Consider the following 144,179-nt stretch of genomic DNA (forward strand, 5'->3'; position numbering starts at 1 on the left):
TGGACTCCAACAAAATCAGCTACATCTCCAAAAGGGAAAAGAAATTGAATAGTGTTAAAAAACTTTATAATTAGAGAAAAACAACAGAGGATTATTGACATAGTTTTTAGCTTTTACTTCTGTCAACTGGTTCAAATATAATTGAAAGTCCTGTGTGTCTGCTTTAAAGTAATGACGATGGATATGGACACAATGCGCAAAACTTTCCATAATTAAGCACCAATTAGCTGTCTGGACAAAGAAGGCATAACAAGGGCTCAGAAATGAAAATGAAATCACCCTGAAGCACTCAGTCTTAATTTAGTTTCAATTATCAAAAGTCGTTCAATTTAACATTTGATTCTGATTAGAGGGTTTGGATCATGAGGAGAGCCTGGATAGGTCGGCAGCTTATTTTTCTACTGGAGTGTAGGAGGTTCAGGAGTGAGCTTATAGAGGTTTATGAAATCATGAGGGGGGGTAGGTAAGGTGATTAGCTAAGGTCTTTTCCATAGGGTAGGGGAATTCAAAACCAGAGAGCATATTTTTAAGGTGAGAGGAGAAAGATTTAAAAGGGACCTGAGGGGCAACTTTTTCCACAGACAGATGTTCGTATGTGGAATGAACTGCCTGAGGAAATGGTCGATGTAGGTGCAGTTACAACATTTAAAAGACATTAGAACAGGTAACACAAAAAGAAAAGGTTTAGAGGGATATTGGACAAACGCAGGCAAATAGGACTAGTTTAGTTTGGGAAATTTGGTCAGCATGGACAAGTTAGACAAAAGATTCTGTTTCTGTGCTGTATAACTTTTGACTTTACATATCTGTGTATTCCCTTATACTGTGGCAGAGTTGGTCCAAGGTTGAATAATCAACATAATTATTGGTATTTACATCAACATACTTGGGTTGGGGAATTGAGGGCAATTCAGAGATGCACGTTTTTAATTTCTTGAAAGCAAAATACCAGCCTTTAAGTCTTTCCAGAATCTTAAACAGCCAATAAAACTGATCCCTCTTATCATCAATAAGTTGCTAAAAACATTTGAGACAAATGTGGAAGATGCAGCTACTTCAAAATATAAGCACCACAACCCTCATCCTGTTGCCATGGTATGCTGACTGCAAGGATTTGGGAAATTGCTCAACACATCATTTAAATGTGACAGTAGAAAAGTAAACAGAAATGAACGTCACTGCAAACACAGCAGAAAAGCATACATTTTAAAATAAAGTTTGCCTTCAAGATCATACACGAATTCAAACCCTTTTCACTAACTCTACTTTTGAAGACCCGCTGCAAGAATTTTTCAGTTCAAGTGATTTGGGACTGTCAGATCTGTGTCTGATGAAACAACTCAATTTTCATGGATATCACAATAAACATTATAGTTTGCAGCACACTTGTTTAGGGAGCAGCTTTAGATTGCAATACTAGGAAGCAATTGATTATGATGATAAATCAGTATTTATTTATATTGATATGATTAACATGACTTATCTTTGAGAACCAATGAAGGAAGTGACTTAACACATTTCGGTGAAAACTCAAAACATTTAAGATTACTTAGGTGGCAAATGATATCCATACACTATTCAGAGATACAGTGCGGCAGAGTACATATTTGAGAATATTCTTGAAATGACTAAATATTTACAAAAGACCAAATGCAAGAACAAGTTATTTGTTTTGCAAACATGCAAATGAGTTGCAAACATACCCATTTTACAAACAGGACCAAGATCTGATGAGAGAAAATCATTTTAAAAATTAAACAAAACTTAAATTATACTGACAGCAAATAATACAGGTCCAGCTGGATGTTAAAAGCATAATATCCAGTGCCTGTTTATGTTTTATTCATTCATTTTAAAGTATAAAAATAAGGGCAGCTATTTTTCTCTGACAATGTATGGAACAATAAACAGCACTAATTTATTGTCAGGTTTTAAATAGAGACCTGTGACTCAGCTGACAATGTAAGACCATTAATTCCATTAAAGTTTGATGAAAGACAAAAAAAAAAGACTTCAGGAATAATACCCCAATTCCAATTTTTATCTGAGATCAATTTTATCAAATGTAGAACAATATCACAGCAAACCTCCTGTACCCAATAGTGTGATATATTATTCATTCGTTTGCATTATATAATGTAAATAAGCAAAGATGTACATTTTATCCTGCCTAGGTACAACTGGAAGCAGCATTTACCACTAAACACTCATTCCAAATCAATCTCCTTTACCCCTTTGGTAGTCTGGAGAACGGACCTCTACATTGCAAAGACCAAATGCCAACTCTCTGACACTATATACCACCTCCCCCTTGCCCATGACCCGTGCCAAGATCACTCCGACTCTCCATGCCCTCATTGCCTCCGGTGATCTACCCTCCACTGCCCAGTTCTACCTGCTCCCCAAGATCCACAAGTCCAACTACCCAGGCCAACATGTTGTCTCAGCATGCTTCTGCCCCAGCGAACTCATCTCTTCCTACCTCGACTCCATTCTCTGCCCCTTTGTTCTGGCACTTCCCACCTACATCCGCGACACCAATCACCCCCTCCACCTCTTCAGTAACCAGTTCCTTGCCTCCCAGCGCTTTACCTTAACCATGGATGTGCAGTACTTCTACACATCCATGCCTTGCAAGAATGACCTCCAGGCCCTCCCCTTCTTCTTCTCCAACAGACCCATCCAGTCCCCCTCCACCAAGGAGAACTGGACCTCAGTCTTTATAACTTTCCCTTTAACTCCTCCCATTTCTTCTAAACCAAGGTGGTGACCACCGGCATCTAGATGGGCCCCAGCGATGGCTGCCCTTGTCGGTTATGTTGAACAGTCTCTCTTCAGTACCTACACAGGCACTGTGCCCCAACTTGCCCATTTAATCGATGACTACATCTGTGCGGTGTCATGGACTTCACCCACAACTTCTACTCCACCCTCAAATTCACTTGGTCAATCTTGGACACCTCCCTCCCCTTTCTTGACCTCTCCATTTCCATCTCTGGTAACAATCTCCAGACGGACATTTAACACAAACCTACAGACTCCTACAACTACCGGCACTACATCTCCCCCCACCCAGTATCCTGCAAGAACTCCATTCCAATCTCTCAATACCCCCAGCTCCGCTGCATCTGCTTGGATGAGGGGGCATTTCACTTCCAAGCATCCCAGATGCCCACCTATTTTATACAATGTGCTTTTCCTCTCTCTGTCATCCAGACAGCCCACCACTGCACCACCTCCATTCCCCGTCCCACTGCTCCAAACCCCCCACAAATGACAGAGTCCCCTTGTTCTAACCTACCACCCAACCAGTTTCCGCATCCAATGGATCATCCTTAAAACATGTCTGCCAACTCCAACTAGACCCTACTCCTCTCTGCCTCCCACAAAGACTGTTCCCTTCGACAACCTTAGTTTGAGCTACTATTCACACCAACCACCCACCTTTCCCGAACCCCTAGGTACCTTTCCCTGCAACTGGAAAAGATGGCAAACCTGCTGGTACACCACCCCATCACCTCGATCCAAGGCCCCAAACAGTCCTTCCAGGTGTGAGAGGTTCACCTGCCTCTCTTCCAACCTAGTTTACTGCATCCAGTACTTCTGATGTGGTCTTCTCTACATCAGAGAGACCAATCGTAAACTTAGGGAATGGTGCACCGAGCATCTCAGCTGGGCCCGCAGGGGCTGACCGGACCTCCTGTTTTAATTCCCCTTCCCACTCCTTTTCCGACATGACCATCTTTGGCTTCCTCCACTGCCACAACCAAACCGCAAATTGGAGGAACAACATCTCATCTTCCTGCTGGGCAGCCTACAGCCCGGAGGACTTAACACTGAGTTCCTCAATTTCAAATAACCTCCCCTCCCATTCCCTGACTCCCTTCCACCTCTCCCAGCCATCAACCGGATTCATTCCTCCCATTGACCAACCCAGGTTGTACCCTCTGCCTGTCTACACCTGTTCCCACTTCACCACTCTGCCCCCATCACCCCCTTTATCTGCAGCTCCCCCTACACCCACTCCCAGTCCCGAAGGGTAACACCTGAAACGTTGACTTCTCCGCCTCCTGATGCTGCCTGCTGTGTTCTTCCAGTCTCCTGCTTGTCTACTTACCCCTTTGTTAGCACCATCACAATTGTTATTTATTACAGACAAAGACATTCAAAAACAATTTACATCAGTTTGATTAACTGTACACAAGTTAACGCAAGAGTTTAACACAAAACTATTCAGTGTGATACAGTGTGCCAGAACTTCAATGGTCTGCTCCACATAGTGGACAAGGTCAAAGTTTACAACCTGATTCTCACATGACAAGTATCTGCTATCAGCAATGCAAACATGAGGAGGTAGCTAGGTCCATTGTGGGAAAGCTAACCATCAACCCTTCTGAGTGAGTCTCTTGTTCATCCATGCAACAGTTCTCAAGCTACAGTGTAAGGTATTTGAGAGCCGGTTGGCTCTGCTGTGCACAGTACAAGGCACAAAGTCTAATAGAATGGAACTGAAGCAGGATAAAAACAAACAAGAAGCCAAATTATTACCTACAGCTAACTGAAGTCTACTCATGAAACCAAAGCTGTATATGTAGAATTTTATACATTGTATTGTAGCTCACAGAACCACTACAGCAACTTCTTTGGCCCATGTGTTACCTTTATTCAGGCAGAGTCTCCAGAATACAAGACTGTGTCAAAACACATCTCATAAGTTATGCCTGTCCAGATACTCAAATCTGTATTAAAAGTGCACTTTGTAATCAACATTCTCTCGAAGGATTCTGATGTTTCGCATACAGCAAATTGACGTGCTGCACGGATCACAGCATTGACTTCAGTTCTGGAAGTCAGTGCAGCACACTGACTTCAGGAGGTCCACACAAAAGAGAAAAAAAAGAGAATGCTATTTGTAATAGATTTCCGATCAATAGCAAATGTCGTGGAACACAGTATATCTTGTAAGTTTTCAAATCTCTCACTTTTTGTTCATAAAAATGTTGAACCCAATATACAAAATATGTATCTCTAATGACCGGAATAATTTTCTGTGGCAGAAGTTTGAGCTCATGGTGCTATTACTAACACTGTGTTTGGCCCACTGATCACCAATAGAATGTTCATATATCAGCGTGCAGGAAGGAGGGTTGGGTGACAGGTGAGGATCTAACCTAGTTGGAGTCGAGGTGGAGTAAAATAAAAATTGAATTAATGAACACAAAATCTTAAAGTTCCTTCTAACTTTAACAGATTTTAAAACTTCATCTAACTTCTATATAAGTATGCATAATGTATGTAGTTTGTGCAACAAAAAAGATTCAACAGCACCTGTTGTCAAGTCTAGCCCTGATCATGAGTTCTACTGCAAGCTACTTGCTGTGCTTAGCAAACATAAGAATTTAACAGTAATCATAACTTAATTCAACCCCCACTTTGTCTGGGGAAAAATAATACAATGCCTTCTTTAAAAATAAAATTATATCCTTAAAAAGCTGCCAGAATTAGAGCTTATTTTTTTTTTAAAAAATCAATGTTTTGCCATATCAGAATGTTTTTAAACATTAAATCAATCATAAATAGTCAACTAAATTTACAGTAGTGTAAAATACAATAAAAATTTTACAAATCATATGATAGCACTGAAAATTACAAAAAAGCATTTGGACCAATTTTGTCATTTTCTTTCTTCCCACAATAGAGTACAATGATTTTGGAAGATAGTACATGGTAACAGGAAGAATGTTGTAAGGAACACCAATATCTTGCGGCCTCATGCTGTCAGCATACATTCACGTAACCAACTTGCATACCAAAAAAAACTTGCAGTATATCGGCTCTTCAGTTAAATCCTGTCCCACTGCCTCTGTGGGAAATGCCGCTGAGCACCAGCTTCCTTTAAGATGATAAGTAATTCCTACTTCAAATTTCTTAGTCCCTTGATTGGTAGAAAAGAATATAACCTGATTCAGAGTTTTTGGAGATGTCTGATGTTAACCCATAGAATTCTTCAATAGCCTGGGCATCTATTTTCTGAAATTGGAAAGGAACATTTAAGCTTAAAATTGAAATGTTTAGCATTAAGCCATGATCAAATTTATGTTCCAGTGTTACAAAAATGCAAAAAACAAATCAAAAATATTTCAGGAAGGAGCTGGGAATGGAAATGCAGAAACAATATACAATCATAACCATTCCAATTCAAAAAGATAGATGATATGTCAACTCAACATAAAGCACATCCTAGTCTTCACTGAAACAAAGTAGATATCAAAAGGTACACAAAAAAAAGAAATTTATTAATGCCTTTTTGATGGAAAATACACAGCATTTTAAGCAGGCTTAGGAGGAGCTACAAGTTCAGCATTACGACTACACTGCATTTTAAAAAAATAGTTTGAAATTACTAATTGTAAGATTTCTAACTTCATATATTGGAAGATGAAAATAAAAATGCTTGAAATACATGGTAACTATCAATGTCTGGCCATCTGGGAAAATTAACAGTGAAATTCACAACTAATCTTGGAACCGGTTTGGGCGAAGTTCCCAACACAGAATCAGATAAGTTAATTGTTGTTTTAAGTCTGTCCAAGAGAAGGGCTGTATTAGCGAGTATAGTGAGTTCTTTCTTGATTATATGTTTTTGGAGATAAGTCTCTTGATTAAACTTAAAATATAAGCCATAGCTATTAATTTAACTGGTGCAGTGTTTTGTAGAGGAATAAGACAGTGTAATTTTCTGGGTCTGTAGATTGTGAAGGAGCAAAAATGGCCTTTGCAGTGATATGTACATCTTGTCAGATGTGGGAGTTTAAAGAGAGTTTAAGGGTTACTGTGGATTATATCTGCCATAAATGCTGTTGGATCGAGTGGATCAGTTGGAGAGACAGATAGAAGTGATGAGGAATTTGCAACAGCAACAGTATGTGATGGATGGCAGTTATAGGAAGGGGGGAAAGTCTCAGATACAGTCATATAGATGGGTTAACTCCAGGAAGAGTAAGAGAGGTCGGCAGGAGTCTTTCGTGGATATATCTATTTCAAACAGGTATGCTGTTTTGGAAAATGTAGGGGGTGATGGATTCGCAGGGGAACACAGCACGAACAGCCAAGTTTCTGATATTGAGACTTGCTCAAATGCAACGAGGGGTACGTCGGTTTCCAAAGAGATCAATTGTGTTAGGGGATTCTGTAGTCCGAGGTACAGACAGACGTTTCTGTGGCCAGCAGAGAAAAAGCAGAATGGTGCATTGTCTCCCTGGTGCCAGGATCAAGGATGTCACAGAGAGGGTGCAGAATGTTCTCACGGGGGAGAGGGGCCAGCAAGAGGTCAGTGTCCACATTGGTACCAATGACATAGGAAGGGAAAAGGTTGAGATTCTGAAGGGAGATTACAGAGAGTTAGGCAGAAATTTAAAAGGAGGTCCTCAAGGGTAGTAATATCTGGATTACTCCCAGAGCTATGAGCTAGTGAGGACAGAGCAGATGAATGCATGGCTGAGGAGCTGGTGTATGGGAGAAGGATTCACAAGTGACCTGTACAAGGAGGACGGATTCACCTAAATTAGAAGGGGACTAATATACTGGCAGGGAAATTTGCTAGAACTGCTTGGGAGGATTTAAACTATTAAGGTGGGGGGGGGACCCAGGGAGATAGTGAGGAAAGAGATCAATCTGAGACTGGTACAGTTGAGAACAGAAGACAATCAAACAGTCAGGGCAGGCAGGGACAAGGTAGGACTAATAAATTAAACTGCATTTATTTCAATGCAAGGGGCCTAACAGGGAAGATGATGGAAATGTGTTGCTGGAGAAGCGCAGCGGGTCAGGCAGCATCTAGGGAACAGGAGAATCGACGTTTCGGGCATTAGCCCTTCTTCAGGAAAGGCAGATGAACTCAGGGCATGGTCAGGAACATGGGACTGGGATATCATAGCAATTACAGAAACATGGCTCAGGGATGGGCAAGACTGGCAGCTTAATGTTCCAGGATACAAATGCTACAGGAAGGAGAGAAAGGGAGGCAAGAGAGGAGGGAGAATGGCATTTTTGATAAGGGATAGCATTACAGCTGTGCTGAGGGAGGATATTCCTGGAAATACATCCGGAGAAGTTATTTGGGTGGAACTGAGAAATAAGATAGGGATGATCACCTTATTGGGATTGTATTATAGACCCCCCTAATAGTCAGAGGGGAATTGAGAAACAAACTTGTAAAGAGATCTCAGCTATCTGTAAGAATAATAGGGTAGTTACGGCAGGGGATTTTAGCTTTCCAAACTTCGACTGGGACTGCCATAGTGTTAAAGGTTTAGGTGGAGAGGAATTTCTTAAGTGCGTACAAGACAGTTTTCTGATTCAGTATGTGGATGTACCTAATAGAGAAGGTGCAAAACTTGACCTACTCTTGGGAAATAGGGCAGGGCAGGTGACTGAGGTGTCAATGGGAGAGCACTTTGGGGTCAGCGACCATAATTCTATTCGTTTTAAAATAGTGATGGAAAAGGATAGACCAGATCTAAAAGTTGAAGTTCTATATTGGAGAAAGGCCAATTTTGACGGTATTAGGCAGGTAGAGGGACGGCTGGAAAATGGGAAGCTTTCAGAAATGAGATAACAAGAATCCAGAGAAAGTATCATCCTGTTGGGGTGAAAGGGAAGGCTGGTAGGTATAGGGAATGCTGGATGACTAAAGAAATTGAGGGTTTGGTTAAGAAAAAGAAGGAAGCATATGTCAGGTATAGACAGGATAGATTGAGAGAATCCTTAGAAGAATATAAAGGAAGTAGGAGTGTACTTAAGGAGGAAATCAGGAGGGCAAAAAGGGGACATGAGATAGCTTTGGCAAATAGAATTAAGGAGAATCCAAAGGGTTTTTACAAATACATTAAGGACAAAAGGGTAACTAGGGAGAGAATAGGGCCTCTCAAAGATCAGCATGATGGCCTTAATGTGGAGCCACAGAAAATGGGGGTGATACTAAATTAATATTTTGTATCAGTATTTACTGTGGAAAAGGATATGGAAGATATAGACTGTAGGGAAATAGATGGTGACATCTTGCAAAATGTCCAGATTACAGAGAAGGAAGTGCTGGATGTCTTCAAATGGTTAAAGGTGGATAAAATCCCCACGACCTGATCAGGTGCACCTGAGGACTCTGTGGGAAGCTAGATAAGTGATTGCTGGGCCTCTTGCTGAGATATTTGTATCATCGATAGTCACAGGCGAGGTGCCGAAGACTGGAGGTTGGCAAATGTGGTGCCACTGTTTATGAAGGGCAGTAAATACAAGCCAGGGAACTATAGACCGGTGATCCTGACCTTAGCAGTGGGCAAGTTGTTGGAGGGAATCCTGAGGGACAGGATGTACATGTATTTGGAAAGGCAAGGACTGATTAGGGATAGTCAACATGCGTTTGTGCATGGGAAATCATGTCTCACGAACTTGATTGAGTTTTCTGAAGAAGTAACAAAGAAGATTGATGACAGCAGAGCAGTAAATGTGATCTATATGGACTTCAGTAAGGCGTTCGAACAGGATCCCCATGGGAGACTGATTAGCAAGGTTAGATCTCATGGAATACAGGGAGAACTAGCCATTTGGATACAGAACTGGCTCAAAGGTAGAAGACAGAGGGTGGTGGTGGAGGGTTGTTTTTCAGACTGGAGGCCTGTGACCAGTGGAGTGCCACAAGGATCGGTGCTGGGTCCTCTACTTTTTGTCATTTACATAAATGATTTGGATGTGAGCATAAGAGGTACAGTTTGTAAGTTTGCAGATTACACCAAAATTGGAGGTGTAGTGGACAGCAAAGAGGGTTACCTCAGATTACAACAGGATCTGGACCAGATAAGCCAATGGGCTGAGAAGGGGCAGATGGAGTTTAATTCAGATAAATGTAGGGTGGTGCATTTTGGGAAAGCAAATCTTAGCAGGACTTATACACTAAATGGAAAGGTCCTAGGGAGTTTTGCTAAACAAAGAGACCTTGGAGTGCAGGTTCATAGCTCCTTGAAAGTGGAGTCGCAGGTAGATAGGATAGTGAAGAAGGCAGTTGGTATGCTTTCCTTTCTTGGTCAGAGTATTGAGTACAGGAGTTGGGAGGTCATGTTGTAGCTGTACAGGACATTGGTTGGGCCACTGTTGGAATACTGCGTGCAATTCTGGTCTCCTTCCTATTGGAAAGATGTTGTGAAACTTGAAAGGGTTCAAAAAAGATTTACAAGGATGTTGCCAGGGTTGGAGGATTTGAGCTATAGGGAGTGGCTGAACAAGCTGGGGCTGTTTTCCCTGGAGCGTCGGAGGTTGAGGGGTGACCTTATAGAGGTTTTCAAAATGATGAGGGGCATGGATAGGATAAATAGTCAAAGTCTTTTCCCTGGGGTCAGGGAGTCCAGAATTAGAGGGCACAGGTTTAGGGTGAGAGGGGAAAGATATAAAAGAGACCTAAGGGGCAACGTTTTCACGCAGAGGGTAGTACGTGTATGGAATGAGCTGCCAGAGGATGTGGTGGAGGCTGGTACAATTGCAACATTTAAGAGGCATTTGGATGGGTACATGAACAGGAAAGGTTTGGATGGATATGGGCTGGGTGCTGGCAGGTGGGACTAGATTGGGTTGGGATATCTGGTTGGCATGGACAGGTTGGACCGAAGGGTCTGTTTCCATGCTGTACATCTCTATGACTCTATGTCTGATATTTCAAATGAAGTTACATAGGATTACATTTGATATTACATATGGAGACTGCTACTTGGCAAATCTTTCTGCTAGCCTTCCAGAAGTAGCCTTAAACTCTATAGGAGAAACATTGATAAATGAAATTTTGTTTCATAAAATAATTATTACTCAATGTTAACCTGACATTCACCAGGCACAGTGAATTTCTTAACTAGCTCCACTCTTAAATTTCCTGAAGCTTGAGCATGGACTAAGACGTTAAATATAATCTGACTTACCTAAACATGGATGAACATCCAACTAGAGATACCCAATAGGAAGATAATTATTTGATTCACAGAATCAGAAACATTCAGCATAATAGGAGACCATCAGTCCATTGAGCCTGTGCTGACTTCTTGAAAAATCAGTTCTGCTTAATCACACATCTCTGCTTTTTATCAAATACCTCGTATATTTATCATCCTCAAACCTCTGCCCAAATCCCTTCCAAAAATATTTATGAAATACACGACCTTTGCAGAGAGAACTTTCCAGTTCTTAACAGCTCATTTTTGGTGAGATAATCTGCCAATGATTTTGAATCGAAGACTTTTGAATATTAACCATGGTGGATGTTATTAAATATTTTAGCTTGAAAATCTCAATTAGATCTCCTCTTACCCTTATATTCTGCAAGAAATACCGTAACTTAGCTAACTTTCTCCTCGTAACTGAAGTTCCATAACCCCTATATCTACAAAACTGGCTTTTAAAAAATACTCACGAAGCTTTTAAGGGCGGCATGGTGGCTCAGTGGTTAGCACAGCTGCCTCACAGCACCAGGGACCCAGGTTCGAATCCAACTTCAGACGATATGTAAGTTAGGTGCATTAGTCAGGGGTAAATATAGGATAATAGGCTAGGGGAATGGGTCTTGGCGGGTTACTCTTCGGAGGGTCAGTGTGGACGTGTTGGGCTGAAGGACCTGTTTTCACACTGTAGGGATTCCATGATTCTTTTCTATGATTTTAATTGACAAGTGCCCGGGATGGCATGGTGGCTCAGTGGTTAGTACTGCTGCCTCACAGCAAAAAGGTCCCAAGTTCGATTCCAGCCTCTGGTGACTGTCTATGTGGAGTTTGCACATTCGCCCCGTGTTCATGTGGCTTCCTCCAGGTGCTCTGACTTCCTCTCAGTCCAAAGATGTGCAGGTCAGGTGAATTGGCCATGCTAAATTGTCCATAGTGTTAGGTGCATTAGTCAGAGGAAATGGTCTGGGTGGGTACTCTTCGGAGGGTCGGTGTGGACTTGATGGGCTGAAGGGCCTGTTTCCACACTGTAGGGAATCTAATCTAAGTTCAGCACAGGTTCTGCTGCACAAACAATGTTGATTTTTATCCTCCAGGTAGACCATCAAGTATTTGTTATTTATTTTTTAATGGAGCAGAAACTATACAACAGTTGCAAAATGACTTTTGAAGGTGGAAATTAATTGCTCCATTTTTGGATTTGCTTTGTGCAAGATTGTGATGGCAAAGAAAAATAAAAAAAAGACTAAAAATTGTAAGCAGAGAATTACCTCCACAATATCGTCATCAAAGAGCAACCAGAAACCATGGCTCTTTACAATGGTGATATAATGTCCACGATTGGGACCACTAGAAGGAAAAGCATTATGTATTATTATTGGTGAACCTAGTTGCACTAAATCAGATTACAAGTGGTGTAATGTTAGAAATGTATAACATGTCAAAGTGATGAATAAAGTTATTGTGAATTCATAAAAATGACTAAATGCAAAGCTTCAAAGTGCTGGTGATAACTACAGAATAGCTACAGACAGAAAGAAGACTTTTGGCTAATGAAGAGTCATCTGACTCAAAACATACCTCTGCTTTCTCTCCACAGATGCTGCCTGACTTGTTGAGTTTCACCAGCAATGTGTGTTTGGGTTTCAGATCTATAGCAGTTGCAGTTTTATTTTTGTGAGCATCTTGGCTCTTTGCAAGAGAAATTCAGCTCGTCCCACTCTCCAGTCCCTTCTGCAAACTTTTTCTCTAGGTGCTTTTCAAATTCCATTTTAAAAGCTATGATTGAATCTGTCTCCACCACACACTTGGGTCCATGATTCCAAACCTAACCACTCGCTGTCAAAAAAATTTTTTCCTCAAGTCACCATCTTCTTTTTTTGTCACTTTTTGTCACATCTGTGGCCTCTGGTTCTTGACCCTTCTATCAATGGAGTAGTAGTTCTTCATTTGTCCTCCTCATATTTCTGAATTTTTCCATCAATTTCTTCTGCTTTAAGAAGATCGATGCTGGCTTCTCTAGTCTATCCAAGAAATGGAATCCTTCATCTCTAGAACCATACTATCAAATGTTTTTAGCTGTCTTTCTAAAGTTTTCACATTCTTCCTAAAGTGTTCTTATCAGAATTAGTGACAACATTTCAGTTGAGGCCAAACCTGAGTTTTATTCAGGTTCATCACAACTTGCTTGGTCTTGCATGCCATTCTTCTACATGGATAGCTTAGGAACCCATCAGCCTTTCTTAACCTGTCTGTCACCTTCAATGATTTGCACACATGCCCCTACCCACAACCCCTACCCTGCACCCCCTTTGGAATTGTAGTATTTATTTATATTTTGATAGCAAGAACAAAGAGAGGCATATCACTTCACTCTTCTCTGCATTGAATTTCATCTTCCAGGTTTTAAGGATGGAAGATGAATGGATGCAGAATATGAAAGGAGGTATACTTAGGTGTGATTGTGATTTGAGTGTTTGAAAAAAAAACACACTACTGAAGAAACCTTTTCAGGAAATCTTATCCGTTACTTGCTGCTAATGTCCACTCCCATCCTAACCTGTGATCCACACATGCAGTGTCCTGTAGTAGAACCGGATGTGATCAGAAAAACAAAGTCTGGCTGATTGTTTTTTCACCTTGCTGGCCAATTATGCTCAAAGGTGGAAATTTGTAGCAAAATCAATGAGCTACTTTCTTGTAAGGAATCAACTCACTGCCTCAAATTCTTTAATTCACATTCAATCTTGAAGCATGTTCTCAACTAATCACAACATTCAATTTTTAATGATTATTTGTTGAAGATCCTGCAGTGGAACGTGTACCATAAAATGGATTTTGGTCAGTTTCAAATGGGCATAGGCTCAAAACACAAATTTCCTCAAATGTAATATATTTGTACAGCAAGGTTAAGGGGTAAAGGTCAGGAGATTCAGAAGGAATGGGGAAAAAAAAAACTTTTCCACTCAGCAGGTGGAAAAAATCTGGAATGAACTGTGCGGAAAGGTAGTGAAGGCTGGAAAATTTATAACCTTTAAAAATTATTTGGATGAGCACTTGAAATAGAACATTCAAGAATATGGGACGATTGCAGGAAATTGGGATTAGCGTGCCTTTAGCGGTAGTAATTGTTGGTGCAGACTTGATGGCTGTGCGGTATGACTATGACATACAATGGAAGTCACTGATGAAGTAGCTAGAGATGGATCAGCTTAAGACACTATATTGAGGAAGTCTGCAGCAATGACGAGACAATTGGGCTCCAACAACCACCATTACAACTTTTTTAAAAAAATAAAATTATGGTAGATGCTGGAAATTTGAACTAAAACAGAAAATGCTGCAGAAACTCAGCTGACCTGGCATCCACTGTGGAAGATAAAGAGTTAACATTTTGAGTTTGATATGATTCTTCTTCAGGAATGTGGTTCTGAAGAATTCCCAAATAGATTTGAAACATGAACTCTCTTTCTCTCTCCACAGATGCTGCCAGACTTGTTGGGTTTCTCCAGCACGTTGTGTTTTTATTACAGGCATGCTCCTTTTTGGCGAGTTATGATTCCAACCATTGTAGGGCTCCCTCCTGATTTATACTGACGTCAACTATACCAAGGTTCCCTAACACCACACATAGCCAAAAGCTGACTTGATATTAACAGCACGTGACAATGCTGCTGCTTTAACAAGCTTACATTGTCCTTTGTTATTTTTTTCAAGAGGAGTCATAAAGCAGAGGTTATGATACGTCTGGAAATATATCTACTTGTAAACGCTTTAAAGTTTTTTTTTGAAACACTTGTACAATGAAAGGGGTGTGGCCAGTTCTAATTCAGGGTTTTGTTCTGGTTCAGTCTTAGTAAGCAGTCTGTTTGAAACTGCTGATCAAGTTTTAGCTAGGGACTCAAAGCCCCATACTGATCCTCTCTCTTCCACAATTTCTCTCCTGTAAGAACCTGTTTGATTTTATCTTTTATTGCCAAGGGAGTGTTATGGGATGTTGCAGGAAATCAGAACAGGTCTTTGTTAAGTTGCGTTTTCATGTCAGTTGGGCTTTCAAATAGTTATGTTATTCTAAATTTGGTTTTCTTTTGTTCGTGTTTTGTTTAAAACTGAGTGATTTGACCAGCGACGCTGCTCATAAGGTGAATTTTCATCTCACACTTGCTTAAAATAACAAGAAATGTTAGGTTCTGGGCTACCTTGAGGGGGTCTGGCCTGGTCCATAACAAGCAGTCACAAGTCAACTTTGTCCACAGGCTGTAATGAGGTCAGGAGACGAATATTATTGGCAGAATCTAAACTGACCAGAATCTAAACTGGAAATGCCACGAGATAGGATTGTCAATGACACCCTTCATCACTCTTCTGGTGACCAAGAGAAGACCGATGGGATTGTAATTGCCCAGATGAATTTGTCTGGCTTTTTGTGGACAGGACATAATTGTGATATTTTCTACATTGTCAGATAGATACTAGAACAGCTTTATTTGTGATGCAGCTAGTTTTGGAGAACAGGCTTTCAAGTACTACAGGTTGTTATCAGCACCCACAGCCTTTGTTGCATCCAGTGCCTTTAACTGTTTCTTGATTTCATGTGGAGTGGATTGAATTGACTCAAGGTTAGCATCTTCGATGTTGGAAACCTCAGGAAAAAGCCTAAATGGATCCAAATAATTCAGGCTGGTCTCTTGCTCTGATGTACTGGGCTCTCCTATCAGTGAGGATAAGAATATTTCTGCAGTCTTCTCCAGTTAGTTACATAATTGTTAAGCCCCACTTATGAATGTATGCGCCAGGTATGCAGAGATTTAAGCTGATCTGTTGACAGTGGGATTTTATAGCTCTGCCTATTGAATGCTGCTGCAGTTAGTTTGCATGCCAATTTTCTGGTGTTGTAGCTTCATGAGGTTGATACTTTTTTTTTAAGGTACCCCTGGTGATGCTTCTGACACTTTCCCCATTCAAAGCAGAAATAGATGAAAATATTTATGCAGGAATAACAATGTTGAACTCCTGAATACTTCACCAGTATTACAATGCTTATTTACCATATACTAATCAAGGCTACTGCTTATCATCTTTAATAATGATCTTGTGTAGACAACTTAGCAACTTCTCACTAATAACTTGGTAATTGGATTCTAACAATTGTGCAAGTCCTGTGCCCCCCTTTGTCTTGTCACTTCATTAAGCTGACAACCAAGAGATGAATCTCTCTGCTTTGTGTCTGGCTATCTGGAAATGCACTAACTTTCCTTAAATGGGAAATATGGGATATCAACCCAGGTGCTTGTTTGCATCCAATGATTCATGCATGACTTCTCATTGCCTTCCTTTCTGCCATCAGCCAACTGAAGAGATGACTATGAGAAAGCTGTACTAATTTGGGAATATATGCTGCTTTAATCATCTCACTGTAGTCTACATACTTGGAATTTTGTTGCAAGAATTCAACTCTAACAATGCAAGATTGGATCACAAAATAATCTAGCAAATATCTACACTGATTAAATAATGTAAATGTAAATGATTAGAATTCACCCAGTACATTACTTCCATTTACATGCTCATGTACTTGCTTGACAATGCAGGTTAAGTATGACCCAAAAAACAGAAATTGCTGGAAAACCTCAGCAGGTCTGGCAGCATCCATGGAGAGAAATCAGAATTAATGTTTGGGGTCCGGTGACCCTTGCTCAGAACAATTGGAGAGAGGAGCAGAACTTCTTCAAGGTGGGCATGCCTAGAAGAGATGTAGCAGTGAGTTCAATACGAAATAAAAACCGGAAAAACTGCAGATGCTGTAATCCAAATTGATTTACAGCATCCACATTTATTTTGGTTTTTATTCAGATTAAAGTAGGAAATGTTTTACTACAACAAAAAGAATATTCAATGTCAAAATGGAATGTGAATAAAACCATATCAGATCATTGCAACAGGTTTTACAAGAGAGATAGTGGGACAGAACCAAGCAGTTAATTACCTGCCACAGTGAACAACCACAGCTACAAGATCATACATTCGGTCTGGATTAGTGGCATCCCCTGATGTGTTAAAGAGTCTCAACTCCAGGGGAAAAACCACCCTGTAAGAGAGTTTAGTGTATCTATGGAGCTGATCCATGTACTTGAATCTTTTCAAATGCAAAGCAAGAATCATTGGAAGTTTCTTCACCCTCATTCTGCAAAGAATGGAAAAAATAAGATCATGTTGTCATTTCGCACATTTTAATTTGCAACATAAGTGAATTTAAAAGTTCCAAATTTGCTTTGCTAGTAATTATATTTTAACAAAAATCATAACTTTGACTGTGCCAATCTAGTCCCAAAGCTTTCATAATCAGGTTGAAATAATTTCAGGTATCATGGACATGACACAGTAAACAGATGTATAAACTTTAAAGGAAGAAAGTAAGGCACAGTTAGGATTTATCTACAGTATGTTCAGAAAATTCATTTAGCACTTTTCTTCAAGTAGCTTTATCATTAGTAAGCCAACCATTTACTTTATTGTTTAGAAAATTAAAGTGTTCACCTCTTTTGTGCTTCCTGCTTACTGCGACACTGCTCACAGTAGTATTTATATTCACTGCAGAGCGTCTCAGTGTTACTGAATCCTCTGTAGAATAAACAAAATTACTTATTAACAGAGGCACACTTTGGATACATCAAAAAAGTTCTGAAAATTATGAAACACTCTTAATGAAATTAATAAGAAATACTGTTACTACTTGAAACAAAGAGCCTGACTGTATGATTGGCTGCTGTCATTGTTTTACAAGTACCCCATTTTGTTATATCTTTCCCCCAGAAATCTAGATGAATTACAAATCTTGAATAATATGCCAGGTAGTGAGTGCTGGCAAATTATTTGAATTCAAGAGGTATCATAGCCGAGCTCAATCCTCACCTAGACTGTCATTAACATTCATGTGCACTTCTAACCTAAATAACTTTTAAGATAAACTTCACTTTTTCATATCTCCAATCTGTTTCGCTGAAGATTCATTTTTGTTTTTGAAAAAGAAATATCCAAGGTCCTTACTATGAATCACATTCAGTTTGAATATAATTGCAAAGGTATTTCAGCAAATCAGGTTGTAGAGTCTTGGTGATATCAAGCTTAAGATTTGAAAGCCCACATAATGTTGGAGATGGAAAGAGTGAAGGAAATAACAAGTTCCACAGTTCTCAACTACTAAAAAGAGAAGTAATTTGAATGAATACAATGATACAAGTCTTGGTGTCAACACAATATGGGGTGCAAGGTGTAGGTTTGCATTCTTAAAGTGCAAAAGACTAAAAAAACAAAACTCAATGTAGCAATGATGTTATGAAATTGAAGGCATGTAGTGTACCTTTAAGAGAGAGTGAATGCTGTTCTGAACTAAAAGCTTACAAGCGCCTATTTATTTGACTAGATGGAAGTCCCAGAGTGTACTGGAAAAGTGAAGATATGTAACATTTGGCTGTGAAATTGATACCCGAGTTGGTTGCTGTTTTGACAACAATTTGAATTTAACCAGTTTAAATTATGCCCCAGGATACTAAAACCCAATCGGATTTGAATTTATTGTTTTGCCATCATCAGCCCAATGAGGAGATCCAATGTTGGGAGTATAAAAATGTGGGCATTTTGAAAATTGGAGAGAGCGCAACTGCTATCAGGACAGATCCAAGAAATTAATAACACTCGCTATTAGAAAGTACCGTTTCATATGAAACATACCCACAGTAAAAAGAAAGGTGACCTAGAGAATTCAGCAACCAGAAGAGCAAAGTCACAGAAGATTACAACAGCTGTTTGGTTTTGAAATTAACTTGATGTAATTTTAATAAGTGTCCTATTGGAACACCATATTGTTATAGAGTTGGAGGCAGGTGATAAACAGTTAAGAAAAAGGGGCTTAGTGTTGTGAATAGTTGTTTAATGTTCACTTTTTGAGTTTAAAAAAATAAATTGATATTCTTCTCTTTAAGTAGTGGAATTTGGAAGTTCTCAGGTTACGGGGCGAGGTGAGCTTTTCTGGGTGTTTGGTTTATTTAACAGAGGGGTTCACTGCCGTGTTGTAACAGTTTGGGGACTCAGTTCTGAGATTTGGATAGATTTGGACAGGTTTAGACAGATCCAGTCTGAGATTTAGACAGATTTGGGGTACAAAAAGTCCCAGTAGGTTTAAACATCCTAGATCTTTAAATAAAACTTCCCAAATTTGCCAAGAAAGTTTAGAAAGACAGAGGAAGGACATACTTTTAGAATGAGCAAATAGGTTACAATTGGATTTAACCAGGGACAAAAGGAAAGCTGAAATTGTAATGAAATTGGTCAAGCACTTGGGTATATCAGAGAAACAGACAAGTGCGGTAGAGTTAGAAAAATTGACATTGTAATTGAGGCAAATGGAGTTAGAAGATAAAGGGAAAGAAGAGTCAAGTGAGGAGAGAAAAAAAAGAAAGCAAGAGAAGGTTTTTAGCTGAGCAAACAGAGAGAAAAAAAGAGAAAGGGAGAGAAAATTTGAACCTCAGAAGTTGGAAATTTGTCAGGAAAGTCAAGTTAACAGGATGGAGATGAAGCGAGAAGATAATGATATATATAAATATATTAAAACGTTGCCACATTTTGATGAGAAAGATGTCAAAGCTTTATTTCATTTGAAAAATTGGCTAAGCAGATGCAGTGGCCAGAGAACTTGTGGGTAATGCTAGTTCAGACTAAGCTGGTGGGCAGAGCTAGTGAGGTACTTGCAGCACTGTTAGATGAGGGGTCAAGAGATTATGCAAATGTCAAACTACTTTGACATGCTTATGCATTAAGTGCATAGACAGCGGTTCAGAAACAAAGGAGGAACCAGATCAAATTTATGTAGAGTGCAAAAGAATTAAACATTGCAATTTTGATAGTTGGATGCAGGCCTGAAAAATAGATAAGAGCTATGAGGCTCTAAGACAGATTATTCTGCTGGAGTTTAAAAACTCACTTCCAGAGATGATAAGAATACAGAAAGTTCATGAAATGAGAAGACTGGCAGAGATGACAGATGAATGTGCGTTATTGTACAAGGTGAAATTTAGCTTCTGACTGGAATTTCATCCTGTGAGGAATAGAAATTGAGAGAAGGGGAGATTCTTCACAACAAAGAGTAGAGTACACTGGTAATGGTTTCCCCACATGTGAAAAAGGAAACTGAAGAGGTTGGAAAGGTGAAAGGCCTCAGGTGTTTTCACCGTAATAGAGTGGGACACATAGAATTACAGTGCCGGTGGTTTAAGGAGGGCCCTGGGAAAATATGTTTTCACTGCCATAAGGTGGAACATGCAAGATCTCAGCGCTGGTCATTGAAGAAAGGTACTGTGGGAAAAGATGTGGTGAAGAGGCTAAGCCAGTGGGATTAATGAAAGCAGTAAAGGAAACTCCAAGAAAACTCGAGGAACTGCAGGACAGTGCACAGCCTAGGCAGAGGTTGGATATTGAGTTAGTGCCTGATCTCTATAAAGACTTCACCTCTGAAGTATAGGGGGAAAGGGAAAGAAGTTACAATTTTGAGAGATACGGGAGCTAATCAGTCTCTAATAGTAAGAGATGAATGTGTTTGCACTCTTTCTTACATGTTACCCGAGAGAGTGGTTATTTGTGGAATAGATGAACAGAAATTTAACATTCCCCTGTGTAAGGTCAGGTTGGATAGCCAAATGAAGACTGAGGAAATAACAGTGGGAGTGATTGACAGAGTGTCAGTTCCAGGAATGCACTTTGTTCCTGGGAACAATTTAGCAGGATTGAAGGTGGGAATGACACCCCCTATTGTGGAGAAGCCAAAGGACCAGGGAACTGAGGAAATAAAAGAAAAATATTCTGAATTTTTTCCAGACTGTATAGTAACAAGATCCCACTATCATAAGTCACAGCAAGAAGCAAAAACTAAAGAGATAGATGAAGGATGTGAGGTTCAGTTAGGTGACACCCCGTTTGATGTAATGCTGCAGGAAAAACCTCAAAAGGTAGAAGGTCAGGCAGAAGTGTTTAGTCAGAGATGTACAGCACAGAAACAGACCCTTTGGTCCAACTTGTCCATGTCGAACAAATATCCTAGCCTAAACTAGTCCCGATTGCCAGCACTTGGCCCATATTCCCTCTTAAACCCTTCCTACTCACATACCCATCCAGGTGCTTTTTAAATACTGCAATTGTACCACTACTTCCTCTGGCAGCTTACTCCATACACGCACCACCCTCCGCATGAAAATGTTGCTCCTTAGGTATCTTTTATACCTTTCCCCTCTCACCCTAAACTTATGCCCTCTAGTTCTGGACTCCTCCACCTCAAAGACTTTCATGCATGTTATGATTTATTGCATATGTCCCCTCCCTAAAACTGAAAGTGGGAACCAATACTTGCTAACCATAATGGATGCATCTACCAGATTTCCAGAGGCAATTCCATTATGGAGTATTAAGGTAAAAAGGGTAGAGGAGTAGTCAGTAGCTTTCTTTACTCGGTAAGGGGTATCCAGAGAGTTTCAATCAGACCAAGGATCTAATTCTACTGCTAGGCTATTTAAGGAAGTCATGGATAGCTTTGGGCATACTGTACTTTAAATCAAGTGCATACTATCCTCGATCCCAGGGAGCTTTGGAAAGATAGCATCAGACCTGGAGACCATGTTAAGAGTGTATTTGTTAGGATTACCCAAATGATTGGGATGAAGGTATCCCATTCATTTTGTTTGCCATTAGGGATATCCCAAACGAATCGAGTAAGGTTGAGTTAACATTCGGACATGAAGTGAGAAGCCCTTTGAAATTAATTAAAGGGCAACTGATAGGACCGAAGTCGGAGATCTCACACATGGATGATGTATCTAAAGTGAGGGACAGATTAAATCAGGTAGGTCAATTAGCTAAATAGCACCTGAAGAGGACACAGCCAAGAATGAAGCAGGTGGCAGATAAAAACTCTAAAATTTGGACGTCTTCCCGTGAGGATGATGTATTAGCATTGTTAACAGTAGTAGGAGATCCCTTTAAAGCCAGGTTTAATGGTCCCTATCATATTGAGAAAAAGTTAAGTCAGGTAAACTATCTGGTAAAAGAATGCCAAATGGAAAAAAGCTTTATCGGGTATATCATGTGAATATATTGAAACCTTACCCATAATAGAGGCAGGGATCTGGAGAAACAGGTGTTACTTACTGCCCCGCAGATTGAGGAATCCAATCCAGATGTCATGGAGTTTGATCTGCCTCAAAATGCATTAAGTAATGAGGAAATCCTTGAGGAGTGGGATAAGTTAATGAACACTGTCTCAGAAGCAAAGGACCCAGTTGAAAGGTTTGTTGCAGCAATATGAGGACATATATAGAAATAAGATGGGGAGGACTAATGCTATTTTGCATGAGGTAGAAGTAGGGAAAGCTGTTCTGATAAAACAACACCCCTACAGGCCTCTCTAAAAACCTAAAGAAGGAAGTGGTTATGATGCTCAGTGAAGATACGGAGTCAGAGTTGAGTGGAGTTCATCCATGATGTTGGTTCCCAAATTTGACAGAACTCAATGATTTTGAGTGCACTATTGGAAGGATAATGCCATAACAAAATTGGACTCTTTTCCAATACCAAGATTGGAGGACTATACAGAGAAAGTAGGTCAAGCCACTTACATCACAAAGTTGGTTATTGGCAGGTACCTTTATCAGAGAAAGCAAAAGACATTTCTGCATTTGTAACCCCAAATGGGCTATATCAATTCAAGTTGATGCCCTTTGGAATGAAGAATGCACAAGTCACATTCCAAAGACTCAAGAAAGGAGTTGTGGCCAGATTAACAAATTGTGCGGTTTATCTAGATAATGTAGTGATCTTTTGCAAGTCATGGAAAGATCACATGGTATAGTTGGTAGAGATCTTTGAACGATTAAAAGAAGCAAAACTGATAAGCTTAAACAAAACAGAATTCGCGAAGGCAGAGGTAACGTTCTTGGGACATAACATCGATCATGGAAAGTTGACACCAAGGAACATGAAGACGAAGGTCATAAGAGACATTTCCACCACCATCCTCAAAGAAAGAGGTGCTTCGATTTTTGGCACTAAGTGGATTCTACCAGAAGTTGATTCCAAACTTCAGAAGCATGGTGGCACCACTAATAGATTTACTAAAGAAGAACACAAAATTTCAGTGGACAGAACAAGAGGCATCCAAGAATTTAAAAGCAATATTAACCAGTGCACCAGTTTTAGCTAGATCAAATGTTTTGAAATCCTTCAAAGATGCAATCAATGCTAGCGATATAGGCTGGAGCTGTACTGCTACAGGAAGCTCATGATGGAATTGAATGGCCATTTGGCTATTTTGCAAAGGAACTCAACAACCCACAACAGAGAAAATACTCTACCATCGAAAAAGAATTATTGAGTTTGATACTGCCTGACAACAGTTTAATGTTTATGTGACGAACAATGTGTCGAAGACAGTTGTGTACACGGACCACAATCCTCTTACATTCTTGGAAAGATTTAAAGACAAAAATATGAGACTATTTTGTTGGAACCTCATGTTACAGACTTGTAATTTACAAATTGTACATGTTGTGGGTCATAACAATCTGATAGCAAGTGCATTATTGCAGATTTAAAGAAGGTGTAGATAAGATTAAGACAGCTTCTAAAATTATATATACATGCGTAGAAACTAATATGAAAAGTATAACTTAGATTAATGACCTCTGTTTTTTCATTATAAAGGGATTAATAATTGGAAAAAAAAGCCATCTCTCCATTATGATGGATTATTTTTTTCTTAAGGGGGGGAGGTGTTATGAAGTTGAAGGTGTGTACTGTACCTTCGAGAGACAGTGAATGCTGTTCTGAACTGAGAGCTTACAAGCACCTGTGTATATGACGAGATGGCAGACCCAGTGTGTAGTGAAAATTGAAAATATGTAACATTTGGATATGAAATGGATACCAGAGTTGGTTGCTGTTTTGACAATTTGAATTTAACCAATTTAAATTATGCCCCAGGATATTAAAACCCAACCGAGATTGGATTTATTGTTTTGCCAACATCCAACCAATGAGACGATCCCATGTTGAGTGTATAAAAATGCGGGCATTTTGAAAACTGGAGAGAGGGTAACTGCCATCAGGACAGATTCAAGAAATTAGGAAACACTCGCTATTAGAAAGAACCTTTTCACATGAAACATACTCAGAGTTAAAAGAAAGAAGGTGACCCAGAGAACTCAGCAGCCCGAAGAGTGAAATCATAGAAGATGACAGTGGCTATGTGGTTTTGAAATTAAGTTGATGTAATTTTAATAAGTGTCTTATTGGAACAGCATATTGTTATAGAGTTGGAGGCAAGTAATAAGCAGCTAAGAGAAAGAGGGGCTTAGAGTTGTGAATAGTTGTTGTTTAATGTTCATCTTTAGAGTTAAAAAATATAAACTGATGTTATTTTCCTTAAATAGTGGAATTTAGGAGTTCTGTTACTCACATTTTAACAGATTATGAAGTGAGGTGAGCTTCTCTGGGTGTTTGGTTTAATTAAAAGAGGGGTTCACTGCCGTGTCATAACAATGACCATGTACATAAAAAGCTAAAACAGCAAGAGTTCTTGAAGTGAGAAAAACTGCCTGTTTGAATTCACAGGAAATGCCTAAAGAGCCTTCCTAAATATTGCAACAGCATTTCAAATCTTGGACAGACCTGTTCTCTCCAGAGAATTGGGGTCTTGAAGAAAAAAGGAAGATCTCGTATAAAAATTTAAAATGAAAGTTTGGCAAATCCAGAGTGAACAAAAGAAGAATATGGGGTAGAGCCCAAAACAGTGATCTTAAGTTATACTGTGACCTTGAACTGAACTAATTTAAGGAAGAGAGATACTGCAACAGTTCAGCATTCAGGAAGGATGAGACTAATCGAGTTAAGGACTGTTTTCAGCCAAACCTATCTTGTAAGTTGCTAATTGCAACTGTACGATACATATAGTCTCAAAAGGGTTGAATAAAGCAGTATTTTCAATGCCCCTTCAAAAGGGCATGGAGAATTTTACAACTGAACAGCAAAAAGAATAATAGGTATGTACAATCCGAGACCTGTTGTGAAGTCATTAGTAAAAACGATTCATAGAATGGGACAATAGGTGGAGATGGTATGATGGAAGAACAATAACACTTCTGACTGTTCCTGCAACGTAGGAAAAACCTAACTGCGGGCTTTATAACACTGGTACAAGAATTATGATTCAAAAGAAAGATGCAAACTTTACTCCACCCTTAAGTGCAACACCTGAATCAGATGCGTGTGACACAGACAGTGAATGCAATAAGTGGTAAAGCAATTCATTACCGAGCAGTGACAGTGCTCACCTCAAATACAAAGTTCAAGTCTGCTACTCCCTGCCCCCCAAAAACTTCTGCAATTTTCATTCCCAGTTTTCTGCAGGCAACAGGAATGGCAAAGAATGAAAATATAGAAATAATTTTGAGGGCAAACTGATTTACAACAGGTAACAAATATTTTTAGGCAGTTTAGAATTTCGATGAATCACACAAAGATTACTGAAGGGATGGAAAGGCACTAGGGAACTTCAGTTTAATTGAAACTGAATTGCCATCACGTCAGTAAGAAAAAGCTTACCTGATGTTGCTATCACAGGTATGCACCCAGCAGTGGAAAAACACTGAAAATGTCCTGTTCCCTAAAGTAAAATTAGATAAAGTAGCATTTACTTTGAAAAATTAAAACTCTGGAAATACTTTTGACACAATTACCTTTCCTTACAAAGAAACAAAGGTGAAATATTATGACCACATCTTCAGTAGGGTTTATTTTTCCACAGATGAGCACATACCATAAATGCCTTCATAGGTAAGCTTCCCATGACAATCATGGCAATGTTTCAGTTTTAGCTGAGACTTTCCCATAGGCTCAGTAAAGGTTAGCACACATTGCGCAAGTTAGAGAGATAGGGTCAATTGTACACTCTGTGGAAGACGTGGGTGGACCACAAGATCACTCTCCTTCAATACTTTCATGTTCACTTTCCAGTGCCTAATAAATGTGTACTTTAAAATTTTATATTTAGAGTACTCATCTAACAGGTTACTTAACGATATTTTCTGAAATGTTTAGCCATTCCTCAAAGGAGCTTTGAAAATGAAAAATTTAAATTATCTTCCCTTGCCCAAAACATGTTTGTTTAGAACCAGCTAAATATCTTGTACCCTGCAAACTCATGAGTTAAAAAACACCTTTCTAAAATATAAGTAGCATTAAATGTATTCACAAAGAATAAAATTAAACTTTGTACTTAACACTAAGCCCTAGTTCCCTGTCTAGGTGACATCCTCAGTGCTTGGGAGCCTCCTGTGAAGCGCTTCTGTGATCTTTCCTCCGCCATTTGTAGTGGTTTGAATCTGGTTTCCGGTTGTCAGTTCCAGCTGTCTGCTGTAGTGGTCGGTATATTGGGTCCAGGTCGATGTGCTTATTGATTGAATCTATGGATGAGTGCCATGCCTCTAGGAATTCCCTGGCTGTTCTCTGTTTGGCTTGTACTATAATAGTAGTGTTGTCCCAGTCGAAATCATGTTGCTTGTCATCTGTGGGTGTGGCTACTAAGGATAGCTGGTCGTGTCGTTTCGTGGCTAGTGGTGTTCATGGATGCGGATCGTTCGCTGTCTTCCTGTTTGTCCTATGTAGTGTTTTGTGCAGTCCTTGCATGGGATTTTGTACACTACATTGGTTTTGCTCATGCTGGGTATTGGGTCCTTCGTTCTGGTGAGTTGTTGTCTGAGAGTGGCTGTTGGTTTGTGTGCTGTTATGAGTCCTAGTGGTTGCAGTAGTCTGGCTGTCAGTTCGGAAATGCTCTTGATGCGGAGGAAAGATCACAGAAGCACTTCACAGGAGGCTCCGAAGCACTGAGGATGTCACCTAGACAGGGGACGAAACATCTGCAACATAAATTCCCAGCTCGGCGAACAGAACCACAACAACGAGCACCCGAGCTACAAATCTTCTCACAGACTAAGCCCTAATTAACATTTGCAAAGTAATTTGCTTCAGGTCCTGTGTTTCTTTACATTCAATTCCATAAACTGTCACACAGCGTTCACAATGCAGATAAACAGCCAAATTGAACAGCACATCTTCGATTGTGCATCCCACCGGTTTTTACGTTTTCAAACTACATATATTTTTTGAATTTTGAAGTTCTTTGCTCATTGTGGCCGCATTTCATACCAGTCAAATCAAGTAATCTGTTCATTATATTGACACACAAAAATTAAAACCCAACAAATCAAACAGTATATATTACACCAAGTATAATTGGTATTGTGCAATGGTATTGGCACTTATTCATCAGCCAAGCAGCCATCCGTCACCTTAAGTTTGGACAGCAAAGCTAAGCTGAGTCCTAGCTTCTTTTTCAGATGTTAACATGTATAAATATTGATCACTGGATATCAATTGAGAATGGTTGCTATATTTTATCTTTCATCTGAGATGAACCTATAAAACCAACTGTAGCAGCCCCAACCACATTTCAGCTTAATCAACACTGACCTTTTGCAAAATCCTCTGACTTCTATAATGTTGAACCACTTAAATGATAACTAAACTCACTAAAGAGGTGATCAGTTGGCTTATGGTCTATATATGATGCTGAAAATCTTCCTAAATACATTAGACTGATGCACGATTTCAGAAAATCTGTTCATTAAAATAACTGTTTAGATGTCATGCACAAACTTTATTATTTGCACTTTACAAATAATAAAACCTAGCAAATGCACTTTTAATAAAACTGTTAGATCACTATCCTCATGTAAAAGTTTCTATTTGAAGGCTGAAAATCTCAGGACCTGGCAGCAAAAGTCTGCTGGTGGGAACTGGCAAACAAATTGATTAAAAAGATGAATTTCACTGAATAGTTATTACGTATAGGACTCAAGTACATTGGGACCCCACTGGGATTGTTGCAGGCAGTAAGATACATCTTGCTATTTAAGCAATTTGGCACACTGCATGGGAGAAACAGCGTGTCTTCTATGTTTGTGGGAGATTATAGGAGAGGCAAGAAAGGAAAGTGGAAAGTGTAGTAAGGATGGGGGAGTAATAGGAGGGGTGACAGATTGTTGTTTCCAACTCAAATCAGTTTTGGAAGAAAACTCCATTCTGAATGAAGGGACTGAAATCAAGGATGGTTTGGATGGGGTGAGGAAGTCGAATGGGGAGGAAGTAAGTGGGGGGGGGGGGGTGATGGGAAGAAAAGGGGGCAGGAACTAGATGGGAAAAAATTTGTTCAACAGAAGAATAGTTGAAACTTTATTGCTGGAACAGCACAGCAGGTCAGGCAGCATCCAGGGAACAGGAGATTCGACGTTTCGGGCACAGGCCCTTCTTCAGGATTCCTGAAGAAGGGCCTGTGCCCGAAACGTCGAATCTCCTGTTCCCTGGATGCTGCCTGACCTGCTGTGCTGTTCCAGCAATAAAGTTTCAACTTTGATCTCCAGCACCTGCAGACCTCACTTTCTCCTCAACAGAAGAATACCCAATGTAAAGTTGTCTATACGTTTGTATCATGGGATTGTGCAACTTCACAATTTAGAAGCAGTGACCCCAAAACTATGTGGTTCAAACGGAGTATAACAAATTTATAAAAGAAGTAAGCAAGCATTGCAAGACTAAGAGAAATTCAGAGACTTGAGCTTCAATCCAACCAGTCAATGAAAGATACATACATCAGTGTACTCCCAGTTATTGTAACCACCTAGAAGAACTATAATATATAAATGACATATAACCTCATGCTTAACTTCTGAATTGTTCTCAGTTTTATTAGGTATTCATTAGGCAAGAAAGATTCTCCACTTTTTATTTACACCTTTACATTAAATGGAAATTATTCTGTTCATTAACAGGACAATTATCCTTAACATATAATTCAATTCTTTTGGATAAAAATCAGCAAAATCATCAAAGCAAAGATCCCAAGATATCCAATTTTCACTAAGAATAGTTACCTAATGAAATCACTTCTGCGATGCATAACCTCAATGCCTGCTACACAGGGCTTTTCTTGTTTAAAACAAAATAAAATAGATCTAGTAACACAAATCAGATTAAATTTAGTTTCAATTGGAGCCCATGTCATCTTTAAAGCATAAAAGTGAGCCATTATATTCACATGGTGGTGAATGTATTGATCAGATGCCAACGGAAGCAGAGGAAGTGAGTACCAACATAAAATTCAAACGAATGAGACAAACTATAAAAACTTGTATTTATGTAGAACTTTTCACCACCATGATACATTCCAAAGTACTTCTCAGCCAATTGAGCACTTTTGATAATGAGTCACGATTATAATGTATGCAAATATTGCTATCAATTTTGGCATAACAAAGATTCCACAAATGAGAGAAATTACTACCACAAGATAATTTGTTTCATTTATCTTAGTTAAGGAACACATATTGACCAGGATACTGGAAAACATAATTCTTCTTTCAAAAAAATGGCATAGTATCTTCTGTGCTCTTCTGGTGGATTTTGGGGCCTGACTTTAATAACCCAGTCAAATGAGGGCATCCCCAATAGTGGTAACACAAAGATCTTCACTGTTAAATTTGAGAATTCCTGGGCAGGTTTCTAACAGGAGGCTCCTATCCAAATATTCTGTGCAGGAGATATCTAAAAGTAAGTGGGTAATCTTTAAATCTGATCAAAATCAGAAATAGACATTTTGATCCTGTTTCAAATATCCAGGTGTCTATCATCTTTTATGGCATGACTAAGTAGTAAGAAATGGCAATCACAAATTTAATTTTGTAATGGATGTATATCCATCTAAAATTCACAACTTCCATCCCTGCTTAAGCTTGAGGAATTTCTACCCTTAAATGGCATGCTGAATATGTGGACTCCCAGAAAATGTAACCATTTGTGTCAGTATACAGTTATTTTGCAAAAATAAAGAGTTGGATGAACGTATGTTTACAGGATTTGAGGGTTATGGGAAAATAAATAGTACTATTCAATATTGATTCTATACTTTGCTATCTGTCTACAAGTATGCTTAAACTATTTGAGAAGATTGCTGCTTTGTCACATTGTGCATTAGTTCACACGGAGCAATTTTAATCTAGCTTGGGAAGCAGGAAATCTTTGGGATCACATGGGATGTAGTTTCTGATCCCATCCATTATGGACAGTGATACTGGATGGGTGTAAATCAGGATGACATCTGTTCCCATCACATTCCTAATGAGCAAATAAGGTTAAAATTGCCCCCAATTTGAGTCTCTCCTTTACACTTAAGAATGGATTACAGATGTGAGCTGAAATGGTCAAAGATGCTCTTTCACTTCAGCTATAGTCGCTGGAATGTGCTTCAGTGTCTATAACCAAGTGGTTTCTGGTATATGGGGAGCATTTTTTTTGGTGCTGTGCCTTAGTCACATTGTGAACATGGTGGGCTGATTTCCACTGTGTTAGTTCTCATGAGTGGATTTTAAGTGACCTGGGGAAATCTGCCACAGTTAGTATTGGAGTGACTGAAACCACCTTTTGTTGAAACTCATTTTACAGGGCAGAGCAAACTCAACAATGGCAAATATTAATAGCTGCTTCCACTAGGGAATGAAGTGAAGCACTACTAAGAGTTTTGTCTTTTTGTCCTGCATTGTGTTGCATTTTTTGCCTTGTGGATAAACATCTCAACGTAGCAAGAACTTGATGATAGTTTATGCTGAATGAGGGAATTAGACTAGAATAATTGCTGTTCTGCTACATGTATTGGTTAGGCCACTTTTGGAATACTGTGTGCAATTCTGGTCTCCTTCCTATTGGAAGGATGTTGTGAAACTTGAAAGGGTTCAGAAAAGATTTACAAGGATGTTGCCAGTGTTGGAGGATTTGAGCGATGGGGAGAGGCTAAACAATCTGGGGCTGTTTTGCCTGGAGCGTCAGAGGCTGAGGGGTGAACTTATCAAGGTTTATAAAATCACGAGGGGCATGGATAGGATAAATAGACAAAATCTTTTCCCTGGGGTGTGGGAGTCCAGAACTAGAGGGCATAGGTTTAGGGTGAGAGGGGAAAAATATAAAAGAGACCTCAGTGGCAACTTTTTCACGCAGAGAGTGGTGCGTGTATGGAACAAGCTGCCAGAGGAAGTGGTGGAGGTTGGTACAATTACAGCATTTAAAAGCCATCTGGATCGGTATATGAACAGGAAGGGTTTGGAGGGATATGGACCAAGTGCTGGCAAATGGGACTAGATTAGGTTGGGATATCTGGTCGGCATGGAGAAGGGTCTGTTTCCATGCTAAACATGTCTATGACTATGACTTTTTACACAGGACCACAGGAAATGACATCACAAACCCAAAGAAACCCAAACATATAAATAGAAAGCAGGAATTTTTAGCATTGCTTCGCCGGAGGCCCACTGAAGATGTTACCTAGCAGAGTAATGAAACATCTGGAAATGAACCTTCCTGCTCAGTGAGCAAATCTACATCCTTTTTACAAATGACATATTGAAATCAACTGAGTATTCCTTAAGTGAGGGGAAGGAAGGAAACACATGGTAGGAGGAAAGTGCAGTTTGCATGTCCAAGTTTGATAGGCTGAATTGTCATAGAGTCATAGAAACAGATCTTTCAGTCCATGTAGAACATAATCCCACTCTAGTCTAGTCCCACCTGTCTGTACCCTGCCCATATCCCTCTAAACCTTTCCTATTTATGTACCTATCCAAATGTCTTCTAAATATTGGAATTGCACCCGCATCACCATTTCCTCAGGAAGTTCATTCCACATGCAAACCACCCTGTGTGTACAAAAGTTGCCCCTCATGTCATTTTTGAATCTTTTTCCTTTCACTTTAAAAATATGTCTCCTAGTCTTGAAATCCCCCACCTGAAGGAAAAGACAACTACTATTAACATTATCTATACCTCTCATTACTTTACAAACGTCTATCAGGTCGCCTCTCAATTTCCTATGCTCCAGTGAAAAAATTCTCAGCCTATCCAGCCATTCTTTATCACTCAAGCCTTCCATACCTGGCAACTCTGTTCAGCTTGATTCTATCCTTCCTATAACTGGATGACCAGAACTGGTCACATTATTCCAGAACAGGTCTCACCAATGTCCTGTACAACCTCAACCTGACTTCCCAACTCAAATGCCTAAGCCTCTTTAACTACCCTGTTTATATATGATGCAAACTTCAAATAATTATGTACCTACACCCATCGGTCCCTCTATTCCACAACACTACCCAAGGCCATATCATTAATTGTAGAAGACCTACCCCTGTTTGTTGTCCCAAAATGCAATACCTCGCAGTTATCCATATTGAACTCCATCTCCCATTTTTTTAGCCCATTGACTTACTTGATCAAAATCCCTTTGTAATCTTAGAAAAAATTTGTCACCAATTTTGGTGCCGCCCACATAAATGATTTGGATGAGAACATAGATGAAAAACTAAAGAGGACCCAGATCGGATCCCTCTGAAACACCGCTGGTCAAAGGCCTCCAGTCTGAAAAGCATCCCTCCACTATCACTCTCTGGCTCCTGCTGTTAAGCCAACGGTGTGTCCAATCGGCAAGCTCACTCTGAATCCCATGTAACCTAGTTTTACTAATCAGTCTGCAACGCAGAACCTTGTCAAAGGCTTTACGAAAATCGAAATAAACAACATCTGCCATTGTCAACCTTTTCGGTAACTTCCTTAAAAAACTCAATCAAATTTGTGAGACAAAATTTTCCTCGCATAAAACCATGCATGTGGTTGTAAAATAATGAAAGGTATAGATAATGTCAATGGCAGTTGTCTTTTCCCTAGGATAGGGGATTTCAAGACTCGGGGACACATTTTTAAAACCACAAAACCAACCATGCACAAAACCTCATCAATTTGTGTATCTCTAAAGGTTCATAAATCCTATCTTTCATAATCACCTCCAACAAGTTACCCACAACCGAAGTCAGACTCACGGGTTTACAGTTCCCCGGTTTCTCCTTATAGCCTTTCTTAAACAAAGGTACAATATTAGCCAAACTCCAGTCATCAGACACCTCACCCGTAGTTATAGATGATGCAAATATTTCTGCAATGGATTTAGCATTTTCCTCCCTTGCTTCCCACAATATTCTGGGATATTGTAGAAGTCGTCTCTGATTTATCACTTTTATATTCGCTAAGACCTCCCAAACTTGCTCTTTTGTAATGTGAACTGTTTTTAAAACATCAAAGTATATTTCTCTGCATTCTCTAGGCTCCACTGCTTTCTCCAAAAAAATTAGAGACGGCTAACTAGAAATCAACCAGACAATACATGACGCAGGATCTTGACAGCTGGCAAGTAGAATACAGAGAGCCAAAAACCAGCCACCCGGCCATACAACACACGGAGACACCCATGCTGAATCTGACCCCACCAACCATCCACTTCCCCCAAAAAAAAAACTGGATCCCTCACTCCCACCTCTCCACACACTATCCATTTCCTCCAGCACCCGCAATAATGCATCCCATGATCTCCATACCTCAACAAGAGGCATGTCTGAGCCATCACCTGACACACATAGTCTTTTTTATACTTTTTTTAATAAATATTCTTTGTTGCTTTTACTATTTTTGTTGCCCAGATTTGGATTAATGCAGGTGAAAAGCAATCACACTCATCTCAATACTGGAATGTCTCAACAAACAACAATTGCAGAAGTAAAATGATGTGTTCATCTGCTCATTTTCACAAAATATACAGCAGCTATTTGATCCAATGTACCTGTGCTCGTGTTTATACTCTGCTTAAAACACTCTCATTTCATTTTCCTTCTGCATATTTATAAATTTGTTTTTCTCTCTTCATCAGTTTTCTTCATATATCAGCCAAATTATTTACTTGCCTATTTCCAGTGTAGTGATTCATGATTCTAATTTTTCTGCAAGAAGAGTATACTAATTTCTCTACTAATTTACTAACCATCTTGTAGCTATGGCTCCAGTTTTTGATTATTCCAGAAGTACATATTAAACTTGTCCAACCCACTAAATTTTAATTCCTTTCTGAGGATACCCTGAAGTCTTTTTCTTAACCCCAAACTTTCCTAGCAATGGAAATCTCTCAGATATGGTACCATCCTTGTAAGTCATTGTACTTTCTCCAGTGTTTGATGACAATTTTATAATATGGAAACCAGAAGTGCAGCCTGATTAAAGTCCAACACGAAGTTAACATAACATCATTACTTGTGAATTTGATAACCTTACAAATAAATCCCAGTGCTTTCTGAGCATTTCTTTCCTCCTTCAGAGGCTGTTTTTCATGGTTTGTTCTCCAGCATTTCAAATTCCCTTTACTCTTCTAACCCATTCAATTTAAAACCAAAATATTCTCTAAGGTATAGGTAATGATTGTGTTTCTGACCAAAGTATCAATTTACCTATTATCTATAGTTAACGTATCACATAATTGCCTAGTTTGGCCAATGTTTACATGTACTCTTGTTGCATTCTTCCTCAGTGTTAGCTATATCTGTCAGTTTGGTATTATCTTTAAATGGAGAAAGTGAGGTCTGCAGATGCTGGAGATCAGAGCTGAAAATGTGTTGCTGGAAAAGCGCAGCAGGTCAGGCAGCATCCAGGGAACAGGAGAATCGACGTTTCGGGCATAAGCCCTTCTTCAGGAAGAAGGGCTTATGCCCGAAACGTCGATTCTCCTGTTCCCTGGATGCTGCCTGACCTGCTGCGCTTTTCCAGCAAAACATTTTCAGCTATTATCTTTAAATGTTGATACTGTTGTTCATTCCTCAGTCAAATCATTAATCTAAATTATGAATCTCAATGGCACCAAAACTGATCCATATGGAACAACTATTTAGCCTTCCTCTGAATATACACCCTTTACCCTATTCTTTGTGTTTTTTTTAAACTCAACCTGCAATGTATTCAGCTTCCTGACTGCAAAACTTTCAGACTTTTATCATGAGGTAACCATATCAAATGTCTTTTGAAAATCCATGTATATCACATACATAACGTTACCCATGTCTACTCTTTCCACTCTTTCATCTTTCAAACGAATTCAGGAAAATTAAATATTTTGTCATGACTGGTCACTATTTTCTTTGAAATGGTTTTTCTCACTCGATATTTTATCAATTCTTTTAGCATGCTTTCAATATCTTTAACATCACAGACACTAACTGCTTGTCCTATAATTTCCAGGTTTTGATCGAATTGGACTTTTATGGCAAAGAAGGAAGGCATTCAGCCCATCAAGTTAATGCTGCCTCACTGTACAGCAAACCAGTCCGTGCCATTCTCTCCATCTCTATTTTCTCCTGACTATGTGTGATTCCATATCCAGACTTGATGTTTTAACCTCTTAAATTTTGTGATTTATTCAATATTGCATGTCACAACTCTTTCGGTTTTCGGCACATCTTCTGGTAGCGTCTAATTCATTATTTTCTTTATCAAAGTCTCAGGCACAGTAGTTATTGGTTCATCTGCCATTTTTCCACATTACCTTTGAGATTAACTTGTTCTTTCTTTACAGGCTGTATTCCTATTTTAATTTTTCTTCTGTAACTTATATGTTCGTAAAATACAATTATTTCTTATGCTCTTTTAAAGTTTGATTTCAAAATTTGAAGTTTGTGACTGTAATGACTGCGCCTTTTCGCTAACTGTTTTGAAAAACTGGGACTGAAATAAAAAAGTGTTTTAAGATCCAGTGTTTGAAAGGGTGGCTGCAGTTTTTAAAGCAAGTAACCAGGCTTCATACGAGGCATTGTGTAAACAACTGTTTGAAGTTGTTTCAATTGCTGAAGCAGCAATTGAAGTTTGAAACACAGAGGATTTAGAGCATAGTGAATGTATAGGTTAAGCCTTTTTTGGAAACAAAAAGTTGACTGATCTATGGACTACTGACTAATTTTCAATGATAGAAACATTATGTCAGCCGACAACCGAGAGATTGGTTCTTAGAGAACTGAAAGGATTAGATCTGGGAACACATTACAGAGGGGGAAGCAATCAGCCCCCCAGCTCAGGAGCAGTCTCCGTTCGCTGCAGCCAGAACGCACTGTAAATCTGAAAAAAACTAATTTATCTATTCTGCAACAGTTGTTGTAAAGTGTGATTTTAACTGATAAGTTGGACACTTTTTATCAGGGAACCAGCCAACTTCTGCTCCTTTGCAGTCGATGAATGTAACTAAAGAAAGATGTCTGAAACAAAGAGCTGGCTAGCAGAAGAGTCATAATGATCATTTCATTAACACTACCTGGAACAATGGTCTGTCCAATTTTTTTCCCCTTTGCCAAAATCTATTTTCTACCCGGTTTGTTTGTCCATTTGTCAGTGTGTAAGGGGAAGTTTATAAGAGGGCTAGAATCTGATCAGTTGTAATAAATAGTAATTATTGGTCAGTACAGAAATATGGTCTGTACTTTCTGTCAAGCTGGGCCTCAACGTTAGGTAAGTTGGGAAACTTCGCATTTTTTTTTAAGAAGTCTTTAACTTTTGGAATGATTCAAGGAATAACAGGGTTCGAGTTCGAGCACACTATCCCAGTGAGTAGTAATAGCTACCCAATGGGTTTTTGTTTTTAAAAGCTTCTCCCTTTCGTTCCTTGCATTTGTTATCTTTTAAGGCAGGATTAAAGTTAAAATTTTGATGTAAGCTGTCACTGCTATTGCTTAAGCAGTAGATGGGGAAATTCTATTTTGTTTGGTCATTATTAGATTACCTACATTAGATTAGATGAGATTACCTATAGTGTGGAAACAGGCCCTTCGGCCCAACAAGTCCACACCGACCCGCCGAAGCGCAACCCACCCATACCCCTACACCTAACACTATGGGCAATTTAGCATGGCCAATTCACCTGACGTGCACATCTTTGGACTGTGGGAGGAAACCGGAGCACCCAGAGGAAACCCACGCAGACACGGGGAGAATGTGCAAACTCCACACAGTCAGTCGCCTGAGGCGGGAACTGAACCCGGGTCTCTGGTGCTGTGATGCAGCAGTGCTAACCACTGTGCCACCATGCCACCCCCTTGGATTAGCTGCATTGAGCAAATAGAGTCATGGAGATGTACAGCCCCTTTGGCCCAACCTGCCCATGCCGACCAGATATCCCAACCCAATCTAGTCCCACCTGCCAGCACCCAGCCCATATCCCTCCAAACCCTTCCTGTTCATATACCCACCCAAATGCGTCTTAAATGTTGCAATTGTACCAGCCTCCACCACATCCTCTGGCAGCTCATTCCATACACGTACCACCCTCTGCGTGAAACAGTTGCCCCTTAGGTCTCTTTTATATCTTTCCCCTCTCACCCTAAACCTATGCCGTCAAGTTCTGGACTCCCCGGCCCCAGGGAAAAGACTTTGTCTATTTATCCTATCTATGTCCCTCAAAATTTTGTAAACCTCTACAAGGTCACCCCTCAGCCTCTGACGCTCCAGGGAAAAGAGCCCCAGCCTGTTCAGCCTCTCCATGTAGCTCAAATCCTCCAACCCTGGCAACATCCTTGTAAATCTTTTCTGAACTCTTTCACGTTTCACAACATCTTTCCGATAGGAAGGAGACCAGAATTGCACGCAATATTCCAACAGTGGCCTAACCAATATCCTGTACAGTCGCAACATGACCTCCCAACTCCTGTACTCAATACTCTGACCAATAAAGGAAAGCATACCAAATGCCTTCTTCACTATCCTATCTACCTGTGACTCCACTTTCAAGGAGCTATGAACCTGCACTCCAAGGTCTCTCTGTTCAGCAACACTCCCTACTACCTGGTCAGGTCCACGCCCCCCTACAACCCACCCTCCCATCCTGGCACTTTCCCCTGCCACTGCAGGAACTGTAAAACCTGCGCCCACACCTCCTCCCTCACCTCTATCCAAGGCCCTAAAGGAGCCTTCCACATCCAAAGTTTTACTTGCACATCCACTAATATCATTTATTGTATACGTTGCTCCCGATGCGGTCTCCTCTACATTGGGGAGACTGGGCGCCTCCTAGCAGAGCGCTTTAGGGAACATCTCCGGGACACCCGCACCAATCAACCACACCGCCCCGTGGCCCAACATTTCAACTCCCCCTCCCACTCTGCCGAGGACATGGAGGTCCTGGGCCTCCTTCACCGCCGCTCCCTCACCACCAGACGCCTGGAGGAAGAACGCCTCATCTTCTGCCTCGGAACACTTCAACCCCAGGGCATCAATGTGGACTTCAACAGTTTCTTCATTTCCCCTTCGCCCACCTCACCCTAGTTCTAAACTTCCAGCTCAGCACTGTCCCCATGACTTGTCCGGACTTGTCCTACCTGCCTATCTCCTTTTCCACCTATTCACTCCACCCTCTCCTCCCTGACCTATCACCTTCATCCCCTCCCCCACTCACCCATTGTACTCTATGCTACTTTCTCCCCACCCCCACCCTCCTCTAGCTTATCTCTCCATGCTCCAGACTCACTGCCTTTATTCCTGATGAAGGGCTTTTGCCCGAAACGTTGATTTCGAAGCTCCTTGGTTGCTGCCTGAACTACTGTGCTCTTCCAGCAACACTAATCCAGAACCTTACCATTAAGTGTATAAGTCCTGCTAAGATTTGCTTTCCCAAAATGCAGCACCTCGCATTTATCTGAAATAATCTCCATCTGCCACTTCTCGGCCCATTCGCCCATCTGGACCAGATCCTGTTGTAATCTGAGGTAACCCTCTTCGCTGTCCATTACACCTCCAATTTTGGTGTCATCTGCAAATTTACAAACTGTACCTCTTATGCTCGCATCTAAACCACTTATGTAAATGACAAAAAGTAGAGGACCCAGCACCGACCTCAAGTTTGTGAGACATGATTTCCCACGCACAAAGCCATGTTGACTATCCCTAATCAGTCCTTGCCTTTCCAAATACACGTACATCCTGTCCCTCCTCAGGATTCCCTCCAACAACTTGCCTACCACTGAGGTCAGGCTCACCCTTCTTAAACAGTGGCACCACGTTTGCCAACCTCCAGTCTTCCAGCACCTCACCTGTGACTATCGATGATACAAATATTTCAGCAAGAGGCCCAGCAATCACTTCTCGAGCTTCACACAGAGTTCTCGCGTACACCTAATCAGGTCCTGGGGATTTATCCACCTTTAACCATTTCAAGACATCCAGCAATTCCTCCTCTGCAATCTGGACATTTTGCAAGATGTCACCATCTATTTCCCTGCAGTCTATATCTTCCATATCCTTTTCCATAGTAAATACTGATGCAAAATATTCATTTATTATCTCCCCATTTTCTGTGGCTCCACACAAAGGCCGCCTTGCTGATCTTTGAGGGGACCTATTCTCTCCCTCGTTACCCTTTTGTCCTTAATATATTTGTAAAAACCCTTTGGATTCTCCTTAATTCTATTTGCCAAAGCTATCTCATGTCCCCGTTTTGCCCTCCTGATTTCCCTCTTAAATATACTCCTACTTCCTTTATACTCTTCTAAGGATTCACTCTATCTATCCTGTTTATACCTGACATATGCTTCCTTCTTTTTCTTAACCAAACCCTCAATTTCTTTAGTCATCCAGCATTCCCTATACCTACCAGCCTTCCCTTTCACCCTGACAGGAATATACTTTCTCTGGATTCTTGTTATCTCATTTCTGAAGGCTTCCCATTTTCCAGCCGTCCCTTTACCTGCGAACATCTGCTCCCAATCAGCTTTCGAAAGTTCTTGCCTAATACCGTCAAAATTGGCCTTTCTCCAATTTAGAACTTCAACTTTTAGATCTGGTCTATCCTTTTCCATCACTATTTTAAAACAAATAGAATTATGGTCGCTGGCCCCAAAATGCTCCCCCGACACCTCAGTCACCTGCCCTGCCTTATTTCCCAAGAGTAGGTCAAGTTTTGCACCTTCTCTAGTAGTTACATCCACATACTGAATCAGAAAATTGTCTTGTACACACTTAAGAAATTCCTCTCCATCTAAACCTTTAACACTATGGCAGTCCCAGTCGAAGTTTGGAGATGTCCACACTCAAATTCAAACTGAACCAGGATTGGAGTTGTCCAGTTTTAGTATGCATAGATTGATCTGCAGTTTGCAATATCAAAATTTGAGAAACTAATCATCATTTTAGGACCAGAGATAAGATACCTTTCAGAAATCTGCAAATAATCCTTTCATATCTCTAGCCTTTTACTAGGAATGTACATTAAGATGCACATAATTAACCTCCAATAATACTTATGTGCGTAAAAACCTTTACACACTAACCTACCTTAAACAATGAGTTATTGAAGTATTTTGTTCTACGTCAACTGAAAGATCCAAAAAATCTTCATCTTTACTACTAACCTGTAGAGAAAGAAAACACAACACTTAACGTCAAAATATTAGTTAGAATTATTTCATGATTATTTTTGTACTGTACTTCCTTTGACAATGGAGAGGGGGTGAAAGGGTAGGAAGGTGATCCAGAGGAAATGCAAAGGGAAACCTACAAAAGGTTAAAAGGATAAAGGCAATATCTGATGCAGCACTACATCAGAACATGTCCAATACCAGTCATCCATCTGTAATGGATTATTCATTTCACCTCTGGCGACTTTCACTAATGTGTGGTTCTACAGAGCTGCACCAGATCAAGTCAAATCCATAAAGTTGCAAATACCCAAAAAAATTACAGCAGATTTGGCAGCAAGAACAGCAGCACAATTATGGGATTGTTTTGGTAACAAAATGGTGAATTTAAGGCTCTACTTGTCCAGCACTGTTAGCAATTTCAGCACACACTCATTATAGATTTCAACACTTTCCTTTGAAACTCACAGTTTCGCAATTAAGACACCTTGTTTCATTTGTTAGTGTTCCTTGAAATATTTCATGCACCCAGGTTGGTTCTGTTTTATCACTTTCCTCATTTTCCACATTGCCATTTTGCAGTTTGCCATTCTGTTTCTCTTGTTTCTTTTCCTCTTGTAATAGGTCAGCAATTGTGTTTAAAAGGTAGTTCAGAAACTCGTGTGCATCTTGTTGCATATAATTATCAAACAGTTCTGGAAACATCAAAAAGAGGGTGTCAGTAACTGATCAGACTTGAATTACATTTTGATCAACACTGATTTCCTCAATTATATCACCACGAATCTTCCCTTTTATCTCAAAAAAAGGATAAAAGTAATTCCCATCATCCCCCAACAAAACAAGGAGCCATCTAAACTTATTCTTTGGGTCAACAGTTTACAAAGAGATGGGTGTTGCAGTACCACATCATATTGAAAAGAGAGAACATAAGTAAACTATGGAAATCTGTTTTTTGGATTTAAATTGCAATATTGCTATTACTGTCATATTCATTTTATCAAAGAGCACTTTGTACCATCAGAAGCAAAATTCATAGTTCATTATAAATTTTATCAATGCATCTACTTGAACAATTATTCTGCTGAAAAGGTTTAACCAACTTCTGCGCGAGGCACGGATTAACTAAAATAGAAATGGAAATGCATGGCTCAAACATTCATGTGGGAAAAACAGGTTCTGATTCGTGGCACACTTGTATCAGTACTGAGGAAAGACAGCGTGGTTCCATTGGGATGGTCTTCATTTGAGTCATGTTGGGAGCAGTGTCCTGTTCATATATTAGGGCTTTGGAAAGGGCTTTAAATTGGCAGGGAAGATGGTTCAAGTGAAGGTAAATATATTTAAAAAATCAAAATGAAACAAAAGAGCAGAGGTGCAAGATAGTGAAGAGGCAAACATTAATCCAAGTGTGGCAAGAAAGGGTTGAAAATATACGCACAAGAGTGCAGCAGAATTTAGAATGAGTAAGTAATGATGGTTAAAAAGTCAAAGTTTTAGATTCTTTATCTAAATCCATGCAGTATTTGTAATAAGATTAATGAGTTGATGCATAAGTCGAAATAAATGGCTACAACTTTAAATTTATTGTAGAGACATGGTCACAAAGCTAAGACTGGAATCTTAATATTCAAGGGTATTCAGGGCAAAAAGGAAAATGAGTTGGGGTTGCTTTGTCAGGTGTAATGAATTGTGATCCGGAATCGAGTGCAAGTAACGAACAGCAAGAGGAAACATTACTGGTACAAGTCATCTATAGGTCCTCAAAGAGTTGATTCACGGTTGGATAAACTGTATAAACTGGGATGTAACAGAGACATATAAAGATGACAATTATCATGGGTGATTTTAATCTGCATCGTGACTGGATAATCAGATATGCAAGGGTACCATTGGAGACAAATTTGTAGAGTATATCAGGGACTGCTTCTTATAGTATATTGCAGAACCTACTCACGACCAGATTATTTTAGATCTTGTAATGTGTAACGAGGAGGATTAATCCATTTTTTTTCCAACTTGAGAGCAGCAATGGCCTACTTCTGCTCATACGTCTAACATTCTTAAGCTCTTAAATCCAAAATCTTCAAAAGCATGTCTTTTGCCCCATAATATTAAACTTCTGTTTTGTTAGCAGTTCTTTCTATCCAACCTAACTTATAATCACTTAATTATGGTATTAAAGTAGGCCGCACTTTAATTCAAAAACTGCTTCAATATTCAAAGATTTAAAATGATGAAATTAAAGGCATTCAAGGGACAGTACAATCGATGTTAGTGCAGGTTTTAAAAACAAACAGGATTTTGACTCCACAGTTCAACAATTTGAGCAAAATATTCCTACAATTATTTCCACTGCACATCAATTCAACATGCTTCCAGTTTTGAACTGTAATAACGTTAACATTTAGCTTTAACATCGATCATGCATTACAAAAAGTAGAAAATGTCTGCATTACCATTTTCTTTTCTTAACCTTGAAATGAATTTCTTAGGTGGTATCACACCAACTTTCTTTTTCTGCGTTGCTATACTATTAAAGAGGTCAGATAGGCATGTGAGTAGATTTTCCTTCTTCCTGGGCTGCACCTTGTACGCCAAAACCTTTTCCCGAAATGGCCGACAGAAGTAAAGTGCTTGCAAAACTGAATTGCAATAGCATGTATTGCCAAACTAGCAAAGTTAAAAAACAATCAAAAACGTATAGTAAGGAATATGGAAGTAATGTCATTTTTTTCTCACTGCTCATGAGTGACGCTTTCAGATTATATTAAATCAGCTGATTCATCCTACTGAATTCAAGTCAGTAAGCCTGAAAGAATTCAGCAGCACGTGAACAAATATACATATTTTTAAAATCGAAAGAAACATCTTTAATCACAATTGCCAAAACATGCAGGAAACAATGCTGAGATATTAGTTTCACTTTACATTTTTTACACAAGCTATTGATGTTTCTAAAAGTTTGCTATTAAACTTAAATTATACCTATCATGATTAAAGAATATTTCAGGTTCATGAGGCCAGTTTGAAAAACCTGTGCCTGCATTCAGAGTATTTGGACCCGATGGGCTTGACAAATTCAAACAAGATGAATAATCAATGTAAGAGGAAATTATGTATTAATTTTGGCTTAATCTAGACAATTCCAGTAGGGTGTGGTTCCTTATTTCTAGAATATTGTCCAAAAAGGTTCTAGATTACTACAATCTTACAACAGATTTCGAAGACTTCTTGAAGAGTTGATGAATAACAAAGTTTCAGGTTCAGATGCATTTGCTTTTCTCTTGTTTGTTTTATTTTTCCAATCTCTATGCTCTTCATTGCCGGCTATGCAGAACTGGATGTTATATCTACTCCTCCTCCACACGTGTAATTAGATCAGTTACTTTGCGAAAAGCTCTGATCAAGACAGATGCATGAAAGTATGCTCACTTGGAACTAGGATTAGTATTTTAAAAGGGGCTAAAACTGGGTGAACAGATCACTAAATTTCCATGTTACAACTTCTAAGTATGGATGTTATATCTTCAATTGGAAAGGGATTTCCAAACTTGTCAGAATTATGCATTTGTATTTCCCTATTTGGAATTTTTACTATTGTTTGCTTCTACTGTTATGAAGTAGGCATCACCTGATCCAATATAATTTCAACAATTTGAAAAGAAAAAAATGATTAAAAATAGGACGAACTCATTTTTGAAATGGCTAAAGGGAATGCTAGTTTGAAGACTGATTCAGAAGACATGAGCAGTAACTTACATTGACCAAGCCAAAGTAATGTTCATTTACTGGAAACTGTTCCGGCCCAATCTCTTTCTCCAAAGCAGATGCATTGGCGCCCTAAAATCAGAAAGACAAAGGAGAGATGGTCAAGAGAATCACCAAAGGAATTTATGTTTTAGTAAAAGATTCACGCTATTTCAGAAACTAGTTGAGATCGTTTTATATTTAAAAAGCTTTCTATTCACATCAAAGGATACAGTCATGTTCTTGCTGTAGCAAGTGCAGTAGTTTTATATTGAAAATGTCAAATTTAGACAAGAGTAACAGGGCAACTTCCAGGGACAATTTACAAGCATGAAATGTGAGACAGGAGAAGTTTTAAAAATTCCATTACCCCTGCAATGTATGGTGGATCTATTGAGGCAACTGTACTGCACACAACAATTAGGTGTAGGCCATTTAAGCGCAGAGCAGTCACAAAAGCTTAAAACGTATTTGGTGAAAGTGAGGACTGCAGATGCTGGAAACCAGAGTTGAGATTAGAGTGGTGCTGGAAAAGCACAGCAGGTCAGGCAGCATCCGAGGAGCAGGAAAATCGACGTTTCGGGCAAAAGCCCTTCATCAGGAATAGAGGCAGGGTGCCTGCAGAGTGGAGAGATAAATGAGGGGGGTGGGTGTGGGGAGAAAGTAGCATAGAGTACAATAGGTGAATTGGGATGGGGATGGAGGTGATAGGTCAGAGAGGAGGGTGGAGCGGATAGGTGGAAAGGAAGCTAGGCAGGTAGGACAGGTCATGGGGAAATGCATGTGCTCATGCAAAGTCAACTCAATGTCAGGATGTACCTATGCAGCAAGCCACGCTGACATCAAATACCAAAAGGAAATGCCTTTACTTTGAGTTTAAAACCAGTGAGATGCCTCACTTCCACTCAAATACAGTGACAAGTCAGAATGCAAGGCTAATTCCAAGGTTATACTGGTATTATTAATTACAAATTACTCAATGGCAATATAAATCTCAGCTTCCAGCCTCTTGCTGATGACTAAATTCAAGGATTTGGAGATCGATTAATTGCAGCAATGAAGCCCAGCTGTTAAATAGCTTTGAATATTTTGTAGTAGACAAGCAGGAGGCTGGAGGAACACAGCGAGCCAGGCAACATCAGGTGGTGGAGAGAGTCAACATTTCATATATAACCCTGCTTCAGGAAAGGGGGGGGGGGGGGGGGTTAGGGCGAGCTGCAGATAAAGGGAGGGTGGAGGGAGAGTCAGAATGGCGAGGTAGTGATAGATGAATATAGATTGTGGGTACGACCTGATTGGTCGATGGGAGGAATGAATCCGGTTGGTAACCGAAAGGAAGAGTCGGTAGTAGGAATGGAAGGGGAGGAGGTGGGGCTGGAGAGGGAGTTGGGGAATGGATAGGAAGTTTATCTGAAATTGGAGAACTCAATGTTAAGACCTCCAGGCTGTAGGCTGCTCAGGCAAAACATAAGGTGTTGTTCCTCCAATTTGCGATCTGATTCACCGTGGCAATGGAGGAGGCCAAGGATAGACATGTTGGAGAGGGAGTGGGAAGGGGAATTGAAATGGGCCCTGACCTCCTCCATTGCCACAGTGAATCAGACAGCACCTCCTCTATTGTGTAGGTGCGTTTGTGTGTAGGCAAGCATGTATGTTGCGGTAGTGTGCAGTAGGAACAGAATACCACAGGTGGATATATAAATGATGTGATATATAAATTTATATATCAATACACTGTTAGAGTGAGAGCAGCAGCTTTAATCCATCATCTTGGTTTTCAAGCTCTACTTCTGTCCACAAACAGTGTTAATAAGAATTGAAAGAAGATGCTTCCTTGGGCAATAAAGGCCCAAAGCTTTTTCACTATCCTGGTTGTAGTGAAGTAGTCTAAAAGATGCTTACAAAACAAAAATATGATTACTACTTAAAATGGGAAATAAATGAAAAAGGGAATAAAAATTACTTAGTTTTATTTTGTTACAACTTTCATGCTAAAGTGCATAAAAAACTACTCAACAGAAATAGCGTCCTCCTTCTTTATGCAGTACAGCTGTTTTCAAACATTGCAAATATACACACACCAAAAGGACCTGTTTTCAAAAGTTGCTAATGCTGCTAATACTTGAGCTGAAACACTGCAAAATCAATAAATGTTCCTAAAGATGATGAGGGTTCTGCCATTGCATACCACATCAAAAGATATGTGCATTTTATAGGTCTATTCAGCAGCAACTATTGGGAGCTTTCATTCCAGATGATCCCCAAGCAGCTCAGGCATAACTACGCACTACGGAGTAAATGAAGACTTCAGGCAAGAACTGAAAATCCCTTCTGTATTTGGATGCAAATTCCTTTTAGTTAAAAGAAACTAATATCTAGGTCTGGTTTCAAAATCACTTTTAATGGTTTAATACTTAAACAATAAGTAGCTCACTGAGGCTCAAACTCCTTGTATCTCTTTGCAGTATAAAACAAACATTCACTGAGTATTTAACCACACTAATTTTTAAAGCAATAGATATTTCGTGCCATGCTCAATTAAAAGAAACTCTTCACATCAGTCATTTCAAATTACATTGAAATGTCCTAAAAGAAATATAAATATTATTTAATATTGTTGCTTTCAGTAAGCTATTAATAAGGAACAATATGATTTACTACCATCTAAATTGATAAACCACCCAACTTGCCATTTTTCACATTGGCAATACCTCAGGTCTAGTACCATTTAATTTAGTGGAAATATAGGATTGTTTTAAGGACTGCCTTTCATGATTCCACTGTTAATAATTAGGATCACTGGATTACAGTGACAGAATAAATTATGTTAATGAACGTCCATGTTTTTCTTTAATAAATCAATGTTTTGGAGATCAAACAAGCATATATAGCCAACAGAATTCTATATGGAAATCTTCTGATCAAAGACTATATATCCATTTTCCCGTTTTAAAAAATTTCGTTGGGGGTTCTGGGCATTGTTGACTAGGTCTGCATTTATTGACAATCCCTAATTGTCCAAAGGGTAATTGTTCTAAAAGTCAACCACATTGCTGTTGGTCTGGAGTCACATGTAGGCTAAACCAGGTAAAATTTGCAGTTACCTTCTCTAAGAGACGTAAGTGAACCATGGTGAGATTGAACTTAGGTCCCCAGAATGTTATCTGGGTCCAGTAGTAAAAGCACTAGACTACCACTTCTCCAAGCTCATCAGTCTGTAAAGTGGCAACTTTATTCACATACAAGGAGACTTTGTCCTGAATGATGCACTACCGGTGATCGTCACCTACTTAATGCCCACATCTTTCCCAATGGACTCAGTAAGTGGCTCCAGTCAGCACATGAACAAGACAGAGGGTGCTCGTAAGAACTGACTAAGGAAGAAGTCACCATGAAAAAGAGAAGGGGATTGCAGAGGACCTGCTGCTCATCAGGAAAAAGAGCATCCAAACAGAGGCACTGGTGAGAAATGACCAAGGAGGATTCTGTGAGAGTTGAAACTTTATTGCTGGAACAGCACAGCAGGTCAGGCAGCATCCAGGGAACAGGAGATTCGACGTTTTGGGCACAGGCCCTTCTTCTTTGTTTCCTGAAGAAGGGCCTGTGCCCGAAACGTCGAATCTCCTGTTCCCTGGATGCTGCCTGACCTGCTGTGCTGTTCCAGCAATAAAGTTTCAACTTTGATCTCCAGCATCTGCAGACCTCACTTTCTCCTCGAGGATTCTGTGAGAGGTTGGTTCAGTCACCAAAACTGAGAAAAGAATCATGGACATAGGCTTGGCTGTTCAGGAACCAGTTTGCAGACTGAATAAGTAGCGTCTGGAGAGAGATAAAATATTCTACATTTTTATGGTCTGCTTGGAATAGAAAGGAGTGAGGGACCTGCATTTGGTGACTAGTGGATTAGGTTGTGTAATCAGTTCCTGAGGCTGAAAATGTTGTGGATAGCACATTCAAGATCACAGCACCTGTAAGGGCTACACAGATAGAAAAGTGTTGGGTGACCACCAGGAAGAGGAGTAAGCATGAGTGTGGCAGGACAGGTGTCTCCTGTGGCCACTGCCCTGTCAAAAAAGGTATACTGTTGAGGGAAGCCCTTTCAAAGGAAAGCAGCAGCAGCCAAGTCAGTGACCTTGGGTTCATGTTGTGCTACATGTAACCCTGCCACACTGTTCTATATTTGTGAAATCTTCCTTACTACCCTGTTTTGACATCCTGCCCTGTTATGATCTCTCTATCTTAATTAGTTTGAGGAGTTTTGGATTACTTGTTACTTTGGTTAGACTCTCGGCATGTGACTTTTACACCAAATGGCTGGAATAACATGATCAGCATACCTCCAGCACCATCTTATTTTTAATTGTTTGTAATTATCTTTCTGCCTTAGTTAAACGGATCATAGGTCATCCCTTCACATGCTATTCAGCTGTTGATACTTTACTTACACCGTCTGAAATTTGTGATCACCTGCAGAGACTTGTTATTCAGCCTGTCGACACTCCACTCACACCATTTGTATGATCTTTTGATCTCTCTGAGTAATGATTCTGTGCCTATGTACTTCTCTTCACTTCATCTGATGAAGCAGTAGCGCTCAGATTCAAATAAATCTGTTGGACTATAACCCGGTGTTGTGAGACTTCTGACCCCAGTCCAAAGTCGGCACCTCCACATCACATTTATAAGGAGCAGGAGGGTAGCTAGGCAAAGGGTAGGTCAACTCAAGGACAATGATGGGGATTTATGCGTGGAGCTGGAGGAAGTGAGTGAGGTCCTTAACAAATACTTTGCATCAGTGTTCAAAGGAAAAGGACATGGTAGATGTTGAGTCTCAGGAGGGGTATGTTGATATTCTAGGGAATGTCAACATAGAAAAGGTGGCATTGGGTGTTTTGAAAAGTATTCAGGTAGATAAACCCGCCAGGACCTGATAGGATCTATTCCAGAATGCTAAGGGAGGTGGGTGAAGAAATTGTAGTGATCTTGTGTGAAATTTTTGTAACTTCTTCAGGCATAGGAGACAACCCAAAGAACTGGAGAATAGTCAAAATTGTTCCTTTGTTTAAGAAGGGCAACAGGAATAATCAGGAAATTACATGGTGGTGAGCCAGATATCAGTGGTAGGGAAAAGTATTGGCGAAGATGCTTAGAGTCACAGACATGTACAGCATGGAAAATGACCCTTCAGTCCAACTTGTCTGCCAACCATGTATCCTAACCTAATCTCGTCCCATTTGCCAGCACTTGGCCCACATCCCTCTAAACCTTTCCTTTTCATATACCCATCCAGATGTCTTTTAAATGCTGTAATTATACCAGCCTCCACCATTTCTTCTGGCAGGGCATTCCATAAACTTACCACCCTCTCTGAGAAAAATTTGCCCCTTAGGTCTCTTTTATATCTCTCTCCTCTCACCCTAAATCTATGCTCTCTCGTTCTAGACTCCACAAACCCAGGGAAAAAGACCTTGTGTCTATTTATCCTATCCATGCCCCTCATAATTTTATAAACCTCTATAAGGTCACCCCTCAGCCTCCGATGTTCCAGGAAAACAGCCCCGACATACTCAGCCTCTCTTTATAGTTCAAATCCTCTAACCCTGGCAACATCCTTGTAAATCTTTTCTGAACCCTTTCCAGTTTCACAACATCTTTCCAATAGGAAGGAGAACAGAAATGCACGCAATATTCCAAAAGTAGCCTAACCAATGTCCTATACAGCCGCAACATGACCTCCCAACTCGTGTACTTAATACTCTGAACAATAAAGGAAACCATACCAAACACTTTCTTCACTATCCTATCTACCTGCGACTACTTTCAAGGAACTATGAACCTGCACTCCAAGGTCTCTTTGTTCAGCAACACTTCCCAGGACCTTACCATTAAGTCCTGCTTTTCCAAAATGCAGCGCTTTGCATTTATCTAAATTAAACTCTATCTACCACTCCTCAGGCCACTGGGCCATTTTTATTTTTATTCGCTCATGGGGTGAGGCCATTGCTGGATAGGCCAGCTTTTATTGTCCATCCCTAATTGCCCAGAGGGCAGTTACGACTCAACTACATTGCTGTGGGTCTCAACTCACATGTCGGCCAGACCAGGTAAGAATTGCAGTTTCTTTCCCTGAAGGACATTAGTGAACCAGGTGGATTTTTCCAACAATCAACAATGGGTTCATAGGCATCATCATTAGACTCTTAATTCCAGATTTTTGTTGAATTCAAATTCCACCATCTCATGTGATGGGATTCGAACCCGGGTCCCCAGAACATGACCTGGGTCTCTGGATTAATAGTCTAGCGATAATACTACTAATTACCTCCCCATTTAGAGTCATAGAGATGTACAGCACGGAAACAGTCCATGCCGACCAGATATCCCAGTCTAGTTCCGCCTGTCAGCACCCGGTCCATATCGCTCCAAATGCTTCCTATTCATAGATCCATCCAAATGCCTTTTAAATGTTGCAATTGTACGAACCTCCATACTTCCTCTGGCAGCTCATTCCATACACGTACCACTTTCTGCATGAAAATGTGGTCTCTTACATTTTTCCCCTCTCACACTAAACCTATGCCCTCTAATTCTGGACTTACCCACCGCAGGGAAAAAGACTTTGTCTATCCATCCCATCTATGCCCCTCATGATTTTATAAACCTCTATTATGTCACCCCTCAACTGGCTCAAAAGGTAGAAGGTGGTGGTGGAGGGTTGTTTTTCAGACTGGAGGCCTATTTTTCAGACTGGAGGCCTGTGACCAGTGGAGTGCCACATGGATCAGTGCTGGGTCTACTAGTTTTTGTCATTTATATGAATGATTTGGATGTGAACATAAGAGGCATAGCTAGCAAGTTTGCAGATAGACACCACAACTGAAGTGTAGTGGACAGCAAAGAAGGCCACCTCAGACTACAACGGGATCTTGATCAGATGGGCCAATGGGCTGAGAAGTGGCAGATGGGAGTTTAATTCAGATAAATGTGAGGTGCTGCATTTTGGAAAAGCGAATCTTAGCAGGACTTATACACTTAATGGTAAGGTCCTGGGGAGTGTTGCTGAACAAAGAGACCTTGGAGTGCAGGTTCATTAAAAGTGAAGCCACAGGTAGATAGGATAGTGAAGGCAGCATTTGGTATGCTTTCCTTTATTGGTCAGAGTATCGAGTACAGGAGTGGGGAGGTCATGTTGCAGCTGTACAGGACATTGGTTCAGCCACTTTTGGAATATTGCATGTTGATCAAGATCCTGTTGTACTGAGGTAACCTTTGCTGTCCACTACACCTCCAATTTTGGTGTCATCTGCAAACTTACTAACTATACATCCTATTTTCACATCCAAATCATTTATATAAATGATGATTCTTAGGGATAGGATTTATTCACATTGAAAAATACAGACTTACTAGGGGTAGATAGCATGGCCTTGTGCAGGAAAGGTCATGACTCTCAAATTTGCTAAGAGCTTTTTAAGGACGTGACAAAGATGATTGATGATGTCAGTGTAGTAGATGTTGTCAATATGGACTTTAGCAAGGCCTTTGACAAGTTCCTTAATGGAAGGCTGATACAAAAGGTGAAATCTCAAAAGGGATCTGTGGTGATCTGGTAAGATGGATACAAGAGTCATAGAGTAGGTGAAAGGGTGCTTTGCAGATTGGAGATCTGTGACCAGAGATGATCCACAAGGATCAGTGCTGGGATCCTTGTTGCTTGTAATAGATATAATTAATTTGGAGGAAAATTAAATTGGCTTGATTAGTAAGTTTGGAGATGACACAAAGTTTGGAGGAGCTGTGGACAGGGAGGATTGCCACAGAATACAGCAGGATATACATCGACAAGAGTTTTGAATGGAGTAATAGCAGATTGAGTTAAGATTAGATTAGATTCCCTACAGTGTGGAAACAGGTCCTTCAGCCCAAGTCCACACTGACCCTCTGAAGAGTAACCCACTGTGGTGTAAAATTCCAAGCAGTGGAATGTGGTGAAACGGTTAAAAATTATGTCCCAATACATGTGTGAATCTAACCGGAATGGAGGTGTTGCTTAGTCCCGTGTGAATCTTCTTATCTGTATGTAACCAGAATGGAATGTGTTTTTTAGCCTTGCTCTGCTGTTCACATGAATGTTTATATCTGGAAAAGAGTATATCAGCTGGAAAAGTCTCCAGTTCGGTGAGTCTGCTCCGGGGTTACGTTTAACCGCCGAGCGTGGGTTGTTGGCAACCGCTCTACGAGAACTGACGGCTCCCAGTTTTGGTAACATGTAGAGTGAGTATAAGCCAGACCCGTTGTTTGGACCTGGTTGTGGCGACGATGCGGGGAATAAAATGCCCATATTCTAGCAGACTCGCCTCTTAGTCGTTTGTTCTGTGTCAGACTACTCTCCTACGAACCTGACCTTGAGAATTTTTTAAAACATTTGGCGTAGTCGAGCAGGGTCAATCGCAATTGAGGAGAGATTTTGATACAGAACAATGTTTTGGAAAAAGACTAAGAAACCAGAAGAACAAACTGTGGAGGTCCCGACCGTCCCGGGATGGCATGGATGTGGGCATGTACGTGGCAGTTTGTTTGAGAAAGGATCCCAGTCCTGCCGAAGAACCCCTTGCCTGGGGTACAGCGGAGGATGTGGGCATGTCCAAAAAGCTGAAGCGGAGTTAACAGAATTGAATGGGATTGAACTGAACTGAACTGAGTGGAACTGAAGTGAATCAAATTGAACGGAACAAAATGGAACTGAGCTAAATTGAATTGAAATGGACGGAACTGAATTGAACACAATTGAATTGAACTGAACAGACCTGAACTGAGCTGAATTGAATTACACTGAATTGACTGAACTGAAATTAACTGAAACGAATTGAACTGAATTAAGCATAATGTAACACATGTATTGGGCCAAGCAGTGGAATGTGGTGTAAAATTATGTCCCAATACATGTGTGAATCATAATGTAACACATGTATTGGGCCAAGCAGTGGAATGTGGTGTAAAATTCCAAGCAGTGGAATGTGGTGAAACGGTTAAAAATTATGTCCCAATACATGTGTGAATCTAACCGGAATGGAGGTGTTGCTTAGTCCCGTGTGAATCTTATTACACACCTCCCCGTGTGAATCTTCTTATCTGTATGTAACCAGAATGGAATGTGTTTTTTAGCCTTGCTCTGCTGTTCACATGAATGTTTATATCTGGAAAAGAGTATATCAGCTGGAAAAGTCTCCAGTTCGGTGAGTCTGCTCCGGGGTTACGTTTAACCGCCGAGCGTGGGTTGTTGGCAACCGCTCTACGAGAACTGACGGCTCCCAGTTTTGGTAACATGTAGAGTGAGTATAAGCCAGACCCGTTGTTTGGACCTGGTTGTGGCGACGATGCGGGGAATAAAATGCCCATATTCTAGCAGACTCGCCTCTTGGTCGTTTGTTCTGTGTCAGACTACTCTCCTACGAACCTGACCTGAATTTTTTAAAACACCCACCCAGACCCATTACCCTCTGATTAATGCATCTAACACTATGGGCAATTTAGCATGGCCAATTCACCTGACCTGCACATCCTTGGACTGTGGGAGGAAACCGGAGCACCTGGAGGAAACCCACGCAGAAATGGGGAGAATGTGCAAACTCCACACAGACGGTTGCCCAAGGCTGAATCAAACCTTGGTCCCTGGTGCTGCGAGGCAGCAGTGGTGACCGCTGAGCCACCGTGCTGTAAGGGATGCATTTTGGAAGATCTAATGCAGGAGGGAAGTATATAGTAAATTACAGAACCCTTAATAGCATCAACAAACAGAGGGGTCTAAGTATACAGGTCCACAGATCCCTGAAAGTGGCAACATAAGTGGAAAAAGTGGTCAAGACAGCATATGGCATGTTTGCCTTCATCAGTCAGGGCACAGAGTATACAAATTGGCAAGTCAAACTGCACTAGTATAGAACTTTAGTCAGGCTACATTTGGAATACTCTGTACAGTTCTGATCGCTACATTACCAGAAGGATTTGGAGGCTTTGGAAAAAGGTACAGAAATGATTTACCAGGATATTGCCTGGTTTGGAGGGTATTAACAATGAGGACAAGAGAATGGGAGGACAAACTTGGTTTGTTTTCACTTGAACAAAGGATGAGGAGCAACCTGATAAAAATTTACAAAATTAGAAGAAGAATAAATAGAATGGGTAGTCAGACCCTTTTTCCCATGCTAGAAATGTCAATTACCAAAGGACATAGATTTAAGATTAAAAAAAAGGGGCGGTGGAGTTTAAAGGAGCTGAGGGGGCAGTTTGTTTTAACAGTGGATGGTGAGTGCCTGGAATGCACTGCCAGAGAAGGTGGCAGAGGTGGATATAATAGTAAGCATTTAAAAGGCATCTTGACAGATATACGAATAGGTAGGAATAGAGGGATACAGACAACAATAGGCAGCAAATTTTTAAATTTGGAAAGGCATCATGTTTCGGAACAGTCTTGATGGGCCAAATGGCCTGTTCCAGTGCTGTCATGTTCTTTGTTCTTAAAACAGGACAAAGAGAATAACCCTGCCTGATTCCAGGTCGGAAAACTTTACAATTTCCACCTACTGTTCGAAAATGCACGCAGCTACAGCAGTTGGATTCAGGCACAGATTCACTGCACAAATCTCATTTTGGAGAGTGATATTCTTTTGGTCCAAGCTAATGAGGCAGGAATCCTTCCTGCTGTCATGAACATTGCCTCACAATATTATGGGATATGACACCTATTGGAGATCTTCATGCTAGATGCAGTCTAGGTCTGATGGAGTACATTCACTCCATAGCAGACTTGACTCCTCTTTCAAATATATACACCCTCTCTCTCACACACAGCCACGGACACAGACACACACTCTCTCTCTCAGACACAGACACAGACACAGACACACACACACACAGGAATTATTTCATTCAAGGTTCTTTTCTGTTGTCAAAAATACACTTGACCTCTGCTTAAAACACAGAGATTCGAAGCGGGACCTCCTACCTAAAGTGCACTGCATAAACTGTGATGTCACCTCTTGTACATTGATAAAACCTTTAATTATCTCATTAAAAATCACGCAACACCAGGCTATAGTCCAACAGGTTTATTTGGAAGCACTAGCTTTTGGAGCACTGCTCCTTTATCAGGTGGTCGTGAAATACAAGATTGTAAGACACAGAATTTACAGCAAAAAGTTTAGTTTAGTAACTGAAATTATATATTGAAAAAGACCTGGATTGTTTGTTAAGTCTCTCATCTTTTAGAATGACCATGTTGATTTCAGTTCTTTCATATGTAAATCCCAGAACTTTTTTTAAAAGTTACATTCTCAAGTGAACTTTAACAATAGGTGCCATGTTGGCCAAGAGAATGTACTGAAGGTGTGAGGTGCCCTGTGTGAGGCTGTCTGTGCTCCAAAGTTCAGACTGATTCAATTTCTAAAAAAAAAGGGGATTTGGCCTTTGATTCAAAGGGAATGGAGTCCAAAATAATGAAGTCCTGCTGAAACTATATAAGGGATATATATAGTTAGGTCATACCTAAAATACAGTGAACAGTTTTGGTCCCTTTATCTAAGGAAAGATATAACGGCAACAGAGGCAATCCAGGGAAGGTGCACTATATTGATCCTGGGCTTGGAAAGATTTTCTTATGAGAAGATGTGCTTTGGTGGCTTGATACAGTGGATGCAGAGAAGTTGCTTCCCAATGTGGGAGAGGCTAGGAAAGAGAGATAGTCTCTTATAATAGAAATGTAAGACAGAAGTGAAGAGGAATATCTAGTCTTCGAGGTTAATGAATGGGGAATTCTTTGAATCAGAGAGCTGCAGAGACTACATAATTAAGTGTATTCAAGGATACACTTAATTATGTAGGATTTTTAGATCAGCTACAATCTCACTGAATGGCACAGCAAACTCAATGGGATGATTGATCTCCTTTTTTTTTGTTCAGTTTCTTTATTGAGGATATCACTGGCTGGAAAAGAATTTATTGCACAGAGTTCCCCTTGAATAAATAGTGGCAAGCTGCCTTCTTGAATTGTAGTCCATTTGCTATATGTTATTAGGGAGGTCTTGGGCCCAGCGACATTGAAGGAACGGCTGCAGAAACATCCAGTGAATCACTGACAATGCTTTACGATAACCCTGTGTTAGAGCAATTCAGCTATCCCCACCAGCTTTACCCCATTACCTTGCTCATCCTTTCAGAAAAGTGCAACATATTTCTCACTCTCATTTCATATCTCTCATATTACTATCAAGTCATGAAATAAATCCTCATTCAAAAATGCTGTAGAACATGTCAGGAATATCCAAAGATGAGGTGACAACATGGGACTGAACAGGTGCTAAACAGTGCAAGCAGCATGTATTTCAGCCAAGCAACTGCATGACCAACAGATTAGACAAAAATTCTGTAACACTGTCACATCTACTCATGAATATTGATGGACAATCAAACAAATAAATCAGCGGACGCAAATCAACAGACATTCCCATCCTCAAGGATGGGGTCGGCACATCAGTAAAAAAGAAAAGGCTGAAGCACTTGCAGCCATCTTCAATCAGATAATTCATCTCAGGCTCCTCCTGAGATCCTTAGCGTAGCTGTAAGTCTCCAATCAATTCAAATCACAAGTCACTCCATATGACATGAAACGGCAGTTTAAGAGTCAAGATACTGCAAAATTTATGGACTCTGACAACATCAACCGAATCATATTATCAACTGGAGCAGTGAAAATCTGTACTCCAGAACAAGCCATGTCCCTGGTTTAGCTGTTTCAGTACAACTAGAATACTGGCATCCATCTGACAATATGGAAAGTCAGCCATATGTATCATATCTGTAAAGAGTAGGACATATTACTCAGACAATTTCTGCCCTAACAGTTTACTGTCAATCCTGTGATTGAAGTTGCCATTGCCAGTACTATCAAGCACCACTTACACAGCAATGAGTTTTCACTGATACCCAGTCTGGGTTCAGCTAGGGTCACTCAGCTCCATCTTTATTATAGCCTTGCTCCAAACACAGACAAGATGGTGGAGTTCCAGAGATGAGGAGTGAAAGATTTCACTGGCACAATGGCAACATTTGACCAAGTGTGACAGGAAGCAGCCTTGGCAAAATTGAAAGCAAAGGGTATCAGTGGAAATTTCTCAAGCTAATTATAGCTATCCATATCAAAAAAGGAACCTAGCTGTGATTGTTGAAGAAAATCACATCTGGCCTTGGACATCACTATGGAAATTCTTGAAAATAATACACAAGGCCCAACTGTCTTCAGCTGCTCAATGACCCTCCCTCCACAGATTGCAATCAGTGAAGATGGGTGACTGCACCTCCTTCACAATAACACTCAATATTGGAGCCTCCCAAGGATGCATCCTCAGCCCCCTACTGTACTCCCTGTACACCCATGAGTGTGTTGCAAAATTCCAAATGAATGCCATAAACAAGTTCACTGATGACACCACCATAGTGGGACGGATATCTAACAACGATGAGTCAAGTACAGAAGGGAGATAGAGGCCGGTCAACATCGACAAAACTGAAGAAGTAATCTTTGACTTTCATAAGAAAGAAGGAGAACACGTCTCCGTCAAGGGAACTGAGGTTGAGAGGGTGGAGAGGGTCAAGTTCCTCAGAGTAACAATAACAGTCAACCCATCCTGAACTTCCCACGTAGATGAGACAGTCAAGGGTGCATAACAATGCCTCTTCTTCCTCAGGCAGCTCAGGAAACTCAGCATGTCCAGAAGGATCCTTAACCAACCTCTACAGATGCTGTCTGGGTGCATAACTGCTCTGAAAATGTGTTGCTGGAAAAGCGCAGCAGGTCAGGCACCATCCAAGGAACAGGAGAATCGACGTTTCGGGAGACTTATGCCCGAAACGTCGATTCTCCTGTTCCTTGGATGCTGCCTGACATGCTGCGCTTTTCCAGCAACACATTTTCAGCTCTGATCTCCAGCATCTGCAGCCCTCACTTTCTCCTATATAACTGCTCTGCCCAGGATCATACAAAACTACAGAGGGTGGTGTGCACAGCCTTGGCCATCACAGAAGCCAACCTTCCACCCACAGACTCCATTTAGATGACACGCTGCTGCGGAAAGGCTGCCAACATCAAAGACCCTTTGCACCTCATACTGATCTCCTTCAATCTCTTCCATCAGGCAGAAGATACAGAAGCCTGAACACACGCACCAGCAGGTTCAGGGACAGCTTTCTTGTGGTAGTTATTAGACTACTGAATGGGCGATCTCGCTTAAAATAATGCTGATTTGGCTAACACAGACCTCTGTTGTACACCCTGTGCAATGTTACCTGTACCCCTCTAAATCTTTTGTTCTGTACATCTTTGCATACAATGATCTGCCTATACTGCTCATAAACAAAGCTTTTCACTGTACTTCAGTACACGTGACGATAAAAAAAATCAATCAATCCAACATACAGTCAGACGTGGGTATGTTCATTGTTGGTTAAACAGTACTTAACTCTGAAGACACTGAAGTGGTCTACATCCAAACACAGTATTACTTGAACAATAAACCGACCGACTCCCACAGCTACCTAGACTACGCCTCCTCCCACCCTGCCCCCTGTAAAAACGCCATCCCATATTCCCAATTCCTTCGGCTCCGCCGCATCTGCTCCCAGGAGGACTAGTTCCAAAACCGTACAACCCAGATGGCCTCCTTCTTCAAGGACCGCAATTTCCCACCAGACGTAGTCGACAATGCCCTCCACCGCATCTCTTCCACTTCCCGCTCCTCCGCCCTTGAGCCCCGCCCCTCCAACCACCACCAGGACAGAACCCCACTGGTCCTCACCAACCTCCATGTACAACGTATCATCCGCCGTCATTTCCGCCACCTCCAAACGGACCCCACCACCAGGGATATATTTCCCCCCCCTCCCCTATCAGCGTTCCGAAAAGACCACTCCCTCCATGACTCCCTCGCCAGGTCCACACCCCCCACCAACCCAACCTCCATTCCCGGCACCTTCCCCTGCAACCACAAGAAATGCAAAACTTGCGCCCACACCTCCCCCCCTTACTTCCCTCCAAGGCCCCAAGGGACACTTCCATATCCGCCACAAATTCACCTGCACCTCCACACACATCATCTATTGCATCCGCTGCACCCGATGTGGCCTCCTCTATATTGGGAAGACAGGCCGCCTACTTGCGGAACGTTTCAGAGAACTCCTCTGGGACACCCGGACCAACCAATCCAACCACCCCGTGGCCCAACACTTTAACTCCCCCTCCCACTCCACCAAGGACATGCAGGTCCTTGGACTCCTCCATCGCCAGACCATGGCAACACGACGGTTGGAGGAAGAGCGCCTCATCTTCTGCCTGGGAACCCTCCAACTACAAGGGATGAACTCAGATTTCTCCAGTTTCCTCATTTCCCCTCCCCCCACCTTGTCTCAGTCAAATTCCTCGAACTCAGCACCGCCTTCCTAACCTGCAATCTTCTTCCTGACCTCTCCGCCCCCACCCCACTCCGGCCTATCACCCTCATCTTGACCTCCCTCCACCTATCGCATTTCCAAAGCCCCTCCCCCAAGTCCCTCATCCCTACCTTTTATCTTAGCCTGCTGAACACACTTTCCTCATTCCTGAAGGGCTTATGCCCGAAACGTCGATTCTCCTGTTCCTTGGATGCTGCCTGACCTGCTGCGCTTTTCCAGCAACATATTTTCAATACTTGAACAATATTCAGGTTTGGGTCTGAAGAGATCTAACCATGCTTCCTTGACTTTGAATGCCGTCATCATGGCTGAATCCCATCAATACCCTATAATTACCATTGACCAACATATCAATTTGATTGCCAAAGATAGTGTGGCTATGATAGCAGATCAGATACTGAGAATTCTGTGGCAACCTCTCAACTTTTATAGCCTGTCCACCAGGCACAAATCAAGAACATGATGGAATATGTTCCACGAGACTAGACTGGACTGGACAGATACAGCTCCAACAATCTAGAAGCTTGACAACATTTGGGACAAAGAAGTCTGCTTGCTCAGAACCCCATATTCCACTTTAAAACATTCACTCCCTCCATCAGCTTTTAGATACATTGCAACAAGTTTAAAAGCCTCATTCAAGAGCATCTTCCAAACTTGTGGCTTTTACAACCTAGAAGGTCTGGATAATGGACACCTGGGACAATCACCAAACTCCCCCCTCACCCACCCACCCACCATTCCTCTCTTTCTCTGCCACTCCCTCCTCACTCCAAGTCATGCATCATCCTGACTTAGAACTCGATCATCCCTTCACGGTCACTGGGCCAGAAAAAAAAACAAATTCTCTTACCACAACACTAAGCGTGCACCTAAAACATATGGATTGCAGTTGTTCAAAAGGGCAGCTCACCACTATGTTGCTGAAAGCAATTATAGATGAACAATAAACACTGGTGTTGCCAGCAATACTCTCTATCTTAAAAGAGTAAAAAAGATACAATAATATTTTTAAAAAAACAGCATACATTTTCCCCATCCAGCAGGAAAGAAAATTCATATCTTATCTAGCAAGTGACAGGTTTTCTATTAACCACACTAGCTGAGATCACGTAACTGTGATTTCATTGCTGAATAACTCCAGTAGTAAGAAATTACTAACTTAGCATGAAATATTTGTCAATGGAAAATTAAGCATGCGTTCAATGTAGTGAACTCTATCTGCAATGCACAACCATTTCCATTGCAGGTACTTTTACTGTGAAGAACTTCCTAACATCAGTCTTAACTACTTTACCCTTGTTTGATCCAGTTTCTACTTCTACTGTTGTAATGAAAAATAGCTTTTTGATTTATCAATTTTCTCAAGTGTATCGTATACCTTTGAGATCAGTGGTTAAAAATGCGTTGCTGGAAAAGCGCAGCAGGTCAGGCAGCATCAAAGGAGAAGGAGAATTGACGTTTCGGCCATAAGCCCTTCTTCAGGAATCAGTGGGCTCTTTATTAAAAGGTGAAAACCAAGCACCTTCAACTCTTCCTTATCTCAAATCCACAACACTTGGGATCAGCTCATGACTCTTCTTTAGATAGCCTTTAATTGTCCACATTGGACATTACTCTTAAGCTGTAGACTAACCAAAAAACATCTTATAGTTTGATCTCGAGTTCCTTAGCCTTCCATTTCATCATGAAAATAAGGAGGAACAATGGTTGGTTTCTAAACACTATGAAAGATTCAACATGAGCAATTCTTTCACAAATTTGACTTGTACCTGGTTATAAACATTTCATTTAAGTCTGTCTCCATTTTACATGTGCCAGAATTTACTATAAACATAAATTTAGTACTGCAACAATTGCGTTTAAATATGTAGGTGGGAAACTCTGAATAGTATGGCTGCATTGATCCAAGAAATTTCAGGCTGCCATAATATAAATGCAAAGTTTAGTTCGTTTATTAAGCACAATTTGTACCCAAGACTTAATAAAAACATAATATGTTTTTACCATTTAAAAGTTATTTGCTAAAAAGAAACTTGTACTAATCTGCAGATAAATCAAAAACAATCACTTAAGTAACAAAGAATTACTTTAAAATGCTTAGAAATCTACTCTTGAAATAATACTGCCATGTCATTCACAGGAGGATGCATGAGAATATAAAAACAGAAAATGCAGAAAGATTCTAGTAGTATCTGTAGAGAAAGAGAGGTAATATTTAAGGTCGACATCCATGCATCAGAACTCAGGGAAGATGGCAGTTTAGTGGTAACATCAAGGGTTGAATGAGTTCCAATCTCACAACAGAAATTAAATTCAACTATAAATCTAGGGTCAGTAATGGTCACCTTGAAATTATCATCAATTGTCGTAATAATTAACCCTATCTGGTTCATTAACATCCTTTAGTGAAGGAAATCAGTAATTCACATCTAATTTAGTCCACAATGTGACTGATTCTGAAAAACCCTCTGAAATAACTTAGGAAGCCATTCAGTTCAAGAGCAATCGATGCTGGTCTTGATACAGCATCGATACATTTCATGAAATAATAGTGGAAGAAAGCATCCAGTGAATTATAGACCAGTCGGATTAACAACTGTGGAAGGAAAAATAATGGAGTCTCTAAAGAAGACAATGGAATAACTTCTAAATGAGTGCTCAAAAGGAAAACTTTTGCTTGAATTTTTTTAACTACTAGACTCTAAGCAACGGAAATGTGATGGATTTATTTGAATTTTCAAAAGGTGTTTAATAATGTGTCCCATAATAGACTAATTAACATGGTCAATCAAGGTGGTGTCAAGGGCCAAACGGTAGAAATGTTAGTTAGCTGACTTCAGGATAGAAAGCAGAGTGTGGAAGTAAAGGGAGGTTATTCACAATGGTGGAAGACGGGAAAGGATATTCTATAAGTGATCGGTGCCTGAACCACTACTGTTCACAGTATTCATGTTGATGATTTTGAATTTTGATTTTGGATTCCAATTTCTAAAAACAAGTTGGGGGGTGGGAGAAAAGAACAGAAACAGCAGTCAATACAGAGATGGTCTGCAATGAATTACAGAAGGACATTAGTATAGTTGCCTAATGCACAAATTATTGGAAATAAAGTTCAGGACAGAATCAGGAGGTAGTAATAGTAGGAATGGAAAATACAGGCCTGGGTGAGATGGAGGAACATGGGGATCTCAGGCCAATACAAATCATTAAAACTTGACCATAGGTTAGCAACTACATGAAAAGAATCAAGTGCTAAGCTTTTTCTTACCCCAAGAAGAGCAATGACAAGAAGGCAGGTTATGCTAAATCTGTGAAAACCTTTAATGACGTTACACTTAACCAGAATGTCATGCAGTTCAGCCAGCTATACTATACAAAATATACAGAGGTAGTGAACAAGATGCAAAAATGATTTACAAGGAGGATACCAGGAATGTCTAGGTATAAATGTCAGGAAAAGAATAAAACGCTTGTCTTTCTTCTATGGAAAAAAGTTAAGGGATGAACTAAAAAAGGTCCTTTCCAAAATCTTTCATAGACTTTACAGTGAATGCAGAGAATGTTTTTTTTTGGTGAACAGCACAACCAGAAGCCTCACAATGAGATAGTCACCAAGAAATCCAATAGGAATTTTTTTTAAAATCTCAAAGGGTATAGATTAGATTACATTACAGTGTGGAAACAGGCCCTTCGGCCCAACAAGTCCACACCGACCCGCCGAAGCGCAACCCACCCATACCCCTACATTTATCCCTTACCTAACACTATGGGCAATTTAGCGTGGCCAATTCACCTGACCTGCACATTTTTGGACTGTGGGAGGAAACCAGAGCACCCGGAGGAAACGCACGCAGACACGGGGAGAACGTGCAAACTCCACACAGTCAGTCGCCTAAGGCGGGAATTGAACCTGGGTCTCTGGCGCTGTGAGGCAGCAGTGCTAACCATTGTGCCACCGTGCCGCCCACGTGGTGAGAATATGGAACATTCTGCCACATAGTGTAGTTAAACATAGTAAAGATGTATTTAAAAGGAAGCTTGGCAAACCGGTGAAGAAGAAGGGAATAATAGTGGGTTACGAAAACAGATTCAGATGAGGAAAGATGGGATGTGGCTGAGTGGAGCAGAAACACTGGCATGGACTCGTTGGACCAAATGGCCTATTTCTGAACTGAATATCCTACGCAATTCAATGTAGACTGTTAACATTGGCAGTGTTTTGTTTTGCATGAAGTAATATATTTCAAAAGCAAAATTTAAGAAAATTAAAATCAAATAAATCTTTATTTCACCACCACAAAGCAATCTGGACATTATGTTAAATATTTTTCAATTAATTTGAGCAAAGTCTTTCACTAATCTTTTCATTCAGTACAAATGGCTGCAGTTCAATATAATTTCAGTGGTAAAGTCATAAAGTTAAATGATTAACAGGTATAATATTTTACAAACTTATCATCTTGTATTCAAGTTTAAGCTTTGATCCCATCCTGTGAAAAAGAGTTCTGATATTGGTTAACCAAAGCAACTACCAAAGTGTTTATCCATCTTAAACCATGGCAGTGAAATTCAAGTAGTTTACAGTCATGTCCATTATGGATGATTAAAATTTGGGTTGTAGGAAATCCTCTGTCATATAGCAGCCATCCAATGGATATTTACATAAGTGACTAGATTCAATCATAACTGTTATTTAAAACAATTTCATTTCACAGGAGTTTTTGTTTTATTCTTGTGAAATTTGCAACAATTGAGGATACTGACAGCAAGAATCTTATCTCTTTGCACCATGATCCCATTATGTAAAATTTATGCCATCGCTGCAGTTTGTCAATTAATAATTTGAAGTCTATTGTTCACAACATTTATATGCAAAATACAAGTAAAGAAACAGCCGTTGGCTTTCAGTGCACTATTGTATACTAAATTAACAAAAGAAATTTAAAATACACTTGTATGTTTACTGAAATTAAACATCACACACGAGTTGCATTCATGAGTTTTCTATGCCAAAGGTGTTTTACAATGCAAGTTGTTTCTGTCAATAAGCATTACTATTCTAAAGATGTCTCAGTTGAAAGACCCTGTAGTGGTCAAATTATCACAATTTACTATGCTGGAGGAGTCTCAATAAATGAAAACAGCAGAAATCTTATTCTAAAATGCAGCTAATTATACTTTGGTTTTGCTATACACACAACCCCTGGGGCTCTCAGGAAAATACAAATCAGAGCTCAAAAACAACAACTTGTACACTGTCTTCAACACAGTTATAAATTTCAAGAAACTTCACAGGAGAAAAAGAAACATGTAATACAAAGGAATTCTTGGACAAATGAAGTTTAGTCAATAAAGGTAGATCTTAAAGATGGTCTTAAAAAGAAGAAAGTGAAGTAAACAGATGTTTATAGAGTGAATGCCCGAGTTTAGAGTATTGGCACTTGGAGCAATTAAAATCTGAATATCAAAGTGCAGAATTATCAGAGAGCAATATCTCGGTTTTGCCGGTCGGCAAAAGTTTAGAGACAGAGAGCCCTCAGGACGTGAAGAATTTTAAAAACAAAAGTGAGAATTTTAAAATCATCATGATACTTAGCCAGGAGCATTGTAAAACACCTTTAGCATAGAAAACTCATGAATGCAACTCGTGTGTGATGTTTAATTTCAGTAAACATACAAGTGTATGTAGGTCAGATCAGCACAAAGACAAGTGAATGAGGCTTGATGCAACTAAGTACATGGATCGCATTTTTGCGCATCATGTTTACAGAAGATTGAGTGTGGATGGCTGACCAGAACATGGCAATAGGTAACAAGGACATAAAAATTGTTTTCAACAACAGAAGGGTTGAGGTTATCTAATTTTATGGAGATGTAACATGCAGTTTCAGTCATGGAATGGAGGTGATCTTATGTGCATTGAGGTCAAACATGATGCCAATTTTTGAAGGCTGGTTTATGGGCAGGGATTTAACCTGTGATTAGAGAATTAGATCAAAATCCAGGAATTCCTTCCTAACAGCATTGTGGGTGTTCTTACAGCACATGTACTGCAGATGTTCAAGAAAGCAGCTCATCACCACCTTCTCAAGGATAACAAGGGATGGGTAATAAGTGGTGCCCACATGGCACCAATGAATAAAAAAAGGTTTGTGGTTGGGAATGAAGACAATGGATTGTCTTCCCAATATTCATCTGAAAGAAATTTAGAGTCATAGCATGGAAACAGGTCCTTTGGCCCATGCTGACCATGGTGCCCACTCAGCTAGTTCAAATTGCCTGCATTTAGTCCATATCCCTCTTGACCCTTTCCATTCATGTACCAATCCAAATATTTGCCTCAACTACTTTCTCTGGCAACTACTTTCTTATGCAACCTCACATTATAGAAAAAATTGTGCTTCAGAAACAGCGCTTAAAGTGTTGGTGCTGTAATGGTATTATAGCCAACATACACGTTTTAAATGTTTGTGCTGTAGAAACAGCATTCCCGGGTCATCAATCACGTTACAGCAAACTTGTATTGACGAAATGCATATTATAACATGTTATGCACCACTCGCTGCTTGAAGATGTTGCCCTTCAGATCCTTCTCAAATCTTTCTCTTCTCACCTTTAACCTATGCCTCTAGTTTTTCAATTCCCCATCCCTTGGAAAACGATTATATGCAATCATCCTATCTATGCCCCTCATGATTTTATACATCTCAATATTACACACCTCATTCTCCTATGCTCCAAGGAATAAAGTCCTAATCTCTCCCTATAACGTAGACCTACTACAGAATTTGTGCTCATCACAACTGAAGGGTAGTAAAAGGGCTGAGAAACGTTGTGGTGAAGCTATTTCACTAAACAAACACAAACCTAAGGTCCTCTTCCAACTAGCTCCCACAATAGGTAGATATATCTGACAAAAATCATGACCTTGAATGTGCCAGCTCAGCTTTCTGTCAATTGCAGAAAGTAATACATGAAGACCAGGATTTCAAATCGCTGACTATGGTAAGGTTTACCAGGAAGTAGCGATTTTGTGCTACCTTTTGCTTTGGGAACTTAGGCAACTTACAGAAGGCATCTCAAAGCACTAGGGAAGTACCACAGACAGTGCCTTCACAGGATTCGCCAAATCCAGTGGCAAGATAGGCAGTTCAACAGTAGCTTCCTTTCTCAAGCCATAAGACCATAAGACATAGGAGCGGAAGTAAGGCCATTCGGCCCATCAAGTCCACTCCGCCATTCAATCATGGCTGATGAGCATTTCAACTCCACTTACCCACATTCTCCCCATAGCCCTTAATTCCTTGTGACATCAAGAATTTATCAATTTCTGCCTTGAAGACATTTAGTGTCCCAGCCTCCACTGCACTCTGTGGCAATGAATTCCACAGGCCCACCACTCTCTGGCTGAAGGAATGTCTCCGCATTTCTGTTCTGAATTTACCCCCCTCTAATTCCAAGGCTGTGTCCACGGGTCCTAGTCTCCTCACCTAACGGAAACAATTTCCTAGCGTCCACCCTCTCCAAACCATGTATTATCTTGTAAGATTCTATTAGATCTCCCATTAATCTTCTAAACTCCAATGAATACAATCCCAGGATCCTCAGCCGTTCCTCATATGTTAGACCTACCATTCCAGGGATCATCCGTGTGAATCTCCGCTGGACACGCTCCAGTGCCATTATGTCCTTGCTGAGGTGTGGGGACAAAAACTGGACACAGTACTCCAAATGGGGCCTAACCAGAGCTTTATAAAGTCTCAGTAGCACAACAGTGCTTTTATATTCCAACCCTCTAGAGATAATTGACAACATTGCATTCGCTTTCTTAATCACGGACTCAACCTGCATGTTTACCTTTAGAGAATCCTCAACTAGCACTCCCAGATCCCTCTGAACTTTGGCTTTACGAATTTTCTCACCGTTTAGAAAGTAGTCCATGCTTCTATTCTTTTTTCCAAAGTGCAAGACCTCGCATTTGCTCACATTGAATTCCATCAGCCATTTCCTGGACCACTCCTCCAAACTGTCTAGTTCCTTCTGCAGCCTCCCCGCTTCCTCAGTACTACCTGCCTGTCCACCTAACTTTGTATCATCAGCAAACTTCGCTAGAATGCCCCCAGTGCCTTCATCCAGATCATTAATATATAATGTGAACAGCTGTGGCCCCAACACTGAACCCTGCGGGACACCGCTTGTCACCGGCTGCCATTCCGAAAAAGAACCTTTTATCCCAACTCTCTGCATTCTGTCAGACAGCCAATCTTCAATCCATACTAGTAGCTCACCTCGAACACCATGGGCCCTCACCTTGCTCAGCAGCCTCCCGTGTGGCACCTTATCAAAGGCCTTTTGGAAGTCTAGGTAGACCACATCCACTGGGTTTCCCCGGTCTAACCTACTTGTCACTTCTTCAAAGAACTCCAACAGGTTTGTCAGGCACGACCTCCCCTTACTAAATCCATGTTGACTTGTTCTCAACCGACCCTGCTCTTCCAAGGATTTAGAAACCTCATCCTTAATGATGGATTCTAGAATTTTACCAACAAGCGAGGTTAGGCTAATTGGCCTATAATTTTCCATCTTTTGTCTTGATCCTTTCTTGAACAAGGGGGTTACAACAGTGATCTTCCCATCATCCGGGACTTTCCCTGACTCCAGTGACTTTTGAAAGATCTCGACCAACGCCTCCGCTATTTCCTCAGCCACCTCCCTCAGAACTCTAGGATGTAACCCAACGGGGCCAGGAGATTTATCAATTTTAAGACTTTTAGTTTTTCTAGCACTTTCTCTTTTGTAATGGCAACCATACTCAACTCAGCCCCCTGACTCCCTTTAATTGTTGGGATATTACTCATGTCTTCCACTGTGAAGACTGACGCAAAGTACTCATTAAGTTCTCCTGCTATTTCCTTATCTCCCATTACTAGGCTTCCAGCATCAGTTTGAAGTGGCCCAATGTCTACGCTTGCCTGTCGTTTGTTTCTTATGTATTGAAAGAAACTTTTACTATCATTTCTAATATTACTGGCTAGCCTACCTTCATATTTGATCTTCACCTTCCTGATTTCTCTCTTTGTTATCCTCTTTGTTTTTGTAGCCTTCCCAATCTTCTGATTTCCCAGTGCTCTTGGCCACTTTATAGGATCTCTCTTTTTCTTTCATAGATTTCCTGACTTCCTTTGTTAGCCATGGCTGTCTAATCCCTCCCCGGATAATCTTTCTCTTCTTGGGGATGAACCTCTGTACAGTGTCCTCAATTTTATCCACAAACTCCTGCCATTTTTGCTCTACTGTCTTCCCTGCTAGGCTCTGCTTCCAGTCTACTTTCGTCAGTTCCTCTCTCATGCCCTCATAATTACCTTTATTTAACTGTAACACCATTACATCTGATTTTGCCTTCTCTCTTTCAAACTGCATACTGAACTCTACCATATTATGGTCGCTGCTTCCTAAGTGTTCCCTTACTTTAAGATCTTTTATAAAGTCTGGTTCATTACATAATAAAGTCTGGTTCATTACATAATAAAGTCTGGTTCATTACATAATAAAGTCTGGTTCATTACATAATAAAGTCTGGTTCATTACATAATAAAGTCTGGTTCATTACATAATAAAGTCTGGTTCATTACATATTGTACTGCATCGTGGCAGTAATCAGCTCTGCTAGGTCAGACATGTCATCTGTATGTTTGATACCAGATTTCTAAGGCAACTCTTCTACTTGGTTCACTGGAGACCCCTAGGTGGAACAGTAGAAATGCTTTAAGGATCTCTGAAGAGCTCAAATATATCTGCTGACTCATGGGAGACCTTAGTTGCACTGACTAAAATGGAACACAAATGGCACATTTGTGAAGGCACTAAAAACTTTGAGACACTGCATTAGGAATGTGCATAGACAAAATCAAGAGGGAGCACCTAAGCTATTTACCCAAGTTTTCAAGCACCGCTTGCCCTACATTTGGCGGAAGTTGCAAATCATGCATCGAATCAGAGCAGAATCCGTGTCATCACCATCCTGAGGGACTGCTTAAGTAGTTAACAGAGCTGTGCATCATTCAGGAAAATATGAAAACTGATGCTATATCTTTAAGTGATCTTGCATAGGGGCACGAGGTCAATAAGAAAGAGAAGAAGGAAATCAAATAAACATCCTTGGTGGACACAGCAATAGTGATGCTCAAGCATGAAGGCCATTAGAGAAGACTCTTGATTAAAATGGAAGCAGGCAAGTGTACCCACACAGCTAAATAATAGTAGAGAGACATTAGAGAAGGATAGTGTGGTCAACCACGTTAAAAGCTGCAGCACGGTGAGAAAAGGGAATAATTTTCTTTTCTTACAGTCACAGTGTCACTTGGGAAGTTTCAATACTGGGGGCAAGGGATTGGAGAGACTGAAACATAAAATTCTGAAAAGATACAGGCACAAATTTGAGAAACAATAACTGCTAAAACGAGTAAAAATATGAATTGTACACACTCCATACTTTTATTCAAATCAACCCAAACACTAATTTGTTTCTAAATTGAGGTCTGCAGTATATTCCAGCACAAAAACCAAGTGCAAAAAGAACATAATTACATAAATACATGTTCTAGCATTGCTAAGCCAATATTTCTTTTATTAACATCACAGAAATAGATTCTGCAACTAGAGAAAATTACAACCCAGTACTTTCATAGAAGGCAATTAGTGAGGCAAATCAATTTTTCAACAAAACCTACAGCTAAAATTACATTCCAAGGAATTACACAATTATATTGAAATACATATTTGTCAAGAATCTTTTCAGTTAAAAGTTCCAACCAATAGTGAGAGGTGGTAAACGTATTTCACAAAAGTGCAATCAGTTGGATCGACTATCAATCCGCATTTACTCAATTTCCTGAACAGCAATACGCTATAATGGCCCGGCGCAAACATTGTTGAGCACAGATATATTCTATGAATATTTCGTATTAATGCATTCTTACTGGTTGTTGGTCTTCCTTCCACGTGAACAACCTAAGTCCTCGAAGTATTTTGAAAAGCTATAAATGCCTCAATTTTATCAAAGGACGATGGAAGGGATGAAACGGCATTACTGTGTATCCCTGCTATGAACGATCACGAAACAAACTGGAAGATTCAACCTGCAGGACCAATTTAAATATAGAAACTCCAAATGAAAGGCATACTCAGAGCCCCTTGATCAAAAATTTGAAAAGGGACTGGCGATTGAAGCCATGATTGGAATGTGTCCTATACAAATACTGAAAAGTTTTATAATGAGAATTGAGAAACGCTGGATTTGGGCGAGGTTATAAACAATATTGCTGCGGGTTGACTAAACAGTTTTTTTTCCAGATTGATGGTACTGTCGGAGATTTCTCCCTCAATTTACAATGTTTGAAACATTTCTTTACCCCTGTTCCCGGCGAACCAGCCCCTGGTACAGCTTTATCTGCAGCAAATAGCGAGATGTCTCTGCAAGGTGCTGGGCTGCAGCTGGTGTTTAACTTTTATCCCGAGCCCGGGAGGTCAAGGTAAGAAAAAGGGAGGACCCTCGGCACTCACCATCGTACAAATCGAGGCGATTTTTCTGACAGTCATCAGTATTTCCATCTGCCCACCGCCATGTTGCCCAAACCGCGGAGCCGGCAACCGAACCCAGGGAGGAGGCGGGGGAAGCTCCGCAGCCGCGTCACACCCACAACCGTCCCCCGTCTCTCCCCGCCTCCCTCAGCCCATTGAAACCGACTCCCGCCCCGCAGCCGTCCGCCGCGCAAACACCACCGGCGGCACACAAACACACCACGTGCGCCCCGACAGTCGTTCCGCAGCACATACGTTCCTCGGCCAGTGCCCCTGCCGCCGGGTCCGACGATCAGTCCATTGGCTGAGGCGACACGCATCTGGGGAGGGGGGTGAGGCCGTGTCCCGCCGGCCCTGCCAAAACAAAAGCACTTCAGCGGCAAATCTTCAGCCCATTGCCTCCTCGCCAATTAAAAATAATCACCTGACTATTGTCATCTAATTTCCCAGTACTTAGCCCTTTGTATGCTTTAGCATTTCTTAAACACTGAAAGTCTGCCTTTACCACCTTTCACATTCCCACTACCCTTCTCACATCTCTAAACCTTTTGCCCTTAACCAGAAACCTATGTGCATTGGTCATTGATCCATCAAGCGGAAAAGTTTTTTTCTCTCTGTCTACTCCTTCTATGCCCCTCACTTTTATACATATGAATCCCTCTCACTGATTATTCCGACTGTAACCCAAATACCTGATTGACATGGTCAGGGCCCTCTTCACGTCGTGCATGTATAAAGAAAATCCGTACTGGGATGTGAACATTATTGCCCATCCCAACCTTCACAGGATCAGAAACATTTATTCTCCCCTCCCTGCCCTGTTTAAATTATGAACAGATTTATCATTCATTGCAAAAAAAAGTAGGTGAAACTTTATGATGATTTCATCAAAATTAGTATTGTTTAAAAAAAATTATATCAGTACATCAGTTGAGATTTAACAAGTTTACATGAATATCTCATCTAAACAACTGTTTATAAAATATCACCTTTTATGAAGAATATCAGCTTTACTGAGAATACTGATGAAGAATCAATGGATAAGCTAGACTCCATTATTAATACTTGTATTGTTATGATTGTTTACAGATGGATTGTGTATTGCATTTAGCTACTAAAAGTTATTCCCCACTTGTAAGGAACAATTTCTTCCCCAGCTTTTATTTTTGCCTTTCTAGCTGTTGATGAACCAACTTTACATTTCCAGACTGAATTTTACCTCATAGACGTTAGCCTACAGAGCACAATTAATTTCACACTTCCTCTTCCCTCCACCCACTCTCTTCACTGTAACTCCTTTAAACTACATAGACATATACAGTAAGAAAACAGACCTTCATTCCAACTTGTTTACGCCAACCAGACATGCTAAACTAATCTAGTAGCATTTGGCCCATATCCGTCTAAACCCTTGCTATTCATATACCCAACCAGATGACTTTTAAATGTTGTCATTGTACCAGCCACCTCCACTTCCTCTGGCAGCTCATTCCATACATGTATCACCCTCTGGGTGGAAGAAGTTGCCCTTTAGATCCCTTTTAAAACTTTCCCCTCTCACCATAAACCTATGGCCTCTAGTTCTTGACTCCCCCAATCCAGGGAAAATACCTTGTCTATTTATCCCATCCATGTCCTTCATGATTTTATTAACCTCTCGAAGGTGACCCCTCAGCCTCTGACGCTGCAGGGAAATTAGCCCCTGTCTATTCAGCCTCTCCATATAGCTCAAACCAGGAGAAAGTGAGGACTGCAGATGCTGGAGATCAGAGTTGAAGATTGTGGTGCTGGAAAAGCACAGCAGGTTAGGCAGCATCTGAGGAGCTGGAGAATCGAAGTTTCGGGCATTAGCACTTCATCAGGAATGTGTGTAGAGAGAGGAGGAGAACTTCTTCAAGGTAAAAATCACACAACACCAGGTTATAGTCCAACAGGTTTAATTGGAAGCACACTAGCTTTCGGAGCTCCGAAAGCTAGTGTGCTTCCAATTAAACCTGTTGGACTATAACCTGGTGTTGTGTGATTTTTAACTTTGTACACCCCAGTCCAACACCGGCATCTCCAAATCATTCTTCAAGGTAGGGATCCTTGAAAGAGGCCTCGCATTAGGGTTGAAATTACCTAGGAGAAAGTGAGGACTGCAGATGCTGGAGTCGAGAGTGTGGTGCTGGAAAAGCATAGCAGGTCAGGCAGCATCCGAGGAGCAGGAGAATTAACATTTCGGACAAGAGCCCTTAATCAGTCAAAGATGAAAGAATAAAGAAATTTACAGCGCAGGAACAGGCCCTTTGGTCCTCCAAGCCTACACTGATCCAGATCCTCTATCTAAACCAGCTGCCTATTTTCTAAAGATCTGTATCACTTTGTTCCCTGCCCATTCATGTATCTGTCTAGTTACATCTTAAATGATGTTGTCGTTCCCATCTCTACCACCTCCGCTGTCAACGTGTTCCAGGTCCCCATCACCTTCTGCGTAAAGAATTTTCCACACATATCTCCCCTAAACCTTTCCCCTCTCACTTTAACTCGTGACCCCTAGTAATTGAGTTCCAGACTCTGGGGAAAAAGTTCTTGCTATTCACCCTGTCTATACCGCTCATGATTTTGTAGACCTCAATCAGGACCCCCTCAATCTGTCTTTCTAATCAAAATAATCATAATCTATTCAACCTCTCTTCATAGCTAGCACCCTCCATACCAGGCAACATCCTGCAGAATCTCCTCTGCACCCTCTTCAAAGCATCCACATCCTTTTGGAAATATGGCGACCAGAACTGTAAGCAGTATTCCAAATGTGGCCGAACCAAAATCCTACACAACTGTAAGTGCCCATCTCTCCAATCTATCTATATTCTGCTGTATTCTCTGACAGTCCCCTTCACTATCTGCTACTCCACCAATCTTTGTGTCATCTGCAAACTTGCTAATCAGGAAACTAATACCTTTCTCCAAATCATTTATATATATCGCAAACAACAGTGGTCCCAGTACGGATCTCTGTAGAACACTATTGGTCACAGGTCTCCCTTCCACTACTACTCTCTGTCTCCTGTTGACCAGCCAGTTCTCTATCCATCTAGCTAGAACACCCTGTACCCCATGAGACTTCACTTTCTCCATCTGTCTACCATGGGGAACCTTATCAAATGCCTTACTAAAGTCCATGTATATGACATTTACAACCCTTCCCCCATCAATCAACTTTGTCACCTCCTCAAAGAATTATATGAGGTTTTAAGACACAACCTTCCCCACACAAAACCATGCTGCCCATCACCAGTAAGCCCCTTTTCTTCCAAATAGGGAATAGATTCTATCCCTCAGTATCTTCTCCAGCAGCTTCCCTACCACTGATGTCAGGCTCACCGGTCTATAATTATCTGGAGTGTCTCTGCTACCCTTCTTAAACAAGGGGACAACATTAGCAATTCTCCAGTCCTCCGGGACATCACCCGTGTTCAAGAATGCTGCAAAGATATCTGTTAAAGCCCCAGCTATTTCCTCTGTCACTTCCGTCAGTAACCTGGAGTAGATCCCATCTGGACCTGAGGACTTGTCTATCTTAATGCCTTTTAGAATACCCAAAACTTCCTCCCTCCTTATGCCAACTTGACCTAGAGTACTCAAAGATCGATCCCTAATCTCAGCATCCGTCATGTCCCTCTCCTCGGTGAATACCAATGCAAACTACTCATTAAGAATCTCACCCATTTTCTCTGACTCGACAAATAACTTTCCTCCTTTGTCTTTGAGTTACCTTCTTGCTCCTCATTTATGAAAAAAAGGCTTTGGGATTTTCCTTAACTCTGTTTGCTAAAGATATCTCATGTCCCCTTTTAGCCCTCATAATTCCTCATTTCAGATTGGTCCTACATTCCTGATATTGCTTTGTCTGTCTTCAGTAGACTAGCTAAAAATCACATAACACCAGGTTATAGTCCAACAGGTTTATTTGGAAGCACTAGCTTTCAGAGCACTGCCACTTATCTGGTGATTCATCAATCACCTGGTGTTATGTGATGTTTAACTTTGTATACCCCAGTCCAACAAAAGCGTCTCCAATTCAGTAGCGTCCTTTTTTTCTCTTAGCTAGTCTCAAAGTTTCACCTGTCATCCATGGTTCCCTAACTTTGCCATTTCGATCCCTCATTTTCATAGGAACATACCTCGCCTGAACTTTAATCAACCTCTCTTTAAAAGCCTGCCACATATCGAATGTGGATTTACTTTCAAACAGCTGCTCCGAATCTACATTTCCCAGCTTCTGCTGAATTTTGGTATAGTTGGCCTTCCCGCAGTTTAGCACTCTTTCTTTAGGACCACTGTCATCTTTGTCCATGAGTATTCTAAAACTTACGGAATTGTGATCACTATTCCCAAAGTAATCCCCTACTGAAAGATCAACCACCTGGCCGGGCTCATTTCCCAACACCAGTTCCAGTATGGCCTCTTCCGGAGTTGGACTACTTACATACTACTCTAGAAAGCCTTCCACGATGGTCCTTACGAATTCTGCTCCATCTAAGTGATGTCAATGTTGGGAAAATTAAAATTTCCTATCACCACCATCCTGTTGCTCCTTATCTTTCCATGATCTGTTACATATTTGCACCTCTATGTCCCGTTCGCTGTTGGGAGGCCTGTTGCACAGCCTCAACATTGTTATTTCATCCTTCCTATTTCTGAGCTCTGCCTATATTGCCTCACTGCTTGAGTCTTCCATAGTGCCCTCCTTCAGGACAGCTGTGATATTTTCTTTGACCAGTATTGCAACTCCTCCACCCCTTCTACCTCCCACTCTGTCCGGCCTGAAGCATTGATATCCTGGGATGTTTAGATGCCAATCATGCCCTTCCCTCAACCAAGTCCCATAATAGCAATAATATCAAGCTCCCAGGTACTAATCCAAGCCCTAAATTCATCCGCCTTACATTACTATACTTCTTGCATTAAAACAAATGCACCTCAGACCACAAGTCCCTTTGCATTCATCATCTGCTGCCTGCTTTCTCTTCCCTTTAGTCACACAGACTTCATTATCTAGTTCCTTACAGGCTTTAGTTACTGCTTTCTTACTGTCCTCTAATCTCATTTGGTTTCTAACCCCCTATCACATTAGTTTAAACCCTCCCCAACAGTGTTAGCAAAAATGCCCCCCAGGGCATTGGTTCTAGTCTGGCCCAGGTGGAGATCATCCAATTTGTAATAGTCCCATCCCTTCCAGAACCAGTCCCAATGTACCAAACATCTGAACTCCTCTGTCCTGCGCTGGAAAATCTTAGCAAGTGTGGCAGCATCTGTAAGCAGATGATGCCAGACTTGCTGAGATTTTCCAGCAATTTCTCTTTTTTGGTCTTGCATTCATCCTGCTTATTCTATCATTCCGACTCTGACTAGCGCGTGGCACTAGTAGCAATCCTGAGATTACTACCACTGAGGTCCTACTTTTTATACTTTGCTCCTAACTCCCTAAATTCTGCTTTAAGACCTCATCCCATTTTTTTCCCTATATCGTTTGTGCCAATATGCACCATGACAACTGGCTGTTCACCTTCCCCCTTAAGAATGTTCTGCAGCCGATCTGAGACATCCCTGACCTGTGAACTTGGGAGGCAACTACCATTCGGGAGTCTTGTTTTCGACCACAGAACTGCCCTATGAATCCCCTATGACTATAGCTCTTCCAATCTTTTTCCTGCCCTTCTGAACAGCAGAGCTAGCCACAGTGCCATGAACCTGGCTACTGCTGCCTTCCCCTGGTGAGCCATCTCCCCAATAGTATCCAAAATGTTTTACCTGTTTTGGAAGGAGATGACCACAAGGGACACCTGCACTGCCTTCCTGCTCCTTCTCTGCCTTTTGGTCACCCATTCCCTTTCTCCCTCAGCAATCCTAATCTGTGGTGTGACCAATTCACTAAACATGATATCCACGATCCCCTCAGCATCGCGTATGCTCCAAAATGAGTCCATCTGCAGCTCCAGAGCCGTCATGTGGTCTAACAAGAGCTGCAGCTGGAAACACTTTCTACATGCGAAGGAGCCAAGGACATCAGCTGTGTCCCTGAGTTCCCACATTGAGCAAGACGAGTATAACACAGATCTGGGATCTCCTGCCATTTTTTACCTTAAATTTAACTTTAGACTTAGCTTAGGTAAACAAAAAGGGGAAGTTTGCACCAAATCACTCGATAAAACAATAAAAAATGGAAATAGAAAAACCTTACCTGATCAACTCACCAGAGTCCTTCTTTTTGGTTAGAGGAGGAGGGCAGGTGGGAGAGACTACATGTGTGGTGTCTCTGGTTCAGCCACTATCCAAATAAAATGGATTCGCTCACCTTCGCAGAAGCCCTCTGGTCCTCACTCTCACCTCTCAACAAATGCAGGCCCTGAAGCCCAAGTTAAGTTTTTAAAATGATTTCACTCACCTTCCCAGCAGCACTCATTCCTGATGAAGGGCTTGTGCCCAAAACATCGATTCTCCTGCACCTTGGATGCTGCCTGACTTGCTGTGCTTTTCAAGCACCACACTCTCGAATTAGGTGGTAGTGTGGGGGTTTAAAAAAAAGAAAAAAAAGAAAATAAACAGGGGAAAAAAAAGATTAAAAAAAATTAACAGGGAATAAAGGCAGTGCTTGTCAAAAAAAAACAGGGGAACTCTATTTTGATTTAGTCCCTACCCTCCCCCTCACTATTTTTGATCAAAAAAAAGGATGAACCTGCACTTCAAGGTCACTTTGTTCAGCAACACTCCCCAGGACCTTACCATTAAGTCCTGCCCTGATTTGCTTTTCCAAATGCAGTACCTCACATTTGTCTAAATTAAACTCCAATAGCCACTCCTCTGCCTTTTGGCCCATGTGGTCAAGATTCTGTTGTTTCTGAGGTAACCTTCTTTGCTGTTCAGTCCACCTCCAAATTTGGTGTAATCTGCAAACTTACTAACCATACCATCTATGTTCACACCCATATCATTTATAAAAATGTCAAAAAGCAGTGGACCCTGCACCGATCCTTGTGGCACACTGCTTGTCACAGGCTTTCAGTCTGAAAAGCCACCCTCCACCATCACCCATTCTACCTTTGAGCTAGTTCTGTGTTCAAATAGCTTGTTCTCCTTCTATTCTGTGTGAACTAACCTTGCTAACACATCTATCATGAGAAAACTTGTTGAATATTTTGCTGCAGTCCATATAGATCGTGTCCACCATTCTGCCCTCATCAATCCTCTTCGTTACTTCTTCAAAAAACTCAATTAAATTCGTGAGACACGATTTCCCATGCACAAAGCCATGTTGATTATTCCTAATCAGTCCTTGCCTTTCCAGATACATGTACATCCTGTCCCTTAGGATTCCCATCAACAATTTGCCCACCATCGATGTTAGGCTGGCTGGTTTATAGATTCCTGGTTTTTCCTTACCACCTTTCTTAAATAGTGGCACCACATTAGTTAACCTCCAGTCTTCCACTACCTCACCTGTGACATTCCATGATATAAATATCTCAGCAAGGGGCCCATTAATCACTTTCCTAGCTTCCCACAGAGCTCTAGGATATACCGTACCTGATCAGGTCCCGGGATTTATTTGCCTTTATGCGTTTACATCAATGGGCACAACTTGGAATTGCATTTGTCGACTTTTAAAAAGGATGGAATTTGTTGAATATATCCATGATCATATCGCCCACGTATGAAGCCATTTGGTTCAATGTATTTGTCAGTTATTTTAAAGGTTTCCAAGTAGTCTCACCCCCTCGTCCTTTTCCCAGAGCCCTGCCCGCTTCCCTCGAAGCATTTATCCAATTATATTTTCAAAGTTATTGTGTAATTTGTTTCCACCGCCCCTTCGGCAGTGCATTCCAGACCAGAACAGTTTATGTCACAGGAGAGTCCAGTTTGGGGACACGATTGGCAGCAGCTTATTTTGTTTCAAATTTCCATTGCTCGCTGAAGCCAGAATATTTGTTGTAAGTTTGGGAAGGAAGGAGGGTAGAAAAGTTTCTTTTTTCATAAAATTTGGTAAAGTACAACATTGCACCGTCTCAGTTTGGCGTTGGCTCAGAGACCATCAGGGTACACTCTGAGTCTGGATACTAGCAGAGGGATCATCAAGAGTAAGGCAGGGCTGGTCAGAGTAGTTCGCAAAGCGTTTCGTTTTGCCAGTTTTTTTCTTCTTCCTCTTTCCCGTCTTAATGTGCAGTTTTATAAATGCGTCTCCTCCAGAACACCATGTCACACAATCCGAGTAACTTCCTACTGCTCCCCATACCGGAGGTCCCGATGCTCGACTACCTGCATAACCGAAACGTGAAGATCGTGGTCCTGGGAGCAAGGAGAGTTGGAAAGACTGGTAAGAAAAAGAAGGGGGTGTTTTGGGGGGCCGGGGAAGGGTTGCAATCGAAGAGATTGGTCTAAAAAGGTTAAGCCTCTATCCCAATTTCATGTCTGTACTAGTATTACTAGAGCTATAACTAGACAGTAATAGCTCATTTCAATACTTTCCAATATCACGGATCGTGGACTGTTGACTGAACAAGGCAGTGACCCTTGCTGGAAACAAGAGCAACTGTTTGCGCTGATACCTGTTCTGTCCTGACATATCGCAACAGTAATCGCTGACCACATAGGTTAAATCGCCACCCTTCACTGAACTGTGGTTATTCTCCAGTTTGCAAGAGAAACTTGCAAAATCCCTTAAACTGCTATTACCTCAGACCCTCCCCCTAACTAAATTGCCAAAGTCCCTGAATGTAAAGTTGAATCTCCTGAAACACTCTTCTCAACACCTCATGTGCTAAAATTACAAACCCTCAAGAGAATGGATATTATACTTTATATAATAATGGATACTTTAAAACTTTTATTTCCGTTTTGTTTAAAAAAATGTTTTCTTAGATTTAGACAAATTTATTAGTGGTGACAGCAGGAGAAGATCCATGTTTAACAGTTAATTTGATGGAAACATGAATTTGACGTTAAATGATCAAATTAAAAATAGAGGAATTTACATTCCTGTTAAAAGTTATGTTTTCACCAGAACAAAGAAATTGGACATTCAGCTTGCTAAGGAAAGACTATGAATTCCAAGTCAGTAGTAGATTTGTGATGTTTAATATGAACCCCCTTTTCAATTGCTGTAGCAGTTTGGGAAGTGCAGGTAAACTGTAAATTGGCTATATATTTCAGATATGAAAAATTAATAACAAAAAGGGAATGACAGCTTTATTTCTCTCTTTTTGAGATTGTTTTACATCTGTGGCAAATGGTGAAACCAGAAGTGATGGTTGAAATATGGCATATGTTGCTAGGAGCTAGGAATATTGATCTCCTGGCAAGGTGAGTTGGAAGAGATACTATTCTAGATATTGGAGAGTCTGCACGAAGATCAACATTAGATTCATGCTCCATTATCCATGTTCCACATTGATAGTTCATGACCTGTACTTACTAGAAGCGAGACATTGATCACAAAATACCCACATTTACACTCCCTTGTCCATCTCTTGTCACCTTTATCCATTTTGTTTTTTCTGCTTTCCATTCGTATTAAGCTGCCCACTTCTGGGATCTGTATATTCCCATACCGTTTCCTACAGACTTCGCACCTACGAATATTGAGTCCTCTGCAGTTTCCTTTACTGATTTATAACTTTTCACAAAAGTAAAAACTTCTGTTTGAACACTGATTTGGATTATAGATATTTAGTTTTCAAAATAATTTAAATGATAAAGGACAACCACCTGATGAAGGAGCAGTGCTCCAAAAGCTAGTGCTTCCAATTAAACCTGTTGGACTATAACCTGGTGTTGTGTGATTTTTAACAAAATAATTTAAAGCATTCATATTATATTCAATCATTTACCAAGCACACAGAGTCATAGAGATGTACAGCACGGAAACAGACCCTTCGGTCCAACTCGTCCATGACGACCAGATATCCCAACCCACTCTAGTCCCACCTGCCAGCACCTGGCCCATATCCCTCTAAGCCCTTCCTATTCATATACCCATCCAGATGCCATTTAGATGTTGCAAGTGTACCAGCCTCCACCACTTCCTCTGGTAGTTCATTCCATACCCGTACCACCCTCTGTGTGTAAAGGTTGCCCCTTAGGTCTCTTTTATATCTTTCCCCTCTCACCCTAAACCTATGCCTTCCAGTTCTGGACTCCCCTACCCTAGGGAAAAGACTTTGTCTATTTATCCTATACATGCCCTTCATGATTTTATAAACCTCTATAAGGTCACCCCTCAGCCTCCGACGCTGCAGGGAAAACAGCACCAGCCTATTCAACCTCTCCCTGTAGCTCAAATCCTCCAACCCTGGCCACATCCTTGTAAATCTTTTCTATCAAAACACATCATTTTTCTTAGTCTTCCATATCATCCATAAAAGACAGGTGAGTTTTTCTGATGCTTTCTTATTGTCTATGAGCCTGGCTGTTTTATTTTGTACATCATTGCTTCCTCCTTCAGGAACAAATCAACAATCTTATTTTATAACATCATGTTACATGTCATATCGAACATACACCATCTGAAATTTGCACATAGAATGCAATAAAAATGACTTCACAGTAATGTGTTAAGACACTTTTAGTTATTAGAGGCACTTACAGTTAATACTGTGTAGTTGTAAGGTACACTTACTTCACATTTAAGATAATTGTTTACTGCAATTACTCAGCTCTGTGATTCAAGGCATAAGTTTCTGGTCAAAGTTCTGGGAATGGATCCAGACAAAACAGTATTGAAGAGTGGATATGAAAAGTGGCACCAAAAGCACATCAGGGAGTACTGAAACATAGTTACAAAAGGATAATTGAGGGGTACTAAATGGTAAGCCATAATATCCAAGTAAGACATCAAATACATAACACAGTGGGAAGTCAAACTTTTAGTACAAATAAGTAACAAAATAGTGTTAGGCACCACAGGCTTCAATAAACAAAGCATATTACTGAGCCACATAAGGTAGTAGAAAGTGAGATCTACAGATGCTGGAGATCAGAGTCAAGAGTGTGGTGCTGGACAAGCATAGCATGGCAGGCAGCATCTGAGGAGCAGGAGAATGGACATTATGGGCATTATCCCTTCATCAGGAATGAGGCTTGTGGGGGGCTGAGAGAAAAATGGGAGGGGGTGGGGATAGAGGGAAGGTAGCTGAGAATGTAATAGGTAAATGAAGGTGAGGGAGCAGGTGATAGATCAGAGAGGGGAGTGGAGTGGATAGATGGGAAAGATGATGGACAGGTCAAGAGAGTGGTGCCGAGTTGGAGGCTGGGAACTGGGATAGTGTGGGGGGAGGGAAAATGAGGTAACTATTGAAATCGACATTGATCCTGTGTGGTTGCAGGGTCTCAAGGCAGAATATGTCATTCTTCCTCCAGGTGTCGGGTAATAAGGGTTTGGCAATGGAGGAGGCCCAGGACCCCCACGTCCTTGACGGAGTGAGAGGGGGAGTTGAAGTATTCAGCCACGGGGCAGGGCAGTGTGGTTGGTTGTTGTGGGTGGCCCAGAGATGTTCGCTGAAACGATCCACAAAGGCGTCCTGTCTCCCCGAAATAGAGGAGACCACATCAGGTGCAACGGATACAGTAGATGACGTTGGTGGAGGTACAGTAAACTTCTGTTGGATGTGGAAGGATCCTTTGGTGCCTTGGACGGAGGTGAGGGGAGTGGTGTGGACACAGGTTTTACACTTCCTGCAGTAGCAGGGGAAGGTGCCAGGAGTGGGTTGAGGGCTGGTGGGGTGTGTGGACCTGACAAGGGAGTCGCGAGGGAAATGGCCTCTCTAGAACGCTGATAGGGGTGGGGAGGGAAATATATCTCTGGTGGTGGGGTCCATTTGTAGGTGGTGGAAGTGGCAGAGGATGATGCGATGTATGCGGAGTTTGGTAGGGTGGAAGTTGAGGACCAGGTGGGTCTGTCCTTGTTGCGTTGGGAGGAGTGGTGTTCAAGGGTGGTGGTGTGGGACGTGGTGATGTGCTGAAGGGCATTGTAGACTACATGAGAGGGGAAATTGTGGTCTTGGAAGAAGGAGGCTATATGGGATTTTGTAAGGTACAATTGGTCATTCTGGGAACAGATGCTGCGGAGGCAGAGGAATTGGGAATAAGGGATGGTGCTTTTACAGGAGATAAGGAATATGGAAGGATCCTTTGGGATCTTGGACGGAGGTGAGGGGAGTGCTGTGGGTGCAGGTTTTGTACTTCCTGCAGTGGCAGGGGAAGGTGCCGGGCATGGGGTGTGGGCTGGTGGGGTTGTGGACAAGGGAGTCGCGGAATGGTCTCTCTGGAACACTGATAGGGTGGGGAGGGAATTATACCTGTGATGGTGAGGATAATGCAATGTATGCAGATATGGAAGGATCCTTTGGGACCTTGAACACTTCAACACCCCCATCCACTCTGTCAAGGACGTACAGATCCTGGGCCTCCTCCATCGCCAAACCCTTACCACCCGATGCCTGGAGGAAGAACACTTCATATTCCGCCTTGGGACCCTGCAACCACACAGGATCAATGTGGATTTTAACAGTTTTCTGAATTCCCCTCCCCCCACATTATCCCAGTCCGCAGCCTCCAACTCGGCACCGCCATCTTGACTTGTCGATCACCTTTCCTATCTATCTGCTCCAGCTTCCTCTCTGACCTATCACCTTCTCCCTCACCTTCATCTATTTATTGCATTCTTGGCTACCTTCCCTCTATCCCCACCCCCCTCCCATTTATCTCTCAGCCCCCTGGCCTACAAGACTCATTCCTGATGAAGGGCTTACGTCCGAAATGTCAATTCTCCTGCACCTCGGATGCTGCCTGACCTGCTGTGCTTTTCCAGCACCACACTCTTGACCTAGCCACATGTGATATAGGGCAGAGGAAATAGCTTTATCAGTCAAGGAGGCGTGAAGGAAAAAAGCGGAGTGGACAGACAGATTTAAGAGTGGACTTCTAGGGTTTAGGGCTGAAAATGGAAAAGCGCAGCAGGTCAGGCAGTATCCAACGATCAGGAGAATCGACATTTCGGGCATGAGCCCTTCTACAGGAATGAGGAAAGTGTGCCAAGTAGGCTAAGATAAAAGGTAGGGAAGAGGGACTTGGGGGAGGGGCATTGGAAATGCGATAGGTGGAAGAAGGTTAAGGTGAGGGTGATAGTCCGGAGTGGGGGTGGGGGCAGAGAGGTCAGGAAGAAGATTGCAGGTTAGGAAGGCGGTGCTGAGTTCGAGGGTTGGAACTGAGACAAGGTGGGGGGAGGGGAAATGAGGAAACTGGAGAAATCTGAGTTCATCCCTTGTGGTTGGAGGGTTCCTAGGCGGAAGATGAGGCGCTCTTCCTCCAGCCGTCGTGTTGCTATGGTCTGGCGATGGAGGAGTCCAAGGACCTGCATGTCCTTGGTGGAGTGGAAGGGGGAGTTGAAGTGTTGAGCCACGGGGTGGTTGGGTTGGTTGGTCCGGGTGTCCCAGAGGTGTTCTCTGAAACGTTCCGCAAATAGGCGGCCTGTCTCCCCAATATAGAGGAGGCCACATCGGGTGCAGCAGATGCAGTAAATGATGTGTGTGGAGGTGCAGGTGAATTTGTGGTGGATATGGAAAGATCCCTTGGGGCCTTGGAGGGAAGTGAGGGGGGAGGTGTGGGCGCAAGTTTTGCATTTCTTGCGGTTGCAGGGGAAGGTGCCGGGAGTGGAGGTTGGATTGGTGGGGGGTGTGGACCTGACGAGAGAGTCATGGAGGGAGTGGTCTTTTCGAAACGCTGATAGGGGAGGGGAGGGAAATATATCCCTGGTGGTGGGGTCCGTTTGGAGGTGTCGGAAATGACGACGGATGATATGATGTATATGGAGGTTGGTGGGGTGGTAGGTGAGGACCAGTGGGGTTCTGTCCTGGTGGCGATTGGAGAGGCGGGGCTCAAGGGCAGAGGAGCAGGAAGTGGAGGAGATGCGGTGGAGAGCATTGTCGATCACGTCTGGGGGGAAGTTGCGGTCTTTGAAGAAGGAGGCCATCTTGGTTGTTTGGTATTGGAACTGGTCCTCCTGGGAGCAGATGCGGTGGAGATGAAGGAATTGGGAATATGGGATGGCGTTTTTACAGAGGCCAGGGAGGGAGGAGGTGTAGTCTAGGTAGCTGTGTTGATTCGGTCGCCCGAGATAGAAATGGAGAGGTCTAGGAAGGGGAGGGAGGAGTCTGAGACGGTCCAGGTAAATTTGAGGTCGGGGTGGAAGGTGTTGGTAAAGTGGATGAACTGTTCAACTCCTCGTGGGAGCACAAGGCAGTGCCAATGCAGTCATCGATGTAGTGGAGGAAAAGGTGAGGGGTAGTGCTAGTGTAGCTGCGGAAGATGGACTGTTCCACATATCCTATGAAGAGTCAGGCATAGCTGGGGCCCATGCGGGTGTCCATGGCTACTCCTTTGGTTTGGAGGAAGTGGGAGGATTGGAAAGAGAAGTTGTTCAGAGTGAAGACCAGTTCAGTCAGTCGAAGAAGGGTGTCAGTAGAAGGGTACTGGTTGGTACGGTGGGAAAGGAAGAAGCGGAGGGCTTCGTGATGGGGGATGGAGGTGTACAGGGACTGGGATGTCCATAGTGAAGATAAGGCGTTGGGGACCGGGGAAGCGAAAATCATGGAGGAGGTGGAGGGCGTGGGTTGTGTCCCGAACATAGGTGGGGAGTTCTTGGACTAAGGGGGACTGGACCGTGTCAAGGTATGTAGAGATGAGTTCGGTGGGGCAGGAGCAGGCTGAGACAATGGGTCGGCCGGGGCAGTCAGGTTTGTGGATTTTGGGCAGGAGGTAGAAACGGGTCGTGCGGGGTTGTGGGACTATGAGGTTGGAGGCGGTGGATGGGAGATCCCCTGAGGTAATGAGGTTATGGATGGTCTGGGAGATGATGGTTTGGTGGTGGGAGGTGGGGTCATGGTCAAGGGGGCAGTAGGAGGAGGTGTCCGCGAGCTGGCGTTTAGCCTCAGCGGTGTAAAGGTCGGTGCGCCAAACTACTACCGCGCCTCCCTTGTCTGCCGGTTTGATAGTGAGGTTGGGGTTGGAACGGAGGGAGTGGAGGGCTGCACGTTCCGAGGATGAGATTTTGGAGTGGGTGAGAGGGGTGGAGAGGTTGAGGCAGTTAATGTCACGGCGGCAGTTGGCTATGAAGAGATCGAGGGAGGTCATGAAGAAGGGCTCATGCTCGAAACGTCGATTCTCCTGCTCCTTGGATGCTGCCTGACCTGCTGTGCTTTTCCAGCAACACATTTTCAACTCTGATCTCCAGCATCTGCAGTCCTCACTTTCTCCTTCTAGAGTTTAGGGCCCAGAAAGGTGAATGCACATACACCGGTGGTGCAGCAACTGAAACTTAGAATTCTCAGGACGTCCGAACTGGAGAAATACAAACAGTTGGACAGTAGTGGGCCTGGAGTGAATTTCAGAAATGAGACGATGGGGGAATGTGAATATAAGGATAAAAAATTTTAAAATTGTGTTGTTGCTTAACTAGGATCTGGTGCAATTTAAGACATGGATAGCAGAGTTTGGACAACTTAAAGATTATAGAAGATAGAATGTCGGAGGCTGGCCAGGAATGTGTTGGAGTAGTTATGTCTAGGGGTAACAAAGGGTTGAATGAAGGTTTTGACAGTAGGTGATTTAAAGCAGAATGGTGGGAGTTGTGGTCTTATTAATGGTGTAGATATGTGGACCAGGTAGATCCCGAAATGTAACTTGTGAATGTTGAGCAGAAAAGCTGATATTTTCATGGTTAAAACAGAAAATGCTGGATAAACTAGGCAGATCTGATAGCATCTTTGGAGAAATAATGAATATTTTGAGTTCAATGTGACTCTTCTTTGGACCATCAATAGGAATTTTCTTTTACTTTGAGATTTTTAATAAAGTTTATGACAATTTCACATTTTTCTAAATTTCTTGCAGCCTTGATTGTACGGTTTCTCACAAAACGGTTCATCGGAGATTATGAGCCCAACACAGGTATGTGCTACATCAGGTATTTTTCTATTTGTCAATTTTTTTTCCACAGATACTGAATCATATTCTTTGAATTTCAGGAGCTCTATACTCCAGATCAATTAGCATTGATGGTGATCAAATTTCATTGCAAGTGCAAGACACTCCCTGTATTAATCAGGTAAAATCCATTTGTCTTTTTTCTCCTTTTTTTTGTGAATTCTGCTCTCATTAAGGTGTGGGTTATTATTACTGAAAATGCAACATTTTCCATTTAGTCGTGCATTTGCAGCATTTACAAATGCATCAAGATTAGACACAGATTATGACTCTCTCCAGTACACCCCTCAGCACCAATTGGATAAAAGAAACCCCTACAATCAGCTGTCTTTATTTTCTTTGGTGAGAGGATGTCTGACCCTCCTGTTCTTTTCTCCTTTTTCATTTTTTTGTTTGTTTTTTTTCCCACACTACCGCCTGACAACGGTAGTACTTATTTTTCCCCAACACTCGCGTGTGTGCAGGTGTTGGACAGTGAAAAACAACAAGTGTGCAAATCTTTATTTCCATTCCACCACCAGGAAAAAAGGAAACACCTGAGTTGCCAGTGAGTCAGCTGTTTTTAATATGTTAAATTAATGGCCTTCATTAATGAGAATCCTATTTTCTTTTTTTTAAGGGCAATTCTCCTGTTTATATTTTTTTTAATTTAACCCCCACACTACCACCTAAGTGCTGTAGTGCTTATTTTTTTCCCCAGCACCCATGGTGTGTGTGTGTAGGTGTGAGACACAGTGAAAGACACAAAGTGCATGAATCTTTATTCAATTTCCACCACCAGGAAGATAGGAAAACACCCGAGTGGCCAGTGACAAGCACTGCCCGTCACATCAAAGGGCAGTGCTGTGATCAAAACAGTGAAGGGGAGGGGAGGGTAGGGACTAAATCAAAATAGAGTTGGAGGGAGAAATAATGCACTCCACTCCCTGCAGCGCCCACCTCTCCCTGAACAACTCCAGGGTGTTAGTGGACACCGCGTGCTCCTTCTCCAAGGACACCTGGGCCCTAACGTAACCGCGGAAGAGGGGCAGGCAGTCGGCCGTAACGACCCCCTCCACGGCCCGCTGCCTGGACCTGTTAATGGCCAGTTTGGCCAGGCCCAGGAGCAGACCCACGAGGAGGTCTTCAGACCTGCCCTCCCTCCTCCGTACTGGGTGTCCGAAGATCAGGAGCGTGGGACTGAAGTGCAACCAAAAGCAGAGGAGGAGGTTTTTCAGAAAATCAAAAAGGGAAGAATCCTATTTTCTGATGAATTGAGACAATTTATAGACCCATATCTGTTAGATTGAAATCACTTAAGTCCCATTTAAATTGACACTCCCATTGCAAATGTCTATTTCCATCATCCAGATTGGAATCAAGATTGAGAATATTCATATCTGGTTTAATGTAAACAACATCAGGAAATTGAGATGCATTGAAACAACAATGAAAGAAAAGTGTGCTTTTTTTTTCTCCGATCCTTAGTCTTTCAAACAAAGTTCTTTCATTTGGGGAAAAATGAACATAATAATTTAAAGATGGTGTCTCACCTTTAGAAATCTTTAAAGAATATCAAACAAGTTCAAAGTATAATTCTGTTAGAAGCCATTTTCCCTCTACTTTTAAAGTAAAAATTTTCAATCAACTTGCTGAAGGATTTCATCATCTGGGGGAATTCCTTGGTTTCACAGGACTCCTGACTCTTGGTGAAAAGTTAAAGGTGTGGCATGGTTCCCACTGTGACAGGCTGCTCTGTTCAGATGAGTGTTAAGTAGCTTAGGTCGAGACTTCCACCTCCAAGGTGGTCATAGCAACAGCGCTGGGAGTCAGGTTACGGAGGTGGGGAACATCCAGTCAGACTGGAGGAGGCCTGAATTTAAGACTAGCAGATTTCAAACTAGGCTTTTTGCCATAGTGGGAAAAGTTGCAGAGTAGGAAAGTAGGAATAATGCATGACCCCTTTCTTGCAGCCAATGACTTATTCCTGACACCATAGTAATTTTACAGAGCAAAGGGATAATGTTACAGACCCACCCACTCACCTCCAACTCAAGCCATTGTGGCCAGTGATCAGTTAAGGGCCCCCCCATCCTCTACATGTCAATCTACTCAGGAAAGCATAAAATGCACCCCATATGTCTTAGTTAGAAATAGGTTCCAAATAAAATTCCCTTTGCTTAGGTAGGACGACGTGTTTGACTTCAAACTCCATCGAGCACCCTGTGTTAGATCGGTTGTCACTGGAGAGCAGTTGGTGGAGGTCTCCTGATTATCGTTTGGGTATGTGACTAATATTATCTCATTAATCTGACATTGTGATGCTATTGAAATAAAACCCACAAATCATCAATCTGTGTGCAGAGGTTGTTGAATGCTGTAACTATTCAAGGGTGGAGGACTGTTGGGATGGTGGATTGGTGAAAGTTTCAAATATGTAGCAGATTTGTGGAAGATTCAATACTTCCTCCTCTTTCCAACAAAATTCCTGAATAATATGACCTTCACTTTCTCTTTAAGAATTAATAAATCTAAGTTCAGTTTACTCTGTCAGTTGAAGCTAAAGGTTAAATTGCAGCTTGTAACATAAACCATTCAGTCTTGTATGGGGCCTTTTCTATTATTAGTCAGTTTTTTGGAAGTGATGATGACATTATAGCTGCTGACTGTGAAAATGCTCCCTATCTTTCACATATGGTAATCGCTGCAAGTATGCTGATGACTCATGCTGATCTACTGCAGCTTTTACTGAATGTGTTTACCAGGAACCCCTGCATCTAGTGCTTCAAGGATTAGATAAATTGTTAGGTAAATCTAAATTGTTAACAAGAATCACCAAAACTGCATCAAAATGAGATCAATAATGTTGGGGGAATAAACCTAAATGTTATTATTAATTGTATTGTGAAATAAATTTTAGAATGTTATAATAAGAGTTATAACAACATGGTTGAATTTATCCCATTTTCTTAATGGAGACTAGAGCAAATATCCATACAGCACTGTCAGTGAATCTATCTCAATAACTTCTTTCAGTCTCTCAATCCTCTGAGGGATCTGTGCTTTTCTATTGCTGGCCTGTCATGCATTCCAAATTACAATTGTTCCACCGTGATGATCATGTTTCACTTACCTAGGCCTTAAATGTTGTAATATATTACTTAAAACCTTACCATCTAACTGTCCTCCTCTTTAAGGCATTTCTTGAAATCTACTTCTTTGATCAAGAATTTTGTTATTTGCTCTTGAATATCCTTATTTGGCTTGGGATGACATTTTGCTTGATCACTCTATATGAAGCTACATTTACAGGCACTGCATGCATGCAAGCTATTTTTCTTATTGTCATATTGCAGCCATTACAGTCAATGGCTTCTCTACTGCACAGAGATAGTAAATACTTCTATGAAATTATAACCAGGTTCGCATTTAGCACTTTACGCTTGCAATAAAAGGAAATGCAATAGTCTCAAAGTCTCCAATAATACTTCACACAGCATAATAGAATTGTTACAGTGTTCAATGAGGCCGTTTGGCTCATTGTGTCTGCAGCGACTCTGAGTATTTTAACTTAATGCCATTCTCATCCTTTTTATCCTGTAACTATGCTTATTGCTTCTATTTAAATCATAATCCAATGCCCTCTTGAATGCCTCAATTGAACTTGCCTCCACAACATTTCAGATCTGAACTATTGTGTTAGAAAGTTTTTTTCTCACCTCACACATTTTAAAACTGCCCTCTGTTTCTTGCTCCTTTAATAAGTCGAACAGTTTCTCCATACCTACTCTGTACCCTTTTATGATTTGGAAAACTTCAATCAAATCTCCCCTCAGCCTTTTACTCTCCAAAGAAAACAGGTCCAACCTCTCCAATCTATCATAAGTTTCTTATCTCTGGAACTACTTTTGTATTTTTCTGCACTTGTTCTAATGCATTTGTATCCTTCCTACACAAAATTGTACACAATCTTCCAGCTGAGGTCTAACCAGGAAGGAATAAGTGAGGATTGCAGATGCTGGAGATCAGAGTCAAGCGTGTGGTGCTGGAAAAGCACAGCACGTCAGGCAGCATCTGAGGAGCAGGAGAATCGGTGTTTCGAGCATCAGCCCTTCATAAGGACTTGTATAAGTTCATCCCTGCTCATAAGCGCTATGTCTCTATTAATGAAGCTAGAAAATGTACAATTTATTAATGGCTTGCTCTACTGATCCTGCCAACTTTAATGATTTTTGCACACATACATCAGCTTTCTCTGCTCCTGCACACCCTTTAGAATACTATACTTTGTTTTATACTGTGACTCCATGCTCCCTGTACCAAAGTGTGCCATCTCTCACCTGCCACCTGTCTGCCCACTCCACCAACTTGACAATGTCCTTTAAAAGACAATACAGTTCTCCTCATTTCTATTGCATATTATCTAGTTAAGACAACTAGTGACTGTGTTTCTAAGGAATTAATGAAACCACTTCTGACTTACTGATAGACTGCTTGCAAGTAAAGCCTTGATCAATGAAATATCATCCTCTGAATAATAAAGTCCCTCTAGCCCCGACAGGCAGGTGTAGATTATATTGTCATCAGGCCTTCACATCAAAACAAAGAAATATGTACCACATCCAGTGGCTATGGTTCTCATTTTTAAAATCTGGCAGATCAACTCGAGTGATATATTGTACATTTATATATGAATTCTGAACAGATTCTGTTTCTTCACAGCACCATCTCAGAATTATTTGACCTGTCACATCTGTGTCAATTCTCTGCAAGAATGAATTCATCTAGTCCCACTCCACCAACTACTCACTATAGCTCTGCAATATTTTCTTTTATGATACTTACCCAATTCTCTTTTAATTGAATCTGTCTTGATTACATTCTCAGGTAGTGCATACCAGCTTCTAACCACTCATTGCTTTAAGTGCCACTCTCAGCTTATCATTCACCATAAATCAATATCCTCCAGTGCTTGATATTGTCGTTGGGAACAATTTCTCCTAATTGCTTCTGTTTAGATTCCCTAAGATCTTTGAACACCTTTGCCAAATCTTCTCTTAATTTTCTCTTCTCCAAAGAGATTATCCAATCTATTCAAGTTCCTCATTTCTGGGAATGTTTTCTGTATTCATTCTCATAGTGTGCTCATTATCGTGCTTCCTATATTGTAGTGAAATTTGAAGTGAAGTTGTAAGTTCCTGACATGTTTGATTACAGTAGAACTGATTTAAAGAATGGTCCAGCAGTCATTGCCAGCCTTATCTGTTGAAGCTCAAGCATGAAGGTTGGCCAATGGAATTTATCAAAACACCCCTGACAAAAATGCAGAATTACCATAGTCCAGCTTTTTCATTAGAGAGAAATAACTGGTTGTGAGTTTAACATGAGGGTTATGTGCCTCAGGCAAGGGGCAAGGTTGAGAAGGCAGGACCTCAGCCAGTGCAGGAATTGAACCCACACTGTTGGTGTCATTCTGCATTTCTGAGCTAACCAATTTCAAACAAAGGTAAAGTTGTCATAGTCCAATAAATCATAAGTCTCCTCTATCATAAGAAAGAGAGAGATAGTGGTTTTAACCTGAGCCTTAAGTGAGGGGAGAGGTTGAGTTGGAGAGACCTTCATAGTAACTTCAGCTGCTGTGGGAATTGAACCCATTCTGTTGACCATTACTCTGCACTATAAACTAGCCATCCAGCCAACTGAATTAACCAATGCCCAGCACCTATGGACCACATACTGCAAAGAGTTGGCATTTTCAAGAGAAAGGGGAAAAATAGCCAAAAGGCTGCCATTACCTCTTAGCTTATTCTAGCAATTAATTTTCAATTTCATGCTAGCTTTAATTTTTAGTTACACATTGTTCAAATTTGTACTTCTTATTCAAATTGGTACCTTGTCTTATGAATGTGTACTTGTAATCAGTAGTTTAGACACCACAGTGCAACTATCCCAGCAGTCTAACCATCACAAACCTATTGTAGATAATTTGATTATTTAAAAATAAAATATTAGGTTCAACCTGAAATTAATAACTGTAAATTTTCAGTGAAATCATTCTGTCTCCTCCCATCAGCTGATTGTGCTCTCAGCATCAAAATTGCTTATTGACTAGAGCTTTGTTTATATCCTTGTTGCAGTCCCCTGAAATTCTATTAATTCTAATACTGGGGAACTAATAGATTAAAATATTGTATATGCAACAGCTGCCTCTTCTGCTATTATTTTGATCATTACAGGCCCTAGGTACAGTATAGACAAAGGAGTTTGGTGGCAAATGCCTTAAGGTGACAGAATGGTAATCAGGGCAAATACCACAGATCACAACAGCATATGGTGACAGTCATGAAGAAGATGATTTGTATACGCTGAAACATTGAATCTCTATGACCCCAAATGTCAATCCCAAGATTAAACAATAGCTTAAAATATTAGCAAAGTTAAAGATCTGCAGGACAGTAGCATATGAATTTCTTTTTGTGAATCATGAATGCATGGCACATTCTTCTTTGCTTACATAGTATCTGATTTTATAGTGGATACCTGATGGTTGATGATATGATACTGTGAGATGGCCTGCGAGTCTACAGCATCATTTGGCAACATATTATGGTAGTCCAATCAGAGTATTGGTATCAGAACAATTTGAATCCCAGTATGGTCCATTCAACATTTGATTTTTCTAAATTGGATAATGTGAGTATAATCATGTAGAATTGGGGGCGGGGGGAACAGTGAAGAGGAAAGATGAAGCATGTACATGTTGCATAATGAGCAGCCAATACATCTGTGTTTAATAAAATCAAATCTTTGGCAAATGAAAATAATGTAACTTCTCTCAAAGACACACTTGTTAGGTCTGTCCTTCCTCCTATTCATTAAAAGGCCTGGAAATTCATTTGGGCTATTTTTCAAATGCTGAATGGGCACAGAAATTCTTTGAAGGTGCAAGCCAGAGGATTATGAAAAGTACATTCATGTTGCCTTATCTAAATAATTGAAGCAAGCTGCTGACGACTGGCATAGCTTCATAGTAAGTTTGCCCAGGAGAAGTAGAAGATTTCAGACCCAATACATTGCCAACAGTGGCTCTGAAGTAAGTCCCAGGAGTGAGGTCAAAAATAGGACAGCAAGTAGAGAGCCAATAATACCAGTAGAAGCTGACACGAATTCTAAAAGAAAAGCTTAAGCTCTTTCTTTTAAAGAAGTCACTTACTAGTCTGGATTTAGTTCTGAAAAGGCCAGTGCAGCCTAACTTCCCCATTACAGGCATATTCAGGATAGTTCTGAAGAAGGGTCACTGGACCTGAAACATTAACTCTGCAGATGCTGCCAACCTGCTGACTTTTTCCAGCAATTTCTGATTTCCAATATCCACAGTTTTTTGTGGTTTTTTCATATTTAAGGTAGTGATGCCTTCTTTGAGCACTACCACTGAGATATGTCCTAGACCATTTTCAGGTTGGAAGTTTATCAGGTGTCTATGGGGTCAATGTAATCTTACTGAAACTGAACCATTATGGCTCACAATTTCTACATGTGTCAGGGTCAAGTTTCTAACCCAGAAGAGTTTGCTAAAGTTTTGTTTTGCTGGAGTTGTAAGAAGACTGACACTACCTTTCCATAATTGAGCGTGAATTGGACTTTTCAAGCAGTGGCAAAGGAATAGCACTCATTATTTACTTTACTGATGGTTGCTCACAGTTTTCACCAATGTCTGAGCTGAGACTTGCTGTCAATTGGTGCAATGTCCTTGACAGAGTATATGTGACATGTGCAAACAGGGCAAGAAACAGTGTGGATGTTCAACTTAACAGATTGAAAAATCTTCACTGAGCCACGCAGAATCTAAAAGAGAAAATATAAATCAGGAAATATAAATTAGGTTTAAACATTGTACGAATAAAAACAATGAAAAATTGGATTTTGAGTGAGAGATAAGAGACAGGCGAAGAAAGTTTTTTTTAAAAAAAATGTCCAATGCTGATTACACTCTGAATGAATAAGATTCCACACTTTTAAAATTAAGTGTTGTTTTACATCAGCTCGAATTTTTATATTGTGTGTAATAGGTAAAAAGCAGTTTGGTTCTGCACTTACATTAATTCCTATACTGTACCTGTTGGTGAGGTACTGCTATAATGCAGTGTGTAGAGGAACAAGGTAACCCAGATCCCATGTTGGTATTTAAGAAGTGTGTCTGATTTATTTAAAATAATAATGAGCACTGTTAGTATTGTTGTAGAAGGCAGTTAATACCCAAACAGGTTATCATAAAATGATCTTAATCCATCAGGATGTAAGAGACTGTTCCTGTGATGGGCTGACTTCTGTTCCAGTTGTTATCCCAGTGTTAAATTCCATGTTGCTAACAGTGTTGTGTACTTACAGCCCGATGTCTCACAAGAGACTATAATGTAACTCAGATATATCCTAACTAGCTATTAAGATCCATGTAATCAAAATATTCTGTCAACAAGATCAAAACTCTCTCCTGCTGAAGCATTTGTGAGGGTATTCTTTCCCACATAGCACCAGTAACTTAGACTCATACAAGTAAGAATAACAATTGGCTGGGCATCTACCCAAGGCATGATATAGTTCTGGTCGATATCAGCTTAACACATACCATACTGATGGCAGTGTAGACTATGTAGTATATACCAAGTCTGAATATAATGACAAACACAAAATTCAGCCTAAAATATTAAGCAACAATCTGAAGGGAGGTGTAATCACCTTCTGCAGGGGCTGAAATTTCATTGACATGATACAGAAAATCTGGGGCTCTTGAAACCATGTTAGGCTAGGCCTGTGTTCTCAGGAAAAGAGAGAATTGATTTTTAAAAACATAAAATAACCTTAAAGAAAATATAATAACTCAATTTCACAATGTTTTGTCTAATTAATTGTTCTATAATTGTATTCAATACAAAACTGTTCATATTACAAGAGGCACAAATGAATTCAGTATCCAAAGGGTTACATTGGGATAAAAAAACACTTTGGAATATTTTATTGAATTCAAAAGCAAGTAAAAAGATGTATTGTGCAGATTTGATTTGACGTCAGAATTAAAACATGAAGTTTTTAACCAAGAATAATAGAAGCAATGTTTAAATGTTTTCTTTGTATTCATGTAACAGGCAGATGGAGATGATTCTTGTAGTCCAGATGTTATATCCCGATCACTTCACTGGGCAGATGGTTTTGTTTTTGTCTTTTCACTTACGGACACAGAAAGCTGGAAAGCACTCCGTCCACTCCATCAGCAAATCAGGAAGATTTATCCTAACACCAGACTTCCATTTGTGCTGATAGGAAACAAGGCTGATTTACCGCATGCACGACAAGTGGAAACCAATGAAGGCATTCAATTGGTGAATGAGATAGGAGGGACTTATTTTGAAGTTTCTGCCAGAGAAAATTATAATGAGGTCTATGATGCATTCCACCAAGTTTGCCAAGAAGTTTGCAAAGTGATTGGAAACAATAATGGGGAGAAGAGAAGAGGTCTGCTTTTAGGCAGGCCAAAATCACCGAATATGCAAGATCTTGGAAGACGGTTAAAACAGGCTCTTTCTTCTAAAGTGAAATCCACTGCTTCTGTATAAAACTCGTTTGGATGAGTTTCCAAGTGCTAAGATTGTTTTTCTTTGCCTTGAAAATAAATAAGACAAGGTAAATCCTCATATTTTAAAGACTAACACATGAATAGAAATTAGTTTGGCATGTTCCATCTCCATGTACACCTTTTTTTAAATTACACATTTACCTTTAACTGCTGTTAAGTAAATACATTTTGCTCCCGGAATATGAGCAATATCATTTACATATATTGTCATATTCATGATACAATTTTCTCTGTAGAAGCTAAAGTGTCACTAATCTACTGATTATATGAAGTTAAGATCATTGACAGCCAAAAACAATTTGAAATTGTGCAAAATTATACATTTTCATCAAAACTATCCCTGGGATTGACTAGGGCAGAGGAGAGCTCCCTTGAATGCTCAGAAAATACATTGCAAATTATAAACTGAATCATACAGTGCAGAAAAATGTATAGTTCTACTCTCAAATTGCTGCCAAATGTTTAATGGGCCAAAGGGCCTTTTTCTGTGTGGTAACTTTCTATGATTCATTTTGTAACTATTTAGCTGATCTTAGGTGGAGCCACAGTAAAGTTTCTACAAGTGGCCTCAGGAGCTCTGTACAAGGACAAGGAAATAACAGCTGTTTTCCCCACACCTGAACCTGTTCAAAATACAGTAAATTGGTGTATGTTCTGGTCCAGAAAGGATTGTTCTTGCCAGAGAAATTGCCGAATAGAAACTGTTTATTCATGTTTCAATTGTGATTAGCCAGTGTTATCAAAATAATAACTATTTGTAAAAATTACAATTTAATCACTCAGTGTCATATTCTAGCTGAAACAGGTGCATTTTAAAAACAATATTAGAAGAAAAAGACAGACAGGATATCAATATATTTTAAATTTAAATTTCCTTCATTTTGATTCCAGGATCAAATGTCTTCCAGGGTTAGGAAAGCCAAAATGTCTCCTGGTTTTAGCTACTCATCATAGCGTTATGTGTAACATAATAATAGTAGAGCGGTTATTGTTGAAATAGAGGTTTAACTTTGCGTTATGATTTGGAGATGCCGATGTTGGACTGGGGTGTACAAAGTTAAAAATCACACAACACCAGGTTATAGTCCAACAGGTTTAATTGGAAGCACACTAGCTTTTGGAGCGACGCTCGTTCATCACAATCACCTGATGAAGGAGCGTCGCTCCGAAAGCTAGTGTGCTTCCAATTAAACCTGTTGGACTATAACCTGGTGTTGTGTGATTTTTAACTTTGTGTTGTCGTTTTAATATGCAGAAAAAATTTGCTATCCTCTTCAAAAGCTTTGCTATCTTATTTGAATTGGTCCTGAGTGAATTATTTTATTTGTTTTGTTAACACTCACATTAAATATTTATTATGCCAGGCATAATTGGTATACATATTTGAGTGCTGGTATTTTGCAGCAGTAATGATAATGAAACTGTTAGTGTTTACTAACATTAGTCCTCTGAAAATAATGGTAATTTCTGGAGTTTACACATGTGCAGCTAAATATGAAAATGTGGACAACGTTGGGTGTCAATTTGAAGTAAATTCCACCACCAGTTCTTTGTGGTGACTTGATACCTCATTCGAATAGCTATCCTATTTGTTACCAAAAGATTGACAGTTTTTAAATCTGTTTTAGAGTTCCAATCAACCTCTGTCGGGTTCCCTGCAAATATTAACACAGGGCAGGGAAATTTTAAAACTAATTGCTAAAACATCATGTCTGTTTTCCCAAGGGAGTTGGAGCACTTGACTCAAAAAGCACATTTATTGATGGATGGCAACGGCAATAATGATCTAGTAAGTCAACAAAGAGAGAAATCTGTTAATCTATAAACAGATATTCCATGTGATAACTTCTGAGAGTCTGAATTTGAAAGATTTGCCTGTTTAGCTGTCATGGTTGAATTTTAATACATTTTAATTGATAAATATTTTAGTCTTTCAAAGAATAAAATGGATATTTATTCATTAGCATTGTAGAAAATCCCATTGTCAATTTTTCTGAAAGAGAAAAGTACGTGAAATTTGCTCAATCTGTCACAATGTAGTTTTAATTTTGTGTTAACTAGCTTTATAGAGCAACTTTCTGAAACTCTCCTAACTGTATTTTTATCTATTCTCCCAGTCAAGAATTTTTTTCTGTGTTAAATGTAACATTTTTCCTCCTGTTGCTTTCGATTTTCCCATTCTCTCTTTTTTGCACTGAGGCTTCCAGATGTTGTTTTAGTTTAGCTGGTCCAATGTCAATTGTTTTAAAATATTTTTCTCTCGCCAGTTCCTCTAACTTGATCACCTAGCTACTCCTCTTTCCATGACCCCATCCTGCTCTGTGGCTGTATTGCTCTTGCTATCTCCTCTGCCCTGTGACAATCCTCCATGCAGAATTTAAACTACTTGCTATTTTCCAAAGTCACCTTCCCACTTCATATTTCCAAGATACTTAGTTTTGAAAATCAGTGAATAAGTTGTAAGCATCCAGACACTTCTGCTCAATTCTTAAGCAAGTAATTGTTTGCAAATAAATTCTATAATATTCAATATTTGATTATTATGGTAACTGGTTATTTTTTCTTTGTCAAGTTTGTGATGCATATGTATGAAATATCATTTCGATCTCTCCATGCAATCAAAGTTATTGCCACTGATTTTACATTTCTTCATGGAATTCATTGTTAGAAGGCATTCTAAACTGCAATTCAAGTAAAAATCGCTAAACTAACCCTTTTTTGTGATTAGTCCTAGTTTTAAAATCCCCTCAAAACGTTACTGTGTTAAATCATGTGTACCTGGCGTTTTAGTGCTACACCAAGTTTACAGCTGTTGTTGAACCATCCCTCACTACTCCTGAACTAATTTTACTTTTGGGAAATGTTTTTATTTAAAAAAGAATTAATTATTAAAAGGTCTTTTTTAAAATGGTGAAACATTGGGAACATTGGTATTCAAGGCCTGAGTGTTTTTGTTTAAAAATCACTGAAAGCTAATCTTCAGGTGCAGCAAGCAATTAGGAATGCAAATTATATATTTCCTTTAAAGTTAAATTTTATTGCAATAGGAGAAAATAAATTTTTGTAGTAATTGTACAGCATACTGCTGAGTCAACAGCAAGATATTATGTACAGTTTTGGTCTCCTTACCAAAGCAAACTTGCCATTGAGGGAGTGCAACAAAGATTCATCAAACTGATCTCTGTGGTGACAACATTGCGCTATGAGAAGAGATAGACGAAAATGGGCCTATAGTCTCTCGAGTTTAGAAGAATGAAGGTGAGTCCACCACCACTTCCTCAAGGACAACTAGGGACAAGCAGTAAATGCTGCACCTGCCAGAACCCACCCAGAACTCATTCCCCTACCCTATATTTACCCCTGCTAATGCACCTAACACTATGGGCAATTTAGCATGGCCAATACAGTTGACCTGCACAACAGAAACCAGAGTACCCAGAGGAAACCCACGCAGACACGGTGAGAATGTGCAAACTCCACACAGACAGGTGCCTGAGGCAGAAATTGAACCTGGGTCCTTGGCACTGTGAGGGAGCAGTGCTAACCACTGTGCTGCACCAGACCGACGTACCTTTTTAAGTTCCACCAGTAATTTTTGGTTTTATTTCAGACCTCCATTATCCGCAGTTTTTAATTTTACTTAAGAACTTAAGAGTAGAAACAGGAGTGGCAAATAAGTCTCTAGAACCTGCTCTGTCATTTGACATGATCATTGCTGGTCTCACCTTGATCTCAACTCCATTGTCCTGCCCAATCCCCATAACCCTTCAACTCATTACTAATAAACATTTTGTCTATGTCCTGGTACCCACCACACTATGGGGGAGTGAATTTCACAGATTCACAATCCTTTCGCGAAGTAATTTCTGCTCATTGTTCTTGGGCTTTAAGAAATAAGGCACTGAGAATGAGGAGGAAAGAATGAAAATTAAGAAAATGCAGTAGCATATCGACAAATACCCTTGCCAGAAGATCCATAGTTCAGTGGATCTATCTAGAAGGGCAGTACCAGAGAAAGCTGCTCAAGTGTGGCTCTGGAGGACCTTGATCACATCTTCCAGAATATGGTTTCCAAATTTTGAATTAAATTGTATGAAACAAGCTAACAAAATATTCGGAGATGCCGGTGTTGGACTGGGGTGTACAAAGTTAAAAATCACACAACACCAGGTTATAGTCCAACAGGTTTAATTGGAAGCACACTAGCTTTCGGAGCGACGCTCCTTCATCAGGTGATGAAGGAGCGTCGCTTCGAAAGCTAGTGTGCTTCCAATTAAACCTGTTGGATTATAATCTGGTGTTGTGTGATTTATAACTTTATAACAAAATATTGACATTCAGCAAAGCAACATGCAGTAACATACTATGCATGCTGCAAAACTAAAATAAAATTCCTGGAAATGTTCAGCAATCTGGCATCATCTGTGATGAAATAAAGAGTTAACATTTTAGTTTGAAGTCTTTGTATGAGATTTGATCTGATGGAAGATTATTGCCTTAAAAAATTCAACTTTATTTCTCTCTCCACAAGTGCTGCCTTACCTGCTGAGTATTGACCAACCATACTGTAATTCAGTTGTGCTGTAAGCAACTGCTTTTCACATTTGGCTTAAGGAACACTTCTAGGTACAAACTTATAGCATAGTTCCATAGGATTATCCTTGTTCACCTCAATAAAGCTTCAGGAGGAAGAAGATGTAGGGAAAGAAAATTGCAAACATTCAATATTAAAGGGTTTATTTGTTCCTTCAAAAACTATCCTGCTAAAGCAAATGTAAAATTTTGTGATTGCATACTTTTAGGGTCTTTATTTCTGCACCGAGAATATCACAGCCAATCTCACCTAATGCTTCACGTAGATTCTGGGGATCACAAAAGTTTAATAAACTTAGTTATTGCCTTCAAAAGAATTTGAGTTAAATTTTCAATCAGTTCCACAAAAGCAGAAATTGATGGAGAAACTCAGCAGGTCTGGCAGCATCTGTAGAGAGAAAGCAGAGTTCATGTTTCGGGTTCAATGACTCTTCCTCTGAAATGCTGGTAGCTAGGAAATGATGGTACATACACTGAAGTTTGGGTGGATTAAAGGGTTGGGATGGGGACAAGCAGCCCATGCCAATGTAGGGCCTGAGCTGTGGGAGTGACTAAAGGACTCAATCCCTAAAACTGTTGACTTATTGAGTCCTGAGGGCTGCAGAGTCCTCAAGTGAAAAATGAAATGCTGTTCTTCCAGCTTGTGCTGAGCCTCAATGGAGCAGTGTAGCAAACCCAAAACAGAAATGTTGGGCAGGGAGCGTGGTGGTATGTTTAAGTGACATGCAACTGGAAGCTCATGGTCATTTTCACAGAGAGAACGCAGGTGTTCTGAAAGTGGCCACTCAGCCTATGTTTCATCTCCCCAGTGTAGAGGAAAACAAATTGAGCAGGGGATACAGTGGACTAGATAGAATGAAGTACAAATAAACTAGTGTTTCACCTGGAAGGTGTATCTGGAGCCTTGGGTAGTGAGGAAGGAAGAGGTAAATGGGCAAGCTTTATACCGTCTGTGATTCTTTGGAGGGTATGGGGATGTTTTGGGAGTGGAGGAGGAGTGAACATAGGAAAAAAAGAGCAAACGGTCCCTGAAGAATGCTGACAAGAGAAGGGAGGAAAGGGGAGGGGAAGGGAACATGGATCTGGTGATGGCATTCCACTGGGGCTATGGAAATGACAACTATGACCCTTTGGATGTGAATACTGGTGTGTAAAGTGAGGACCAAGAGAACCTGATCATTGTTATGGGAGAGAAGGGGTGAGGGCAGATGTGTGGGAGATAAGTTTTAAACTAATGTGGCAGCACGGTGGCTCAATGGTTAGCACTGCTGCCTCACAGCGCCAGGGAGCCAGATTCAATTCCTGCCTCGGGCAACTGTCTATGTGGAGTTTGCACATTCTCCGTGTCTGCATGGGTTTTCTCCGGGTGCTCAGGTTTCCTCCCACAGTTCAAAGATGTGCAGGTTAGGTGAATTGGCCATGCTAAATTGCCTGTTAGGGGAGTGGGTCTGGGTGGGTTGCTCTTCGGAGTGTTGGTGTGGACTTGTTGGGCTGAAGAGCCTGTTTCCACACTGTAGGGAATCTAAATCTAAAAATCTAATGTGGCAGAAGGCTGGGAACTAGAAGAGAAGACAAGTAGACAGCAAGGTGGAAACTGGAGACTGTAAGAATCATGAAGTTAGCATTAATAAGAGGAAGTGTAGGCAAAGAACAGATGAACGCAAAAGAACTGGCGGCCTGAAGTGCATATGCTTTAATGAAGGGAGTATAGTGGGTCAGACAGATGAACTTAGGGCTTGGATTGATGCCTGGGAGTATGATGTTATTGCAGTCACAGAGACTTGGTTGAAGAAAGGGCAACTAAATGTTCCAGGATATAGATGTTTCAGGATATAGATGTTTCAGAGAGGACAGGGAGGGAAGTAAAAGTGGGGGGAGGATTTGCATTGTTGGTCAGGGATGATATCATGGCTGTGCTAAAGGAGGAACTATGGAGAGCTTGAGTAGTGAGACATTATGGATGGAGCTGAGAAATAAGAAGGGGGCAGTTACATTGTTGGGACTATATTACAGGTCTCCCAACAGTGAACATGAGGTAGAAGAACAAGTAGGTAAACAGATTATGAAAAGATGTAAAGGCAACAGGATGGTGGTGTTGGGAGATTTTAATTTTCCCAACATTGACTGGGATACACTTAGTGTCAGAGGTCTGGATGGGGCAGAATTTGTAAGAAGCGTCCAGGAGAGTTTTCTAGGGCAGTATGTCAGTAGTCCAACGAGGGATGGGGCCATATTGGACCTGGTTTTGGGGGACGAGCCAGGCCAGGTGGTAGAAGTTGTAGTGGGGGATTTCTTTAGGAACAGTGACCACAATTCTGTAAGTTTTAGAATACTCTTAGACAAAGATGAGAGTGGTCCTAAGGGAAGAGTACTAAACTGGGGCAAGGCCAATTATATCAAAATTAAGCAGGAGCTGGGAAATGTGGACTGGACACAGCTATTTGAAGGGAAGTCCACGTTTGATATGTTGGAGGCTTTCAAAGATAGGTTGAAGATGGTGCAGGATAGGCATGTCTCGTTGAAACCAAAGGATAGGAAAGACAAGATTCGTGAACCATGGATGACAGGAGAAACCGTATGACTAGCCAAGAGGAAAAGGGAAACGTACATAAGGTCCAGGCAGCTAAGAACAGAATGGGCCCTGGAGGAATATCGGGAGAGTAGGACCAGTCTTAAACGAGGAATCAAACGAGCTAAAAGGGGTCATGAAATACCTTTAATGAACAGAATTAATGAGAATCCCAAAGCCTTTTATTGTTATACAAGAAGCAAGCGGGTAACTAGAGAAAGGATTTGTCCATTAAAGGATAACGAAGGAAGGCTGTGTGTCGAACCTGAGAAAATGGGTGAGATTCTGAATGATTACTTTGCATCAGTGTTCACTGAGGAGACGGACATGATGAATATTGAGATTAGAGATTGCTCTGGATCATGTTGACATAAGTAGGGAAGATATGTTGGGTAGGCTAGAGGTTATTAAGGTGGACAAATGCCCAGGATCAGATGTGATCTATCCCAGGTTGCTGAGGAAGGCGAGAGAGAAAATAACTGGGGCCTTGACAGATATCTTTGTAACATCCTTAAACACAGGTGAGGTGCCGGAGGACTGAAGGGTTGCTCATATTGTCCCCCTGTACAAGAAGAATAGTAGGGATATTCTGGGTAACCATAGACCAGTGAGCCTGACGTCAGTGGTGGGAAAGTTGCTGGATAAGGTACTGAGGGATAGGATCTATTTATACTTAGTAAAGAATGGGCTTATCAGTGATAGACAACATGGTTTTATGTGGGGTAGATCATGACTTACCAACTTACTAGAGTTCTTTGAGGAAGTGACCAAGTTGACAGATGAAGGAAGGGATGTAGATGTCATATACATGAACTTTAGTAAGGCGTTTGATAAGGTTCCCCATGGTAAACTTATGGAGAAAGTGAAGTCACATGGTGTGCAGGGTGTTCTAGCTAGGTAGATAAAGAACTGGTTGAGCAACAGGAAACAGAGTAGTAGTTTAAGGGAGTTTCTCAAAATGGAGAAAGGTGACCAGTGGTGTTCCACAGGGGTCAGTGCTGGAGCCACTGCTGTTTGTGATATACATAAATGATCTGGAAGAGAGCACTGTTGGTATGATCAGCAAGTTTGCAGATGACACAAAGATTGGTGGAGTAGCAGAAAGCATAGGAGACTGTCAAAGAATACAGGAGAATATAGATAGACTGGAGAGTTGGATGGAGAAGTGGGAGATGGAGTTCAATCCAGGCAAAGGTGAGGTGATGTATTTTGGGAAGTCTAATTCTAGAGCAAATTATACAGTAAACAGAAGAGCCTTGGGAAAAGTTGATGAGCAGAGAGATTTGGGAGTTCAGGTCCATTGTACCTTGAAGGTGGATGCACAGGTGGATAGAGTGGTCAAGAAGGCATATGGTATGCTTGCCTTCATCGAATGGGGTATTGAGTATGAGAGCTGGCAGGTCATGTTAAAATTGTACAAGACATTGGTTCGGCCACATTTAGAAGACTGTGTACAGTTCTGGTCGCCATGTTACCAAAAGGATGTGGACACTTTGGAAAGGGTGCAGAGAAGGTATACGAGGATGTTGCCTGGTATGGAAGGTGCTAGCTATGAAAAGCGGTTGAGTAGGTTAGAATTGTTTTCATTAGAGTAAAAGGAGATTGAGGGGGTACCTGACCGAGGTCTACAAAATCATGAAGGGTATAGACAGAATAGATAGAGATAAGCTTTTTCCCAGGGTGAAGGATTCAATAACGAGAGGTCATGCTTTCAAGGTGAGGGGTGAAAAGTTTAGATTAGATTACTTACAGTGTGGAAACAGGCCCTTTGGCCCAACAAGTCCACACCGACCCGTTGAAGCGCAACCCACCCAGACCCATTCCCCTACATTTACCCCTTCACCTAACACTACTGGCAATTTAGCATGGCCAATTCACCTAACCTGCACGTTTTTGGATTGTGGGAGGAAACCGGAGCACCCGGAGGAAACCCACGCAGACACGGGGAGAACATGCAAACTCCACACAGTCAGTTGCCTGAGGCAGGGATTGAATCCGGGTCTCTGGCGCTGTGAGGCAGCAGTGCTAATCACTGTGCCACCGTGCCACCCACACTGTTTAGGAGGATACACACGGCAAGTACTTTACACAGAGGGTGGTAATGCATTGACAGCAGAGGTAGTAGAGACAGGCATGGTAGATTCATTCACGCTGCATCTGGACAGATGCATGAGTAAGTGGGGAGCAGAGGGATACAGATGCTTAGGAACTGGGCGATAGGTTTAGACAGTGGATGTTGATCGGCTCAGGTTTGAGGGTCGAAGGGCCTGTTCCTGGGCTGTAAATTTTCTTTGTTCTTTATATGTCAGATATGGCTGAGGACCCTGTCAACCATGGTGGCTGGGAATCCTCAGTTGAGGAAAAAGATGGATGAGAGAGCTAAGCAACACCGATGATATATCCGATGATATATCAGCGATATATCCGACAAAGAGTTGTGGGTGGGAGCAAGAGTAGGATTGGAAGAAGGAGAATTCCATGAAGCCCCACAAAGAGACAGGCATAGCTTGAGCCATGTGGGTACCCGTGGCCATATATTTGATCTGAAGAAAGTGAGAACAGTTAAAGGAGAAGTTGTCCAAAGCGAGGACGAGCTTGGCCAGGCAGAGGAGGGTAGTGGTGGATGGGGATGGTTCACTGTCGTGCTCTGTAGTCCTGAGGCGAGTTAAGAAAGCAAAACTGCAATAATAAGTTTAATTCCTACGGTTCATGGTCCCGGAATCTCAGGTTCTGAAGCTTCATCCTCTTGGGAGGATAGAAGCAAAGATTTCCTGTGCTGTTTTGCTACTCAAAATACAAAAATGTTGGTAAACTACATGCAAATGGATGCATAATTTTTAAGCTTCACTTCCATTCTTTTTCCTGAATACACTTATGCATTGTACAGAACAAAGTGCACTGGCAATACTTTGAGTCAGTAGTCATTGTCAATATGCGAACTTGAATGGTAGTTGGAGAGCATCAATGCAGAGTCTGAGCCAGTCCTGACATTCCATCCTCCCACATGTTTTCCAGTGGGATGCATTATTAAGCATGAAACCCGGAGTAACCGTTCCTCTAAATAAAAATTAGAAGAACTGCAGATGCCGTAAATCAGAAACAAAAACTGAAGTTGGCCAACATCTCTGCCTCAGGCTAGCTGCAGTGTTCCCGCAAAGGTCAGTGCAAACTGACAGAACAGCACCACATTTTTCCGCTTGAGGACCCTCTGGATTCAATATCGAGTTCAGTAATTTTAGGGCCTGAACTCCCCCATGTCATAGCCCCCTACCCCACAAAGCAGGCCTTGTTATCACACAGTCTGCCATTACATACTACATATTGTAACCCACTAACAGTCTCCATTAACAGCTAACCACCCTCGCAGCCAGATCATTATTGACTCCTTTGTCTGTCCAACTGTTCTTCTCTCTCTATCCTTACCTATTATTTACTCCTTACCCCTTCCCCCACACCCTATTTTCTGCATATAAACTGATAATTCCCTAGCTACCATTAGTTCTAAGGAAGGATCACTGGACCCAAAATACTAACTTTGATTTCTCTTCACAGATGCTGCCAGATCTGCTGAGCTTTTCCAGTAACTTCTGTTTTTGTAACTTTTTCTCTCCTTAATTGACAAAGGCTAATTGAAGGACTGCAATTTTACCATGCCTGATGTGAGCTGACTCAGCACACACTAGGTATCAAGTTTGTACCACTCAATATGTCATGCTGCTGTATATATCCTAATTCTAAATAAAGCAGGGTCAGGAAAGCTTTGAAAAAGTAAATTGATTCCAATCTTTACCGATCTTTAAAATTAATCAATGCTTATGACCAAACCTTTCAGTAACATTTTTTCTTCCATTATTCATACTATCACCTCTAAAGTGAGTTCTACTCCAATCACCTCCCTTCAATGGTCATCCCCTAACCTACTCAACAGATAGTCCTTATTACCTGCTACACAAGGTCACAAGATAGATGTAGATTTGGTCATTGCCTTTGTATGGTTAGTTGATAGTTTCTGTTGATCAAGGATGCTCAGTGTAGTATACATTATATAATATATAATTAAATATAGCATCACTTTCATGAATTGTATGGTTCATCATACAAGCTGAACCCAGAGTGAAACAAAACATATCCTCTGAGGTCACCAAAGGAGAGATTGGCTCCATGAAATATGGAGAGAATGCTTTGCTGTTGAAGGAAAAGTAATTAGTGAGGCTAATTTTAAGCATGTTGATGTGCAAGTTAGTGCCTCTAATGACATCTGTTCCTGTGGGGGTTAGTAACACTATTCCAGTGGTCTACTAACTGGCCTCCCTCATTCCATTCCTGATGAAGGGCTTATGCCTGAAATGTTGATTCTTCTGCTCCTCAGATGCTGCCTGACCTGCTGTGCTGTTCCAGTGCCACACTTTTCGACTCTGATCTCCAGCATCTGCGGTCCTCACTTTCTCTTAGTAATGTGATCAGTTCATTCTCTGACCCACAGTGTCTTAAGTGATCCATCTGCTTCTCCTCCAACAAGGGAAGAACAGGAAATATCCCAGTGGTAATGGCATTATGTGGGATCCCTGAAGCTAACTGCTTTCAGATACCTGGATGGCAAAACTGGAAAGAATAAACTACAGGAAATAAGAGAATTAAGAGGAAAGTACTCAGAACAATTATGAGGCTGCCACTTGAGGTTCCAGGGCCTTAACGGACTTTTTGTTGGCTCTTAGGTTGAGAGTCATACGCAGGATATAAATTATGGCATGCCGTTATTGGCCATAGATCATGGCACACCATTACTTTTCAGTCCTAGTGACTGTGGCACATAAAGTAACAAATTGGTTATCATTATTAGTTATCAGGATTTAGTGGCAAGAGCAGATTTTCAATGGCTTTGAGGCTAACAGTGGAGCATTGCAGTTGTGGAAGCAAAATATGATGCAAGGCAACTTGTCACATATTCTGCTTAGATTAGAGTGGTGCTAGAAACGTACAGCAGGTCAGGCAGCATCCGAGGAGCAGGAAAATCGACGTTTCAGGCAAAAGCCCTTCATCAACCCTTCTAGACTCTGATCTCCAGCATCTGCAGTCCTCACTTACGCCTACATATACTATTCCCTACAAAGTTTTGATATTAGCAATGGTGCTCACTCTTAATACCTCAACAATATGGTCCAACAAATTCAATCCTAATAAAACTACCTGACTAAAAATAAATAATATCCAAGGTAAAAACAACAGTAGGATTGGTTTTTGAGGCTGTAACTTAAGATGTGGTTTAGCTGACAGTTCCAACACCCTCAGCCTTCTCTTGCTGTCTACAAACATTTGGTAATTCTCTTGGGAATTCATTGGCAATGCCTCACTGAACTGTCTGGCAGCCTTCCCAGTTTCCATACAGGATGGGTTCACACATGATTGAAACTCCCGTTTATTGTGGATCTATGCATCTGGGAAAAAGCTCATTGCAGATTTTCTATTCTCCTGTGTAAATCTTGCCAAAAATAAAATATTCCATTGCAAATCCCATACCTAAACTAGATTATAATACAGGTTTTAAAAGTTGTGTAGAGAAAGTTTAAGCCAACTTCAATTGCAAGACCAGAAAAACTATCAATGCTAATTAATGTGAAAAAATGCAAGGCTGGGAATCTTACAAAAAAAAAACAAAAGATTGAAATTCACTGGAAGAAGGTCAGTAGCTGAAAACCACAAGCTGAGTTAATTTTAGATGAGAACCTTAATCACATACTTAGGGTAATATTACACTGCCAATTCTTGTGAATGTGAAATAATTTTGAATGCATAGCAATTCCAACATAATATAACTTCAAAAGTAGTTCCTAATTTGACTTGAGTATAGCTGAACTAGGAGGTGACATTACCTTCAGACAGCATTGTCCAGAAAATTAGTTTGCTTCAATTGTAATGTGGCATTTGACTAGTCCAGGCTTTTTTAGCATAATTAAAGATTGTTTCTAAGCTGGAGGCATACATCAAGCGTGCTGAAGAGAGAAAGGAACTTAAATCAATTACAGTCACTAAGACACAATATTAAGAAAACTAATGGAACTAAAACCTGACAAATTCCTTGCCATTCCTTATGACCTTATAACAGTGTTTTTGTGACTGGCCTTACTATTTGGTGAGATGTCTCATGAACTAAAGCTGGAGGTTGCTACATTGAAGGTTACCTGCCATGAACTCTAAGATCATATTGTTATGAACATCTATTGGAAGTGTACCTCAGCACGAGTCAGGATTTTGTAGATACTTATAAATACCTGAGGGAGAAATTAGTATAAACAAAAAAGAAATTGTGAATAATGTTGATATTAGTGCCATTATTTCAAAGCAAACTTACTTCAGAACCCTATGCAGTAGCAGTACAACAACAATGCGAAGTGATACTGTTCTTTAATTCCAAGAGTAGCCCTTTCACTTTAGTTGTAAAGCGTCAGCTTGACTTCCTTAGCGACATCCCCATTTCTGAATGAATGAATGAATGATTTTATTGTGACATGTATTTTACACTGAAAAATACAGTGAAAAGCTTTCACTGTCAGCATGATCCAGTGTGATTTTGAATAGTTTAAGAATAATTTGAAAAAAAGATATGGCTTAAGAAGAGTCCACAACACTTCCACCATCACTTTGCTAGTGCCAAACCCAACGAACATCGAAGTAATTGCTCCTTAGGTGCCATCTTTTGCTGCTGGGCCTACTTTACTGACATTGCCTCTGCCGATGTTATGCCCTCCAGCAGCTGCCTTCTTGATGCTGCTGCCAGAGTCCACTCTGGGCACACCAGCCATCTCGCTGCCATCCATCAGAGTTCCACTACGGACTCACCAGTCACCGCCACCTTCCAGGCCTTGACGAAGACACCTTCCTCATCGATGCTGTTGCTGCCTATGCCCCCATGATTGACCTCTCCCCCAGAAGGTAAGTAGAAGCAAACACTAGAAACAGAAAAGAAACAAGAAAATAAAATAAAAGAAAAGCGGACGGAATGGACTAGCCCTGGGCTCAGGAGTCTGGATGCTGCCCACTTTCTGTAGTCAGCCCAGGATTAAAATCCTACTCAAACATTTGAGTCCATAAAATGAAGCTAACAGTCCAGTTAAATTTGTGGAATAAGCTACATTATTATGCTCTTGTCTTAGTGTGATGGAAGCCCAGAGGTGAAATTGAAATAGGCCTCAGTTTGCCTTCCATCAGGAGGTTACTGAGGTGTCATGCACAAGAATGATTTCACTTTTTCTCTTAAAACTGAGAGAAGCAGGAAGAATAGGCTTCAGCTGAATAATGGGAATTCCAGCGGTGCAGCGAGCCATTAACTGAGAATATACAGCTATGTGGAATACCATGTTTCTATGGGGATATGTGCCAAAGCTGAAAGGATATCCATTCCCTGAATGTACAGTTGCTTTGTGATCGCATGGAGACAGTCATGTTTTTGAATTCCTGCTACCCTCAATATTTTTTGTCCTGAATTCTTCAGCTATTCCAGAAAGTTTCAGAGATTGTTGCACAGGGATAAGAACCATTCACTGCACACATAGTTCATGACTTCCCTCTGACCTTGATCACACATGAGCAAGAGCCATTCTCTCTCTCAGAAAGACTTGGAGAAGAACATTGGAATCCTCAAGCAAAGGTTTAACAAGAAAGAGAAATTCCAAGGTGTAGATGCACTATCCGTGGTTAATTAAAAGTGTTAAAAATAGTATCAAATTTAAAGGAAGTGCAATCAATAGTTCAAGGATAGGTAGCAGGAAATAAGAATCGATAGAATATAAAAATGGCAAAAAAACCTGAAAAATAATGAGGGAAAATGAATGAATGAGAGAAAGATAGCTAGAAATATAAAAGCAATAAGAGATTCTGTAAATATTCTTAAAAGGAAACTGTTAACATGAACTGTGGTGCAATAGAAAGTATATCTGGGGAATTAATAATGGAAAATAAAGAGCGGGCAGATGAATTGATCAGGGATTTTGCACCAGTCTTTATGATGGAGGATATAGCTGTAAGTTGGAGTGCAGGAATGAAAACCTCGAAAGTACAATCATGAAGTGGTACTGAGAAAATTGTTGCATGTGTGGGTTGACATTTTCCTGAGTCCTGGTGAAGCTCATCCTTGAGTTTTAAAAGCAGCAGCTATTGAGATAACTGATGCGTTGCTTTTAATTTTCCAAAGTTTCCTTCATTTCAGGAAGTTTCTGTTAAATTGGAAAATATCAAATTAGCTCATTTATTCAAAAATGGAAGGAGATAAAAAGCAGGGAACTATTCAGTCAGTTAGCGAAACATTTGTCATTGGTAAGATATTGCAAGTCATCATTAAAGAAGTAGTAGTGGGGGATCCAAAATGGCGGCGATCTGACAAGATCGCACTGCAGAGCTCCACATCGCAGCATAAGCAGGACGAACCTTTAATCCACCCAACCCAAGCCACCGCAATATCTTGGGACTCCGGGAAGATTGTGGAGTCCCAAGAAACTTCTAAAAGTTAACTTACCTGTGTTTCCAGCCATCCAGAGGTGCTGAAAAAGGGAGGAGGAGCATCTGAGGCCGGGTCTGCCATTCAGCCTGCAGGATCCTCGGACTTGATTACTTTCCAGGCCATGGTGAACGAGCTTGCGAAATCTTGCGAGATGCTGGGGAAATAGATTGAAGAGAAGATGGCTCCAATCTCTCTCATGCTGCAGAAGCATGAACAGCAGCTGGGAGACCTGGGGAAGAGGATGGATGAGGTGGAGCACAGGGTCACATTGGTGGAAGCTGATGCCAATTCATCCAAGGATAGGATCCAAACCCTGGAGATGCAGGTCCGTAATTTGTGTGACCGAATGGATGATCATGAAAACAGGGCCAGGAGAAAAAACATTTCGATCATTGGTCTGCCTGAGGTTAAGAAAGGTGAACGGCCTGCGGAATTTGTTGAGGACTGGCTGCCAAAATTCCTTGACTTGGAGTCTGGCATGAGAGGATTGAAGATAAAGAGGGCTCACCGGGTTGCAGTGCGGAGATCAGGTCTGGGTCAATGTCCTTGTCCTATCCTGGTGCGGTTCCATCATTACCAGGATAAAGAGAGAGTCATAGAGGCTTCCAGAGTCCAGGAGAAGAATCTGAAGGTCCTAATTTATGAGGGCTCTAATATCATGTTCTTTCAGGGCTTTTCAGCAGCGGTGATCTAGAAACGAAAATCTTATGACAGTGTCAAGAGAAGACTGAGGGAGCTTGGGATTCAGTACTCCGAGGTATCTGGCGGGGTTTCGGTTCACCGGAGATGAATCCATACATCTCTTTGACACGTCAGAGAAGGCAAGAGACTTTGTGGACAAACAAACCTAATTTGAACAATTGTAGTATGTATAAATAGAATTGTTTGAGCATGTGTTTATCATTCTGTAAAAGAAACGGAACTTTATCTTTGTTTTATTTTCCTCTATTGATAATAATTTGGTTTAAACTATATTTGACGGCAGTTGAGATGTACATTTTCAGTTTCTAAGTTAGGATATACCAATGGATGGGTGGGGTATTTATTCCCTTTTTTTAAATAAAAATGTGCTTTTTATTCATATTGGTATTCCATGGGGTGTTTATTTTTTTCTGCTTGTGTTTGCAGTGTGGCTCTCGCTGGGAGAAGTGAAGGTGGTTGAGATGGTTAGGTGCCTACTTATGGGCAGTTTGGGATGGGTAGTTGCCCTCTCTGGACAGGGGGTGAGTTCCCCTACTCAGCGCTGTTGGCGCTTTATACGTTGGCTTGTTTTTTGGTTTTGTTGTTTTATTTTTCAATAGTTTTGTCAGTTTGTTAATTGTAGTGGATATAGTTTTTATATTTGGTGGATCATGTGATACTACGGCTCAGTGATTTGTGGTTTTGGGTTCCTCCTCTCTGGAAGTTAAATGTTGTTGCAGAAGATTATGGCTAATGATTTGATTAAATGGTATATCTGGAATATCAAGGGAAGTCACTCACCAATTAAGAGGAAGAAGGTACTCTTGAGTCTTAGAAAGGAGAAGGTGGATATTGCTTTGTTTCAGGAGACACATTTGAATGTCAAGGAGCATGGCTTTGACTGAGTTTATTTTTCATCATTTAATACCAGAAGTAGGGGAGTGGCTATATTGGTTAGGAAGAATCTCCCATTTAAGTTGTCAGAGTGTGTTAAAAATGCACACGGGAGGTTTATAATTCTTAAAGCTTTGATAAATGGGGAAGAATATGGTGTTTTAAATGTTTATTACCCTACAGCTCATCCCCTTAAATTTTTGGGAGACGCTTTTTCTAAACTGATAAGTCTCAAGTCCTGGCACATCATTATAGGAGGAGAGTTTTACTGTCTCATGGATCTCACAGTAGACAGGTTGCCCAAAGGTCCCTCGATACCCTCTGTACAAACTAAACAGTTAGTGGGTCTGTGTGGGGAATTAAGATTGGTGGACGTCTGGAGGTGTCTCCACCCTACAGGTAGGGATTTTACATTTTCTCCAATCCACACAGATGTCACACTAGGATTGACTTTTTTTCTGACCCCTGCGGTAACCTGGATTTGGTGGCATCTTGTACGATTGGTAATATTACCATCTCTGATCATGCTCCAGTGTACCTTATGGTTAAGATTAAGGACATTACAGATGGTTTAAGGTACTGGCGAATGGATCCCTTTATCCTCAAGGATAACAACATTGTGGAGTATTTCTCTAGGAAATTTCGGGCGTTCCTAGACATCAACATAGGCTCAGTTGATAGCTCATCTGTTCTCTGGAAAACTGGCAAAGCCTAGGGGGTTAGTTATTTCATATTCAGCCAGTAGGAAGTAGCAGAAGGGTGAACAGCAACGTCTCCTTGAAGCACGGTTGATGGCTGCTGAGAAGGCCTACGTTGAGAGACCCTCATTGGTCAAACTACAGAAGATAACGGCACTGCGGTCTGCATTGAATGCCGTGCTCATGCAGATGGTAAAGAAGGAGCTGGCTTTTGCAAAGCAAAGGTTATACGAGCATGGTGACAAGTCAGGCAAATACTTAGCATATCAGAAGGAGCAGTGCCCCACAAGCCATTATGGCGATTAGGGAAGGGTCTGGGAACCTAACAGGTGATTCTAAAAAGATTAATGTGGCATTTCAGAGATTTTTCTCTAAGTTATACCAATCCGAGGATTGTGTGGAGGGGCAGGCCAAAATGGAATTTTTTTTCAAGGATCTGAAGCTCCCGGGCGTGACTGCCGAACAACAGTCCTTTCTCAATGCCCCGTTATCAGAGCAAGAAGTGCAGGAAGCTGTGAGGCAGCTTCAGAGTGGAAAGGCACCCAGTCCTGATGGACTTCCCAGTGAATTCTATAAGGAATTTATAAGTATACTCTCATGCCCAATGCTCAATGTGTTTAATGATTCATACAGTCATGATTGTCTCCCACCATCTGAGAGATGCCAATATTTCACTTATCCTTAAAAAAGGGAAGGACCCAGAAGACTGTGCTTCATAAAGGCCCATCTCGCTCTTAAATGTGGACTTTAAAATTGTCTCTAAGATTCTTGCATTAAGGCTGGAGACGGTGTTATTTTCTATTATTAAAAGAGGATCAGACGGGCTTCATAAAGGGTCGACGATCCTCCAATAATGTTAGGAGGATGCTTAATGTAATTCAGGCATGCCGACAGCAGTCAACATAAGAATTGGTGATTTATTTAGATGCAGAGAAGGCATTTGACCGAGTTGAGTGGCCGTACCTTTTCTATACTCTAGAGTGGTTTGGTTTGGGCGCAGCCTTCATAAGATGGGTAAATGTTCTCTACGGTAGCCCTCTGACAGCTGTCATCACCAATGGGGTACATTGAAGCAATTTTGATATTTTTAGGGGCAGCCAGCAGGGCTGTTCCATTTTGCCTTTGCTTTTTACGTTGGTGATTGAACCATTGGCGGAGGCCATTCATGGGGATCCCAATATGTTAGCTCCAGAAGTGAGGTCAAAATTACATAAGATTTCGTTGTATGCAGATGATGTCCTAGTTTTTTTTGACAAATCCAGCAGTTTCAGTACCTCGCCTATTACAATGCATTTGCACGTTTGGCACTTTTTCGGGATACAAGATTAATTTTACTAAATCAGAGGCTATGCCTATGGATGGTCTTACAAAGGAGCTAGCTCTTGAGGGTGACTATAGTTTCCTATTTAGGTGGTCACAGGGCAGTTGTGTATTTGGGCATATTCATTACTCCAGTTCTGGATCGGCTAGTCAAAGCCAGTTTTATCCAATTATTTGGAAAAATTAAACAAGATCTTCAAAGATGGGAGGCACTTCCAGTCTTGCGGTTGGGTTGGATAGCGCTTATTAAGATGAATATTCTCCCTTGTTTGCTATACACTATATGGATACTCTCCCTGATTTTCAATAAGCAAACACTCAGGAGGATAAATGGCTGGTTCAGCTCCTTTAGGAAAAAGTGAGGACTGCAGATGCTGGAGATCAGAGCTGAAAATGTGTTGCTGGAAAAGCGCAGCAGGTCAGGCAGCATCCAAGGAGCAGGAGAGCATTCCTGAAGAAGGGCTCATGCCTGAAACATCGATTCTCCTGCTCCTTGGATGCTGCCTGACCTGCTGTGCTTTTCCAGCAACACATTTTCAGCGCCGGTTCAGCTCCTTTGCTTGGTATCGTAAGTGGCCCCTCATTAAATTAACCAAGCTGCAACTGCCTCACAAACTGGGGAAAGTGGACCTTCCAGACATTAAAAATTACCAATTAAGCTCACTCTTGACCTACGTGAGTGATTGGGTTTGTGGAGATCCTCTTTCAATATGGCTAGATATCGAAGCCTTCCAGGCAAGATGCCCCCTTAACATCTTGCTGTTTTTGGACGCAATGAGGGCAGTTAGGGAATATTGCCATAACCCAATAGTCATCAATACTGTTAAAGCAGGGAAGGCAAAATTGGCAAAATGGCTTTGTTTACACCTTTGGTGGGTATGCCGGTGGGGATACACCTTTGTTTACACCTTTGGTGGGGATGATAGATTCACAACTTAAACGGGTGATTTATTTGAGGGAGACGTAATAATGTCCTTCGATCAGTTAGTATGGAAGTACAAGTTATCTAATAGAGACCTCTTTCATCTTTTCCAAGTTGGGGATTTTATTCAGAAAAAAATAAATCACACTTTTGACTGATCCCTGCAGTGAGGGGGCTACTAAGTGCTAAGAGTACACGTTCCATCAGTACTTCATATCATCAATTGGGGGGTGCCCCCTCAGATGAGTTTGATCGACTCTGAAGGGTGTGGGAGAGAGAGCTGGGTGTTGAAGTCTCCTCAGAGGCATGGGAGGATATTTGGGAGAATGCATGGAAGATATAAATTTGCAATAGGACCCATGCTTTACAGTTGAAGATGCTCTATAGGGCCCACTTGGCTCCAGACTGTTTGTCAAAATTTAAACCAGGGGTATCTTCAACATGTCCGAAGTACAACATCTGCATGGGCACTCTTACCCATTGTCTTTGGTCTTGCGATAGGCTTCAAACATATTAGAGTGCTGTGGCAGGTGCAATGGAGAGAACTTTGGGTGTAAGGGTGGAGAAGGACCCTCTCTTTCCTTTTGGGCCTGCCCATTGTATTTCCTGCAGACGCACATAAGAAATAAAATTTTTCAATATTCTCACATTCTGTGCAAGAAAGAATATCTGAAAACCCCCCAGGCCTGTCAGGTTGGTGGAACATTGTTTTGAACACATTCCCCTGGATTTTCTCACAAATATGGTACACCACAAAACCGAGAATTTTTATAAGACATGGCAGTCCTTTTTGCCACACTAACAAGGGCTTTTATATAGCCGTAACAGATTAGATTCCCTATAGTGTGGAAACAGACCCTTCGGCCCAACCAGTCCACACTGACCCTCCGAAGAGTAACCCACCCAGACCCATTCCCCTCTGAGTAATGCACCTAACACTGTTGGCAATTTAGCATGGCCAATTCACCTGACCTACACATCTTTGGATTGTGGGCGGAAACTGGAGCACGCAGAGGAAACCCGCACAGACACAGGGAGAATGTACCAACTCCACACAGACAGTCACCCAAGGCTGGAATCGAACCTGGGACCCTGGTGCTGTGAGGCAGAAGTGCTAACCATGGAGCCACATGCTGCCCCAGTGAGTCCAATATCCAGGGAGGAGGAACTGTGAACTTATGAGTGTTTTGTTTGGCTGGGCTGAGTTATTACTATTCATTAGTTTGTTGTTGGTTATTTATTTAAATAGTTAAATACCCAGTTTGGGTTTTTTAAATTCTATATATGTTTATACAGTTGTACATGAGAGCAGGTTTTGAATTGTATTGTTTTGTACTTATAATATTAAAAATCTAATTTTTCAATAAAAATATATTTTAAAAAAGATATAGTAGCGAGGCATTTACAGAAGTTCAAGGTAATCAGGCAAAAGTCAACGTGGTTTTAGGAATGGAAAATCATGTTTAACCAACTTATTCAAATTCTTTGATGAAGCAACATGCTGTGGAGAAAGTAGAGCTAATGAATATACTTTATTTAGATTTGATAAGATGCCACATCAAATGTTATTGTGCAAAATAAGAACAGATGAAACAGTTCAGAGAAGATTTTGTCGACTCATATCTGGAATATCATGTCCTATGAAGAGCCATTGGACAGGCTGGGTTTGTATCTTTTGGAATATAGAACAGCAAGAGGCAACTTGATTGGAATATATAATGATCCTGAGTTTTCCTGATAAGATGATGTGGTAACGTTAGTTCTGGTTGTGGGAAATTCTAAAACTAGGGGATCACTGATGATAATAAGCAACGTATAAGGAAGGGCAAAATGAGAGGATAATGATTCTTTGGAATATTTTTCTTGAAAGGTTTAGAAGCAGTGTTCACAGAATTCCTACAGGAAGTGTGGAAACAGGCCAGTTGGCCCAACAACTCCATACCGACCCTCCAAAGTGTAACCCACCCAGACCCATTCCCTACCCTATTACTCTACATTTACCCCTGACTAATGCACCTAACCCACATATCCCTGAACACTATGGACAATTTAGCATGGCCAATTCACCAAACCTGCACATTTTTGGATTGTGGGAGGGAACCCATGCAAACACAGGGAGTACGTGCAAACTCCACACAGACAGTCGCCAGAGACTAGAATCAAACTCAGGTTCCTTGCACTGTGAGGCAGCAGTGCTAGCCATTGTACCATTCATTCAAGAGTCTTTGAATATTTTTAAGACAGACAGACTCTTGATAAGCAAGGGAATGAAAGGTTTCATGTAGGTAGGTGGTGGAATGATCACCAGCCATGAATTTGTTGACTGATGGAGAAGGTTCATGTGGCCAAATGGCCTGCACCTGCATGTTATTTTTTTTTTTCTTTTTTTTCTTTTTTTTTCTTCCCCAGCACCCATGGTGTGTGTGTGTGCAGGTGTGAGACACAGTGAAAGACACAAAGTGCACCAATCTTTATTCAATTTCCACCACCAGGAAGATAGGAAAACACCCGGGTGGCCAGTGACAAGCACTGCCCTTCACATCAAGGGACAGTGCTGTGTGATCAAAACAGTGAAGGGGAGGGTAGGGACTAAATCAAAATAGAATTGGAGGGAGAAATGATGCACTCCACTCCCTGCGGCGCCCACCTCTCCCTGAACAACTCCAGGGTGTTGGTCGACACCGCGTGCTCCTTCTCCAAGGACACCCGGGCTCTAACATAACCGTGGAAGAGGGGCAGGCAGTCGGCCCTAACGACCCCCTCCACGGCCCGCTGCCTGGACCTGTTAATGGCCAACCTGCATGTTATCTGTGTTTAGCATATTCCACTGATTGGACAATTCAGGGAAAGGCCTTCAGTGCTTGCCAATGTGTGCCTCTAAATTCATGGCAGTTTCTTATGTTCTCTTATTTTGGCAATTGTGCTGACTCAGCTGTTTTGTCAGTGCTTCAATAAGCACACGAGGAAGAGGAAAGGAGGAAGAAAAAAAAGATAAGACCTGTGAAACATCATTATTCTGCGTGGGCTACCTGCAAACATCTTATTAGACTTCCCTCAGATTTCCCCAAAACATCACTATTTGTCTGCATATCCATTGGTCTTTGTGATGGCAGCCCAAGAGTAAAGGTATGGTGATTTCTGGCCTCAGAATGAGTCCAAGTGCACTGGGGACCTTTCCTATTCCTGTAATCCAGGTAGTATGTAAAGGTAACTTTCAGCTGAGGTGCTTTAAATTTCTTAGACTTAGAATTAAAGGGAGAGCACTTGTTACTGCTTTGTTGGATCAGAAGGACGTTGGATCAGTTGTTGGAAGGGGAGGTATTTGAAATGTCTCTGAGCCCCTGTCACAAAACCTCTTGGACAAATTCCTGAAATACAAGACACTACAAAAGACCTACTGTGTGAATCAAAAAGACATCACACACAAATACTCAACAGGCTGACCATCACTGAGCCTTGAGAGCTCAATCTGTGACTGAGAGAACAGCAAGGACACTGATGGATGGAAGCAGCAACAGCTGGTTTATGCACCAGTGTGTGTTGAAATCCATTTCTTTTGTATCTAGTAGTAGTGTGTTTGCTAGAAATCTGTGAGAAGTGTAACATTCAAGGAACAGATGGATCCAAGCAGTTGCCACATTTGACTGTTCCAAAATATTAGTTACCTTCAATACTGACAGGGTACAAGGGCAGGGTCAAAGGTCACCAAGGACTGTTCAACAGTCAACTTTAGTCAGTTGAATGGAGGCAGTCAGAGAGGAAGACTGCTAACTTTGAGATACTAGTCTATTAGGTATTTTGGGACAGGGCGAAGAGGCCTCATCCCAAAAGGACTCTGAACAGTTAGGACTCAGGAGAAGTCCTAGGTGTTAGTAAATAGAACTAGTATTGGAGTTAGAGCTTAGGAACCTTCTGGAAGTTTTGAGACATTCAGAAGAAGCTTACCAAGCCATTAACATCGAGTGGTAGTCGAAACGCTTAAAAGCAGTATTTGCTTGGTGCAGGTTAGAGCTAAGAGAATACACAAAATTACTAGCTTGATGAAACTAGCTGTCTAAAAAATTGGAGTTGTTCTTGTGCGTAAATTCTGGACTGCGTTTTCTGAATCTAAGAGAAAGTATTATGCCATTTGGTCCTTGACACAACAAGAGGAAACAACCTTTCTGCATCTATCCTGTCAAGACCCCTAAGTATGTTGCATGTTTCAATAAGGTTACCTCTCATTCTAATTTACAATGGGGACAGGCCAATCTACTCAACCTCTCCTCATAAGAGTCCCTCCACACCTGGCATCAGCCTAGGGAACCTTCACTGGAATGCCTTGAGATAAAGGGCCCAAACCCATTGACAACATTCCAGCTGTGGTCAGACTACTGCCTTGTAGTTTAAGCAAAACCCTAATTTTATACTCCCTTGGAAGTCCCTTTGGAAAGAAAAAGGCCACATCCCATTTGCCTTCCTTATAACCCACTGAACTTGAATGCTAACATTTTGTGATTCGTGCATGAAAACTTCCAAATCCTTCTGTTCTGTAGCTTTCTGTAATCGTTCTGCATTTAAGTAATGTTGAGCTCTTCTTCATCCAAAATGCATAACCTCACATTTTCACACCCGTGTTCGATCTTCCAAGTTTTTTGCTCACTCACTTAACCTTTTTACATCCTTCTGCATACTGTTTGCACCATCTTATGCTTTCCTACTTATTTTTGTGTAATCTGAAAATTTGGCTATAGTATATTCACTTTCCTCATCCAAGCCATTAATACAGATTGTAAATAATTGTGGCCCAAACAACTGATCCCTGTGGCACTCCAGTAATTACAAGTTACCATCCTGAAAATGCCCCCATTATCCTGACTCTAAGTTTTCTATTAGTTAGTCGATATCCTATCCATGCTAAGAAAATTGCCTCAAATAACATGGAGGCATTAGGTAGCCAAATGTGTGGTACCTTATCAAGCACCTACTGAAAATTCAATTATATTACAACCACTGCTCCCCCCATTATCCATCCTGCTTGTTACCTCCTCAAACAATTCTAGTAAATTTGCCAGGTGCAATTTTCCACTCATGAAATCATGCTGACTGTTTGATCATATAATGTATTTCTAAATGCTCTGCTATAACATCCTTTGTAATAGAAAATGTAACATTTTCCCAATAAAAGACATTAAGCATGCTTACTGGCTGAAAGTTACCTGCTTTTTTATCCTTCACCTATTGAATATAGGTGTTAAATAAGCAGCTTTCCAATCCTCTGGAACTTTTCCAGGATCTAAGAATCTTTTGAAGATTACTACCAGTGCATCCACTATCTCTGCAGCCTCTTTCTTTAGTATTCTAGGATGCTTCCCATCAGGTCTAGGAGATGTATTATCTTTAGCCCCATTTGTTTCCCTCGCCAAGACAAGGCAAATATTACAGGTGTGAATGGAACAAAACAAGTCAGTGAAGCACAGTTTGGCAATTCTCTGGTTTATAGGATTCTCACTCTTCCATTCACCGGTTGAAGGTTCACCCTTCCAGAATCTCCAAAGGTGATTTTTGCCCTATTTCTTTCAAGAAGGGAATTTGCAAAGAGTGAGGGTAGCTAGTTGCTCGTTGCTCTGATTTAATAACAGAATCAGAATCTATGACTTTGCTTTTCTCTCTCACCTTTTCAAGTGGACGAGTAAATGCATTTGGATATTTTCTCTTGCACAGACTGGATGGTTCCGCAGTATTATCCAAACAAAGCTGAAGTCACTTGCCCAGGACAATCAAGATATGAGGAATTCTCCTGAGCACATAATTGAACAACCAAACACCTATCACTGGTTCAAACGGCCATGAGCACACACAGAGCTGAAGTGTTTAGCCTCATCCTCTGCTACTTGAATAAGACAACATTATCAAAGTAACCCACAATGAGTTATGTTAACTATTTTTAGAACTGCAACATCTTCCATAGTTTCTTGGTTTAAAGTAGCATTTCATTGTATTTTTTTAGTCTACAGTCCAAAAGCTAAAAGAGGTCTGTATATTTTGCTTACATAAAAATGGTTATTTAAGGAACAGATAACATAAGATGAAAGGCAAATTAATTCATTGGGTATTAATGTTAAGGGTCAATCGAATTCGTGGAACATTAGTAGGAAGGTTACCCTTGTTCCTCAACACATCTAAATCAAAGAAACATAAAGAAACAAATTACTTCAACATGTAAGTCTGCATGGTTTCAAATTCCAGTTCAACCATGCCAAAGAACATATCAATGTAATCCTCCTGTAAATATTAACCACATACAACATCTTTGTGGAATATATTTGATAAAATAAATTATGGAAAATACATCTCTAAAATCCCCCCAAAAATGAAAGATGATATTCTAGTCTCCACTTCAGGTGCAAATTAGCTTGTAATTGAAACAAACAGTCACATGACATAGAATGGGTCAAAGTTTGTGTGGATGGGAAGAACATTCAATGCAAGTTAATAGATATTGAGTCAGAAAAGCCAGATAGAAGAAGGGCATTCCTGGGCATGATGCTTTGAAGCTGTGTAGTGTTTGATCAAAATAATTAATTGATTCTGCCAATAAGCACTGAGGAATTAATGAGGTCAATTTTCAACAATGGTGCAAATTGAGAAGGCAATGATCTGAGAGAACAGCTGTTCCCCTTGGTTGAGGATCCATTCAGGGAGGGGCCATAGTTTTAGGGTAAGGGGCAGGAAATTCAGAATGGATTTGGGAAAAAAGTTTTTCACTCATCAGGTGGTGGAAATCTGGAATGAACTGTCTAGGAAGGTAGTGGAGGTTGGAAATTTTACAATCTTTGAAAAATATTTGGTTGAGTACTTCAAATATCACAACATTTAAGTATATGGGACAAGTGCAGGAAATTGGGATAAGCACACTTTTAGTGGAAGCCATGTTGGTGCAGACTGGATGGATCAAAGGGCGTATTCTGCACTGTATGAATCTATGTTCACTTAATTGCAGGAACAGAAAGCCAGAAGCATTCTCATGCTTGAGTTTTTTTTTGATCAGCGGGGAGCTAGTACTCAGTGAACACCTACAAGTAGCTCACTCACAAAATAGACAGAAAGTGTAATGGTCCTCAAAGGTATGAGGCAGAAGAACATTTAAGTAAAACATGGGAGAAAGGGGGCTACTGGCAGGTGTTATGTCAAATCCAGGAGGAACACAGATAATTGGCAGATTTGTTTGCAGCTAAGAGGAACATGTGTTCTTTTTGACCCTATCCCCCCTCAAAAAACAAACTAAATCAATCCTGCAAAGTATCTGGGACACTTTACAATGATCAATGCAACTAGTCCAGTCACAACGTCAAATCCCTTTAGCAAAAGTAGTTGATTCAGGACGTTAGGGGGCAGTAGGTACATTTTTTTTTAAGAATCTACTTATTGATCCACTTAGAGTCAGAGTCAAACAGCATGGAAACAGACCTTTCAGTCCAACCAATGTATGCCAACCATAATCCCAAACAAAAGTAGTCCACCTGCCTGCTCCTGGCCCAAAACTCTCCAAACCTTTCCTATTCATGTCCTTATCCAAATGTGTTTTAAACATTGTAATTTCTCACACATTCACCACTTCCTCAAGAAGTTCATTCCAAATGCAAACCACTCTCTATGTAAAACATTTGCCTCATGACTTTTTTAAACCTCTCTCCACTCACCTTAAAAATGTGCCCCCTAGACTTGAAATTCCCCCCTCTTAGGGAGAAGACAACTATCATTAACACTATCAATACTTCTCATTATTTTATCAACTTCTATCAGATTGCCACTCAACCTCCTACACTCTACTGAGAAAATGTCCCAGCCTTTCGTTTTAACATAAACCTTCCATACTCAACAACATCCTGGTAAATCTCTTCTAAACCCTCTCCTTGAAAATATCCTTCCAATAACTGGGTGACCAGAACTGGACACTAATCTAGAACAGGCCTCACCAGCATCCTGTACAACTTCAACATGACTTACCAACTCCTAAACTCAAAAGCCTGAGCAGTGAAGGCAAGCATGCCAAACATCTTTTTAACCACCTTGTCCAAATGTGACAGGGGCTCAGAGACATATCAAGGACACGTCGTATCTGTTCCTTGAAAAAGTTCCACATTTCCACGACATCCTTCCCCGACAGCCTATGCTCCCAACTTATGCTCCTCAGATCCTGTCTTACAGCATCGTAATTACCCTTCCCCCAATTGTAAAACCTACCCTGTTGCACACACCTATCTCTCTCCATAACCAAGGTGAAAGTCACAGAATTGTGGTCACCATCACCAAAATGTTCACCCACTAACAAGCCCATCACTTGTCCCGGTTCATTACCGAGTACCAAATCCAAAATGGCCTCCCCTCTGGTCGGACAATCTACATACTGTGTTAGAAAAGCTTCCTGGACACACTGCACAAACACCGCCCCATTCAATTATAGGCCAGAATTGTAAGACGATGATCAAAAATCAAGCATGATCTTATTAAAGCTTGAACAGCCCTACTCATGTCCTTATTTCTTATGATCTTATGCTGTCAAGTATTGTATCCAAACAAATTTCGCTACTATGTCCAAAATTGTGTTTAGCCTCTCTCTTCCTTTGCTCCAAATGCAATGCAGCAGCCTCTTACACAGTTGTTTAATCTATTCTAGGTCAAAGATTAAAACAAGTAAAATTATTTTTTTAGATTGTAAAAGTGAAAATACAAATTTATGTTGTACCTTTGTCCTCAGCGCTTCTCGTCCATTGAATTATGAAATCACCATTGAACATAACAACAATATTGAGCACAGTAAAGCCCACAATCATGAATTAAACTGGTTGAGGGATAGATTTTAGTCAGGATATGAAGAGAGTCCTTCCTCATCTTCTTCAAAATAGAATCTTTTATGTTCAGCTTCATGAGAGGACAAATAGTACTTGGTTTAATATTTCAGGACTGTACTGGAGTGAGACCCCAGATATGGAGACCAAATTCTTATATTGGGATTTGAACGCACAAGTATCTAATATAGAGAAGATCACAACACTAACTGAGCGATTGCTAGACCTAAGTAAACATGATGTGGAGGTACTGGTGTTGGAATGGCGTGGACAAAGTTAAAAATCAAGGTGATTTTTACTTTGTCCAACCCAATCCAACATTGGCACCTCCACAACATGGCTGTTGTCGACACCACCAACTGCCGGCTCAAAGTGGAGATGATCTCCAAGAAGATCACATATATTGACACAGACATCAATTTTATAAATTCTGTATCCTATGATCCTGCCCCACTTGCTACCTGATAGAGGAACAGTGCTCCGAAAGCCTGTACTTTCAAATAAACCTGATGGACTATAACCTGGTGTGTGATTTTTAATGAAAGTAAACACAATACTCAATACTTATTCATACTGAGTTCATGGCTTGAGGAAGGAGGAAACAGGCAACAGGCTCCTTTCTTAACATTATCCAGGGCTGAAGTATCGCTTGGGTTTGCAGTTAAAACTGGGATCCATTGGCGTTCTTGTGGAATTTAAGCCACAATGTGTAAAGTCAGGGATGGACCGCATTAAGATCAGTGTATATTGCCACCACTTAACTCTACTGTCAGATAGCCTGCTGCCTATGCTCAGAGGCAAAGAATGGTTAATTGGAAATATACTGGAAGTTTTTGACATACTACATCAGTACCTTCAGATGAGATGAGATTGGAAAAAAATACATGCTAATATACATTAATTCTGCACTAACTCCTCCTGAATTTCCTTCACCACATGAAGTAAATTGGTAATATGACAGAACTGATTTTTTTTGCATTAAAAAATATCCTATACTGTCTCATTTACTTGAGGACCCTCTGAAAAGTGCTCACAACTGCAAATTTCTTTTCAGTGAGTCACATTGTTCTTTGTAGTAGTCCTTCTGTCTCAGAAATAATTTGCAATTCAGACAAATACGCAAGGATCTGAACTTGATGGAGCTGAAACTACAATACACCTGCAAAATGTAATTCTTTTTTCATATTTATTTACAAATGTGGGAACTGTTCCCATGCTTCCCAAAATAATTCTTATTATGGGAATTTCCAAATTAATATAGAATTCTCTGATAACTATCAGCTCTGACCTTCAGCAATTTAGATGCAAATTATATTTGTGATCCAGCAAAACTGTTACTAAGGACCCAGAAAGCACCAGCTGAACTGTCAGTGATGTTTCTGATGTTATTAATACATGTATGGTTGAAAATATTGCCTACATCAAGTTAATGTGAAAAACTGATTTTCTTCCCTTTCCAATTTACAAACACAAGTCTTTGAGTGCCAAGATCTTGCTGCAATCTCTCACAATAACCTCTTTATTATGTAAGCCTGAATAGCAAATGTCAAGAGGTTGTTGATCATAAGGTAGTGTCACAATTAAGCTCCATCCTGACCTCAAACAAATGTAGCTTCAAGGCAGAGTTGACAAGATGGAATTCCATCCCCCGTAACCTTTGTAACCTTTCCCAATGGTTCTGTTAAGGTCTAACTTGTCCTTGTAAAGCCCCTCACTCATATTCCATCTTACCACTCATGTGCATGTGTTCACTCACTCAGTTTTACTGTTTCCATACTCACTAGTGTTGTGGGAAAAATCACCAGCCTCGGAGTCAGAGTAGGCGTTCCACGACAGAGTTTATTGTACAAGGAAATAACGGAGCTCCGGGGAGAGAAAGACATCAACAGCACAGCAATCAGTTGTGGATTTTCTCTCAACCCAGAGCACATGTCAAAATACTTTTATACATTTTGTAATAATAGGTCAGTGATGAGGTTATTGTCTTTGTAACATGGTTAGTTTATGGTAAACATTGCAGAACCATTAATAGTTTCTGTGCAGTCATTGTCAGTTCTAGCACAGCCTTTGTTAATTTCAGCGCGGTCGTTGTCAGTTTCAATGCAGACATTGTCAGTTTCAATGTCTGTGCGGAAGTCCATTGCTACAGTAATGGGTGCTAATCGCTCTTCCTGAGAAGGATGATTACTGCAGCACTGGCTATTAGCACTCTGTATTGAGTCTGTATCAAGCTGTTAGCATTTCTATCAAAGGTGTTGGCTGGACCCAGACACTTTGGCAGGCCGTGTACGCTACTCATGTGTATACTCTCCCCCACCCGCTTTAAACTAACCAATTAGATTGTGAGTGCATTGTGCTGGCTTTCTGGTGGCCCCAGGCAGTGGTTGTATTTGCTCTGCTGTCTCTCTCCATATTGTGGTCCAGCAGTCATCTTGTGTGTCAAGTGGCCAACCGATGGCTCAGTGGCCATCTTATGTGTCCGTGTGCCTAGTGTCACCCTGCCCCATGCCATCTCCCACTTCACTCCCCCCCCTTTGTGGTCAAGGAGGCGACTTCCTGCAGACCACCCAAATCACATGTAGGGGTAGGTCATCTCTAGGAGCTCCTCCTCCTGAGGGGTATCATGGAGTTCCAATTTCGTTGGGGGCTGTTCCGTGGTAACACTCGTTGGTGGTACTGTTCTCGTCAGTAGCACCTTACAGCAGAGTTTTAAACACCCGAGGTCAACACAGAACACCTACATGAGTGCAATGAGGAGAACTATCCCGTGTGCCAAGTAGGGTTCCCAGGATTTACCGAGCAACCAATTTAGCCAGCTGTAATTGTGGCTCCCTGCCGAAAATTATCTAGCTGGTATCGGATATTCTTGATGACTTCTGTAATGTAATAAGAGGCATCAATAACATGGGTGATACAATTGTCACCAATAATTGTACAAACTCCCCCTTGCTGTGCTAATTGATAATCCACCGTGTAATATGTCTGCTGTGTGTAGAATCTGAGTTCAGCCAGCTCTGTGTTAGTTGCCTCCAGAGCTTTTGAGGTACTTTTGCTCAAGATAGTCAGGCCATGTACAAGGCAATTTCGGTTTTTAAGCCTGGCAACCCTTACTGCCCCCCCCACCCAAAGATAGAGATCCCAAGAATCCATATCCCAATGATGACCCCAAAGTGGTGGGGACCTGCCAGTCAGCACGAACTCCTGACTGATGGAGTGGGTCACTATCCTCCTCCGAATATGTCCCCCACTGGGACATGGTACAGTAAGGGTGCAATTGTCCCTATTGTGAACAGGTTAGGAAGGTCTGGGGTGTCTGTCCCGTAAGTCCCCTTAAATAGAAAAACAAATCCCTTCACTGCTCAGTAACATATATTGTTCTGTCCTTCCATCTGTCTGCACACTCACATCACCCCTGATCCCCTGGGTGCCTCCTCCCAGCTAGTAAGTATTGAATGGATACGTCCATGTGGCAGAGCTGATATGGGTGCCATTACACTGACCGGATATGTATTGTCTGCCTGCGGTCACATTCAAGCATGCCTGCTCGCTGCAGATGCAGGTAAACTGTCCCCTGGTGTCTGTACAGGGCTGATAAGTGCACTGTGTCTGGACACAAGTCATTTTTGGGAACCAGGGCATAAACGCATCCCCATCCCTGCCCTGTGAAACAGAGTGGGTAATTATCGGATTTTAAATGGGTCTTCCCTTCTCTAGGCTGGAGGACCCAGGCCCCATGGGCCGGTGGTCCTGCCAAGTTGCACACATCTACCCTAGAGTCCACATTTGTATTTCCCTATCTGTCCCTACACAGCCCCCCACGAGGTGTCTACTGTATACAGGTCACGAGGGGTCCACACTGGGGTGGCCACAAATAGGGATTCTACTGATCCCACTAGTGGGTAGCAGACAGTTTGCTTCCCATGTAAACTTAGGTGGGTTTTATAGAAGAGATTATCTTCAAATCCTGACATGCTCCCGACAGTCGCAACACTTAAACACAGAGAAATACATACAGGTATACACATTTGCAGTTAAAATAAAGTTATCAATCAAAGTTTTTGTTTTTGTCAGGAGGTGCAGTCGTGCTTCTGTGTGGTTTGTTCTGTTGTGTTTTCGGTACTCCCCCCAGGATGACCGCCTTGTCCACCATTCCTATCTGCACCTGGGGAATGGTCAATGACATTAGTTTGGTCACAGGAGTCTTTAAACAGTTTTAGTTGAGTCCAGTGCTTCCATGTGTCTTTTCCTTTACTATCTATGCAGGCACAGGCGTCCCCACTTATTACCACCATTCCATTTTGGGGCAAAGCCTGGTTTGTCAGGCAGTGCTCGCACCAGGACATGACTTCCTGCTGCTGGGATCTCAGGGAAGATTTTGAGTTCCCCTGCCTTGTCCTTTTTGTTTATCAATTACAATTTCCGCATCCCTTTCAATTGGGCACTTAATTCTATCATATATTGCTGAATTTTGTCTTTTAGTGGACCCACATCAGTGCCACCTCTGATTATTGTCTCTGGCAATTGCCTTGCTCGCCCAGTCATTCATTCATATGGTATTAGCCCAGTTGCCTGATTCGTAGTGGCTCTTAATTTCATTAGTATGGCTGGCAGCACTTCAGCCCACATTCTGCCTGAGGTTTGCATAGCCTTAGCTAAAGTATTTTTGAGTGTCCAATTCATTCTCGGTACCATCCCTGAGCTCTAGGTTGGTATGGAATGTGAAATTTTAGTCTAATGCTGAGTAATTGGCAGAAAGTCTTCATGACTTTGCCTGTAAAATGTGTCCCTTGGTTGGAGTCGATCTGGAGGGTACCACCTTGGGATTACCTCCTCCACTAATATTCTGGCTACAGTGGTCACAGTGCAGCTTTTGGTCGGGAATGCTTCCACCCACTGGGTGAATTGGTCTATGATGACCAGGCAGTATGTTTTCCCATGGAAAGATGGGTAGTGGCCCTGTAAAATCTATCTGAAAGTGTTCCCCAGGGTCCCCTAGGTCTGGGCTGGTGTCCCATCCTAACTTTATGGGTCTCCCTGGGTTATGTTGTGCACAAACCATGCATCTGCAGCAATACTTGGCCATGTCTCTTCCCAGTCCCTTCCACCACCACTCTCTCCCTAGGCTTGATATCATGGCCTCTCTACCTGTATGGGACAGCCCATGGTGCAGTTCAAGCAATGTGTTCTGTATACACGCTGGTGCTACCACCTTGTCTGCTCACCTCCAGATACCATCCTTCCCTTTGAATGCTCCCTGCAGTTTCCATTGCTCTCTCTCTCTTCCTGCGGGGAGCCCTCCTGTAGCTGCTGAATTTGGATAGAGTCTTTTGCTAATTCAATGGTGGTTATTGCAGCCTTGTTAATGGCTTCTTGCTCTAGGGCTGTCTGAGCTACTTGGTCTGCTGCCTGGTTTCCTTTGAATTTTAGCCAACCTGGGCTCTCTTTTGCTGGCTCCTTTTGATAGGCTTTTATCTTTATTACTGCAGCCTCTTTTGGCTGTTCACTGGCACACAATAGTGCCTGAATTCTTAACTGGTGTCTGATAGGGATCCCCCACAGTGGTGAACCCTCTTCTACCCTATGCCGCCATGTAGTCATGGACTACACCAAAGACATATTGATTATCTGTATATATATTCATGATTTTTCCTTTTGTCAGTTCCAGTGCTTTGGTGAGTGCTCCCAGTTCTGCTACCTGTGTGGACTGACTTTCATCAATCCTCCCTGACATAACTGTTTCTAACTTTTCATTTACCACAGCCCATCCTGTTCAGGGCGACCCTGGTACGTATTTTTGTGACCCATCCATCAAGAGAGTCTCCTCGGCTGTGTCTAGGGGTTATCTTTTACTCTCCCCCTATCTTCATCCCCATCTATATTCCCTGTGTCTAGAATTCCCTCAGCTGGGTTTTCTCCCATATCCCTAACTATTACCATGGGGATAAAAGGACTGCCTCCCACTTTGCCCTTCTCATATTGGAGACATCCCTCAGTTTCCCCATGTTTAGCATCTCTACTAGGGTGTGTTTAGTGTGGAGGATGACATTCCCTGTCATTACTGTGGGCTCGCTAACCCTAATAGCCCAAGCAAAACAGTCTAAGGCTGCTATGCACCTGGGAAACCCGGTGACTACTACCCTTCTGTCATTGAGTAGTACCCTACAGGCCTTTTTCTGCTACCGTGGTCTTGGATGACCACAGCGGAGTAAAATCCTCCCTCATTATTACAGTGAATGTTAAAATCCTTGCTGGGATCTGGCAGCCTAGCCTGGGGACCAATATGAGTTGAATTGTAAGCTGACTGCATGCTTCCTCCTGTTCTGGCCCCTAGGTTACACGTTCCAAGGCAGACTTGCCTCCTTTAGTTAATCTCTGGATTGGTTCAACCAGTTTTGCGGACTCAGATATAAAGCTCCGACTGTAGTTGAATAGCCCCATGACCTTTCTGACCCCCCTGACATTGGCAGGTTGTAGCATCTGTTGGATTGCCTTCTTGCAGTCATTGGGTATTTCTTTGAGTCCCTGGGATATAGGGTGTCCCAGGTAGAAGACTTGTGTTTTGCCAATTTGTGCCTTTGTGAGGCTAACTTTTAACCCTGCGGTTGCCAATTCCTGTAATACTAGACATAAAGTTTCCTGGTTCCCTGACTGGAACTCTGAGACAATTGGGATATCATCTATGTATTGGAGGGCAGTGCTACCTTCTGGTGAATCTATTCTTTTCAGAATGTCGTTCATCACCCTATGAAAAATAGTGGGGCTGTTGGACAATTTGGGATGTCTTTATTTAGTCCTGTATAATCAATGGTGAGCCTGTAGCTCCCATCAGGCTTTATTACTGGCCACGTTGGGGAATTAGTTGTAGATTAGATTAGATTATATTAGATTACTTACAATGTGGAAACAGGCCCTTATGGTTGCTTTCAGGATTCTCTGTTTCATTAGTCCTTTCACTATCTCTATAACTTCTTTTTCTGGGTTTTATTAGATATTGCCAGTGAGGCTTATGCTCCATTCCGGGAACGCTTATTGGGTCTATGTTAACTAGACCTGTATCTAACTTTGTTTCTGCCCATGCTCCGGGGATGAAGACGCAAATGGCTCCGAATCCCCCATCTTTTTGAGGTTCCAGTCCCTACTGGTGACTGTTGCCACTTTAATAGTTTCAGCGTAACTTGTAAATTTCTCAAGCTCAGTCTTTCAACCATCCAGTCTGGGCCAAATCAATTTCCCTTTTGCGCAATTGATTAGAACATTATATCCTGTCATGAGATCATTGCCCATTATGGTGCGCTCATTATTTTGGTATATGTAGAATTTCATGGGGTATATATATTATTTCTACAAGGGTAGTTTCACTAAGGTAAGTTGGTGTTTTATCCCCCCCTACTCCAGTTAAGTGAATAATTTTATTTGTGTGGGGTAAGGGTAAGTTTGTGATGGATACAGCCTCCCCAATGTCTACATTTCCTCCTTCCTATTACTGCGGGCACATAAACTCCCCCATCTCCTTTACCCTCACAAATGTGGGCAGCTGGTTGTCAGCTCGGCTGATCTTGGGATCCCCATGGTTCCGTGGTGTTCCGGATGGTGTTTGGGGATGCCCCATGCTTTTCTCTGCACACTGCTTCTATGTGTCCTGTTCTTTTGCAGTGGCTGCAGTATTTTACATTATTCCCTGCTCTATTTCCTGCTTGTGGGATCCTACATTCTAAAGCAAAGTGAGTTTTGAGAAGAAGTGTAGCTCATGTTGAGGTTCTGGATATAGGTTTGCTCGGTGAGCTGGAAGGTTCATTTCCAAACATTTCGTCACCCTACTAGGTAATATCTTCAGTGGGCCTCCAGGTGAAGCACTGCTGACAATTCCTGCTTTCTATTTATATGTTTGGGTTTCTTTGTTTTCTGCCTGTTTGTCCAATGTAGTGTTTGTTACAGTCCTTGCAGGGTATTTTGTAAATGATTGTAATATGTAATATGTAAATGATGTAAATTTTGTAATAACTGTGCAAGGACTGTAACAAACACTACATTGGACAAACAGGCAGAAAACTAGCCACCAGGATACGTGAACATCAACTAGCCACAAAGCGACAAGACCCTCTCTCACTAGTATCCTTACATACAGATGAGGAAGGACACCACTTCGACTGGGACAACACATTCATCCTAGGACAAGCCAAACGGGGGCATGCACAAGAATTCCAAGAAGTATGGCATTCCAGCCAGAACTCTATCAACAAACACATCGAATTAGACCCCATCTATCACCCCCTGAGAAAAAAACAGGAAATAACATCATCACCGGAACTGATGTCACCACCGGAAATGACGTCACCAACCCACACATATAAATAGAAAGCAGGAATTATCAGCAGTGCTTCGCCTGGAGGCCCACTGAAGATGTCACCCTGCCTCGTGCCATCTCCTACTTCACTAGCATGCTAAACTGACAGCAAACCTGAGATTATTGCCTTAGAAGTCTTCGTAGTCATTTGTCTAGCTTCATGGTTTTACTTTCAGGGCGTCATTCATAATATTTCATTAATAACAATGTAGACCACAACTTTCATCAGCCATTCTGATCCCGGCACCAGGGAGGCAACAAACTATCTTGGAATCATGTCCACAGAAGATTAGAATAGATTCCCTACAGTGTGGAAACAGGCCAGTTGGCCCAACAAGTCCACACCGACCCTCTGAAGAGTAATCCAGACCCATTCTCCTATTTTTACTCCTGACTAATGCACCTAACATTATGGGCAATTTAGCATGGCCAATTCACCTAACCTGCATATCTTTTGGAATGCGAGAGGAAACCAGAGCATCTGGTGGAAATTCATGCAGACATGGGGAGAACATGCAAACTCCACACAGACAGTCGCCCGAGGCAGGATTCGAACCTGGGTCACTAGCACTGTGAGGCTGCAGTGCTAACCACTGAGCCACCGTGCTGTCCCATCTGTCTGTTCCCTTTATTGTTAAATAAGTACCACCATTGCCTTTGCGCTATGGAGCAGAACCACTTGTGGCACAATAAGCTTGGCTTTCATTACATTTCTTTCACGATCTATTGCACAAATATGAAAATGAAAAGCTGTTCAATGAGTGAGATTGTCTTCGGGTTAAGGTTCAGTGCATTACCTACCTGGTCTTTCATGACTGCCTAGCAGACATCCATTCTCTCTCTGCCTGCATGGTCTTAATCTACAATGTGATCACATAGTTCTCAGCTTCACAATTATGTTACTGTAACTCCAGCTGCTACTCAATTTCTTAAAGCCAGTGCTTGAACATTTGCTGCGGGGGTCACTTTCCGCATATGTGATCATCTAAGCCATGTGAATTGGCTGCATCTCCGCACAGGGCACAAGATGGGTAGTCCACGCAACTATACCATCCTGCTCTGCCTTAAGCCTACTTTCAAACTCGTTATTTAAACTGGAGCTGATAAAGCAGAAAGGTAAATTACTCATTGCTCAGTTTGAATGAATATAGCTTTCTGCAAACCGATACACACTGGATACTCACCAAGCAGTCTTTTCTGTGACATCACTCTTTGACTTATTTTCCTAAATGTAGCATTTGAAGTTGCAGCAGCAGCTCCCTCCTCCCTCTCCCAAACCCACACCATGTCAATATCCATTTTCCGCTCTTTGTGCTATCTCTCAGGAAAGTGACTTTCAGAACATTTTCATCTACTTGTTTAGATGTTTTTCTTTAATTTGTTTTTTTTCAATCCCATCTTATACAAAGATAAACTCTCCCAAAGAAAGATTTTAAAAAGCTGTCTCTTTAGATGTCAAGCTCAATGTACAACTTCTTGTTTAGCTGAACTAGCCATAAATAAAAATGCCACATGATGCAGGTGGTTTCATTTTTAACAACTGCATTTTTCTTCTTTTCTTTCTAACTTTGTTTTCCTGGAATCCATAGAGTCTTGTAGTTGTTGGAAATTGGGGTTCCCATTTGAAACTTTGTTCTTTTAATCTTCCATATTTAGCATTTCCTGTGTAGTATAAGATCTCATTTAACTGTGATTAATTTTAATGCATAAACAAGAGATTTATTGGGCACCACACTACTCAATTATGAATGCAGTGTTTGGAAATAAGAATGTTTTGTTCTGAGAGGAATGAAAATGAATTTCCAAATGGAAATGGGCAAGGAGACAAGCAGACATCCAGCGTCATGAATAGCTGTCTCTTTTGGTGGCCAAAAGAGTTGAAACAATTGATTGACACAATGGAAGCCAACAGTCTCTAGAAATCTGGTTTGACAAGTGCTCAGGGGTAGCAGGCAATCCGCATCAGGCCAACCTTGACAGGGACCTGAATTATCCAGATGGAAGTTGAACCAGAACCGGAGAAGGAAGACCCGGAGAGGAGTTCCCTAACACTTCCACTACAGAGCTGGATGCCGCCCAACAGAGACCAACATTCTATGGCAACAACCTAATTGTCCTTTGGTGTCACTACCAATCCCCAATTGTCACACATAGATACTTGCTTTATCTATTTAATTAATGTTTACATCTAAACTGCTGAATCTTAATAATCTCAACGAAGTACCTAAAATTTACTTACAAATGTTGACTGTTTATTTTAGTTGACCATAATCATGAACTCCCAAAATCAACAAATGGGCTACTGCTAAGATTCCTGGTCATGTAGATGAGCAGAGACATCTCGGTGTCCATGTACATAGAACCTTGAAAGTTGCCACCCAGGTTGATAGGGTTGTTAAGAAGGCATATGGTGTGTTAGCTTTTATTGGTCAAGGGATTGAGTTACGGAACCATGAGGTCATGCTGCAGCTGTACAAAACTCAGGTGCAGCCGCACTTGGAGTGCTGCATACAGTTCTGGTTGCCGCATTATAGGAAGGATGTGGAAGCTTTGGAAAGAATTCAGAGATTCACTAGGATGTTGCCTGGTATGGAGGGAAGGTCTTATGAGGAAACTCTGAAGGACTTGAGGTTGTTTTCGTTAGAGAGAAGAAGGTTGACTTAATTGAGACCTATAAGATAATCAGAGGGACAGTGAGAGCCTTTTTCCTCGGTTGTCGTTGGCTAGCATGAGGGGACATAGCTTTAAATTGAGGGGGTGATAGATATAGGACAGATGTCAGAGGTAGTTTGTTTACTCAGTGAGTAGAAGGGGCTTGGAACGCACTGCCTGCAACAATAGTAGGCTTGCCAACTTTAAGGGATTTTAAATGGTCATTGGATAGGCATTTGGATGAAAATGGAATAGTGTTGGTTAGATGGGCTTCAGGTTGGTTTCACAGGTCGGCGCAATATCGAGGGCTGAAGGGCTTGTACTGCGCTGTAATGTTTTATGGTCTAAATACCCACGTGTGCTTCAACCATAATGCAAAACTGTAAAGAATGAATGCTAGGCTGGTATTGAAGTCATTGGAGTCAAAATCCATCCTGTCCTTAGCAAGCATCCAGTAAAGAGCAAGCATCACACATTTGATTTCCAACGGGGATCTATGGTTAATGATGTGAAGCACCAGTCACATTCCCCTCCATGGCCCACAGGAACTGGATTGAAACTGGAAACCAGTCTGTGCATCCTGGTTTGGCATCCTGATTTGTGCTGACTTTTGCTAATAGGAAGAATTTGTAGCATCCCAGATGTAAGTTTGGTTGATAGGCCTGCTTCCTAAGCAGAGATCTTGACTTTTTCTACCCTGGTGAAATTTTTAAAGTGAGATTGCAAGGGAGTGAAGAACAAGATTTTAAGATAATTGGATCATTGCCAATGTTTTCCATTGACGCAGTTCCTTGGAATTGTGTGTTCCAGATGGAAATCAACAAGTTGTTAAACTTGTATGGTATAAATATTAACATTTGTAACCACGCATCAGTCACTGCTCCAGTGCTTAACTCAAATCACGCAACGATTTTCTAGATGTAATTTCAATGAAAAAATGCATTTTCCCGATGCAGTTTTTACTGAGATGCTGGTATTTGGCATGTACTGATGCATTGAGAACATCCATAACAATGGAAAACAATTATTCAAGTCCCGTATATCACAAACACTACTGATATGAGTAATTCACTTAACTTGAGGAAGAATTAGAAAATGACTATAATGAAGGGGAGTTTTTTTTTCATATTCTTTGAAAAGTCTAACTCTGGAATTTTCTTTGGATGTGGTCATGATGAATTTGGCGAACGGCTTTAAATTCATATAAGGACTAATTGTTGTTTAGTTGCATTCATCTGGCAATGTTTTTATTTCTCAGTTGAGAAGTATGTTTATCTGGAACAGTAGAATTCCAAGTTCCGGCATGTAACAATGAGGTTATGAGGTTAACTGGACTTGTTCTGCGTTCCAGAGTCTATTCAGCTAATAGTCATATTACTGAGAACAAAGGCATATGGCATGCTTGCCTTTATTGGTCAGGGAATTGAGTACAAGAGTCAGGATTCAATGTTGTAGCTTTACAAGACTTTGATTAGATCACACTGAGAGGATTGCATTCAATTCTGGTTTCCACATTACAGAAAGGATGTGGAGGGTTTGGGGAGGATGTAGAAGATGTTTAGCAGAAACCTGCCAGGATTAGAGCTATAAGGAGAGGCTAGTAAAACTTGGGTTGTCTTTTTGAGAGCGTCAGAGGCTGAGCAGGGACTGGATAGAAGTCTATAAAATTATGAGAAGCATAGAATCCTTCTCCCAGAGTTGAAATGTCTGGACGCACTGCCAGGGGTAGTGGTGGAAGCAAATACAATAGGGTCATTTAAGGGACTTTTCAATAAGCATATGAATATGCATGGAATGGATGGATATAGATCAAGTGCAGGCAGAAACAATTAGATTAATTTGGTGTCATGTTTGGCACAACATTGTGGGCCAAAGGGCCCTTTTCTGTCAGGTACAATTCTATATTCTATAATTAAAGATATTCATTAAAGAATACAACGTTTACACTATCCTTTTTTTAAAGCAATTTTGTGTGAATCAGTGTGCGCGATGCCATTACTAAGGAAGGTAACATTTTTCATTTCCCTTACTGTGAGTTCCAGCATCAAACCCTCTGAGGTCAAACATAGCTGAGCTAGTTGCAACTTATAGCTTCTTCTTCTCTTGCAGAACTGTTGAAGACAACTGAAGAATATGGCCAACAGCACCAGTAATAACATTTTTGCCACTATCTAAGTAGCAATTAATTTCATCACAGTTTGACAAGGCAAAGGGGCAGTTTTATAAGGTCCTGAACAAGGTGAGCTGTGATGAGAAATCTGGGATTGTGACATGAATGTCCAACAAAGGCTCTCTCAAAGGCAGAAGAAACTACTTGGACTTTAAAGTTTGTGAGAAAATTTGTAGCTCGGGTGCTCGTTGTTGTTGTTCTGTTCGCCGAGCTGGGAATTTGTGTTGCAGACGTTTCGTCCCCTGTCTAGGTGACATCCTCAGTGCTTGGGAGCCTCCTGTGAAGCGCTTCTGTGATCTTTCCTTCTGCGATCCCAGCTCGGCGAACAAAACCACAACAACTACCTGGACTTTCCGACTACATTTCAGACGTCAAGACGCAAGTCTCACTAGGCAATGGCAAGATGCCTATTAACAAGAATTACTTTTTGTGAACAGCCTCATTAATATAAATATCCTTCATATCCTATCACTCACTGTAAGGAAATCACATGTTGGCAGTTCTCTAGCTGGAACTCATAGCAGGTACCAAGTGACTCTATCCAAGAGAAAGGCTGTATTAGTGAGTACAGTGGGTTCTTTCTTGATTATATGTTTTTGGAGATAAGTCTCTTGATTAAACTTAAAATATAAGCCAGAGCTCTTAATTTAACCTGGGGCAGTGTTTTGTAGAGGAATAAGACGGTGTTATTTTCTAGGTCTGTAGATTGTGAAGGAGCAAAAATGGCCTTTGCAATGATATGTACTTCTTGTCCGATGTGGAAGTTTAAAGAGAGTTTAAGGGTTACAGCGGATTATATATCTGCTATAAATGCTGTTGGATGCGAATCTTATCAGATCGAGTGCATTGGTTGGAGAGACAGATAGAAGTGATGAGGAATTTGTAACAGCAACAGTATGTGATGGATGGCAGTTATAGGAAGGGGGGAAAGTCTCAGATACAGTCACATAGATGGGTTAACTCCAGGAAGGGTAAGAGAGGTCGGCAACTAGGGCAGGAGTCTTTTGTGGATATACCTATTTCAAACAGGAATGCTGTTTTGGAAAATGTAGGGGGTGATGGATTCTCAGGGGAACGTAGCACGAACAGCCAAGTTTCTGGTATTGAGACTGGCTGTACTGCAACGAGGGGTACGTCGGCTTCCAAGAGATCAATTGTGTTAGGGGATTCTGTAGTCCGAGGTACAGACAAACGTTTCTGTGGCCAGCAGAGAAAAAGCAGAATGGTGTGTTGTTTCCCTGGTGCCAGGATCCAGAATGTCTCAGAGAGGGTGCAGAATGTTCTCACGGGGGAGAGGGGCCAGCAGGAGGTCATTGTCCACATTGGAATCAACAACATAGAAAGGGAAAAGATTGAGATTCTGAAGGGAGATTCCAGAGAGTTAGGAGAAATTTTAAAAGGAGGTCCTCAAAAGTAGTAATATCTGGATTACTCCCAGTGCTACGTGCTAGTGAGGGCAGGAATAGGATAGAGCAGATGAATGCATGGCTGAGGAGCTGGTGTATGGGAGAAGGATTCACATTTTTGGATCATTGGAATCTCTTTTGGGGTAGAAGTGACCTGTACAAGAAGGACGGATTGCACCTAAATTGGAAGGGGACTAATATACTGGCAGGGAGATTTGCTAGAACTGCTTGGGAGGACTTAAAATAGTAAGGTGGCGGAGGGTGGGGGACCCAGGGAGATAGTGAAGAAAGAGGTCAATCTGAGACTGGTATATTGAGAACAGAAGTGAATCAAACAGTCAGGGCAGGCAGGGACAAAGTAGGACTAATAAATTAAACTGCATTTATTTCAATGCAAGGGACCAAACAGGGAAAGCAGATGAACTCAGGGCATGGTTAGGAACATGGGACTGGGCTATCATAGCAATTACAGAAACATGGCTCAGGGATGGGCAGGGCTGGCAGCTTAATGTTCCAGGATACAAATGCTACAGGAAGGATAGAAAGGGAGGCAATAGAGGAGGGGGAGTGGCATTTTTAATAAGGGATAGCATTACAGCTGTGCTGAGGGAGGATAATCCGGAAATACATCCAGGGAGTTATTTGGGTGGAGCTGAGAAATAGGAAAGGGATGATCACCTTATTGGGATTGTATTATAGACCCCCTAACAGTCAGAGGGAAATTGAGAAACAAACGTGTAAGGTGATATCAGCTATCTGTAAGAATAATAGGGTAGTTATGGTCGGGGATTTTAACTTTCCAAACATTGGCTGGGACTTCCATAGTGTTAAAGGTTTAGATGGAGAGGAATTTCTTAAGTGCGTACAAGACAATTTTCAGATTCAGTATGTGGATGTACCTACTAGGGAAGGTGCAAAACTTGACCTACTCTTGGGAAATAAGGCAATGCAGGGCAGGTGACTGAGGTGTCGGGGGGGAAGCACTTTGGGGCCAGCAACCATAATTCTATTTGTTTTAAAATCGTGATGGAAAACGATAGACCAGATCTAAAAGCTGAAGTTCTAAATTGGAGGATGGCCAATTTTGACAGTATTAGGCAAGAACTTTCAAAAGCTGATTGGAGGCAGATGTTCGGAGGTAAAGGGACGGCTGGAAATGGGAAGCCTTCAGAAATGAGATAACAAGAATCCAGAGAAAGTATGTTCTTGTCAGGGTGAAGGGAAGGCTGTTAGGTATAGGGAATGCTGGATGACTAAAGAAATTGAGGGTTTGGTTAAGAAAAAGAGGGAAGCATATATCAGGTATAGACAGGATAGATCGAGTGAATCCTTAAAAGAGTATAAAGGAAGTAGGAGTATATTTAAGAGGGAAATCAGGAGGGCAAAACGGGGACATGAGATAGCTTTGGCAAGTAGAATTAAGGAGAATCCAGAGGGTTTTGACAAATATATTAAGGACAAAAGGGTAACTAGGGAGAGAATAGGGCCCCTCAAAGATCAGCATGGCGGCCTTTGTGTGGAGCTGCAAAAAATGGGGGAGATACTAAATGAGTATTTTGCATCAGTATTTACTGTGGAAAAGGATATGGAAGATATAGACTGTAGGGAAATGGATGGTGACATCTTGCAAAATGTCCAGATTACAGAGAAGGAAGTGCTGGATGTCTTGAAACGGTTAAAGGTTGATAAATCCCCAGGACCTGATCAGGTGTACCCGAGAATTCTGTGAGAAGCTAGAGATGTGATTACTAGGCCTCTTGCTGAGATATTTGTATCATCGATAGCCACAGGTGAGGTGCCGGAAGACTGGAGGTTGGCAAACGTGGTGCCACTGTATAAGAAGGGCAGTAAAGACAAGCCAGGGAACTATAGACCGGTGAGCCTGACCTCAGTGGTGGACAAGTTGTTGGAGGGAATCCTGAGGGACAGGATGTACATGTATTTGGAAAGGCAAGGACTGATTAGGGATAATCAACATGGTTTTGTGTGTGGGAAATCATGTCTCACAAACTTGATTGAGTTTTTCGAAGAAGTAACAAAGAGGATTGATGAGGGAAGGGCAGTAGATGTGACCTATATGGACTCCAGTAAGGTGTTCGACAAGGTTCCCCATGGGACACTGATTAGCAAGGTTAGATCTCATGGAATACAGGGAGAACTCGCCATTTGGATACAGAACTGGCTCAAAGGTAGAAGACAAAGGGTGATGGTGGAGGGTTGTTTTTCTGACTGGAGTCCTGTGACCAGTGGAGTGCCACAAGGATCGGTGCTGCGTCCTCTACTCTTTGTCATTTACATAAATGATTTGGATGCGAGCATAAGAGGTACACTTAGTAAGTTTGCAGATGACACCAAAATTAGAGGTGTAGTGAATAGCGTTGAGGGTTACCTCAGATTAAAACAGGATCTGGACCAGATGGGCCGATGGGCTGAGAAGTGGCAGATGGAGTTTAATTCAGATAAATGCGAGGTGCTGCATTTTGGGAAAGCAAATTTTAGCAGGACTTATACACTTAATGGTAAGGTCCTAGGGAGTGTTGCTGATCAAAGAGACCTTGGAGTGCAGGTTCATAGCTCCTTGAAAGTGAAGTCGCAGGTAGATAGGATAGTGAAGAAGGCATTTGGAATGCTTTCTTTTATTGGTCAGAGTATTGAGTACAGGGGTTGGGAGGTCATGTTGTGGCTGTACAGGACATTGGTTAGGCCACTGTTGGAATATTGCGTGCAATTCTGGTCTCCTTCCTACCGGAAAAATGTTGTGAAACCTGAAAGGGTTCAGAAAAGATTTACAAGGATGTTGCCAGGGTTGGAGGATTTGAGCTATAGGGAGAGGCTGAACAGGCTGGGGCTATTTGCCCTGGAGCGTCGGAGGCTGAGGGGTGAACTTACAAAATTATGAGGGGCATGGATAGGATAAATAGACAAAGTCTTTTCCCTGGGATCGGGGAGTCCAGAACTAGAGGGCATAGGAATAGGGCGAGAGGGGAAAGATATAAAAGAGACCTAAGGGGCAACTTTTTCACGCAGAGGGTGGTACGTGTATGGAATGAGCTGCCAGAGGATGTGGTGGAGGCTGGTACAATTGCAACATTTAAGAGGCAGTTGGATGGGTATATGAATAGGAAGGACTTGGAGGGATATGGGCTGGGTGCTGGCAGGTGGGACTAGATTGGGTTGGGATATCTGGTTGGCGTGGACAGGTTGGATCGAAGGATCTGTTTCCATGCTGTACATCTCTATGACTCTATCACTCGAGCTCATCACCCATTCCGTCAGACCCTTCTCTTGAACACCCAGATCATCAGCTGCATGCATCATGTGTCCACTGATGTTGACATCCAACGTACCAGACAGTCTCTCAGAACTCTCATGACATCTCTCCAATCCACTTCTGCACTTTGATGCTGAATCTCAGGATGCATCAAAAACTTTACTTTGCAACGCTGTGAGGACAGTGCATAGAGGAAGAGGCACCCAGCTCAGATACTAAATCAGGGCTTTCTTAGCTCTCTCTCACTTAGTGTCGACTTGCATGCTCTCAGCAACCCTCCCTTGCCTTGCTTCTTATTGCAGTCACAAAGGCAGGCAGTTTGTCTTTTTGGTCAGCAGTACTTAATTAAAGGGCTGACATCTTACGGTGTAACTCATTGCTACATCAGTCTCACAATCTGTACCATGTGCCAGCAATTTTCAGGACAAATGCAATACAAACGTTTCAAGCCAAAGGCCATGTCTCAAAGTCTAGTGGAAGTAGAGTCCTCAC

General features: G+C 41.3%; 2 protein-coding genes across 6 annotated transcripts; one reads left to right on the top strand and one right to left on the bottom strand.

The window, feature by feature from the left end:
* Positions 1–2,037: 2,037 nt before the first annotated feature.
* On the bottom strand, positions 2,038–71,562 carry LOC122557325 (ubiquitin carboxyl-terminal hydrolase 12-B). 4 transcript variants are annotated; one of them, XM_087991954.1, is made up of 9 exons: positions 71,433–71,562; positions 44,141–44,221; positions 42,838–43,051; positions 40,847–41,073; positions 40,296–40,372; positions 17,511–17,594; positions 16,960–17,157; positions 12,245–12,323; positions 2,038–6,030 (listed from the first exon to the last, which is right to left on the bottom strand). In XM_087991954.1, the coding sequence occupies exons 1-9, from the start codon at positions 71,463–71,465 to the stop codon at positions 5,929–5,931; spliced, it is 1,095 nt and encodes a 364-aa protein (XP_087848080.1). In that variant the 5' UTR covers positions 71,466–71,562; the 3' UTR covers positions 2,038–5,928. The 4 variants fall into 4 exon arrangements, with proteins under 4 accessions (XP_087848080.1, XP_043560843.1, XP_087848081.1 ...); XM_043704908.2 differs by lacking the exon at positions 71,433–71,562 and adding an exon at positions 71,195–71,408; XM_087991955.1 differs by lacking the exons at positions 12,245–12,323; positions 71,433–71,562 and adding an exon at positions 71,195–71,414.
* Positions 71,032–97,922, top strand: rasl11a (RAS-like, family 11, member A). 2 transcript variants are annotated; one of them, XM_087991957.1, is made up of 6 exons: positions 71,032–71,163; positions 73,895–74,033; positions 79,442–79,568; positions 87,140–87,196; positions 87,274–87,353; positions 96,355–97,922. In XM_087991957.1, exons 2-6 carry the CDS (start codon positions 73,974–73,976, stop codon positions 96,820–96,822), a joined length of 792 nt encoding a protein of 263 aa, XP_087848083.1. In that variant the 5' UTR covers positions 71,032–71,163; positions 73,895–73,973; the 3' UTR covers positions 96,823–97,922. The 2 variants fall into 2 exon arrangements, with proteins under 2 accessions (XP_087848083.1, XP_043560847.2); XM_043704912.2 differs by lacking the exons at positions 71,032–71,163; positions 73,895–74,033 and adding an exon at positions 79,109–79,185.
* The last annotated feature ends 46,257 nt before the right edge of the window (positions 97,923–144,179 follow it).

The sequence above is a fragment of the Chiloscyllium plagiosum genome, unplaced genomic scaffold (genome assembly GCF_037043375.1).
Source record: "Chiloscyllium plagiosum isolate Xiang-an unplaced genomic scaffold, Cpla_swu_hap1 HiC_scaffold_11, whole genome shotgun sequence".
Lineage (NCBI taxonomy): Eukaryota > Metazoa > Chordata > Chondrichthyes > Orectolobiformes > Hemiscylliidae > Chiloscyllium > Chiloscyllium plagiosum.

What these genes read in the sequence shown, in the direction of transcription:
- LOC122557325 (XM_043704908.2), bottom strand. Translation starts at nt 71,242, where the DNA reads ATGGAAATACTGATGACTGTCAGAAAAATCGCCTCGATTTGTACGATG. An exon ending in GGTGTCTTAATTGCGAAACT is followed by an intron (nt 40,373 to 40,846) that starts GTGAGTTTCAAA and finishes CTTTCTCTACAG; the next exon opens with GTTAGTAGTAAAGATGAAGA. An exon ending in TCAATAACTCATTGTTTAAG is followed by an intron (nt 17,595 to 40,295) that starts GTAGGTTAGTGT and finishes TTTATTCTACAG; the next exon opens with AGGATTCAGTAACACTGAGA.
- rasl11a (XM_087991957.1), top strand. Translation starts at nt 73,974, where the DNA reads ATGGCGACCAGAACTGTAAGCAGTATTCCAAATGTGGCCGAACCAAAA. An exon ending in AGATTATGAGCCCAACACAG is followed by an intron (nt 87,197 to 87,273) that starts GTATGTGCTACA and finishes TTTGAATTTCAG; the next exon opens with GAGCTCTATACTCCAGATCA. An exon ending in ACACTCCCTGTATTAATCAG is followed by an intron (nt 87,354 to 96,354) that starts GTAAAATCCATT and finishes TTCATGTAACAG; the next exon opens with GCAGATGGAGATGATTCTTG.